Raw genomic sequence first — 107,658 nt, 5'->3', positions numbered from 1 at the left:
CATCAATCTTTGCCAGAGGTTGCTGAATAACCGTGCTTCAACGAAGTAATTAATAAGACCGGAATCCACTTGCTCACGCACCAATATTATTCATCAAATTCTTTAATTTATCCAAAAAATTTTACGTTCCGCGCGACTAGGTCCGAAATTCACACTGATTTTTCATCACTTAATGTCAGCGATTTGATATGATCGAGTGCCGAAAATCCATTTCCACAAAGATAGGTGGTGGTGGCGAATGTAACGCTTCCGACGACACCTTTGCGGCTATGATGGCAACATACATGGACCAATATAACCTCCAGCCTAGTCATTTCTATCTAACAGCTCATCGTGAAGTTATTCTGGAATCGCGGTCGTGTATATATCATAGGAGAAAATGGATCTCTGCAAACAATTTTTTCCAAAACCCCAACAAAACATCCCTGAACAGCAATATGTTAGTATGAGTAGGCTATTGGCAATTTGGCAATTAAAATGACTTGCACAGTGGAATATTTCATCTCAGACGACCATTATATGTTTATGTGAGTCCTGAAGTTTTAGCAGTTATGAAGCGAAAGTGCTTCGTGATTTCTCTAATTTAAAACAAACTAAAAATTAGGTTATGAACCATTTTGCAAATTTGAAGATTTCGCGGACCCCTTGAAAATGATTTGCGGACCACTGCTCTAAATAGTCTTGCCATATGGTATAAACATAGTTCAAGTGTGCCCACTGAATGTTAGATGACACCACTTCTATCAGCTCTACCGGTAAACGTAGGCCTATATGCAATATGCAAAGTTACAATATAATGATCCCATTTCATTCATTAACTATGAAAAATTTTCGCGCTTCGCTCGAAAGTGTTAACCCCCCAGTTTTCAACAATCATTATATTATCGCATCACTTTATGTATGAGTGGAATATTTTCCCTAGATGTTGTGTTAATCATCCAATAAGGGCCCAAGACCATCGTTTTTAACCTATTTCCCTTATCTTCAAGGGGGATTGGGCTCATTTACGTCATCGAATCCCCCCCCTCCCCAAATATTTTTTCTGGCTACGTCCTTGTGTCCATTAATCTGCCACGATTACGCTGCCAACGTAGGCCTACATCGCAAGCGTAATCCAGATTCAAAATAGAGGCAATGTGGCAAAGTATGAGTAGCAATTAAAGTTACAACAAATCACTTCTTTGTTGCCGTTGTCACATTACGCATTATACGGTCTGTGTTTAAAGTTGTTACGTGCTACGTTTCCAAATACCTAATTCGTAAAACAAGTCAATCAGTGCTCGCGATTACTATATGACTCACCATATCTATCACGGTCCATAAAGGATTAACGGGCATGCCAAAAAAGAAAGCCGAAAACTGAAATTCAAAGAAGGTTCAGACTTCTAGCACTAAATATTTGTATATTGGAGTCAGGGGTGAACCTGTCCTTTTAGTTTTTTCCGAGCATGTCGCCGAGATTATGTATTTTAATTAATATCGGTCGTATGACAAAAGTAAGAAACACTCGGTCAAGGTAGGGCGAAGTTCAGAAAAACGCAAGCTTCGCTCAACATCAAAGGGCGATTTAAGCTGCACATTGCTCGGAAGTCAGTGACCAAGAAAATAAGCTTTGTACCATTGCGCATACATTTCAGTGAAGTGGTTCTCGAAGTGGGGGGCGTGAAAGCATCAGAAGTGGGGCGCGAAGCCAAAGTTTAATGAAAAAATTTTCCGCGCTCTGCGCGATTTACCCCTATCCTAGATCACATAGTTGTTGCTCTGTTTATTGTCCGACTTTGATATTTCAGAATCTATTCATCAACAGCCATAAACTTCCACGCCATCAAACTATCCTTTGGGATTGCTAGCATTCTTGTATCACTTTTTAATATTTTCTGATATCATGATAAGGGGACGCGAAATTTTTCACTATCATAAAGGGAGACGTGCCTAAAAAAGTTTGAGAACCACTGTTCTAGAGTCTTAATATAGACACGTGGATAGCGGTTCAAAGAGAGTTAAAAATGTATCATGTTTAACATTGTTTCGAATCATGACAGCAAATAGATTTTTTTATTAAATGTCAATTTCTCATTACCTGACATGAATACATTCACTGCGCAGCATGTATTAACAATGTAATTTCGAAATAAAATTAAAATAAGCTCGAGAATATAACTAAAATGTTTCACTAGGCCCGCCAACGTATTTTCTACTTCTCATTTGGCCTGCGGAGGAAAATAATTGCCCACCCCTGCCCTAGGTAAAGAATTCATTGAAATATTCGTGGCAATGACCGCAGTGGAGCTGATACATAAAGTTACCTATTTCTAGTTTCCACATATCTTTTATCTTTAGGAAACCGAATCTCTTCGGCAGCGACTTGTTGGATGGACAACCAGGCCCCTTTGGGTCCCTAGCAGTGTTGGGATCAAGTCACTACCTTCGAGTCACGAGTCATTTCGAGTCATTGCACATTTTGACTCGAGTCAAGTCAAGTCAATCGGTTTTCGAAGGTGACTCGAGTCAAGTCAAGTCACTCGATTTCTGGAGGTGACTCGAGTCAAGTCGAGTCAAGTCAAGTCAAGTCACGAGTCAAGTCAAAATTCAAGTCAAGTTGCCTTTTCGTAGTGTGAGGCATGATTACGTCATTACATTTTACTATCTGCCTTAAATACAGATTGAGCGGTCATTGATTCAGAACCGATGAACGAATATAGAGTTGAATATACACCGAAGAAGGCGCTGTATCGATCACATATATGTAGCCTCAGTTTATAGATACCAGCCAAAATAGAGAATAGAGAAAAGAATTGATAAGATGCAATACATTATCCTTTACCCATTTACATATTGAAATGATACAATTCGAGCCTGCGCCAATGGTTGAGGAGTATACAAACTATATTGGAATTCAAAATCAATAAAACAAGTGGTTTGGTTAAGGTGAGAACAGAGAACAGAAATATATAATTTTCTATTATATTACTTCACTTCGTTTGTGGTCTATTTATTTGTGGGAGAACAATGGAGGCTCAGTAAAACGCACGATCATTGAATGATTGGTCGCTCTCACTGGCTACATCAGTGTTTCGCGAACAATCCGAACATATGCAAGATACAGTGATTTTTATCCACACCGACTAATTGATGACTTGAAATTGACTCGTGAATTTTGCTCCGAGTCACGAGTCAATCCACATTTTTGATAGACCGAGTCAAGTCAAGTCAAGTCATTTTAGCAAAGTGACTCGAGTCAAGTCAAGTCATACGAAAAAGGTGACTCGAGTCTGACTCGAGTCAAGTCATGACTCGAGTCATCCCAACACTGGTCCCTAGCTATGATATACGGAGTACGATATGTTGTAGTTTGTGCAGTGGCTCGAGCAGAGGTGGTCAGTGTTATGTTCTTGATCTTGTTTGAACAATAACTCAATACGACGAGGTTGCAATATGAAATCAGTATATTATACAGCAGAATAACTTCAAGACAGGCGACACGATCCAGAGTGCAGTTAAACGAAACACCACGAGACAACAGAACACAGGGTATAAATACAACGCAAGGCACTCGAGGAAATAATGATTGGCGCTAATTACTAGTCCTATAGAGCAGTGTTGGGATCAAGTCACTACTTTCGAGTCACGAGTCATTGCACATTTTGACTCGAGTCAAGTCAAGTCAATCGATTTTCAAAGGTGACTCGAGTCAAGTCAAGTCACTCAATTTTTAGAGGTGACTCGAGTCAAGTCGAGTCAAGTCAAGTCAAGTCAAGTCACGAGTCAAGTCACAATTCGAGTCAAGTTGCCTTTTCGAAGTATGAGGCATGAAAACGTCATTGCATTTTGCTAGCTTTCTGAAATACAGATTGAGTTGTCATTGATTTTGAACCGATGAACGAATATAGAGTTAAATATACACGCAAGAAGGTGCTGTATCGCTCACATATACGTAGAACTGCTAAACCACGTAAGTAATTGTATAGCCTCAGTTTATAGTAGCAAAAGTAGAGAATAGACACGAATTGATAGGATGCAATACATTACCCATTTACGAATTGATATGATACAATTCGAGCCTGCGCCAATGGTTGAGGACTATATAAACCATATTAGAATTCAATTTTAAAAAAACAAGAGGTTTGGTTAAGGTAAAAACAGAGAACAGAAATTTATTCAATATCTAGTTTACGACAAAGTAAGGAAGCTTCGATCACTTCGTTTGCGGTCAATTTATTGGTGAGAGAACAATAGAGGCTAAGTAAAACGTACGATCATTGAATGATTGGTAGCTCTCACGGGTTACACCAGCGTTTGCGAACAACACGAACATATGCAAGAGCAAGATACAGTGATTTTTATCGACACCGATTATTTGATGACATGAAATTGACTCGTGAATTTTGCTCCGAGTCACGAGTCAATCCACATTTCTCATACGCTGAGTCAAGTCAAGTCATTTTAGCAAAGTGACTCGAGTCAAGTCAAGTCATACGAAAAAAGTGACTCGAGTCTGACTCGAGTCAAGTCATGACTCGAGTCATCCCAACACTGCTATAGAGTGAAACGATACCAACGTAAATACACGAACATAACAGTCCTCCCCTGTAAGTTAAAGGGTACAAGGTGATTCATGTCGGCCGATAGAAATCTGTTTGTTTTCTATTTCTAACGGGGTGACGTCTACCCGACGTACGAGCAGGACTAGCTGCAGGACGTTGCGCCCTATTACTGACCAATGGTTGCTCAGCTTGGGACTGTTGAGGCTGAGCAACTTCCTGTGTGGCTGTATCATTGCCAGCTGAAATCAAGCGTGGTTGGAGTTGGTTCTTATGTATTCTCCAATACCCATGATCTGTTTTTACAATGTACACAACACGTCCCAGTATTTCCGTCACCACGCCAGCAACCCACTTTGGTCCGCTTCGGTAACTGCGAGCGTAAACCGAGGATCCAATCTCGAAATGAGTGACTGATTGTCCAGGCGTAACGGGTTTCGATTTATCGAAGGGCGAGCACAAACTTAACAAATTACGCAGCTGCCGACCATGTAAAATCTCGGCAGGCGTTTTCCAGTCTATGACCGGGTGCCGTGCACATCGGTACGCAGCGAGAAGTGTTTGGAGCGCGAAGTTGAGATCTTTTCCATCGTCGCAATTTTTTATCAGTCCAGCTTTCAAAGTCTGGACGAAACGCCCCGCTTACCCATTCGAGGCAGGGTGAAAAGACGGTGATACGATATGGCTGATTGCCAAATTAGAGCAAAACGTATCGAATTCATTCGATGTGAATTGCGGCCCGCCATCCGTGACAATTGTTACGGGCAATCCTTCAATAGAGAAGACTTCCCGCAAAGCGTTGACTACACACAAGGTTGTGGTAAATCCGACATTCATTACTGAACGAAAGGATATTTCGAATGCGCATCGACGATGACAAGAAACATTTTATTGTTTATTGGACCTGCGAAATCCAAGTGAATTCGTTCAAAGCTTTCAGACGTTTTTGGCCATTCGCGATACTGACGATCAGGCGCTTTCATAACCTTACGGCAAGCGTCGCAACTCTTAACGAGATTTTCAATGTCGCGATTAATGGAAGGCCATGCGATGTAACGTCGAGCCATCTGCTTCATTTTCGCGATACCCCAAAGTCCTTCGTGCAACAATGATAAGACTCGTGAGCGAAGTGGCTGCGGAATTACTACGCGCTGAAGACCATCAATATTGAGCATGACTATGTCTTCGTGCAGAGAGAGCGAATGTTTGCGAGTCGAAAACCAAGAAAAATCATCAATGTGCGTCTTTGGATTCCAATTACCATGAGTGACAGATAATTTCACTAGTACCATGGTTTTGTCGTTGAGCGTCGCGTCGCGAATTTCATTGCGAGTTAACGGTAAGCCATCGAATGCCATATTAATAGCGTGAACGATCTCCGCGTTTTCACGAATTTCCAGTTCGTCAAACTCAGGGTCTGGACCCTTTGGTAAGCGAGATAAACCGTCGGCGTTTCCGTGCTGATTAGTCGGTTTATAGCGAATATCGTATTGGTAAGCCATGAGCGTTAGTGCCCATCGCTGTAAGCGTTGCGCTGTAATCACGGGAATTTTCTTGTCCGGCGAGAAAATAGCTAAAAGCGGTTTGTGGTCCGTTACGAGCGTAAATTTTCTACCATACAAGAATTGACGAAATTTAGTGACTCCGTAAATGATTGACAGAGCTTCCTTCTCTATTTGAGAGTAGGATTTTTGCGAATCAGAAAGCGTTTTCGATGCGTGCGCGATCGGTCTCTCTTCGCCATTGTGCTCGATTGAGAGGACACCGCCGATTCCGAATTATGAAGCATCAGACATGGGGTGATTACTTCATGAATGTAATCGATTGCGATTACGATTACTTCTGAATCACGCGATTACGATTACGATTACGATTACAGCAAAATCGGGAAGTAGTCGATTACGATTACGATTACATTGGAAAAGTAATCACGATTACTCACGATTACATTTATTTTGCATCGTAGTAGTTATATTGGAAGACATTACATGGATTGCGCTGGAAAGGCCCAATGATATAACAACTGTCTTTAAAAAAGATGGGACGTTTCCTTGTTACGTCATAATGTACCCATTGCCCATTTTATAGAGGACGGTTTATCGCACCCAATGATTTGCATTCTTGCCAGGTCCATAACTGCCGCACCCCCAATTCCCCAATAGGGTGGGGAGCGTGGTTGTAGGGGACTCAATAGTATTTTGTAAACCAACATAAATTATAGAGCATTTTCGAAAGATTTCATTAACTTGGAATTTCTCTTTGAGCTTTGCGATTTAAATGTCTCTAGATAGCTTGATTTTGAAATGCATACGTCTCCCCCTCAAGAAATAAAGCGTGCATAATTCATAGTAATAGGCATTTAGGTGCCAGTCAATACCGCTTCTCGACACATCAAAAGATATGCAGTTTCGGCCAACATGAAACTCCACGAAGTGTGCTATTAAAGAAAGACACTGGCCAAAACTTAGGGTATGTGTCCATTGTTAATAGCCGCGCTGGGTGGGCGTGACTAATAGTCCATTCCTTCCAATCTGAGCCCACGATGCAAATGCCACCCGGGCACCCACATAGCATTAGACATGACAATTTGTGTGTGCGTCTCACGTAAGTTTTTCTTTTAGTCTGCTGTTTGGGCCACTACAATCAATATCTTTTGGCTATATAACAGACAGGAGGTCACGAATTAACAACATACAATAAAGTAATTATTGCAAGACACCATATGTTATATTTATGAATTACGCCCCCCCCCCTCCGCCCCCGCTCTTCAGGTAAATCTGACCATCGGGCGCTGAGATAGGATTGGAAATGCAATATAATGCAATTACCAATATTATTGACGAAATTAAATCTTCAACTTCAAAATTGACTACCCTATGGGGGCCCAAGACCAAAGTTTGGTTGGGGAATGGTTTTGTTGTTTTGATCCTGATTCTAGCTACAACCCACGCTAACATGGTATATAAGTCGATGGCTATGGCGGCAGGTCCAAATGTTCAGTAAAGAATTGTGATATAGCGACCCGTTTTGGGTAGAATATTATGAGAATAACAGAAAGTGAACATAAAATGCTGCCTTCAACTTAATGCAGATAACGTAATGCAAGCTGCCATTACGAGAAACGGCAAAACAACGGCCCCGTTAAGATGATATATATCAGCAGCTGTTGATTTTAATGCTTCGTTGTGGAAACCGTAATGTTTTATTTGACGAGTACAAAATTTTAAATCTTTGTCTGCTGCACGTTCGTACCATATAGGTCTACTGCTCGCCAAGCATAGCAACGGTGAAACTGCATTTAACTATAGAATTAGAACTATTACATCTATAGTTTAACTAAGCATAACCAAACATCAATACAAAAGTTGCTATTTTAACTTGAGCAGAGAGGTGATTATGATTAATTATCATGATGCGAGGTAGTGGCGTCTGAAATGTATTGATAAACCGATACACAGCACGGTGGCTTTTCTTACAATCACACAAATGTACATCGAATATCTATTTACTATGTGTGGATGCTTCCTACGCAAAGACGAGCAAAGCTAATATACTACCTCTGACGTAATAATGAGCAGTGGCATTTGAAAATCACACGTTTGTGCTCTCAATAACTGGTATAATATCTCTTCCTTGTTCACGAGTATTCAGTTGATGTCAAAGTCCTTGTACAAATAAAAAGTAATCGTTCCTTCACAAAGAAATCGATTAAATATGGGAAGTAGTCGATTACGATTACGATTACTTCGGGATTTTTTCGAATGTAATCGATTGCGATTACGATTACTTGAAAATGCTGTAATCGTCGTAATCGATTACGATTACTAATCGCGATTACCCCATGTCTGTGAAGCATCCGTTGACAAAATGAGCTGCTTGTTTACATCATAATGAGCTAACTGCGTAGCGTCGATTACGTCGTTTTCGAGAATGCGAAAAGCTGCGTCACAGTCCGCATTCCAAATGCATTCCGAGTCTTTTTGAAGAAGATGGTACAAGGCAGCGGCTTTATTCGTGAAATTAGAAATAAACGCGCGATAATAATTGACTTTGCCCAGGAATGCCTGTAGCTGGCGAACATCCTGAGGTTTAGGCAACTGTTTGATTGCTTTCAACGGATTTGTTAGACGGGCGTTTGCCATCTTTGTCAATTATGTGACCAAGATACTTGATACTACTTTTGAAAAATTCACATTTAGCGAAGTTGACGGTGAAACCGTATTCGGTGAGGCGCTCAAAGAGTAGCGATAAGTTGCGAAAATGATCGCGTTCATCAGTGCCAGTAACGATTATGTCATCGATAAAACTAGCAACACCGGGTAAGCCGGCGATCATGGCATCAATACAGCGTTGAAAATTTGCGGGACTAGATGCGACTCCGCGAAACACATGCGTCGATAACGGAATAGACCGAATTGCGTGTTGATGACACACAAATTCTTCGCATCATCATTTAATTCTAGCTGAAAATAAGCATCGGCAAGATCAATTTTCGTGAAGATACAACCACCCTGTAACTTGTGAAGGATTTCATCTAAGGAGGGCAGGGGATGTTGATCTATCTGAATTTGTTGATTCAATGCTTTGAAGTCACCACAAATGCGTACTGATCCATTACACTTGGTGACGGCAACAATTGGTGCTGCCCAATCACTGTAATTGATTGGTTCGAGAATACTTTGATTGACTAATCTATCCAATTCGGTTTGAACAGCGATTTGCCTTGCGAAAGGCAAAGGACGTGGCTTGTTGAATACGGGCTTGGCATTAGGTTTCAAGTGAATTGTCACCTTTGTCTTGGTGCATCTTCCTAATACATTGGAGAAAACGGAGGGAAATTTGGACTGAAAAGATACCAATTTGTCGTTCGAATCACAAATGTCAATAGTATTACATGATTGCGATTTGACCATCTGCGAGGAAATTGCATCCAAAGCAGACGTTCCCTTTAACGGTCATGGAGAAAGCATCGCTCCAATCGATACCAAAATTGTTTTGCCCACGGTGTTCGTCGAGAACTACCAATTTTAAACCAACTCGAACTTCGGAACCCACCTGCACGGTTACAGTGCAAATACCTTTCACTTTCAGTGGCTTGTCGCCATACGCTACGAAAGAGCAATGGCATGCTGAGAGTTTCGGAGAGCCCAAAGTTTTATACCCAGTCAATCCCACCATGGCGGAGGGTGCACCAGTGTCCCACCGTGTCGACAACGTAATGCCGTTGATGCTGGAGTTGATCCAGAGCTGGTTTCCTACGCGTCGATATAGTTGATCGATGTCGAAGGAGAGGAGTGGCACTGAGCAGAAATTGACGGATGTGACCTGTTGCGTTATACTAAGTTTGGTTGACATGCACACAGGTTTGATATGACCTTTGCGACCACATTTCTGACATACTGCATGTCGATATTGACAGTCTTTTCTCTGGTGATCGATGAAACAGCGGCTGCAGGATTTCAGTCTTTCCGGGAAGTTGCCTTGGATGGATTGGGAAGGTTTTTTCCCCTTCTGATAACTTCCCGTCATTTTGTTGACGATGGAAGTGTCTTTACCGCTACTCTCGCCCTGGATAACCCTATCAGCTTCCAGCGTTCTCACGTGTGTTGTGGCTACTTTGAGAACGTCGTCGATGGATGGATTGGTTTGTGTTAGACAATGCCGTCTCACATCCGCGTGCGGCGTTTCTTTAATGACGAGATCTCGCATTAGCTCATCAACGTAGCTCTAATCACAGCCTTCTCTTGAGCATGTGAAGTTGCAATCCTTGGAGATTCCGCGTAGAGTAGCGATCCAATCGGCGTACGACTGCCCTGGTTGCATTTTGCAATTGTAAAATTCGTACCTGGCGGCTTGCACATGAATTGAGTTCTTGAAGGGTGTAGACAACTTCTCAGTCAACGCGTCGAAGGATTGTGCACTGACATCAGCAGCACCAAACAAATTACGCAGGAGCGAGTACGTTTCAGGTCCAACCCATGAGAGTAGACATGCTCTTTTTTTCTCGATGTTGGAAATGCCGTAAATTGCTAGGTGATGGTTGAATCGTTGCAGATACTGGTCCCATTTCTCTTCTGATTTTACGAAAGAATCAAACTTGGGAGCGATAGCTTCAGATGTTGATGCACCGGGACTCAACCTCTGCGTTAGCTGTGCCATTTCTTCTTTGTGTTGTTTTTTTTGCTGTTCCAACCCAGCCATCACTTTCGCCATTGCTTCGTCATGCTGTGCGCGTTGTTGCTCCATCATTTCCTGCTGCTTCTCTAGAAGCTTTAAAATACCCGATTCCATGATATATGTTCGTCGCAGAAATAACTATGAATCCGACTTCTGACACCAATTGTTATGTTCTTGATCTTGTTTGAACAATAACTCAATACGACGAGATTGCAATATGATATCAGTATATTTAAACAGCAGAATAACGTTTAGACAGGCGACACGATCCAGAGTGCAGTTAAACGAAAGACCACGAGACAACTGAACACAGGGTATAAATACAACGCAAGGCACACGAGGAAATAATGATTGGCGCTAATTACTAGTCCTATACAAAATAGAGTGAAACGATACCAACGTTAATACACGAACATAACAGTCAGGTCAGTATCATCATCATCATTGGTTTATTAGCAATTTAATCAGTTCAATACACCACAAAAAATGCGATACAATGAAAAGACAGGAAGATGTCGAAGCGACTAGGAGTAATCTATGGAATCAGACACCCACCTTGGCCTAGGCGATGTAAAGAGGAGGCATGCACACTGAATGAAAGTAAAGAAGATAGTATAGAAAAAGAAAGCGACAAGAAATAGGGTGGCATGTAACGGGAAGCGAGATCGATAGGTCAATCGTGGTCCGGTACTCTTGAGGATGGACTGTATTTATTTAGTAGTAATTGCTTGTATTTCGACTTGAATGTGGACATGACATGCTCGTCGACTGTCGGATGGCCAGCGGGATACTGTTCCACACATCAGGTCCGGCATATTTGATAGAGCGATGATCTTTTCGGTCGATCATATGATATTTGAACGACGTGGACGCGCGTGTGCTGTACTTGTGCGCTTTTGATTCCGAGGTAAAGAAGTCATTGAAATATTTGGGGCAACGACCGCAGTGGAACTGATACATAATCTTGGCGATTTCTAGTTTCCGCATATCTTCTATGTTTATGACGCCGAATCTCTTCAGCAGCGACTTGTTGGATGGGCAGCCAAGCCCCTTTGCCCCCCCCCCCCCAGTAACGAAAGACTTCTACTTTTTCGAAGTACTCAAGTAGTTTTCCTCTACTTCTGGTACTTACTCAAGTGGATCTTTTTTTTTTGCTACTTCTACTTCGTAATATTTTGTGAGCTACTTACTTACTTTTCGCTATTTTAAGTTTGTCAAGTAAAAGTAGTTAAATCTCCCAATAATAAAGATGGCCGAACGAATTTATGGGCTGTTTTCACGTAGTAGCAACATTTAATTTTCTTAAAAGTCATGTATACCCAAAATTTTCGTTGCGCTTCGCGCACAGTAGATATGGTGTGGCAAATATGTTTTAACGAAATTATCGCTGAATATAATTTAGATACCGGGTTGCGTGGCTCTGTTCACACCGCATTGTCGCCTATACAAAATATTTCATCACAGTAACTATCGCCCCCATAACGTTTGAAACTACCGTTTTGCAATCTAGCAATTACCTATTATACCTAGCAGCCCATGACGTGTCCTATTCTGGAAAAGTGGACTCTGACTGTTTTTTTAACGTTAGACCTGTTTTAGCAGACCACCGTTGAAACTTTCTGGACAAAACACATGAAATATATTTTCCGATTTTTAGAAGTAGTATTTGTATTTTTCTTTCGATTACGAGTAATATACGCTGAGTTCTAATTATAGTTTCAGTTCTTTTGTCTGGAGAACATACATGTTGAAGTATAAAAGAAATAAGTGTCGTAATGCCCTATATTTTCCGAAAATAATGGTATACACTATATGGCGTTTTTACGGTCTGCCATGTTTTTTAATTACCTTATACTATTCGCGCAAAGTCTTAAAGCCGTATCCGACACAACTTCTCCGTATTGCTCTTCGACTGAACTAAAGGCCTTATAATATGGGGAAGGGTGCCATGCCATGATTTTCTCTAAATGGGGTGTACGAGTAAACAAAGGATTAGTATCGCATTTCCATATAAATACTATCATTTATATCCCATGATGTGGACGACTGCATATTCTGTCAAAAATTGACATCTCCTGGGATGCATCAATATGAATCAAGCTCTCTGCACCTTCCGCATAGCACCATTTGCAGCTTTTGACAGTCCATGCGAACGAATTACGATCGTAGTAGACTTAAAGTCAGGTAATTCTACTTCTACTTCAAGTAGTTTTAGGTTGCTTATGTAAGAAGTACTTCTACTCGTACTTCAGTAGATATTTTCGTCGCTACTTCTACTTCTACTTGAGTAGCTTTCTTGACTACTTTGACCACCTCTGGGCTCGAGTGTAGATTTACTGACAGCCCCCAACAGAGGATGCCATATTGTAACTTCGATTGGATTAGGGATTTAAAGAGTATCAGAAGAACCCAGGCTGGCATGCAACGACTAAGGTTGTAGAACAGGCCATACTTCGATGATAATTTAGTATCTATCAGGGACTGAATATGACTCTTCCATGACATGTCTGAGTTCAGGTTTTTTAAATTTACTGTCAGCAATTGGAATTTCGAGGCGTTCATGCAAAGGTTATTTCGGGTCGACCACTCGTGCACTTTGGGGATTAAGTCATTAGTCATGGCATCCAACTCCGTCGTCGAAGAGAGGAGGTGAGTATCATTAGGGAACAGTGTGGTACTCAGTGAGGAGGTTTCAAAAATGTTGTTGACATAAAAAGTGAAGAGGACCGGTTCAAGTACTAAGCCTTGGGGTAGGCCTGGGTGCCACAGGGCATGGGAGGTTTGATGTTTGTTTCGGAAGCCAGATTGTTGAAGGGAAATGACATTTTGGCGAGGAATGAGGATAGGTGGGAGAGAAGCAATTTTTCGAATGCAGTCTCGATTCATGGGAGAACGGATATCGGACGATAGTTGGTTACATTGGTCCTATCCACAGCTTGTGTACCGGGACTACTCCGGCTTTTTTAAATAGCTTGGGTAGACTAGACACCATTTTCTATCACGAAGTTGAAAAAATGGGCGATAAATTGTCCGATGTGCAAACTTATCATTTTTTTAGAACCGTGATGAGATTTAGCCGACGGTCTTGTGCGTTTTCAGTTTGTTGATAGTAGGGTTACCATATTGCGGAAATCTGAAAAGAGGACACTTTTCAAAATTTTCAGACTTGCAATACCGAAGGAAAATCCTGAAGAAATGCTAAATCTTTTGCACGTCGTGATCGGCTGACCAGAAAAAAAGGTCAACTTCCCGGTTCACCTCACAAAATACAGTTTTTCTTTAACATTATCAGTTGGTTGACTAAAAAAAGGTCAACTTTCCACCCCAGTTTATGAAATAGCCGCCGGAGCGTTACTTCACTGCTGATTTACTGTATCTCAGTCGAATTTTGCCCCTATATTTAACCAAAATTATCAAAAAAGGAGACATTTGGGCGTCCTCCAACGACGCTTTTAAAAAAGTCGAAAAAGAGGACAAGTCCTCTTAAAGAGGACGTATGGTAACCCTAGTTGATTGCTACTTCGACTTCGTATTTGGTCGTAGATTCGAGCACAATAGACCGAGATATCGATCTCGCATCTGACCTGACCGACACAGGTTTTGTAATAGAAGAAGCAATATTAAGGCATACACGTTACAAAAATATTCACTGAAGTGATTGGTGATGACCGCCGGGTCTGACAGTTTTTCCCCGGTATCCGAATTCACGATTTCCGAAACAGACTTATATGGCGCCTTTTGTCCGGTGTAAGATAAAGTTAAGTCCTGACTAAGTTTTACGAGTGTCCATTTTGTGTCTGTTGAAAAATCTTTCTTAGTATTTTGCTTTTGCCTTGGAAATGAGATGCGCGGTGCGATTCCTGGAACGTCGGAATCGTTCTCGTTCAAGTTCTGGGCATCACTGCCAACAGAAATTTTGTCAGCTGTCAATGATTATTGAATTGACTGGTAAAAGGATTCCACGCCATCTCCTAGCTGATTTTGCAAACCATATACGACGTGTGCAATATTGCCTCTCATATTTCACGGGTCTGCGCGCACTCATCAACTCACTGCGCGTTCCCTTGGTAATAGTGCGTAATGACAAAAAAGTCATCATTTCGGATTTTGTCAGCTTAGAGCAGTGGTTCCCAACGTGGGCGATATCGCCCCCCAGGGGGCGATTTGGCGGTCCAGGGGGGCGAAAATAACGAAGGGGGCGATAGGGGGCGAAAACGGACGATGGGGGCGATAGGGGGCGAAAACAACTAAGGGGCGATAGGGGTGCGATGGCTCGTTAAAACGGCTATATTGGAGTCGGGACCGTAACTACCGCCTCCTAAACCCCGCAATTGGGGGTGGGGGGCCCGAAATCGAAGGAAGCCCAAAATTATTTCGTGAATTAACATGGATGATAGAGTAATTTCTTAGAAATTCATGCGACTTTTTCAAAAAATTTTCGCTCTCGGCGCGATTTAATATTTTCATGTATCTTGATGTTGGGGTCCCCGCCACCCGACAAAAATACGCATGATTTATGGAAATGGGAAACTTCGGCATCGGCCATTACTGCGCCCCGACGCACCAAAACATATGAAGTAAGAGGCCATGTATCATGCGACTCCGAGAAGTGTGCCAGAACGATCAGCAGCGAGAAGACCTCGGCCGAAAAGGAATGCCCTTGTGTTGACCGAAAACTTCGATATATATACATATATTTTTAATTGTCGATAGGCGCCTCAATCGCTGGCATCTAATGTTCCTGTCCTGGCGACCTCAACCCTACAGGACAAATGCCATCCCGCAAGGAAAAAAATATTTGCCAGTAAAGAAATACCTATCTATGGAATCATGTGCGTCTTTTAGTCTGGTACGTTTTGACGATTTCCATATTTTCTGACATATCAGATATAGGAGCCAGGAGGTCACGAAATAGCATCATGTAAAGAAGTCAATATAACAACGATTCCGCCCGAAAATGTTTAAATATTATTTAGGGGTCCTACCTTTTCCAACATACCACATCGACCATATTGACCGATTCAAACATGAATTATATAAATTTGTCGCGCTTCGCGCGTTTAGACGAAATATTGTGTCTCACCAAACAGTACATGAAATAGGGTATAGCTGTTATGTAGCGACTAATAGCCCACTGGCTGAGGGGGGTCTTGGGTTTGGTTTATCACCCTATGGGACCAAAGACCAACGTTTTTTTCGGGGGGGGGCTGACGAAGTGCTGTTTTTCGGTTCTCAATATTTGGGGGGCGATGATCGGTGTGGAACTTCAAAAGGGGGCGATGAGTCGAAAAAGGTTGGGAACCACTGGCTTACATTACGTGTTTGGCATTACGTGTGAGTATATTTTCCACTTGAAGTGATGTTGCCATCACTATTTCTACATGTAACCAGAGGTGGTCGAAGGAGTCAAGGAAGCTACTCACGTAGAAGTAGAAGTAGCGACGCAAAAATCTACTCAAGTACAAGTAGAAGCAGTATTTTCAAAAGCGACCTATAACTTCGTTACTGACCACCTTCAAGTTCAAGTTTATTCATAAAATATTATCATTTTAAAATATCATAAGATTGCGATACAATGAAAGATAGGAAGACGCCGAAACGACTTTTGAGATCAGACACTCACCTGGGCCTAGGCGATGTAAAGAGGAGGCATGCTCACTGATTGAAAGTAAAAGAAGGTAATATAGAATGACAAGCGACAAAATCAGGTGGCAAGTGACGGATGGCGAGATCGGTGCGTCAGGTCGTGGTCCGGTGAATGGTGAGGGCTGACTAGTATTCATTCCGTAGAAATTGCTTGTCTTTCGACTTGAATGTGGACATGCTCGACGACTGTCGGATAGCCGGCGAGACACATCTCCACAAATCAGGTCCGGCTTATTTGATAGAGCGATGATATTTTTTGTCCAACATGTGATAGTTGGACGACTCTGCTGTTGGACAACTCTGCTGTTGGACCTCTGCTGCTACTTATTAAAAATGTTCGGCATTACGTTTACTCTTACCTGAGTATCATCACTCACTACTTTGACCACGTGTCTGCTCGAAGCTATCATCGGAATGACTCAATAACCCCGCGGTTCTTTCGCATCTCCAATATCCACTCCATCGATCGTCATATCACATCTCCATGAGCTTACCTACTATACTGAAGTCGCCGCCAGATGGTAATCATGCGCAATATTTCCAGCGTAAACTCTTCAGGTTTCTTGATAATACACTGTTTTATTGGCGAGTGGCGAGTTGACAGTTCCACTGATGCAAGACAAGACCAATGGGTCTCGGGTATGAGTCCGACTCCTAAATCCTGCCAGACTCCTCACCGCCATCCCATCCCCATTAGCAGCGTCTTACTAAGGCCTAGAACGAAAGTGGGCAGCAGCCACTTTTGGAAGTTGAACCGAATTGACGTCGAGGATACAGCAATGTGACGTGACTCCACAAAACGAAATGCTGAGTATAAGCCCCAATTCCCAAGTTTGAAGGGACCACATTTTTAATACTGGCATTGGAGTATAGTTGCAATTGCAGCTGCATCCACAAAAACGAACTATCCTGTAACGTCATCCAGTGTGTATGTGCTACTGCGCATGCCTCATTCCCTCATACTTACACATGCTCCATATCAGTGGTTCTCAACCGGGGGTCCGCGAAGCATTTTCAGGGGGTCCGCGAAGCCGCAAAATAGGTGATGAGCTAATTTATATTGTTTCTAAATTTGAACAATCACGGGTCAGTTACGATTCATTACTAAGAAGACTCCAGAGCTCACATCATCAGAATGGCAGTCTGAGATGAAACATCCTACCGTGCAGACTCATTTTAATTGCTAAATTGCCATCAGCCTACGGACACAACATTTTCCTGTTTAGAGATGTTTTGTTGGAGATCGTGGGGAAAAAGTTGGATGAGTATAAGGTGTTTAGAAAATGTTTACAAAAATCCATTTCCCCCTGCGATATATAAAACCATTTTTCAAAATAACTAAGCTGCTGGATCAATGGTTCTGAAACTGAAGGGCGCACCCCCCTTGGAGGGTGTGAAAGCATCTGAAGGGGGGTGCGAAGCTGCGGCCAACTGAAAGTTGTTTCTCGCTCCACGCGGTTTACCTTCAATTTAGGGTTGTTGCCCTGTGTATAGTCAGAATTTCGTATTTGAGAACTCTCTTATCAACAGTCATAACCTTCCAGGCCATTAAACTATCCTTTGCGAATGCTAGCACTTTGGTTTCATTTTGTGATATGACGATAAAGGGGCGCGAAATTTTTCACCATCATAAAGGGGGACGTGACTAAAAAAATTTTGAGAACCATTGTGCTAGATAGAAATGACTAGGCTTGACATTATATGTTCATTAAAAAAATTGTTGTCAATGTTGGTGCCGTATTTGTTGCGATTATGTGTCGTCGGAAGCGTAACGCGTTATTATAACATTCGCCACCACGTATATCGTGGAAATGGATTTTCGGCACTCGCTAATATCCTATCGAAGGCGCGGATTTCCACACGACCATGTATTTCAAGAAATGCAATTGCAGAATTCGCTTTGAAGTAATAAAAGTCAGTTGGCACAATCTCTACATGGATAGTATGATCTTATCTGCAAGAAAAGTCATTTTGTTGCTGTTTATCACTGAGCCTGAGTCATAAGGTCAGATGGCGATTGCACGATAATTGAGCTAAATCTGAACTAAAACTTTCTTGGGGTCCGCGGGGGTCGTCACGGTCCGAAAGGGGTCCGCGAAGACAAAAAGGTTGAGAGCCACTGCTCTACATGGGCGGACGTGGATGTCCGATTAAAAGACTACTCCAAGTCGTTCGGCACCCTCCTATCTTTTCATTACATCGTAACCTTGTGATGTTTTAATTTATTGAAAATTTTAATATGATGCTGATGAATTCTGATAAAATAAGGCAATAACTTCATTCAGAAGGCGAAGGTGAGACTTTTCAATTAGTTTCTATAAGGGCGAGTGTTGTCAAGTGTGATTTCGTCTGTTAATCGCACGCAACGCGAAAAGTAGGCTACTATTTCAAGGTATTGGATGAGTTCATGCGTTCCATCCTCATATTATATATTCCTGTATCAAATGCAATGTACACATATTTAATGTGATTTTGGGATCACCTAACTGAAGTAGATGTATAGAATGTATTCGAACACCCATTATCAAAAAGAATATCAGCCTGGTGTAAAATGATCATAAGATGTCGAAGCACCATCATGAATATCCAAACAACAACAACAACAACAACAACAACACTGAACGACCAACCGACACTGTGGATGTGGACCTCCACACTAAACTTGCGTTTCCATTTGATATTTTGCGCATTTAAAATTGATGAGATGATATGAAGTTAATATTGCAATCTCCATTTGTTTTTCCATTCCCCCGCGTGATGAGGAACGTTCAGCAGATTTTCCAGGATAGTAAAATCGTCCAACCAATGGTTGAGCCACACACTTCTGAAAGATAGAGAGATAGAGTCTTCAGTTTTTATCCAACCAAATACAAAGCTATCAGGCGGCAACAAGGATGACATGGAAAACAGCAGCACAGTATGTGGTATGGGGATCGATGCGACCCTGGAGGTCAGCTAGTCTGAACACACTAGCAGATAAAATCTGACAGTACCGAAGGGTAGTTAGAAAAAAATAAATTACAGAAAGTTAAAATATAGTAGCAAATCAATCAATAAAGTTGTTTCAACACCATCCTATATCTTTTCATTGTATCGCAGTATTATGGTGTTTCTAAATGATGATTCAATTCTTAATAAATGTGATACTGATACTGAATGCGCTTAGCGTTAGCATAAGCATTAGCTTATTCCACCAGCCAAAATTTCAAAGGTTTTCCTCTGCTAGCGCCATTTCGATTTACGTGCCAATGCGTGATGTAAACGACTGCTTGACTTGAATATAGAGGAACCAATATTCCAACGTCTGACAAGGAATGGATACGCAGGTCATACACGGCTACGATTTCTACATGAGATCTGACGTCATGATAGTGTATCATTGCATTCCCTTGGGTGCTTTCAAACATAGCTTCATGGTATCTCAGGAAACTATTTCAATGCGTTGAGCGACTTCATTGACGTCGCCGTGGCTAGTAATAGGAAGCATTCTACTACTATGCGTGGCCAAACATCGGCGTAGTCAACGTACCAGGTTGCAGAAAGTTTGAAACGCTGGTATTTTTAAATATTTCATCCGTATACCTAGATTTATGAACTGAACAAAAACTGGATATCTCATCTCGTTTCCTCCGCTTGAGGCGTAGTAAGGTAGAGGCCGAAACAAACCGTTTGTTAGAGCGTTTGAAAAAAGAGCCGGTTCCGGGGTGTATCGTAGGCGTTCCTGCAACGTCTGACAGATGTGAGAAGACTGTCGACTGAACGGTTGAATCTTTATTTGCTTTAGAGTGGAAAAGTAGGTCATTTTTGAGAGAGTCGTGTGTAATGTTACCACCAATGACTTACAAGTTAAGGTGATTAAGAAGGGCACTGGACTACGGCGATTTATCGACTTTACATCCTTGAAACTAGGAAAATGCGAAATAGCCTGGCGGCGGGTCAATTCAGTGCGAAGCAATTTTACTCGGTTCTCGCCATGAATATAGTCCTCGTCAATGAGTCTATTTCTGTTTCGCAACGGCTCTTCCGCATCGCGGTATGAGCATGACTTAACACATACATTATCCGTGTGCTGTGATTGATCCAGAATATACAAGTAATGACGTCTTCAACTACAGTTTAGATATTCATTACCGTTCATACAAGATAGTATGTTGGATTTAACTGCGTTCTTTTTCGGCTTATCTTTAGCGTGCGGGATCGATTACAAATTAGCAACCAGCAGGGAGCGCAAGATTCTTCGGCCCTCTCAAAGTGCAGTTCCCGAAAAGCGCGGTTTTTTCAATATACATTTTGGAATAGAGATCATTGAGAAAAAAAAATAGAGGGCGATCCCTCACCACGCCACTTCCTTTCGCATTCATTGATCTGTGAGTCACCAAACAGCGTGCTAGCTGACGCAACCTACGACCGATGGGAGTGTCTCCAGATCGCAGTTACTTTGAGGGACACACAGAGAGAGAGATAATAGGTTGAAGTGGGGTATGCGTACTCGTGAAGCCCACTTGAACACTCGCTTATAGCTGATGAAAGCAGGAATAGTTCTTGCAACGTTGATGAAGCGCACGTTAAATACGGCGCGCTACTGACGATCACTTACTGGTTATATGATTAGTTTTACGCGGGCACATTTGACGGTCTGTTCTACGTTACAGAACAGGAAAGATGCTTCAATGGAGTCATGAGTCGTGAGTACTTCAGTAGAGGTGTATACTTTACGGATATCTGCCTTTGCTAAAACCAGGCATACATACAGCGGGTTGGGACGAACTGTAGGATAACAATCGATCTTTTCTCCCCTTTGTCGGGCTATATTCATGGGATTGCTCTCCAGCACGCCAGTATTTCGATCAAGTAACGCACAGAGTGGTACATGCGCAACTACAGATTTTGCCTCCAGGAAATAGAACCACAGCGGTCGTAATCGATAGTGTCTTAATACTTCTGTAGCTTCAATTGGCGTTTTGATGTGTGTGAACCAGAGGGGTCGAGGAAAGCGGCGCAATCAATTCGTGCTATCTGAAAGCATGACATGTCAACAGACTGACTGACTAACTAACTTACTAAAAGACCAATACTTCAAATTGTACACGCGCAATATTTCAGAGCACACAATCAAGTATATCATGTTAGCTATGGTGGCATATAGGTTATGTAATATTCAACAATCGTGAGGAAATCACTGCATCCCTTGCCGGTACGCATGCGGGTAATGAATGACCGGATAATATAGTGGCGGTATGCGTAACTAGAACCACCATCAGCATTTGTAGCATGTAGCTCACAATTTTTAGCCATACGGCTATGCATAATATATTTCGGGAAATATCATCGGAAATGAAGCCGTTTTTGCTGAGCGGTATAAACGGCTGAGTGTCGTGAAGCATCATATCCGCTGGTGTAGTCAAGTTGTGACTCAATTATTGACCTATACAGCAATTTCTCTGGTTTCTTCGTGAAAGTTTTCATATACCTTCAATTTCTTGTGTTTAATATCCCAGAACGTGGTATATTTGTACCTGACAAAGGGGGCCTTTCATATCATGGCGTGCCTTGGATACCCCGAAGAATGTTTTACTTCAAATGATCGTAGTTACGCAGCGAGACATTCTTTCTTCGGTAGTGACGCGGCAATTTAATCACGTGATAACCACCCATGGAATACTGACATTTTTCTTCTGGAATAGTTGATCTGAACATTGAACTTTTCTCATAGCGATCCACTGAAGCGTACAGGTTGACATTCGTGTATGAAAGCGTTATGTGGCCGCCTTCGGGTGTGAATTATAGAGTTGTGAGACGGGGTTAGATATCAGGATAAAGGAATTTCCGCGTGTTGCTATTTTTTGTAACTAAACAATGTTTTCTGATATCCCCAGCTGTCAGTAAATATAAGAATGTACCAACAGCTACCTGAACTTCGGTGCCTCTGCATCGAAATTGTGAAATAGCAGAAAACTAAACCTACTCTTAGAATTAACAAGATGTCTTCATTTTAGTCTCTTTGATCATAACGCCGCTACTTTAGGTAAATGTATTGCAATACATACATACAAATGTCGCAGTCATGGTTCATCCATTCACGTGTACAATTTTCAATTTATCTCTCAATATAACCATAGGGCATAGGCTATGGCACGGCGGGAAGAAGTCGAAACGCTTGTCTTAGTTTCTCATCGTGGTTTTCGTCAGTTACAGTGAATCAATGAATGAATACATGAGCTTGCACATTTGTGAGCCCGGCGAAAGCGTAAAAGACACAGTAATCAAGTAAAGGCTATACCTTATACAGGAATGTCGGCTTCTTTGCTGCCAGCTTCAACAAGATTTGCCGATCACAATTGGGCGTCACTGAGAGATCTCACGAATTTCTTATCTGAGTACTAATTGACATGTTAACCTTGTGTTTGTACTTTGTAGCTTTGATTGGATGTCTGTTGAGTACATACTCTAATAAGGAAATGTTATGCCCTTTAACATAACATCATGTAAGCCAATAGCCGAGTTGATTTCAACTTCCAAGGTTTGTCCTCTTGATACACCAAAATACACTATCAATTCGTGGAATGAGCAAGGGAATCTCCTATGGGCAGTCTATAATTACAGAATGAACATCTGTTATGCAGATACGCATTGTGTGCGAAATCCCCACCTCTGAAAGGGATGGTTACAATTGGTTCGGAATAGGACTTGATCGCGTGTACACCAATCACGAAGTTGCCTCCTCCTCTGAAACGCCCTGATTTGATTGGATTCTGTAGACACAACAAATGAGGGCTTTGCTGGTAGTTATTTGGATACATTCCAATATACAAGTGTTGGGGTACTAGCGACGAATGTCAGAACGAGCATAGGATGCGATAAGTAGCTGAGCAGTAACAGATTATATGCGTTGTCAAAACATTTTTGTATTCACGAGGATGGATTGATAGATGTCGATGGTCATCATCTCAACCACTTATGGGGATATGTGTCTATATCCGTGTCCTGGAAACCCTTCAGGTCGCGGGGATGATCGATTTTATTGATCTACCCAGTAGTAACATGCCCGCAAAATGCGTGGAGGGATTTCCAATCACAGCCTCTGACGCCGAATCTAGTTGTCCAGAAGTCGTCCAGAATGCAGTCGTGTGGTGGATGCTCGCCTCCAGTGGTCGGATGTGACTATAGTATAGCATTGACAGGTATTGAGAATAAAATTTGCATGCAGTGGCCGGGTGGAATTTTCATACTGTGTACATAACCTGCGAACTGTATCGCCAGGTGAGTAATGAAGGGTGCTTACAAAATATTTCCACTCTCCCGGAGATCAGTCTAAGAAGACTCTGTAGCTGTTTTTCTGTTGAAGGATGCATGGTTGTCGATATCAATGGCCATTTTTGATCTGACTGATATTCTTGTTGTGTGTTCATGAGCTGCCGACTTCTAGCATGGCGCACTTTGGTTTTAAGCTTTTGTAAGACACTACGCATACGCATCTATAACGGGTGGTTATGTGGAATATAGATAAACCTACAACTCTTGGGTAGGAATTCTAGATCCGGCCTCGGCCAGAATCTAGCCAGCGACTCATTGGCCTGGTTTGGTGTACATGGGGCAAGGAAAAGTATCAACATGCCATCAGTATTGTTTAGTGGTGGTAGGCATAGGGTTGTGTTTAAAACAAAAGTCAATTTAAAACAAACATGTTTAAACGTGTCTTTTAATGTGTTTTTAAGCCATGACGTCATGTATATTCAATTGTGACGTCATTATGGATTGATATTCACCATTGAAAATGTAGGGTAAATATAGCTCCTTTGACGAAATAGGCTCCCAACCCCTGTCATATACGGAGGAAAAATATCTTTAACCAGGACTACATCGTCGACGGTCATCGTCATCATCATCATCAGAACATTCATTCCGTACCAATGATCTACATCTCAATCAATCAATCAATCATTTATTTGTCACACCAGTGAAAATCCGGTACGGACCAGGATGACGACGAGGGGCCGCAAGGCCTTAGTACACAGTCGCCACCTGAAGGAGTATACACATTTCAATCAATGGCACATAACAAATGACAATAAGTATACAAAACTACAAGAAAAGCAGAGAAAAAATTTCAACAAGGATACACGAGCTATAAATATTACAGTTTCGAGACTGCAGTGCAGAAATGAGTCAATACTACGTACTGTAGCTGTTAAACCGACTATTTCGAGGGTCCCAACCATCCCATATCGTATACGTCGGCTATATCGCGTGGCAATCGTCGTCCGTAGGATCATACAACATGTTTTTGGAAAGTATTTACACAATTATGGCATAATTATGCAACTTGAAAAAAAATTAAAAAGTCCTTTAAAATAACTAATACAACTGAGACAGAATAGTCAAAAAACATCTTCGCCATAACCCTTTCTCTATTCGATTACGTGTCCGTCTGTAAAGTGAAACAAATGTGCTGGTTTGGTAGTTTTTGTATGATCGGATTGCTTTGATTCGCGGTGGTTAGACGATTTTTCGTTTCGGTAAAAGCTATTTCGTACGTGACGAAATGCCGAAATAGTAGAGTCTCGTTCTTGTTCGTCGGTTAAGTGAAATGATCTGAAAATACGTTGGCATTCTTCGCGCAGACAAGAGAAGTTCTCGTCGAAGAAGTCTAGCGAAGCGTGGAGGGCGTAATGGGTTCAATCTCCGTACGCGTCTCCAACATCGGAAGCCATTTCCAACTTGGTGAAGTGAAGCTCGAGCGATATGCAATATCCTGTATGCGAGTGTTCGCGAAAGATGTCATAGCTGACAACTGTAATGAAGCTGGTAGGATATTCGCATACAGCCGACACTCGACAGTGATATTTAGGATCAGGCCGACGTCACTAAATACCTGAAACGTTAATCATCGTGGTATAGGGATTGGGAAGTGTCTTGATTGAGACGTTACTGTAGTGAGCATGAGGTTTTTATAATGCATACCAATTATTGAAATATACGAATTCAGCATCGATTTTTTACAACCAATACCAGTGTGGTAGGTATAACTGTCTACTTCTGCAACGTGACTGAATCTGTATTGTCACGGACAGTCTCGCAGAACTGTGAATTAAATAGTAGACCGAGACAGACGAAAGGGCGATTCGACCACGTGGCTTAGCGAGTCGCCATGCTTCGTGATGTGACTAGCTTCGGCGCGTTTTGTAAAATCCGGTAGTGAATTAAAATGACCGGAGCGGGACACTATAGATAAAAAAGAACAAGAATAATTACAGGATTTTATAAGCATATTTCTAAATACCATGTAATCGGTTTTTACAAACATCGCCATGTAGCGATCTAAACTGCAGATCGAGTTATATAACTAACTTACATGTATTCATCAAGCAGCCCATCAGCCCAGCTGTTATCAGCATTCATACCGGTTCAGTATATCCTCATGAAGCATCGCATGACTGCATACGGTGAATTGCTGTATGTAATGTTACAGTGCTACTTAGCACCGGATTTGAACTATGACAGGAATGTTGTCTGATTCCGGTCCGTCAAGGAATTTAAAATTGATACGTTTTCGCTAACAGAATATATAGCGTAGCGACAGCTCTCCGATAAGGTAACCAATACTATGGGTGATGCCACAGAGGAAACCTTTGAATTGGAAGACGGTCCGGTCGACTCTCAGGAGCCTTTGACAGCCGGATATACGAAGGAGAAGGATGGTGAAGTTTATGTTGTTGGTGAAAAAGACAGAAAGAAGGTATGTCTTAGACATAATGATTCCACCAGTCCGTTGGGAATCCATGCCATCCCGGTCAGAACACGCTAACTTTTACGGATTACGAATTACTAACCTTCGTTAGCCCTTGTGACGTTACTATGCTACGAGAGTATGAATTGCTGTTCTCAAGTTATGCCCTCAAGGGAATTTTTTACCCGGTTGGAGACACGAACACATTGAATCTGTATCAGTACCTCGACGCCGTTCACATATCAATAATAAACAAGAGATATAGATATGCCTGTGTCACACAAAACGTCAGTGTCAGGTTAGGGTAACGTCCTGGTTAACGCATCTTTTGTGATACGAAAACTGTGTTTTGTGATCCCTAAACCACATGCATCAAAGCAGTGTTGGGATGACTCGAGTCATGACTTGACTCGAGTCAGACTCGAGTCAACTTTTTCGTATGACTTGACTTGACTCGAGTCACTTTGCCAAAATGACTTGACTTGACTTGACTCGGCGCTTCAAAAATGTGGATTGACTCGTGACTCGGAGCAAAATTCACGAGTCAATTTCAAGTCATCAAGTTAACTGGCTCGATCAAGTATCTGTGTCTTGTATATGTTCGGATTGTTTGCGATACGCCGATGTCACTTGTTAGAATAACCACTCATTCACTGATTGTACGTTTCACTGATCCTCCATTGTTACATCACAAATAAATTGACCGCAATCGAAATTATCACAGGCTACGTTGTAGTAATAGTAGATTAATCTAATTCTATTAGCAACGCATCTCTAATTCTTAGACGGCTCACCTTTACCAACTTTATTGCGTGATTTAAATCGAACGAATATAGTTTATGCGTTTATAAGCTTACGGATGTGTAGATGGATGGGTAATAGTGTAATGTACGATATCCATTTGTTTCAACTTCCCGAGGCGTCGAATTCGATCGTCAATTTTGGATATTAATAACAGACTGAAGCATGGAGCTATACAGATACTCACGTATTTTATTACCAGTTCTACATATGCATGAGTGACACAACACCTTTTGACATGTATTCAGCTTCAAATTTGTTATTTCATTCCGGATAAATAGCCAATTAATATGTACTTCACGCAGCGAGCAAAATGTAATGACTTTGAATCATCACTCATGCGACGAAAATTCAAATTGACTTGAATTGTGACTTGACTCGTGACTTGACTTGACTTGACTCGAGTCACCTCCAAAAAACGAGTGACTTGACTTGACTACTTGACTCGAGTCACCTTCGAAAATCGATTGACTTGACTTGACTCGAGTCAAAATGTGCAATGACTTGAGATGACTCGTGACTCGAAGGTAGTGACTTGATCCCAACACTGCATCAAAGCCATTGTGTTACATCAGTTATTGAATTACAGTAGCTATTTATCTCGAAACTTAGTTGAATTTATCTGTGTTATTCAATTCTTTTCAGGACATAAGATCATTCTGCCTGTCTGTTTTCAATTTGATGAATGCTATTTTGGGGAGTGGCATCCTCGGTTTGGCCGACACCATGAACAACCTCGGCGTTATCTTGTTCTAGTGAGTATTATCTTATCGCGAACTCATTGAGGTCTTACCGGTGACGAGTGAGTCACTGTTTGAATTTATCTACATTCGGCCGTTCCTCTTTTATCTGAATTAATAAGGAGTTTGAATGATTTTCCGGAACTTATCTCTGTTGGTTTCAATAAAATGTTGGGTTGATTCAAGATAACATGTTGCACCAGTTCTGGAAGGGGAGGCTTTTTTGTGCGATCATGCGGCCTACTTTCACGAAGCGTGATAACCTGCCATTTATCTGATATGTTGCGGTGCTACTTTCGTTGTATTTCCACGATATCCTTGATTCTGAGAGGCTATTTCATCCAGTGTTATCTGAACTGGGACAGATATCAGTGTCAGCCATTTTATGTGGCTTACCCAAGATGAAATAGAACCATGTTTAGAAAAACATAAGGCGATGCTGAGTAACTCATACATCAGTCACCACCTCTGATATTCATGTTAGTATTCAATCCGACATCTTACCATGCTACATAAATGATTACAAGGGAGTTTACGGATCCCATTTGAATTTTCAGCGTGCTGCTGCTAATCACAGCTTTCCTTGCTGGTTACACCATTAACCTGTTGCTGATTACGAGCAAGCACTCGGGAGAGAAGTCCTACGAAGGGCTCGCCGTGAGATCATATGGTCGTCCTGGAAAGATTCTCACCAGTATAATGATAGTCTTCCATTGTCTAGGAGGTGGGTTACATCGTACCTTAATCTCTTGTTATCAGAAATCCAGTAATACAATACTAACGTAGTTCCGATTTGGTAGCGTCATTCACTTACAAGATTGAGAAGCGCTCGATTTTGCGAATATAACTGGATGCTCGGAAATACCTATTCTATACATAAGTAGCAAATGTCGTGATTATGTATGGCATGTACGATAAAATAGGCCCACAACGAGGACTCGGCTTCTTTATTGTCTTGACATGTGTCATCAAATGATCGACTTTGCAAGCACAGATTGTATTTTCGCTACAAATTCCCGATTGTGACCGAAAACGTTAGATCCACATTTCGAGTTGGGTAAATGACATCATCCAACCCGCCACTATTATTGAATCGAAACTGTACTAGTATTTTTGTGCAGGGCCCCCATGGAAACTACCATCATCGCAACGGGCGGCGTATATCTTTCCGCGTCAGAAATTCCCAATCAGTTTAATACAACAGATCATCGATTTCCATACCTAAAAATATCAATAACAGTCGGATTTCCATGACCCGATATTAATACGATGGATAAGCAATATTGTGATAGGATATTGATTAAATATCATGACTTTGACCATATTGTGTTAAGTTTAAATTACATGCCATATGTGACATACTGATCATCCAGCTCAATGGCCTATCCTCTGAGATGTCCCCGATCTTGGCGAGTGAATATGTGACGTGGGCTGCGTTGTAAACAAGCGTCGTTGACACGTTTACAACGCGACCGTGACCGTCACACTCCAACGAGGAGACACAGTAAATAAAATCGATAGCTTCCGAGAACAACTGTTGCCGTTTATTTTCCAGCGATGGTAAGCTATGTGTTCATTATCAAGAAAGAAATGCCCGAACTGGTGCGAGTATTGGCCAATTCAACGTCCGTCTTGTAAGTTTTTCAATGAGATCACGGGACTTGTTAGGCAATCATGTAGTGCATGACCACAGTCCCTGATCAATTAATCCTATTCAGATCGGGGGAACACGATGAAGCTATGGATCCTTGGTTTATGCAAGGCTGGTTCCTGATGTTAGTCGTGGTCCTGTTCGTGATTGTACCCCTCGCTTCGTTGAAAGACATCCGTATGTATCCCACTATAGTTTTTCTTCTTGTAGGTTGATGACGCAATATTAACTTTTGCTACACAGGGTTTCTTGGGTACTCCAGCGCGTTCGGCATGTTTTGTATGCTTCTGTTTACCTTCACTGTTGTCTACGAGAAATTCGTTATCCCCTGCCCGTTCAGTGCACTGCATAATAAGACGACAGAAATACTTAGCAATATCACGGAAGAGGAACCGCAAGTTTGCAAAGCCGAGTTAGCGCGGGTTACCAGCAAGGTACGTAAATAGTGATGGCACGCACGATTTATAATGGGCAATGGCGCGTGACGGTGCAGTTTAGCCAGTTTTTATATTTTACTGCAGCGCTCAGCGCAATAACATTTATGCTTGGAAGGTCTTTGATTGGCTCTCTCCAGAAAGTACACCTTCAACATAAACGTAGTATATAAAACAAATATACTAGAACTAGAATATTTCAAGGACAATTGTAGTATTACGACTATACGACACCATTAGAACATTTCAATTATCTGTAGCTGTTCGATTTATTGCATTTATATTGACGATACTTCCTGGCAATAGTGGACCGGAAAGCTTAGAAGAATAAATGTTATTGCTATATTGCGATGAATATTTTATTACGTGCCTTATTCAAGTCTTGCAGGACGATTCATTTCTTCGCTTACTACAGTGTAACTTTTTATTGACACGGTTCCAATTCAATAAACCTTACACATATATATGCTACAAGTCGCCAAATGGGGAATCATAATAAGAAAATGGGTGGTGTAAATGGGATGGTGTAAATGACCATTGCAATCGAAAATCGCCTGGATTAGAACCAGACCTTCACGAAGGAACGAAGGAACGCCTCTACACTCTTGGAATATTTCATTAATGTTATGTGTTGTGTTTTCGGTTATTTATAACCGAATATGTACTCGTTAACGTTTGTTTTGTACCGTTACTACCGTATCTTCCCGTCTACTAGTTGTTTGTTTTTGTTATTATTACGTCATACAGACAAAATAGTTCTTACATTTCGAATTTGATTCACCCTATCACTGACGTTTCGCTACTGATGAGGGTCAGTCGAAAAGCTTTTAGCGAATAAATTAACAATATGAAGTTATTGTTTCGCGTTATTCTGAAGTACAATTAGTACGTGAAGTCATCGACATTGTGACGTCATTATAGAGTTTCCCATCTATGTTACTAATGCTTCTGTGACACGGCGTGTACAGTTGTCCAATGCCCCCACCCCATTCTATTGATTAGCGGGTATCGCCCGATCGATTTATCAGTCATTACTGGAATGATGCATTCAACATGAGGACTTCTGCTCACGTAGAATGCTAGAGTAACTCGTAGTGAAATATTCATGCGCGGATCAATATCTACGCGGTGCCGCCGCTGGAGCCCGGAAAGGCAATTCACGTAGTGTGACACAAACCCGGCCCACATGTCCACGGTGATATCCGTTCTAAAACGATATCTTGTCTCACAGAGCGCCTACGCCGTTCCGACAATGATTTTCGCTTTCATGTGCCACGCGTCTATGCTTCCTATTTATCAAGAATTGAGAAGGTTAGTATATATACTCCAACTTACCATAAAACGCGGTTGCAGTAAATATTTTACCTGCTCTCAGGCCCTCCACGAAAAAAATGCAAAAGGTAGCCGGGGTGTCAATTTCGCTGGTCTTTTTTATTTACACGCTCAGCGCGAGCTTCGGATATTTCACGTTTTACAGTGAGTATCGCGGTAACGGCTGAAATTTATCGTTCTCGAAAAAAAAATCATGTTTCATTACAGACAAGGTCAAATCCGAACTGCTGTTGACGTACAGCGATGCTATACCCACTGACCCTCTGATTATATTATCAAGAATCATGGTGCTCATATGCGTAACACTGTCAACGCCTTTGCTTCACTACCCGGTAAGATCCTTGTATACACGGATTTCGCGATAGCGGTAACAGGAATGCACAAGATTAGGTTGAAACCGGTTTGACGGGTATCGCAGGTTGAACTTTGTAACTGTATTAAGCGGAATTCGGCGGTTCATTGAGCGTTGATATAATCTTTACATGTATATTTGGAAGTTATGATATCCACCTACTATAGTTGCTGACAAATCTGCCGTTAAAACTGTTATGTGTTACTATTATCAGGCTCTGGGGGAAGTTTATCTTCCGGCAACGCGAAGCGCGGCAGTTCGCGGGTCTGGTAGTAGGCCACATATCATGTTTTCATTTTGTGACAGTGTAGCTGTCGTTGTGCTGTATATACACTTTACACAGTGAAGCTGTACTGATACTGGGTGGGACAGGGGCGGGTAACCTATTTTCGTGGAAGCCGGATGCAGAGCAGCCTCTGACGTGTATTCATCTGTTAGTACTCAGATCTGTAGTCAGATGGCGGCCTGTTTGATTTTCATGTACGCACCGCACACTCTATCTTAGATTGTTCATTGAGGTCACGGCAAATACAAAATGATTTTATCTATGTTTGGGCTTTGGTTGATTGGAAAGTGCGCGTGCTAACGGTTCCCAGAGATGTAGCGCGGTCATGTTTTCGTGTACATCAGGGAATATTGATGAATAGTGTCAGTAAACGAAAATATACTCTCTACGATGTGATACACGTCTGATAATCGCCTTTGGTATTTACGAATCATGATGTACAATTGAATAATATATTGATATTGAAAGAAATCCTACTATTTGTCGCTGATCCTCGTCAGCAACTAGTAGTGTAGTGTCAGTCGAAAATCATCGGGCTTATTTTAATATGAATACCTTATTCAATTGAATATTTAAGTCCTGTACCTCCGAGAACCTCTTCCAATCATGGCGTATTTTTGTATTCGCCATGCCGCCAAGGAGTTTTTAGCTTTTGAGAGGCATCATCACGTTAATTGTTAGTCACGATCGCAATCCCATGATACACGACGGTTACTATTCTTAATGATCAAACCAATATTTATGCTTCCTCCTAAATATAGGATGATTTTTCGATAGAGATGGACAATGGTGGATATCTTTCTTCACATGACCGTGACCGATGATGGGGACGATCTACTAAGTAATGTAATTACTAATTAGTAATTAGTATTCTAAATCGGGTTTAAATTTAAGCACGGTGCGATGAATAATAAATCTGGATCTGAATTCCGTATCATTGCTCTCGACACTTGAAGCGATTTAACGCCATTTCATCAATGATGAAAATGTTACGCGGGACCAATCCAATATAATTTGGTCTCTGAACCTTCGACAGACCAGTTCACACATGCAGTTCACTAACGCTCAACTGAATTGATGATAGAATCTCCTTCGATAGGTCATCAAGATGTTGACATTAGTGTGTTGTATTTCGTGATTGTTTTGTGTTGGTAGACCTCCCAATAGAGCTGATGCTCATGACTGTGTTCCTATACATCGATATGTTATTCTAGGTTGGCGTTGTTGCTGGGATGGGAAGTGTGGTGTCATATCGATACTACCGTGGTGCATCTTTGTACATAGCGTCATCGTTATTAACACGGGAATTAGTGTGTTGTGTGTGTGTCGGGCGTATGGATGTATATACCGGATTTTGAAAAGCATTAACCAAAATTTTGACACAAAATGTTGAGTTACCGATGTTTCTCGGAACATGTCTCGTCTGCTGATCAGATATCGCATTGCTACAGTCGGAAAGTGGTGGATAATAATTGTTGGGTATTCCGTAGATATATGGTAGTGAGTTACTTGAGTTTCAAATTTCGTTCAATTTAGAAGAGCACTTGTTGTTTCGAGGTAGTTGTGCAAACTTACAGACAAGGCCCAAGCGTGAACATCATTGTCGCCGCGTTTGCTGCAACTCAATTTTTACTGATATGAACCCATATCCGGAAAATGATCCGTCTCTGGTTTGAATTGCTGCTGCTGGGGTGACAGTGGTTGCTTCGCGAAGCCCAAACATGCTATGAACCCGACATAGTTGAGACTTCGACCTGAAAAAACTTGCTAGGATGAAAGTTCTTACCGACACTATCAAACCCGATTTGTGATAATGCAATCAATGCCAAGGACATGAATGAAACCTTTTCCATTCACCCTATAAAATGAAGTGATGCGTTGTCCGCATTGTATCGACGAAACCCTTATTGTCAGTCATGCAGCAATTGGTTTCGCTTTCACTTCCCGTTTGGAGAATGACCAACTCCACTCTGTTACAGTGCCGCAAGACGATCATCACAACATTCTTCCCGGACCCACAAGTCTTCAAATGGTTCCGTCACCTCGCCGTGATGGCTGGCCTGCTCACGCTGACCGTCGTGCTGGTGGTGTGCATTCCGAACATCCGAGATATCTTCGGGCTGGCAGGTAACGGAACGGGATTCTTCCCAGTCTATTATAAGCAACCGAAAGCCGACAGCGATTAGCCGAGTTTCGTGGCTGTTACGGTCGCAGAGACTCTCATCGTAGTTCTCTGAAGTACACGTACTGTACGGTCTACACTACACGCCTTCGTCACGCCCGCCGCAGATTAAACCGGTTTCTTTGAACCTGATAGGAACCTTGTGGGATTAGTTTTGCCAATTGAGTTTCATTCGATGTGTTTATCGATGACACGCTCGCCTATCGACCGCCCTTAAGGTCGCGCGGTTGTTAAGTTGAATAAACCGCGGCACGGCGGAGAGCCGTCAGCTCTTTCAAAGGACGGCAAAGTAGTTGATTGCACTCTGTCGGTAGTAGCAACGCCCCTTTTTATGAACCGGTACGCCCGCGTTTTATGAGTTAATGTCAATATCGGGATGTTGACTGGCCGAATTTCGGCGCTAAATTGCTCTCCGTCGCTCCGACGTCTTGGATTCGTTGTAAGAGAAAGATAATCGAGTTAGAATGTTGTTGAGTCATCGTGCATTCGCCTAGCTCACAAAGGGCGTGTCTGGGGAGGTCTTAGACTGTTCTTGATTGTTACATATCGCTCCCCTGCTTGGTTGGATTCATTGTTTGTGCCTTATAAGTTATAACCAGGCGTAGACAGGGCCGTGACTGGCCCCTTATTGGCACATCTATACACGGGGCCTTTTCGCATAATTGACTGGTCAACACGTATGCCTAATTGCCTATATTGCTTTCAGTACTTCATTCTTAGCAGTATCATTCATTCATCAACATTACTGGCACTTCGCCCCAATTTGGCTAATTCGACTACAAGGTGTCCAAATCTGCGTCTGAATGTTGTCACTATAGAATGTTTACATTCTATATTGTCACAATGCTCGAAATCGCGCTTTTTGACATTGTGACGTCGCTTGTTGGCGACGTGCCAAGACACCCGTCGCTATCGACAAAATATTTGCCCCGCCCATATTTTCGGTCCGGATCCGCCCCCGTCTGCGGTTCCGTGATTATCGAATTCCTCGCCGCGCGGCCTGTAATCAAATATCGAATCCTTCACGATTACGGGCGAACCGCAATGCAATTGAGTCGGGCCAAATCGCTACGTGGGTTTCGTGTGCGTGAAATTACCTTGAAATTATCAGGTGCCACGTCATCCACCAGTCTGCTGATAATTCTACCTTGCGTGTTCTTCCTGAAGCTGGCGGACCGCGACAAAGTTAGCCGAATGTCGAGGATAAAAGTAAGTGCTTCCCGGACATATTTGTTAGTAATTGGCCGAGGCAATTGGTCAGTAATCAAGCATTTCTAGTTTTTTTCGAGTAGTCGAGTAAGTTTATCATGCTAATACATACTAAAGTATGTAGTTCATGCGCTGCTAGGCTGTATGAGCCGGTGTACACGTACAGTACACCTTCCTATCTTTTCATTGTATCGCATTTTTGTGGTGTATTGAACTGATAAAATTGCTGCTAATAAACCTGCTGCTATTCCATCCCTATTGTACTATACTACTCAAGTGGATTTTGGATTATGTAAAGTAGAAATTCGTAATTTTTGGATAAGTGTGCGTCACGTAGGGCTACCACATTTTGAGATCCGAAAAAATCGACACTTTTCAAAAATTCTAAAAGATCTAGTACCGGAAAAGAAAACTGGTGATTTTGAAAATTTCTCGATCAATGTGTTGACTAAAAAAAAGATCATCACTTTGACTCGACCCCGAATTACCCGCTCCTTTACGATACTGTGTGGTGTTGACTAAAAAAATAAATAAAAAAAGGTCATCTTTCCCGTCTGTACTCCTGAATTAACCGTCGCGCCGTATTTTTCGTTGATTGTCTTGCCAACTCTCACGTTCGCTGCGTCGAGTTGGAGCATTTTAATACTTTTCTGGAAATAGAGGACTTTTAGGCGTCCTCCGAGGACAAAAGACGAATCCTCTTAACAGGACGTATGGTAACCCTACATTATCGTGACAGGCGGGCCAAATAGCTTTTGTGTCACGAGAATTCCTCTTTTTGTAGGTTTTCCTCTTTTTGTAGGTTTATTATTCATTTTGCGCTAGTTGAGAAGATTCGTCTTGCAATTTCGAAATTTGCCACCTACGATCTACTGCTAAAAGTATTCTATCTCTCGACCAAATCTACCTTTTCGGACTGCTTACTTTAGTTAATTTTCCAGACATTTTCCATTATCTTAGTAGTTTTGACACATCTTTGGTAAGCTTTAATTCCAGAGTAGGAAAGCTGATTGATTTGACAACACCTGGTAATCGTGCGCTGATTTGTTTAGCGCCGATTGTGGCGGTCGGGTTTATTCGAAAGCTTTGCCAGCGTGACTGGCTCGCGAGGCCCGACCGAGAAGCTGATGTAAACTATAATTTTGTCGAGGAAATAGTATGCGTCATGTACGTTTATATACGATATAAGCTAAGTTCGCCTTCAGTGCATATTGTCGACTCCGTGTATACTGCTGACTTGTGAATGCAACTGGGCAGAGCATCGCGCGGTGACTGGTGCTATAATAGCTATTGTATTTCGCCGGGCCTGGAGCTTTGTATTGTTTTTGATGACATAATAAAAACAGTAGTGTGGTCGCTACTGTACACTACAATCGCAGCTCATTCAAAGAAGTTCCGTTACTATAAATAATACAATGCTGGGATTGGATGGAGTATAAAGTGCTTAACGCAGGCACGGCCGGGGCGTTGAATGGCGGTTTCCCTCCTCCCTGTGACGTCACACACACACACACACACATCGAATGTCAGATTGTGTGAAGTTGTACTTCCCAATGTACTTTCCGGACGAATTCGCCCGCTTCATCGCCCGATAAATTGCGTTTCTTCTTATTTATGCGGCGAGTGAGATGTAAGATGCATTATTGCATATGTATATTGCTCATTGATTAGTACTGTGATTCGAGCCGAAGCTCATACACCCATTTCGACAGAGATGGTAGTTTATCAGCGAGAATTAACGCTTCGACAGTACTTTCCGACCATTGAAACTATGAAACTTTGAATGTGTTTTTAATCATGGCAGACAAAACATATAGTATGTGCTCGGATACTTTTGTATAGAGATCAACCCAGAGAATTACCGCATATTTATCGGGAAAAGATATATATTTACTAAGTGTAACTGATGGTATCATTCTGCCCACCCCCATTAATTGATTTTAATTAATATTGCTTTCAATACTATATATTCATTGCAATATAATTTATTAACTCAAAGACTTTCGTGTCCCCCTTATCACGAGTTAACGGCACCATTGGAAGCCTATAAATGGAGATTAAAACAAAAGCAATATTCGAGTTTAGTATCACCATCACCAGTCATCTATTCAATTGATTAATAATTGATTATAATCAACACGGATGAGATTCGTGTATTTTCGTCTTGGGGCGTCGCGCTAATTGAATTCCTGTGTTGTTTCAGGCGTTCGTGCTGTTGGTTTTCGGCATCGCGTTCATGATCGCCAGCGTGATTCTTATCATTTACGACTGGGTGGCCCGAAAGGATTAATCCGCCCGCCGCAGCAGCGAAGCGGGTAGCGTATATCGGCCGTCACGGAGTGAAATATATAAGACAGGCTCGTTGGGGTCCTGCACCCCGAACGCCCTCGCGGGAGACTGCTTCGGACTGGATGTTTAAGTGGATCGTTACTTGTGAATAGCGAATTAGACTGCTTCGCGAGCCGGCGATGTTTTTAGCGTGCTGCGGGATGTATACTTGGCGTTTACTTTGAAACGAGTTGCTGTTTACGGTTTGAGAAGTTTTCGGATGTCATCTGCGCCGCGCGATGAAGTCAACATGAGTCTGTTTCTGCGTTGTCCGCGACGCTGGCGAAATTCAGGAGAGAGTCCTTTGGTCCTTAGGTCTAATCAACAATCTGGTGCTCGTATTTATAGCACAAGTGCTCTATACTGTAAAACATGAATGGGAAATATGTGTATTTACCAGATTTCAGCCACAAGGTGGATAGCAGGCAATTGGCTCTTTCAGGTTGCAACTTTTGCTTTCACACCTATTCTAAAGGGTGATAGAGTCGAGTAAACCAATCCTTATGGAGATTCATCCTATTTACAAGCTGTACCACCTTTATGTATCTACTTGGGGTGGTACACGAACAGAACCCCTGTGGTGAATATCCATAAGAATTGGTATATTTAACTCGTCTTCAAGTATTGGACGGGTGTAAAACCAAAATTATGTTACAGAAAGTGCTGTTTGCCTGATTTGCACCAATGCTATGACGGAAATCAGGCTAAATCAATTATTTTCGTCTACATTGTACCTTAGTGTAATTATCCATTTCTGTACTGTTAAATCGAGGTAGCTCTAGGTACGCGCCTACCCGAGAAGTTCATCATTTTCTGTTCCAAATCGCCATTCTTCCTACCTGAACAAAATTCAACGTGTCACTTTACCGAAACCCGAGTTCAAAATACACATCAATCGCCAACGCGCGCGTATATCATATCAACGACTCGCCGGCTACCACGTTTTGAACACGACTGTACATATTCTTATTCTCTTTTTATTATTATGATTCCTTATTTATTTCTTCGGTTAATTCCGGAGCTTTCTTCGTTTTCATCGTGTATCCCTGTATATAATTTCGTATGCGTGGTAGTAACGGGTTTATGAGAATACTTGATTGTGTACATACATGTGTTGGTGCATCCGTGAAAGTTTTTTGCCCTCCCCGTAAGTGTAATATAGATAAAGATGCCAAATTCCCTCACTATGGGCCGCGTGGTCACTCCTTAACACGTCTGACTTGGTGACGCGATGCTTATGCTTGATAGTTTTTTGTTCATCTCATTCGGCCAAATCTTGCAGCAGGGATTGGTAAATTGGGAGGCTTCGAAATTCGGATCGTATACGTTCAAGTTCGAATCGGATTTCTAGAATCGCGTCTCTCAAGTTGTTGTATTCGGGCCGGGCCGAATTTCTTTCGACACGAGCCGGGTACTCTGACCATCCCTCGCTGATCATGGCGCGTTTAAACCCATATGCTATTGATTCTTGAAAATACCATAAGTCTCATATTTAAGAGAGCAAATCCAGCCTTGCAATATACATACATGGTAAAATGCATGCGGTGCTCGCGTAGCATTGCTTCTCTTGTAACCATACTCACGGCCAATTATTCCTGCTGTTATGTATCAATCGTTTTGTGATTTACTGCTTTTTTCTGCAATCCTCGGTGTCACTTGGTGTGGCCCTGGCTATGGTCGTGTTTCTATTAGCAATTGTGTGTGGTCGATTTGTCACGCTGTCATGCCACGCTCTCATAAATCGTATCACTTTCGGATGAGCAAACAATTGTTTACGAAGACGGCGATTCACCCCGACACCCTTTCTATTACACCGTAGCAGCCGCGACGAATTCACACAATAGTCGCTTACCGTAATTCCTCTCAACCATTGGGCTATACCTTCTCATAATTTTATATATCTTTCCAAAATGGATAGTGATAGCACAAATACCTTTTATGGTATGTTTTTGTGGTTTGTAATTAAGACTACTAACCGAAATGTGCCAAATGAGTCGGTTTCAAAATTGAAGTTAATTTCGTCTCTATTGGTGAGCAGCTTCAATGTCTATCCAAACCCCTAATTAGCTTCCAATCTCATCAAACCTTGGGTCGTAGTTCGCATTTCTATTTTCGATGTCGCGTGATTCGTAGTTTGGTGTTAGTGTCGGGATCCGATCAATGATAAATTCGAATCGAAAGAATGTGTTGTGTATTTTGGGGTGTCCCTTGACGGTTTAGTCATTGATAGCAGCCAAAGCAGTTGAAGGTTACACGGAGCACGTACGAGCGGTAGTTCTACCGAAATGAAGCAAGCAATTTAGCCAGATATAACAACACAAGCGATGGCCGTTATATAGATTGAGCATGGCTGGGAACCATCCAAAATGCCATGACGGTTACCCACTTCAATGAGTTCGTTGAAAAAATCCTTGGTCATATTTGATAGGCCGCATCCTGCTGCAGCACTCCAGAAGCCAATGCAGTATACATAGCACACACACGCGTATCAAAATCAGTAAGGGAATGCAGCGGCCAAAAGTCCGCTACAAACAAAACACAAACACTCCAGCGTAACGTTGAGGTCCAATATATGTTCATCAATTATTCATTCAGTAAATTCTCATCATTTTGAATACTCGCGATAATGTGATGCATTAAAAATACGAGAGGGGTCGATCGACCTTTTTGGTGTCCGCAAACGAAAAACGAATGGTACAAAAGTCGTAGTTTGGTCCAAGACATGAGATGCAAACACACAGGTGGATAGAACACAGACCAACACAGCACATGGGATATTTCGCTTCCTGGTGACCCGTGTACCCGTTGACTCAATTATTCCGCCGCTTCGTTTTCTGGCCTTCACCTTCGGGGAGTTGGCGGGCCAGCGTCGCTAACTATCGAGAAACTCTTAGTGCCAAATCTTTGTCAAAATAGCACCAGATTGGCTGTAATAGGACCAAATTGCTGTTCTACATATCCCTAATATAATATAAGGTAGAAATAGTTCTATCGGTTCAATTACGACGAGAATTGGATCACTAAAAAGTTCGGGCATGGGTGCGGGGGAATACAATATTTTCTATGTATAGGATGGTTGAGTCAAGGCAGACAGACTCCACAATTCTCTAACGTGACCGGCCCACAGTTGCACTCGAGGGAACTACCTTAAGTTTTTAATACTATTTCCATAGGACTATAGGAGCACGCGGTATTACCCATCTACAATGTGCTGAAAACATGTTCTCATGGTGGTACACTGTAAACGAAAATGGTGTTTTTCACAATTCACACCCTAGTGTAGGGTGTGTTTTGAGTCTTCACACCTCTGGGGTACTAAATTCGTCCTTTATACCTAGGCTAGTGGGTGTGAATGAGCCAAATACACCCATACCATAAAAAACACACCCTAATCATTGGCATTTGGGGTGAATTGTTAGTGATTACAAATTTTGTCAGACAAATATGAATTTTGGGATTCAATCCACGCCAACTGCTTCCCCAAAATATATCTGGCTTATTCCGCACGGCATTAGTGTATGACCACAGTATTATGCAGGTTTAGGGTATTTAGAACCAGGGCTGTGGAGTCGGGGTCGGAGTTTGGCTAATTTTCGCTTGATGGAGTCGGAGTCGTGAAAACTGTAGTGGCTGGAGTCGGAGTTTGTGAAAATGACCCTGACTTCGACTCTAACTTCTTTACCATGAAAACAATTTCTTTCAAAGGCATCTTTAAATTACTAATAATGACTAGGGAAAGTTTTTGCAACTTTAGCAAATTTTTTTATAGCTTCCAACAGCTTCCTAGATACTCAGAATCTATGTAGAATTATGTTTTAAGCTGTTTGGAGAGATTTTATGGTGCAACTTTTTGCAACTTTTCTCTATTTTTCAAACCAACTTTTACTGCAACTTTTATCGAATATCGCGTCGAAATGTAAAGTAGTGATTTAAAAAAAGCTATAAACTATTTCTAGTATGGTTCTATTCTCTTTGATTTCCATAACAAAGAGGTATATGATGGATTAGCTGCATCTCGCTTTGTTATCTATGACACAATGGCTTGCAAGCAAGAAGCTCAACTACCTCTGCCAAAGCACGACCGCGTTCGATTAATATGTAAATAGATCGCTTTAGTAATTCTGTCGTTTAAATTTGAGTAGTTTCCCATTTCACGAACGCCCAGGCGAGACCGCGCAAAATTGCAATTTCCCTGGGTCACCTTATTCACGCTATTGATTTTGTTAAAGTCACCAAGAATGATTTTTCCGCAACACCTTGGGTCAGGTTTGCAGAGTTAGGGGGTTTGGGCTGAGTTACTTGACTTGTTTTAGGGGTAGGGGGTTATCGCCATGCTGTTTGGCTTTTTGGGGTGAAATTATTCCTGCATTGTGTAATTTTTTTGCTGCGTACCGGGAAATTGCAAAGAAACATATTTGACAGCTCTGCAGGAACTAGGTTATACAACAGAACATTTCGAGTATCTCACATCCTACTAATTCAACAAGAATTATGTATGCAACTTTTTACTGCAACTTTTGTCAAAATTAAGTGCAACTTTCTCTCGATTTTAGCGCAAAAAAAACTTGCCGTAGTTATTAGAGAGTTCATCTTATACAAACTGATAAAATATGAAAAAAGGAAGGATATTTAGGAAGGCAATCTTTCATGCATAGTGAATAATTCGAGCTGTGCCACAATGAAGCAATTTTGCATGCCATCGTTAATTATATGTTTAATGGTTATATGATAGTCATTTACCCGTCACCGTGCCATATAATTTTCGAAGTAAATTGGTAATACTGTTGGAGTCGGCGCCGCAGTTCCACAAACCTGAAAGGGCAAATATAATGCCAACATGTCAAACTTAAAATTGTGGTGCCAAACAACTCGGAAAAACGAAAATTAGGATATTTAGGGGCAACCAAATTTGTTAATTGGCAATAACGCGCTCTATATTATGGGACATGAGAAATTTACTGCTTTGCAATAGCAATTGTCGAATATATCGTGGTCACCGAGTGTTCGGTAGAAAATTCCTGCTGAAGTAAGTTACGAAACATATCTAATGTAGTTATGGGACGTTAATGATTGAAATTCGTTGCGAATATAATGCGGACATACTCTCCTATACAGTGATTATATAGAGTACTTTGGCTACGCGCGGCCAGCGATTCCAACGGTTGCTGCGAGACGGTTACGCTCGAGCAGTCTGGGAAAGAGTTGGAGCGATCGATGAGTAGTACTGTAAATTGACCACTACTCTTAAAACGCCAACAAAAGAGTCCTTTGATCCCGTTCCCATTCACATATAGGCATGTAGGTGTATACAATTTAATTACAAATATAAAGAACTGGCGTGTGGAAGGTGTCTCTTATTGATATTCCTTTTGTGAACAAATATAAGGAGCCGGCCGCCGCTCAGGAACGAAGTCTTTTACGCGCCATTGTGAAGTTGTACCTTGGGGCTGTTTGCGGTATACCACGCGTTCTCGTCATGATCGGTCATGAAACTTGTCATTATTGTGTATCACCGTAATGGCATCTGAGAGCAAAGATCTCTCGTTATAATTTCTCTTGTGATATAAGCCCCTTCATTGACCCACCATTTGTGTCGCATCCGCTTTCCTGCGCCGTATTTTATCATCGGTATTATGTTCTTTACACATCGGCCGCGTTGGAATGCTTAAATTTTATTTAGGAAGTGGGATGAACTATCATAATATCCGAATTCCCACAGGCGGAGAAAAGCACCTCAATACGCAAGCAGCCGTCTGCCGCCACGTTTAGCATGCTTAGTTAAGACACTTCTTCTATTTTTGTTACGTCGTACTTGCCGTCGTAGGTTTATAATCTATAATTTTATACATCGCCTGCGAAATGTACGTACAGTGGGTGGGTCAGAGGCGGGGTTATCTGACGAAATGTTGGAACAGAAAATGTATAATCCAAACGGATTACATTTCAACAAGACGGATGTAAAGCACAGAAGGACCATGAGTGTATAATGTGTGCTTGGCAACTATTTCCACGCACTCGAGTATTGATTACCGTTAATCGTACGTCATTTGAATGGCTGACCCCAACTGCGCGTTTTGTGAACTATAGTTTATTAATAGCAGTCAAGTACGACAATTCACCATCGATCGTCACTGCTCAATGCCGTAACAAAATTAGCAACGGACGTGACGGACTCGACTTAATAATAGTCTTTGAATTCGGAAGCAGTAAGCCAGCACCGACGGTCGCGAAATAGCGGATCATCTGAACTTCTTCGCTCGAGCTTTGGGTCCCCTTTACATCAGGAACTTGAATAACTGTTATTGCTATTGTAAGCCGAGATGTGTTTATAATGGACTTCGTCAACTCCAGGAGTCTTAAACTCAAATGTGCTCGCGGGCCGCAGGTCCCACCACCATATTTACAAGTAGGCCTATATTAGGGTTACCATACGTCCTCTTTTAAGAGGATTTGTCCTCTTTTTTGACTTTTTTGAAAGTGTCCTCGGAGTACGCCCTTTGTCTTCTTTTTTGAGATTTTGTCCTCTTTTTTGAGAATTTCGGTCAAATTCGACTGAGATCGCCGTAAAACAGCACCGAAGTAGTATTTTGGGCGCTGAGCGTGAAAGTTGACCTTTTTTTCTTTTGTAGTCAACCGACCACGAAGTGGGGAAAATTTTCCATTTTTCAGGATTTTCCACCGGTTTTGCAAGTTTGAAAATTTTGAAAAAGTGTCCTCTCTTCAGATTTCCAAAATATGGTAACCCTAGCTTATATGCCTCATTTGACGGGTCCTTGCATTCCATATACATCGCGGAAATGTGATTTACTATGGCGAATTCACGCCTGGCACGAAAACAATCACATTTTTAACTATTTGAATAAAATTGTTAGAGTACTTGGCATAGTTTATCAAAACAATTAGTCATAGGCACCATGCGACCATGCATCCTGACATCGTAAAAGCTGTCGCGTTATAATTTTGCAGCTACCGCGGTCATTTCATTTGACGTGCCACAATTATAGGTAGAATACTTCAGAATTTAACAAAGATTGACCTGATATCAGATCATAGAAGCGCACAGCGTAATCCGGGTTTCGGGCACCCGGCACACTTCCGATAACTAAGCCAGTGATCATGCCATTAGCCAAGTCAAATTAAATCAGCGTTAGATTTACCTTCGAATATTGGAACAGATCAATAATAACTTGAATATAATGATTAATGTGGCATAGTAATAGAAATGTCCATGTCCAATCACCGAAAAATCCATTGGTGTTAAAGCTGTGGAACGCACCACTACCTTACTCGCCACCTTGAATTGGCGATAATGACATGAGACCCAAGATGACGCAGAATGTAACTATAACTATGCATCAAGGATGCAATAGAATACCAATGTCTGGCATATCGACCTGTTTATAGCCTTGGTTTTACCAAGTCACGGCGTTCCGAGTCACAAGTCCTTCTCTGATTATAACATTTGACCTGACTCAACCCGAGACCTTTTTATTTCATCACCCATTCTGTCCAAGTTCTAATTCTACAAAAGGTCGCGCCCAAGTTCAAATAACAGTCTTGAGTTACGAATCATCAACGGGCCATATTCTGCCATCACGAACACTCGAACAGGTAATGTGACGTAATAGCTAATCTTCCACCGAAGAGTAACTTTTGAAAGTGATGTGATAGTGAAGTTTGATGAGTACATGTAGTTACAAGTTTTTGGAGTAGTTTTATGGCGAATTTTAAGTGTTTAAATCGAAAAAATATATATGGCGGTTAAATATTGTCGAATACTTCATAATCCAGAATGCCGACACGGGCCGCACAGTTATCTCGCGGGCCGCGTGTTTGAGACCCCTGGTCTAGAGCTATACGTTGATTTTTATGTTGTCGCAGCCCTGTGGTGTTTTAAAACATAAAAATAACAAACGACAAAGTACAGCAAGCACTTCTTTATTGCTTGTACACAAATGTCGGAGTTAGCGTTCACACAAAATGACCACGAAAAGCATTAGCAAAACACTCGCAATATAACGGCAACATGTTTACACATTACATCTTCGACATTCAATATGATGTCTAAGTGGACAGGACAGGGAAATCGAAAAGCGTTTATTGCACGAGCACGAGCATTTTTCTGGGCGCACACTGGCCAACTCCACTTGTCAGAACGACAGCTAGTGCTAGTTGAGACACTAGCGCCACCTCGCGTCAAATAACAGAACTGGCGCAAAGTCCCTCCGCCAACCGACAAGAATCTATCGATCAAAAAGCCGTGCTTTGTGGAGGGGCAGCGGAATTCTCGCCAACGGGGTGACCCCTTTTCGTTTCGTCTTCCGCCGGCTCGTTGCCCGGTGATTTCGTAACTTCAGTACCATCACTTTCCTTCTCGACATTTACAGAATTGTCTTCTTCGACTGCTTCGTCTCCACTGTCAAAACGCTGAACGAAAGGATTGATTTAGCTTAACGACAATAAGCCGGCTTGCGTCACCTCGACCAAAAGCCGAAGGCACCCTATCTCGTCACCAATTCTATTTCATACTATTGTGGAGGAATGATATTATCGTAAAAAGCAGATCTGGATGGGGAGGGCAGAAATGAGCACGGATTTTGACATCGGAAAACCATGGACTCCAGGATGCATTGGACATAGAATTCGGAAAAATTCAGAATTTCTATGCGGACACAATCGAATTACATGTGCGCGTAGATCGATAGAAAGCCTCACATTTCTGGGAAATAGGGTGTGGCAACACGGTAAGTAGTCCACATTACGGATCGCGAGTGAACCCGGCTCAAATTTTGTAATTAACAAACTTAGTACGCCGAGTTCAATGCAGCGAGTAGACACACCCGATGAGTGATTAGGTAAATTAATCTTTAGCAAGGCGCAACCAACTGATTGCACGGCTTAAATCAGGGTTGCTCGTTCGGTCGAACACGCTATTTTCTTACCAGCAGGTAGGTGATAATAAGTTAGGCGAGCTAACTACCTAGTAATCGACGTTAGGGTAAATCGCCAGAGCTTGGGCGTTTGAAAAGTCGATCGCACGCTCCAAAAAGCCTAGAGCCTCAGAAGATATCAATTGGGCATCGTTTCCAGCTGTTGCAAGGAACTAGGATGCAGTAGCTTTGGAAGTAATACTCATGATGTTCATTGCCCATTAGATGGGTCGAAACCGGCATTTCGTATCACCGCTCCAGCACAGAAGGGAACCACATTGCGCGGTTCGGAAAACAAGGTGTCATCGCTACGCAAGGCCCGTCGAGACAGCTCGTCTACGGTCGGCTAATGATCGACACGATTAGCACCCATGCTACGCATGCACAAGGACTGAATCACACCCAGTGATAAATTAATAACCAATCGACTTTTCGGCACACAAATTTATTCATTCTCTGTTAAGACAAGAACAGAAACCATGCGAAAAGTGCGACAACAGACGATAATGCGAAATGAATGAGATAGGTCGGTATAAGCCCGCACGGGCGTACACAGGGCTTTGTGACATCACACGACCACAAAGGCAATAATCGCGAAGGTCATCTTGTTTTTTTGCTGGTTACGCCCATGCGGCTATGCAGCAATATTCTTGCAACTATCTCCACCAGGTGGGCATATGCGGGTGATAAGTCAATACTACACTAATTCAGTCCAAGGTGGGCCTTTGTACGCAGGACAAAGGTGGAGTATGCTCTACTACCACGCCTTCTTATTTCTAAGGCTGCTTAGACTCGGACAGCATGCAATATTGTTATGTCCTTGGCGAAGCAAGTGTAATATTAACCAAAACAATAATGAAATTTACATTTTGAAGAGACTCATGGAGCTACAGAATGCCAGTACACAATTGAATAATATATCATATTGAAATAAACCCGAATATTTCAGACAGGCAGTCGTTAGGGGTAATCGCCAGCAACTAGTAGAGAATCGAAATCAACAACATTCGGGTATATGTCAATATGAATATATTATTCAATTCACTGTTCTTATGTATAGAAGTATTCTTTATAACGAGAAGTCATGTGTAGAAATGCGTCTTGAACGCGAATAATTACATCACGTCTTGGAGCTTTCGAGGCTTGTACAGAAACTAATGAAAAAGCGCGGCTGCTTATAAACTGTGATTGGGTTTGGTGACATAGATCGGCCAGGATGCAACTCGCGAATCAGTCAATTCGGTCGGAAATATCAAAGTAGAATAAGATGTCACAATCGAGTCAATATAACTGAGTGATCATGTCGGAACAGAGCAAATCATTGAGAATGTCGTAAGCATAATTTGGAAATGGAAGAGCAATCGACAATCGCGTATGGAGTGAAATTATCTGTCACATCATCTCGGGCCGCGACGTTTGTACTATCCCAGCATTACAAGGATGTATATTGTATCGGCGATAGACTGCAGCTAATGACACACGAGCATCGCACTACAACAAACGACAAATTATCGTGACATTACGAGTAACACTCAACATCCAGGCAGCCTTCGCGGGCAGGATAAAATAAAAGACACAGAGAAAACATTGCCTCAGATACGTCCCGATACGTTTGAATGGTTGGCCTACATTTGGGCATGCGACACAATGAAAAACGACGGTTGGGCATGTGATAAATAAACAGAGTTGCTGTCGGCATGGATCAAAACTAAGGGCACCATAAAACCGTGAAATTTATAAACTGATGACCGGACAGCGGACACCTTCGTACAGTATTAATATCATCTGTTCACCGGCATCTCCCTAATCTGATGACGAAAAAGGGCAATCTTAAAAACAAGGGCGAGGTAAAGACGAATCTTCAACAAAAAGATGCACGGCAACCCACATTATTGGTATTTCGTCTATCAGTCCTGACACTAGGAAAATTGGGCCAGAAACTGTTAAAACTGAGGAAAATCACTATCATGAATGCGAGCCATTCTATATCACTCGAGCAGAGTTGAAAAAATGTGATGAACCGGATTGAGCCGAAAACTGAACAGTGAACAGAATGACTTGGACTCCGACTCAAGTCAAAACACTACGACTCGGACTCGACCCTATACTAGATGACTTGGACTCGGACTACACTCGGTGGTTAATTAAAAATGACTTGACCAGACTAGAGTCAAAACTATACAAGTGAGATTGACTTGCGACTCGGAACCTTGTGGCTTGGTTACAACCCTGTTACACAAACACTGACCACAACCCAAATCTAATTGTATTCGAACCCTAACTTTAACCCACATGCTCAATGTGTCGTACGCTCATATGTTAACGGAACAATTTGAATCAGTGTTAGAAAAAAATGATCAATAAAATTTTGTGTAGCTCGAAACTGAAACCCAATACCGACGTATCGCATCCGACTATCACGATATCTCGTTTCGAAAACAAACGAAATGAAAAGTACACACCCATGCACGCGTCGATAATATTACGTCTCAAATCACTGTTACGGCACTCAGCCGGCGTGAAGACACCCGTCATGATTAGATATCTCGGCGTTAAGTGTAGAGCGAAATCATTGCAACAGATCCGATGAGAGATACAGTTAAAGAACACAAAAAGCGCTACGAGCAGCTACACGTTCACAGAACACGCGCGAGCACTGTCACTGCCGACCACGGATCACACGCTGGTCTCGTACAGGGTGCGTTGCAAAGTATGTGATTTCGACCATACCAGATGCACTTCCTCGGGCGACGTCACAAAGTCGGCGTCGCTGCTGGACTTAACGACGGGAGTGTCCGCGGGTAAGGACGCCGGGATGTCCGTTTCTTTGGCACGAACTGAAAATCTGAAAAGAGACAGTCCGCTCACAGTTGACAACTAAAAAGTTTCAACTTTTCCAAATTCGATTACAATTAGAATTATAAAGAGCTTCTTAAAGGTACAAAACTTCAATTTACAATCGAGTAGCGTATTCATACTGAAATGAACCCGAATATTTTCGGCTGACACTCGTAACAAGGGTAAATATAATTGTCAGCACCTAGTAGAGAATTGGAAACAAACTTGTTTATCAACAATCGTAACACAGAATATGCATGAAATTTCGAATAATCGGCCTTGCTTAAGCGCTCTCTCCGCCCTAATATTCGAAATTTCACGCCTACTGGGGAACGATACTTTGGGAACCACGGATACACAACATCACCACACAGAATGTCACGAATCATGATAACTTTTAGAGATTTATGAGCGAGGCACAGACAGTTTCCAAGGTGACGAAGGTAGAAATCTATGAAAGGCCAGTGCGACTTGTTAATGAGCAAAATCTCATCGTATCGCAAGATTCCAATTTCAATCGGAGCCCGACAGATAATTCTGAAGTCTGGCTTTCTTTTCCAAATCAATAGAAAACAGCACACTCACCTGGTCACTTCTCTAGCAAGAGCATCGGTTTCCGTCGGCGTTTCGTCTGCAACAAACCAGCGTTAAACCATCGCACGACCTCCAGCGTTTTCGCACAACACAACTCACCTTGACCAGGCGGGACTCCGGTTCTGTAACTCGTGGAATTTTCGTTCATCTTGATCTGAACTCGCGGTGTGGAATCGACATATTCGTGTTGTGAGCCATCCTAAACGATTCAAAGTGAGATTTTATGCTCGCAAACACGAGCTACACGATACTCGCAAAGTTGCTTGCATCCACGAAGCGTTCAAGTTATGTTTGGTCGTTATAGACAGGACAAAATCGTGTACCAGAGACATCAGAAGACAATGGATGACGTGGAAATATGTACCTTTTATGCGACCACAAAGAAATTATCGCCTGGGATACATCACAATAAAGATAATTCGGTGTTTTTCCGACCCCCATTTCACTTCGTGACGATACGGAGGCTTGATCACGACTTTGCAGCAATGTCATCTCCGCTAACGTGTGTAGCTTTTCATCACATGCTTTGGATGCTGGGGTACGACCAATCAAGGTTTCAAGGCTTCCACATTGGGAAGAAAGTATCGAATACGAAACCATAATTCTTGATAAATTCCAGTACACCCAAAATTATCGTTTCGATACTTCATCCCTCCATGGGAGACTTGCCCATTCCTAATTGCAACCCCAGACTCAGGCGCAGGAAGAAAATATCTCACATTGCTCGCTTTGTCGTCGTTGTAAGTGGGACGCGGTGACTCGCTCGGCAACAAGTCCGGCCTGTCGCTAAGCTTTGCGCCGTTGGAGTGGGCCGGAGAGGACTTACTCCTAGCCGCAGGAGACTGGTTGGAGTTGGCCGGCGCCTCCAGCAGGCGCCTGGAGGTCTGTGCGCGCTTTTTAAAGGGCTGCGCCCGCGACGAACCTGGGAAGGAATGCGCATTTTAAAAATATGTCTATGGCAAATAACACATATTTCGAAAACACGCAAATTATTATAAACCACACATTTTTACACCTCACAATTAACAAAGGGACGCATTTTCAAAATCAGGGTTGTAATGACTCAAGACATGACTTGACTCGTCTCACAAGTTTCCGTCCACTCGACTCGAGTCATTTTCTCAAACATGGGATATGACTCAATTCGAGTCAATCTGCGCACTGACTTGACTTGCACTCGAGTCGCTGCGTGTGATTCGAAACATTCTATTGATTAAAGTCTCGTCTATCAGTACAGATATGTGAAATACATGTGAAGAGTGGGAAAAATAAGTATATCATGAACGCGAGCCGTTCGACATCGACCAAGAGTTTCAAAAAAGTCAAGACTATGACTCGTGATGACTCAGAATCACCGCTTTGGCTACACTTTCGTAACGCACATTTTGAAAACATGCAATTGCCGAAAAACATACATTTTATAACATGCAATTAAATACGCCGTTGTAAAATCAGGATTACGCAACAACCGGCTTGCGCACCATCGATTGATTTTTTTTCATTTTGCCCGTCATCCAATAACTCACACCGACTATAATCTCACGGGCATTTCACCGACGAGGTGATATACTTTCAATACATTTGTGCCGGTGCGTTATGTACCAACAAACAATACTCTACATTGGACCCAATTTTGCCACATACCATATCTAGATTTTTATACCCCCAAGAGATACAGTGAAATTGCAACGACAAGGCAAATTATATGAATATCATTTTACATGTACTTATAAGCCAGACAACTATTCTAATGGTTGTGATTATAGCTGGGCACAATGATTAGAATTCAGAGTGCTCGAGTATTAATTTTTATGATTCCAGATGAGTAGTGAAAGACGATATATTCGGGGTACTGAAATCATACGCTCCATGTCACTGAGTTAATTTGTCGACGAGAATTATAGCTTCAATAGTATTTACTATGTGGAATTGAGCCAAATTTGGCGTGCTGCGTTGTTTTAGCCAACCTAACAATTTTATCATGCAGCCAGTGAAATTTCAATTTTTCTTTCAAACAAGCCCCCCTACTGTAAAACTTGGTGGTATCGCTGCATATGAAACATGTAACACGACGCCGTGATCAGCCCACAGTAATGACAGCATTGTCACAAAGCGTAATGAAATAGGTATGGTCGAAAAAATACAAAATAATATTAAATTCTTCGCGGTCACATAAAAGGTACACGTTTCAATTTTCCGCATCATTCATACTCTTACGATATCATGGGAGGTACTGAAATACTTGACTCGAAGCCTAATGCTCAGATTGAGATTCAGAGACGCTTATTGCTCGGCAAAATCACAAGGTTGCCCCGTAGATATCATGTCTTACCTGGGCCCTTCCTAAAAACATGATCGGACATGAACTTTTGAAAACGCTCGCAGTAGAACCCAGGCCGGTGTACAGAGACGCTATCCTGTAAAAATATACGGCGTTAGGCACACAGAAAATCCAGCAATCTCCCCGAACACCAGTAAAACGAAAATGCGCAATCACAATCGGCAGAAGACCAAGCCACCAAGCTTACCGCGTCGTGAACCATGGCCTTCCACGTGTGCTCTAATTTCTTTTTCAATCTGCAACAGAGAGACAGAAGAGATGCTATCAAGCCCGTGTAGAAAACGGCGTTCGTCACTCACTTATAACACTGTAGTATATCGATGATGCCGCAAAATAGCAATAATTTCTCGCCTTTCGCAGAGGTAGCGGGAATACCGCCAGACCTAAGTAAACGCAATCTGATATTAACAAGTTGTGTAGCTACAGCTTAAACTTGTAAAAGTAGCCCAGTGCAATTTTCAAGTCGAAACGACTTTTCAGTTAAAAATCTGGCCTTGGACGTACAATTTCATTCGAGTCAATCATTTGACATGAACTTCAAGCCGGGGGTGGATTAGAATTTGTAGATATCCCTTTGGATTTAGGGTTACTTACACATATACACAAGAGCAATACAATCTCTTTCATTAAAAAAAATGGAGAAAAGTTGCAATATAAGAATCCTCCAAACAGCTTAAAACACCATACTACATAACTTTTGAGTATTTAGGAAGCTGCCGGAAGCTGTAAAAAAAAGTTGCAGAAACTTGCCCTAATAATTGTGCAAGCACTACTAGGTAGGTATCTTGCCAAAGCGGTTATTACCATTCCAAGTCTGTCGAATATTTCTCCCTTAATAAAGTCGCGGACATTATCGAGTCCGTGTTGGCGCCCTTTTTCGCCGGGTCCTTTCTCCTTCTCGACGGGGCGCCGTTCGAGTCGTTTTCTAACGTCATATCGGACGCTTCCGAAATTTGAGATTTTCTGTATTCCGACAGGTCCTCGCGGCTGGACAGCATTGCTTTTTCATCCTTTGGCTGTAAGCGAAGAAAAAAGATTCGTGCAAAGCTACTTCTAGTATTAACAATACAGTAAAAACGGAAAACATTTTGATTCGGAAACAAGACAGGAAGATCATCCACGTGTCCGCAATGATCATGAAAACATTTTTTTCGTTTGAAGAGCTTCTTGGAGGCACGGAACTTCAAGATTATAATTGCCTAGTATATTCAGTATATCATATTGAAATGAACCCGAATATTTTCAGCTGACACTCGTCAGGGGTAATCGTCAGCAACCAGTCGAGTACTGCAAAGAACATTGTATATCAACAATAGTATCATCAAATATGACGTCACCATCACGAAATTTCAAATAATCAGGACGAAGAGGTTGCGCAACCCCAATGTAGTATTTTTAGGTGGTACACAAACTTCTGTTGGCGTATTTTGATAAAAAATTGCCAGGCAAAAATATTCGAGTTCGATTCAATATGAATATACTATTTTCTTCGCTGCCATTCAAAATCAGCGTACGGTATTTTGGTGCTGCAATATGTGCTCTACGGACATAAACCATAAACCCTTATTCAGCCCCTCTCCAGTTACAAGGTTATCCTGATATCTGCTTATCTGCTGATATCTGCTTACAACAAGACTATATCAATTACAGCAAGGATCATAACAGGAAAGCCCTGTTCTTCACAAATGGGAATCTTAGGCTACAGCAAGCAACAGGAATTAGCCAGTTCAAAATCATTCAAGCGACGGGAGTAAATAAAGCGCACAGAGAATTGTTCATCCGTCATTTACCGCTTTAGACGCGATCTATTCTGAACTCAATTCACAACCGGCATCAAAATACCATCGACCGCCGAATTGGTGAATTATATTTCGGTTAATCATCACCAACTTAGCAGGAGTCGTTTACTCGTTACTGTTCTAGGGAATGTTGCAAACTAGCAGTCCCCGAGGGACGAATGTCCATCGCCACATCATCAAGGAGCTGAGCGAAACTGGATTATAGCAGCGAAAACGAGAATATCCTCTTTCTAACGTATGGCTTAACACCACAGACCCTGCATGATAGACTGAAGGTAGGTTTTTGAACCTTGAATTCGACTACATAAGGACTCCAGCACCAGACTTGTTATAATTCTGGTTGCCGATCTCTGGCGGAGGCAGGGGGTTCTAGATTTCGTGCATCTAGATCGGCTAGGAAGAAGTCTAGTGATGTATATTAACAACTAACAAGACATATCTGTCACATAAATTTCCGATGTCGTCAATGTGCCAACAGAGATGTTATCAAATAAAATTTTGATTTCACTGGTAAAAACCTGCCTACTTTGTTCAAACACAGAAACCGAGCCAACAGTATCTCACTTTGTCTCGATCCTGATAATGAATACCAAGAAGAAGACTGTAGTCCATGATCTTGAATGAACGCAACACCTGAAAAGGACGACGCACATGAACGCAACACAAAAATGTCTAACAATATTAATTTCAATAACACAAAATAGACGCAAGGGCGGGCGATAAACCATCAGTTACATGCGTGGAACTGGGAATTCAAAATGTCATTGCGAGTTATGCACTAGGTAGGGCACTTGGCAGGTTTTTGATGCATGAAACACAATGCAACTCGAGCCATCATCAATTAGCTAGTCATCTCACTCATATTGCCGGAAATTAAATACGAAAAAGCTTAGGCGGTAAAGTTGATGCTATTGGACACATTACGCAAAGCGTATCTGGAGGTGGTGGGGTAACACAGGTTCAAGTGCGATATCAATACAGCGGTGATGCAATGGTGCTAAATATGAACAGAAAACAAAAGTGAAACCGATGAAAAAATTTGGTTTTCTTTCAGCAAACGAATCTTCATCCACATTTCCTACATATGCAACCATAATGCCGCAAAAATTGAGATGTCAGATTGGTATTACACTAAAATGAAGTGATAGTTCCACAAACAATCTAGTCACCATGCCCCTAGTGATACCGATAGAGTATTATGAAATGGTTCTTTGCACACAGACGAATACCGGCATTGTTTAAATATTAGGCTATCCTTGGTCACGCCGCCGCATATGCACACTGATTCAATTTGCTTATCACATACCACCATATCACCACAATGACCCATTGATTGAGTGTCGCAGCATTTCATAACGCAGAGGATTAAACAGTCATATCTCGTCAGCAACCACAAAATAAACCATCAATGACACTCAGGAGATTGAGAACTAACGAAAAAAGACTTCTCAACCAGCATCAGACGGTATATAAACCTCATGATACTTAAATTGGCCGTGTCTTTACGAGACAGACACTCAGGTGATGGTGAATCAGCAACGCTTGCTCACACTGAATTATCCAGACAGACCACCAGGGAAAATCACAAAACAAAGTCTTGAACGAATCAAACAACCATTGGACCTGGAGCTGTGCAAGCAATCACAAGATCACCGCCAAGTGCATGACAATCTGTAATCGAATAAGAATGTAATCATACGCAAGACAGCAACACACTTGATCGATTCGAGACAAGCCGTAATCACGGCATCAGTCTTACTAGCAAAGCGTTCACATATTCATGAGATCATTTGTACCAAGATTACTGTGAAACAAAATTATGACATCGGTCATGCGTTCAGTCATACCCAAGGCGGTAAACAACTCGGGAATTTACTGCATGCAATTCTCCCGAGTTATTGACGGCAGGAATGAAGTTCGAATTATATATTGGTCGGTCGTAAGTGGTTAGCGTGCCACAACAACCTCCATTAATATGGAAATCGATCAGAGTCTGCGTTGCTACTCAACTAAAAGTTGGAAGCGGCCTACGTAATGTGTATTTCCACTCAGTTATATAAGCGACAGCACAAAATGAAAGGGCAGAAAAATACTCGGTAGATTAACGAAAGCGGAAACTTTGGAAATTGCAAGATTTATCTTTGCAACTGATAAAAAATTACTGGTCCGAAAATATATTCAGTTACCGTGATGTAGGGGCTATTCCTCACAGTAGTTATGAATATTTTACTCGTAAAGTGATCCAAACTAATCACAAAACTACCGTCTTCCCATTTTTAATATCGAAAGTGTAAAAAGTAATGGAAGTTTCACTAAAATGATGTTGAAGTGATCTAAAAACTTCACTAAGTTGTGCAAATAGTGCAAAGCATACTTCAGCACGCCGAAAAAATATAACTGTACCTCTCTGGAATCGGTGCAGTAGGAATAATGAATAATGGTGGATCGTGAATGACCAACATGCATTAATACATACATTTCTAATCCCATAATCTCACCAAGCAATCACGAGACATCGTCTTCATTAAGAGATTGTGGATATCCGACTCTAGCACCAGACCGTCTGGAATGTCGCTTAAAATATCCAAGTCTTTGAACGTCGGGCTTGTCTTGGCTCTCTCCGCCTTGGACGCTTTCCGTTTGAACGTAGAGCCTTTCAGATCAAACTTCAAATGCATCTACACAGTAGAGTGCGGGGAATCCAGTAAATTGACACGTAACAATCTTGGTTTACCATACAGAAATCCATGACACGAGTTATTTTAGTGGAATTTCAGTGCAAGATGACAAGTATGACATTCAAAAGCATCATTGCGAACTTCAAATTGAGGAAATTTTATATTTTCTTGCGGCTATTTCAGATTGGCATTCGATGGAATGAGAAAATAGATGACAAAAAATTTTCTCAAAAGATCATCGGCAATGTAAGATGAAAGATTGCCATACAAGAACATCATTGCGAACTTCAAATTGAGGAAATTTTATATTTTCTTGCGGCCATTTCAGATTGGCATTCGATGGAATGAGAAAATAGATGACCAAAAATTTTCTCAAAAGATCATCGGCAGTGTAAGATGAAAGATTGCCATACAAGAACACCATTGCGAATTTGAAATTGAGGTCATATTTTTTTTGCAGCCCTTTCAGATTAACAGTCCAGTCCATGGATAGAGGCCAATAAACCGAATCACGCCCCTTTTTACAGGTGACAACATTTTTACTTGAAAAAAAGATCGTCAATAGGTGGATGGGGACTGCACAATTCAGGAAGAAACCGATCTCAGCGATAAAAATGACAAATTTTTACAATCTTTGGTTATCAAGTCGACTGCGCATCAAACCATGATAAGTATAACTATACAGTGTAGCCTACGCAGTATGAATTATTTTTACGATCAAGTATCAGGAAACTGGAATTTCCCATATGAGACATACATTGTTACTACATAATAGCACCGCATACATGAAATAACAATCCTGACCGACCTACCTTTATATGCCTTGGCAGCAAATTATTCATCACAACCATTCTGATATTTTTGCCGCCCGCTTGTATACAGTAGAGGCCGTAAAACTTTGGTAAAAGCGTACGAGGATTTTGGACGAGATTCTGAAAAATAGAAGGTTCAAATTAGGCGTCGGTATAAATCACGGGCAATGCCTACACAATATAATCGGTATCATCATTCATTGCCCAATCCATTATAAATACAGAATGACAGCCTGGGTTCACACGTCAGTCACGAAATGACCACGAAATTGGCGTTAATGTAACCAGAGTGGTGTTTGTGAATAGACCTGAGGTATCTACAGTCGCAAAAGTATTCTTGCGTTCATGTGCGCTCAGCATTACCGGTATAGCATGCAGGGGTGGCGCAAGACTTAGAAAGCTTCACAAGGCTATATCTGATACTTCCTTGCTCGGCGGCATATGCAAATCATGCACTTATGGTATGCATATATGCACATATCGTGTCAGTGTGTATGTAGTGAGTCGGTGTCACATAGCCAATGACTGGCATTTACAGCTTAAAAATTGCTGATGGAATGGGAAGTCTGTTAGAGCCCACTTGAAAGTCTAGTGGATAATGTTCTTTGGATTGGTTTTCCACACTGTGCAACACCAGTTTTGCAGTGCTTTATGCTATTGTTCATGAACAGAAAAAATTACTGCAGAGCTAACAAGACTTAGTTCACCAAAATATATATAAAACATCAACTCCATGAGTGTGTTACATTACTCAGAACAGTATAACGGTTCCTGGGGTATCTTAGTTGAATAAAAGTGAATGATCATCAGGCATGCAGAGCTATTCTTTGTGGAACAAATAGATCGCAAGACAAAGATTTTCATATCGGATGACAAACAAACTGTGGCAATTGCTATCATGGAGTAGTTGGCATGTGGGAACTCTAAATTTGTTGATAGGCAAATTAGCTGACTTGCACTCAATGAAAAAACACCCAATATACGTAACAAAATAAAAACATGATAACAAGTGCCCCTTTGAAGCCATGTTTGGTTTGAGATTCATAATAGAATAATGGTTTTAAGCTTTGAGTAGTAGAGATAAGCAATAAAGTGATTTAGATCGCAATTACAAGTCAAGCAGAATTGGCTTGAGATTTGGACGTTGAATTTTAAATCATTTGTAATTTTCATGTGACTTTTGACGTAATTTGAATCAGTTATATGCAGATTTGAACTTCCCAATTCCACAGTAAGTCTTGGATTTAAATATATTAGACACTCAACACTTTCATCTCTTGTTGTAAACTAACACCCTGGGACTTTCTTACAGGCAATCGAGATCAATAGGCATTAAATATCATTCTATGTACAACAATCACTAGTAGCCCACACGAAAAACAACCCCATCTTCGCAGAATTGAAAACACAAAGCTTCCGCTTGGAGATATCAACTGGAAGGAAACACTTGGGAAAAACCAGCACCTTTACATACTACTCAGCGGTATACTCTTGAGCTGGTTGCACTATTGACAACAACGCAATGCACCACAGCAGTCATTTCACGCACATCTATGACAGTTTGAAAGCAAAATTTGAAGCTCGCGAGCTTTGCAACTGTAATGAATCATAATGCCAATTAGCCCGACTGCAGAGGATAGCACGCCCTAACGAAGACTGCAACCCAAAAGCCCCGACAATAATCAAGGCTTCAATTTTTTTATAGGTGCCAACTGTACATAGTATGCATCATCCTGGAAAGAGTTGGAGGAATTACAAAATCAAAACTTCATTATTCATTGACATACGATAATACAATCGAAGCAACATGTTACCAACTGTGATGAAATATAAAATTCGAGACGAACATTGTGTTGACATAATATCAAATGAACTTGCGAATACAGCATGGCAAAATCTAATACCGGTATCTGGGTGCTTTGATTCGAGTCAAACATTCGAGCACCACCAATTACGACACCATAACAATATTAACTAATAACAATACTATGATAAACATACACAAGGACAAAATAGTCGTAACAATCCAACGATCGAAATATCCCGGGGGCGGCGACGTACCATGTAATATCCCGGCAAGAGCTCCTGTAGAAACTGAGCTTCCTTGTGTTGCACGGTCTTGATGATGAACTCGTCGTCGTGAGTAACGAAAAACAACGACCCGCTAGCGCCGGGGTTGGACAGTTCGACGAGAGGTTCTCGAATGATAGACAACTGCAACGGAACACCGCCAGTTAAACGTGCCCCGTCGCATTATACAGGTAAGCCCCGTCAACAAAATACTTGAAAACGTTCAAATTGCCGACAATCGGGCAATCAAATCGATGGCCCGGCTTTCGAGAAGCGTGTAATTAAGTGCTGGAGAATTATCAACTTCAACGTCTCTCATTCCAAGCATTTGAAGCAGCGTTTAGCGAGTAATGATCGTCAGAAAATTAGTGAAGCAGATATTTGGGCGTAGACAATAACAGTGGTCGTAATAACGATGAATTTATTGGCAAAATATGAACCTATATCAAGATTAAATTCGGGTAGATCCGACTATGTGAACATTTGTCGCTTTGGAATCAAAGTAGCTTGTGTTTATTTTACATATTTTGAGAAAATTCACTTTATGTAAAGTATTTCTTCTCTTTCGACGATAATCTTGGCCGTGGTTAACTTTGAAACAATGTGACAAACATAAAATTTTACAAAATCTTGGTTTTCTATCAATTTGAAAAATGAGAAATGTGATAAAGTGGACATAGGCTACTATAATTCCACCGAGACAATTTGCTCAGCTGAAGTCAAAGTCCATCATAAAATCGATAGCCAAATATTCATCTCATGCGGCTACGACTCGCGTATAGATTTTTATTCACTATTTCCACATCCCATTAGATCTCTAATTAAAAATATTACATACTCCTTCAAATGCACGCACCACATTGAAGTGTTTCCCATGACCGTCACTTGCACTGTTTCACTGTGCTTCCCATGATACTTGGTCGATGCGCATTACTGGGGTTAGGAGTTGTCTGCGGACGTGGGCTATTGGTCGGGGGGCCCCTGTTTCACCCAACTGACACACCGGGGGAACACGTCTCAATGTCGTGTACATATCGTAGAAGCGCAGAAGTCAGACATCCAGCATGACTCAACATTGCTTCACAGGGCCAACCATTATTATCAAAATGAAAGTCACAGACTATAGCATTTTCTCAACAACTTCACAAATTTCAAATATGCTAGACAACAACACAACCGCACTTCAGTTTACATATTTCACACCTAGTATACAGCATAGCCTATTGCACCAAATTGCCACAGTATTTGAGTCAGCACAAATTCCAACTTATATCGACGAGATTCATAAAACAAATCTCACCATATAATCTTCTGGTAATATTCCAAAAAGTTCTCTAAAGTAACGGAAAGCGACAGGTGCATAGGTTTTGAAGCGGAAATCGTCGTAGTGGTGAGCTGGTGTTGTACTCGAGCCCGCGCTGTACATATGAAATATTGATAAAATTGATTTGTATAATATAGAATAGAATGATGCACAAAATTGAATTGTAAGTCCCGTACGCATAATTTCGAACGACAAATCCGTCATCAAATTTGTGCAGGGTCAATTCAAACAGTTCAAAATCATGGTTTCTAAGCAGGGGTCCGTGGCAGGGTAGCAGTGGGACAATGAGCGACGTAGGAAATCGACAAAATCATACCGTTACTTCTTTCTCATGAATTACACCTCAAATTGTTCGGAGTTGTGTGTGACGGTTCTCCAATGTAACAAATTACCTTTCAACAATGTTACATTAGAATTCAAACGCAATGTCGCTTTAAAAATGTTTATTAATACAAGTAAAGTTTTGGAATATTTGGTTGGGAACAGTCTGAAACTTTGATCTTTTTCCAGAAGGGGCCGATGGCTGAAAACTAACTAACGAATGAACCACGGACCAGTACAAAAACACGCGGTTCACGAATACAACGATTTAAGGGCTTGTGACTTAAGGCGTCCATTTTTGTGAAAAACATCGCCAAGTAGATTGATCACTTCAAGATTAATAAGTATTCAGATCAAACCTTTACAGAGAAGTCAACTTGATACAAGATGGTCATGCAACCACCAAACGAACGACGGTAATTGTACCAAGTTTCCTGGTTCGCTGACTTAAAAGAGACTGTGGTTTCCAAGCCCAGAGATAATTTTGTAGAACCCACGCAGCAGGCAATTCAACTGACCATCAAAGGCAGTCAAAAATATAAAAAAGTCATATGCCAATTACTCACGAAGGAAACATGGTCGTCTCCACAACTTGAAAATCTTGCAGTAAAACATCCCGCTCGGGCTTTGAAGTAATTCCGCCGACAGTGTGACTGATCCCCAGTTGAATGGCACGGCTCAAAGCAGACGATGGGGTCTAGATATTACCAAACTATTCTGCTTCGGGCTTTAAATTGATATCAATCGAGAAAGGTTCAGGTTCACATTATGGAAATCGCTACTTGTAGGCTATTTAGATGATAAAATAGTTGAATCAGTGGCTCAAATCCCAGGTTTGAATTTATTTTCAACTAGGTAAGGTCCACGCCATGCTTCCATTTGCACTTGAGTAAGTAAGATAAAGCATTTATAAATATCCGTATATATAAGTAGTGTCACACGGATTTAACATGACAATGTTTAAAACAATATAATCCTAGTGAAGCAAATCGACGATTGGTGTGTTGATAGGAGTTGTCATCGTTAATTGCAATGTCAAAGCAGGTCTGAATCCATTCAAAGCTTCAAAGTACCCATGAGATGAAATGACCAAGACCATAGCATAACCGCTTCAAACCTTGAAACTGTTTCACCCAAATATATACACTTCCGGGAATATTGCTTTAAATCAATGATGAACGTCATAATCAGGAAGACATATACTTCTGTTGCAGCCAAACGTCTCTGCAAGCGATCTATTTTTGTAGCGTCCAGTTAGGAGCAGTACAACGCTAATGGGTCTTGACTGCATTCTGAACTCTCTGGACAGGGCCGCAGGAAGACAAATATACAACAACAATAGCGGCAGAAGTGAAAATTTGTGAAATTTGTCGCAGTTTGCAATTAAAGTAGTCTCAATAAAAGCGAAGTGACAGCAGAACGTGCCAAACTCGATACCAATCACTATATACAGTGATATTAAAATATTGCAATTGATGCATCTCCTCATCTATTCATAAAACGTGTCAAGATTAACTTTTGTGGGGTATGAGAAACGTAACAACATTCTAATCAGATTTAACAACATCAACACCCATAGTTCACATACCTTTTTGTACGTAGTCTGCCCAGTAGTGGCGTCCACACGCCTGTGGCCTATCTTTTTCTCTTTTTGGGGCTTTGAGACCGCTACCCCATCGATCTGAAATAGCAAGAATTTTTAGAAAAATAGCATTCGAACCATTTCAGCGACTTCAATGGTGATTATTTAAGTCTACAAACAAAGTCCTGGGTCTACAAATAGTAAATAGTTTGCTTTGTACTGGCAGTCATGGATCACCCTGCAAACAGCAGCATAATAATCATAACTATATGCATTAAAACTTGGCTCAAGTGGAGAGCATTAAAACAGAAAAAGCAACATATTACTAGTTGAGTAAGATCCCCTCAATGCAAAACCTACAATTCCACATGACTGGCACAGTGAATGATAGTGAATGCATAATATTGACAAGTGCCACAGCTGACACACAGCAGGACACTAAAATTTTGTGAGAGTAGTATTCAGCTGACAATGCATAGGTCAACATTATTCACTGGTATGTGCATTGTGCAGTCTTGCAAAGCATGATTTACAGGAAGGTTTCTGATATCCATATTGGCAGAGGATGAATCAACTTCATATAAAGTCTGCTTTGGAATGGCATTCCAATATGGAAGAAGTTGAATAAGTCACATCACAACCTTGGCATATTATTAGCGTAATGCACAAATACAATGATAAATTTGGTGTTGTGATATTATTAGGCACACAAACTATAAATCTTGAATATTGTACATAAGGTGCAATATTGCGTGAAACTTCAAAGCGCGTGGGGCGAGGGAGCAATCAGTTGGCGACACATTACCAGTTTTTAAAAGCATCCCCATATCCAAGTTGAGGCTGGTGAGCATTGAACTGGGTTGTCATTTCACTAAAACTGCACAAGTGCCCATATTGGAATTTGAATAATATGGGAGTGATGACAAACATGACTGAATATGGTTTGAAAATGAGTACGGTAACACAGCTGGTAACACAAGTCAATGACATCAGCCAAGATTGATTAAGAGGCTCAGGCGAATGGTTGGTTCTCAATTCAATTACCCATAACCAATTTCATACTTGAGCTTTGCACAAAACCATTATGGATTAAGGCATTTTCATCTTTACAAGAAATAAATGTACTGCCATATCAGAGGACACAAGACGGTGTTGAAAGACTGTAGGGACCATTTGGACCGGCTTGCAGGATTGCAATAAGTCAGAAGTTCAACCTAACCTCCTGTATCCATCATATATTTCTGTCGGTAGACTGCCATGCGTCAGTGTGATGAAGTCATTCACACAATTCGATACTTCCTTCTTACAACCATACATAGATCAACAAAGCATCACATTTTCTTCATTATCCACAGAAGGCATTGACTGCCGCGTAATCAAAATATTACTGATGGTTACTCTTACTATTAGTACCAAATATGTGTTTGATGTGACCACTGACTAGTTCAACATTAAAAGCTTGAGCCAAGGATAATAAGCAGACAATAACTCGATGATATTGAATATTGATAACTGTCCTCTTTTTTGTTACATGCTAAAAGCACATTCGCAATATTAGCTAGGCGCACCACATGCATGTTCTGGCTAACAATTAATTACAGCAAATAGACTACTGGGTATGCGACAAAATATGGTTCATATCAATTTAAATCTTCTGCAGGCCACAAAATGCAGGTGAATATGATGTTGTTCAATTCAAAGCTGCTTTGCACTTAACAAAACTTTGCTACATACAAGTGTTGCACGGAACTTTTAAAAGTAGCCTAAAACTCGTTTAGGGGCAGTTATGTGAACGCTACAAAGTTTGCTAAATTTCCACGGTACAATTTAGCAGCATTTAGCATAGAGGCTAGCAAACGGCAAACTTGCATTCCTTTCAGAAGAAACCAAACAATCAAACTCAAGTTGGTGGTTTTTAACAGCCCTTCACCATGTAGAAACATCAATTGGATCACATATAGCATGTCTAATATCAAAATGCAGCAATATTTACATTTTAGTTGCAAACGTGTAGTAATTGCAATTTGGGTTCATTTTGATTTTCAAAGTTTGCCAGTCCGCAACAATTACATTCGTGTTTTGCTGGCCCACAAGGTCAAAAGTTGAGAACCACTGTTCTGGATCACATGTTTTTCCTAAAATTGTACTGCATCTGAAACATGGGTTTGGGAGTGTATCATGCTACCACACTTAGTGGTATATTGGAACATACAGAGTATGACCCTGACAAAAATGACCAAGTTACACAGCCACAATTAATTGCCAATTGAATACCGCCTAACTGGAATCTCGGTACGTTTTGCCTAATATAATATGCGAGCAGCTATGATTCTCCAAGCTCGACTAATCTGATAATAAATAATAAAAAAATGAAACAAGATACAATTCCAATTCCATACAGGAATACATGTAATGAGGCTATTACAATCAACAACAAGAACAGTGGTGATAGCTGAGAGTGATCAAAAGATTTGCATAATCATTGCAAAGAAAGCTTCGACATAAATAGACAAAAAATTCTAATATTCTAATGGAGACGATGAAGGTTCAGCACAACGATTCACGTATCATTATTATTTTATCAACATGAAATAGTTTTGATAGTTTTTGCCCAGCATGAGACCCTATATAGAATATCATCTGTAGCTATGTAGCGTACAAACACATGTTGCACAAGGCTACGACTCTCCATATAAAGAAAAGGTCTTTCAATTAGTGATCCAATCATACCAATGTCACAAAGCGAAATGAAACAGTTGTCATGGTCAAGAAAGTCGAAAATATTTCTGATACGTATTAAGCTTTTCCAGTCAGTATTACTATTGTGATGAAAAAAATAGGCGACAGTCAAATAGTCGACTCTACGCTCGATACTGATCACTCAAGCACTAGATTTTGCCCAGGCTTACATATGATACGACAGCCATTGAAGATTAGAAGACCAAGGTGGAATAGCAGTTGTGCAAATTCGGAATTTGAAATTCCCAACACTATCCTTTCAGTAAATGTCTAATTTTCCAATTCACTTTGATGATAGATGATGATAGCAGCCAACTGAACTAAAGCTGAAACGAAATTTAAGTATCGCTCCTGCAGTTCTGTGGACAATGAATTATCATCATGATTCTACATTCAGGCCAGGGTTAAGTAAGATGAATTGTAGCATACATCGATATACAGTTTATTTCATCATCATATTTTCGTTCCGTGGCTGCGACTGTGTATTAAATAGTCTGCATGTTATATTAATCGAATAGGCCTAACACTAACAATAGAGAGAGGATAATGGACACCAACCTCTGCCTTTACGTTCTTCTCATTGTCTATAAATATAGAATATTTCAAGTTGGTTAGTCAGTCACGGTGCGGTAAAAATTAAACAACTTACTTTCGCCCGCAGACAGTGGGTCCGCTGCAGTTGCCATCAATCGCTCACACCAAAGTATTCCAGTTCTCTATATAAAGTTCCACTTCCACAGGGGTATTATTGGAGAGTACAACAGGCAGAACCCCTATGTATCGATTACTCTGATATGCAGTCACAGAATCAACAAGAGACCTGTAATTTGAAAGTAGTATTGCGTATTCTGCACCTAAAACGCTTATAAGAGATCGGCTAAGGGGAAAAAGGTCTCGACTAACTGGGAAAATTCTGGTTCTTCGTACGAATCACGCGAGTAACGCCTCCGCCTCCGTAGAAAAATAAACTTGCTGCCGCTAGCGGTAAAGGGTATTGTATCCAATGTTTGATACGCTCCGGTGAAGGTAGAGAGAAATGAATTGACTGACTCGACCTATCAACAAATTTTAGATTTTAGACACTGAAATATCAGTTTCATCCATATCAAAACTGTGCATCTACGTCGCCAGGTCATTGCTTAAATTCTGCCATCCTGCCTATGTCCGTCGTACATGTTCGATTGTTCGTGTTTATTCATTGTTTGATCTACACAGAGGTGGTCAAAGTAGTCAAGAGAGCTACTCAAGTAGAAGTAGAAGTAGCGACGAAAAAAAATCTACTCAAGTACGAGTAGAAGTACTTTTTCCATAAGCAACATAAACTACTTGAAGTAAAAGTGGAATTGCCTGACTTTAAATCTACTCAAGTAAGTTAGTAGTTTTGAAAACAGTCTCAATTCGTTGGCATGGACTGCCAAAAGCTGCAAATTGAGCTATGCGTAAGGTATAGAGAGCTTGGTTCATATTGATGCAATCCAGGAGGTATTAATTTTCGACAGAATATGCATTCTTTCGCATCATGGGATGCAAATAATTGTATTGATATGAAAATGCGATACTAACCCTCGGTTTACTTGAAGACCCCGTTTTAGAGAACTTCATAGCATGGCGCCCTACCCCGTAATATAAGGCCACAAGGCCAAGTTTAGGCGAAGAGCAATACAGAGAAGTTGTATCGGATACGGTTTAAATACTTTGCGCAATTAGTATAGGCCTACTTTGATAACAAATATTGTGGATCGTTAAATTTATATTTAGTGTTGCTTTATTTTCGGAAAATAGAGGCAAAACTACACTTTCTTTTTCGCTGCAACATGAATGTTCTGCAGACAAAAGAACTGAATGTACTTAGAACTCAATGTATAATACTCGGAATTGAAAGTGAAATGCAAATACCACTTCTAAAAAGCGGAAAATATATTTTATGTCTTTTGTCCATAAAGCTTCAAAGGTGATCTGCTAAAACAGGTGTAACGTTCCGAAAAAGCCGGATTTTCCAGATTAGCAGGACACGTCATGGGCTGCTAGTTTACGATATACCTATGATAGGCAAATGCTAGATTGCGAAACGGTAGTTTCAAGCGTTATGGTTGGCCATATTTACTGTGATGAAATATTTGATATGGACGACAATGCGGTCCTAAGCAATCCGGTACCTAAATCATATTCGCTGATACTTTCGTATACAATTGAATAGTATATCTTCATATTGAAATGAACCCGAATATTTTCGGCTGACACTCGTCAAGGGTAGGCTATAGCCTAATCGTCAGCAACTATAGTAGAGAATTGGAAAGAACACCTTACATCAACAATTTTGACAAACACATGTGACTCCATAACTACTGTGCGCGAAGTGCACCAAAATTTCTGGGCATTACTTGACTTTTTAGAATATTAAATGTTGTTACTCCGTGAAAACAGCGCCGAAATTCCTCAGGCTATCTTACGTATTGGGGATTAAACTACTTCTACTTGACAAACTGAAAATAGCGAGAAGCAATTAAGTCGATCACAAAATATTACGAAGTAGAAGCAGAGAAAATCAGATCTACTTAAGTAAGTACCCAAAGTAGAGGAAAACTACTTGAGTACTTCCAAAAAGTAGAAGTACTTCGTTACTGACCACCTCTTATCTGAGTAATCAAGTAGATGGTTGATTGAAGGACATGCGAATCTACGCGTCAAACGAGTTCAAGTGCGAGTGTTTGATAAATGTATTTATGCAGTAGCGTAATTATATCATGGCCTTGATAAAGACTAAGGTAACATAGCGTTTGAAAATGACGGAATTCGCAAACTAATGAATGAAGAACATTGTAGAACACTATCAGCTAATCATGACCAATAACATTTAAATAATTACAGTGACTATGTTGAAGTAGGGTAAATTAATGTGAAAGCACACGAGATATAAGCGTCTTCCACTAAGGCCACGATAGCAGCATCAGACTGGGAGGTGTCGAAATATTGTTCATAAACCCCATGTGGTTGTTGTTATTGTACTTTTCGGGCTTTGACTACGGTGCTCGTTAGGATGTAATATGTAACAGATAAAAACCACGTTTTTGGCATGCGGCCGTTTTTACATATTATTGCAGACATTCAACCCGACAGGCCACCGTTTGCGCATGAATAGCTATGTACAGGCTATGGTTTGTGTTCGGCCATCCATCCTTCTTTACTAAAGTGTTTGGGCGAGACTTGTCGCAACAAATAGAAAAGTTGTAACAATTCAGACCGGCCACTTTCACACTATAATCGACGCGTAATTCCCTTTTTGTCAACCGCAATACCGTATTTTGTAGGCTACGTGCGGAATAACGAAATATGAAGTGTAACTGTAGAGAGAGAGAGTCTTTATTTTCATCCAATCAAAATACATAACACACGGTAGTGGTGGTGGTACAGAAAATATGCATGCAAAGTATTCGGTATTAGATAGGAATGATCGATAAGACCGTGAAGGTCATCTAGTCTGATCACACCAGCATCAAACAGGTACACTTGACTCTAACAGCCTGGCTGTAAAAAATGTTACGGTAGTTAAAAAAATATAACAGAAAAAAATTAAACGATGCTAGCAAATGATCTATGAAGCAATGTCTGGGCGAGGTAGGGCAACAGTGTTAGTGTAACAAGAGGTGATCAAGTAGGGCTTTTTTGAATCTATTATAAGGCAATTCACGGATATGTGGTGGTAATGCATTCCAGATGATAGGTCTCGAGTAGTCGATAGATCGCCAGCATCCGGAGACTTCGTGGGAATCGGTAACCAAACTTCATATCCATCGATTCTGAAAGCATTCACTTCCCAGCAATTTACATACGATTGGATGGATATCATTCAAGGATAGCTAAATATCCCTGATTTCATCTGAGAATTCAGCATCAGCGAAATGTACATTGGACACTGAAGTTTATTTCACCTCATACGTAGGCTGCTGCAATTAGATGATTTGGGATAAAGACAAGGACCTCTGTGGTTTTCACTCAAATCTAACGTCCCAGTCTGGTAACTGCCAAAATAATAACCCACTCACTCAAAGGTGACCTTGATACACTCACAGTTGCCTCGTTTGTAAGGTCAATTGCAATTGCTGGGAACTTTTGTATTAAATAAAAGCAACATCAACACAAACGACAGACATCTGTATAAACTAGGCCTATACGAGAATGGCACGATGAAATCAAGTATATATCAAAGTATATTCGTCATAATTCAGTAAGGATCTTCCCGTCAGATTTTTGAGTTTGCACAGGAATTTTGGAGAACACCTCGCGGCCATCGTAATGCGACGGAACAGCTACGTCCGAGACCGAGCTGTAAGTTCCATTAGCTAATCCATTCTTATGACCGCCGCTTAGGTATTCTTCGATGTTCTTGTATTGCTTCTTGTGAATTTTGTTCCCACGCGAGCAAGCCGCCTTGATTCTTTGCCACATGCCCGGGTTTTCGATGAAGATCCTCTCGATAAGAAGAGACAGTAAAAAGTGCACTACCACGATAGCGCATAAGACGAAAAGAAAATCGATATCCGGTATCCTCCACAGCTCCATGAATTCGTTGAATTCTAGCGGAGCTCCGAACATCATAAAAAGCGTGAAAGCGATCAGCACCACGAGACTGCCCAAGAACCATCGGTTTTTATAGATGGCGGTACGGAAAGGCTTTCCATGAGAGAACGCGACAGACACCGACATGTACATGAACGTCGAAACGTACAACAGCGTCGTGGTTTCGTAAGTCTTCGGCGTGTCCTCCTCGTACGACTGTATCACAAAAAAGAGACTTGCTGACGCTAAGCGATTCAACGGATTGTCCGAATCTACTTACAGTTACGTTGTCAGCCTTGGACAATGACGGACAGGAAACGGAATTCGAAGTCGTAGCGATGGGACCGCCAGTCGAATTGATTTCAAACGCTGTACCGTGATCTTCATTTATGATTTCTCCTGTATGAAAAGAGGTGGTTAAAGTTGTCATCGTAGATACACGAGCACAAGTGACACTGCATATTTCTACTCAATAACAAGTAGAAGTAGTAAATGAAGATTTGAAGATTGCTAAAGTAGTTACAAAATGTAGATTTGAACGAGAGGTCGCGTATTTTTAGCAGCCGATCGAAGGTGCCATCTTCACGGCTAACGCAAATCCCACGTTAAATCGGCGCAATTTCCAAAAATATAATCAGTAATCACTTACCACGATACAGAGGCTATTTTACCAATTATGAGAATTTCAAAGGTGAGGGAAGCATGTCCTAGCCTACTTTCTACCAGGGTTGTAACGACTCGAGTCGGGATTTTCTGATGACACGATCTGACTCGAGTCATTCTCTCAAAATACGCAAATAACTCGACTCGAGTCTCAGACTGCCAAGACCGACATTACATTGTTATTTCGAAGAATAGTAAAGTATTTTGGTACTGGTGCTTGAAACTGCGACCAGAAACTGTTAAAAGTGAAGAAAATTATTATATTTTAAATGCGAACCATTTGATATCACCAAACAGAGTTATAAAAACTGGTTTTAACAAGACTTCAACTCAAATTGAGCAGTCAACGCAATGACCTGGACTCAAACTCGAGTGATAATACCACGACTCGGACTCGACCCTACGCTCACTGACTTGGACTCGACTTGGTGGTGAATTAAAAATGACTTGACTTGACTCGAGTCAAAACTATAAAAGTGAAATTGACTTCTGGCTCGGAGCCTTGTGACTTGGTTATAACCCTGCATTCTACTTTATAAAATCCAAAGTCCTAACATGTTGAATCATTTCATGCAACGTTGGCAGTAACCCACCACTGCTTCTTCTACTTGTAGTCGAATATCTCTAACTATTAATAACAAATAAAATGGCCGATACATATATTCCGCATCACAGAATCGTTGATATTAATAATCCTCACCAACCTGTCGTTGTGTTGACGAGAATCGGGTCTCTGTACCAGCACTGCCGCTGTACTATGATGTAAGCGTACACCTGCAGCCCCATTTGAAGGAATATTTGAAGCAGCAGACTGACGAGCATCTCCAAACTGACGAGACTTGAAGAAGGCTTTTTACGATGAAGAGTTCTGAAGAAGCGTAATTATTAATAATTAGGGCTGGGCGAAATGATTCGTTTACTGGAATTGGAATCGAGTATGGAAATGATTCGCAATCGAGTAGTGACACTACATCTAAACATATAGCACAAAGCTACACATAAAACTGGAATCGATATTTCTAAGAAGTCATGATTAACCTGCAGCATTGTCACAAAGTGCAATGAAATGGGTAGACATTGGGATGACAATATCAAATTATCATCGTTAGTGTGATTTTAAACTGGCAATATTCTCTTGGTGAATGCAAGGACTGTTGCTCGAATACTCAACGCCTTATACCACAGCCGGAAACGAGTCATGCATGTATATAATTTTGCCCATCCCTTATAATAATGTCAGTGTCAAAGGGAATAAGCACATACTTGTAAGAGTGATTTCTTGACATAGTAATGGCGATGAAATCGATAACGATCAGGTCGATATAGAGGAACTGGTAGTCCGACAAGATGGTGTTGTTGCGGTAGAGCAGCAGAATAGTGGTGAACTGGATCATGGAGTAGAGCGCCATGAATTTGAACATTCCGAAAGACGTGACCAACGCGGCGCGGCCCTCGCGCATCAGAGTGACGACGGAACCGATGCCGTTTTCGATGTTTGCGGTGAACGGCGCTGCGACAGATGCCTGGGAAGAAGATTGTAATCTGAATAACTTCAATGCCTGCGTAAGGGTAGCAAAAAATTGGAGAAGATACAATAATGTGATGAAAATATATTAGAAAATCACTATTCTTGCTTAAAAGCATCTACTCCGAAGAAGTAGAAACAAGTCAGTGGAGTATTAACGCAGTGCGTTAAAATAAAAACATTGCCAATTATTACGAATAAAACCTAAAAAGCGGGCATTTGACTACACAAACACAACACAACATCCATTAATTGTTGGGTTATCATGTTCAAGCGTAAATTGAACAGAGCAAACGACATTTGTTTAGAATAATGAACGAGAGTCCTACCAACATCTGTCTCTGTAGAAATATTGGTTGGCCTATTCAATTATAATATGACTCCTTCAATTGCCATAAGTACTTCAGTCCCGTTGGGATTGATTTATGTGGAGCATAGGAGTGGTAAGTGATAAGCACTTAGGTAACAGCTTCTCATCACTGTCACGACTGAAATTTCCAGGCTACCACTGGGCCATGCGGACCTTATTTACAATACAATTTCTGTGAATTTCCTTTTACGGCAACGCAACGACAATAAAATTCACTGAATTCGTCCTACTAAGGAAAATCACAAAAAAGGCAGCCGCTCTCTCTCACATTCCAAACAGCTCAGCCCACACAACCAACCTCCAGTTCCGATAGAGAAAGTCCAACGTGGGCGCGTTTAAGCGCACCGCAGTCGTTGGCGCCGTCACCGCACATCAGCGTATGATAGCCGACCCCTTCCAACTCTTCCATCAGCTGCGTCTTCTGACCGGGAGACATGCGCGCGAAAATAGCACCTGCGAAAGCAACCGGGGCGGTCGAGTTAGTCAGCATTGGCACTCTAATAGAAGTATAGCCTTAAATTTGTACTAATTCTGAGTAGAAGCAGCGGGCAAGTAGAAGTAGAAGGCGAGAAGACTCAATATAGATGTGACTATTTCCAAGATGTGTTAAAAACTACTTCAACTGGAACAGGGGCGGCCAAACCGTGGCCCGCAAGAAGGATTTGAGTGGCCCGCGCGGTAATATTGCAATTAGTTATATTATCAAAATAAAAATCACCAAAACAAAATAACCAAAATTTTATTAGCTTGATCGCGAAACTTGGGATTTTTCTGACCAAGATATCAGTTCCCACGCATTGGCATGCACACTGGACAGGGGCCAGACACATTTTTCGTAGGTCGTCATATATGACCAAAAAGAACAATATTTCGCATATTAGCCGAAATCTAAGATTTTACAAGTCAAAGCGCCGAATAATCCTGTCCTTGCCAAATGAGTCCAGCGGTATGCCGACACGACCCGAAATATATGCAAGTAACATTATTATTGACCATGCGGCTAGTTACTGGATACACACTGGGTCTTCATGTCATATTTGTTATTGATTTTGATTCATACTATTATCATGTCATAATTGTTATTGATTTTGATCTGTATAATCATAAGTAGGGCTGGGCAAAATCGAGTAACTGAGAGATTCGATTTGTCATCGTTTTTGTAGACCTCAGTTTCATAGGTTTGACAGTGGAGTTTGAAAAAAATAATTTTGGCAGTGAATCCCCAAACTCCACTGTCAAACCTATGGAACTGTTGAGGTCTACAAAAACGATGCAAAACGAATTTGACAAATTCCAACCTGTAGAAGCGAAGTTATTTGAGATTTTCATTAAAAATTCTGGGATTACCCAGTACTGTCAATGCTATTTTTGCAAATTCAAAACTTGGAACTGCAACAACTTAATTTAATTGGCTATGTTGAGGCTTCTACTGCTTCGAATTCAGCCAAATTCGGTGTGCAGCGTTTTTTTTTTTCAGGCATCCTAACAATTTAATCAGTGAATCCCCAGAATATGGAAGAAAAAAGTTATTTTTGAACAATGCTACAGAGCACCTCTGAAAATCAACTCCTAAAAAGTGACATACATCCACTCACCCTGCACCGCCATGGCTTTGACGAATTGCGGAAAATACTCTCTGACAACCGCGAACTCGGTGCCGCTAACCGCAATTTGGCAATCGCCGGGCGCCAGCGCGTCACCCATGGCGATGACCGTTTCAGATAGTTCGTCAGAGGACGACAGCGACTTTCTGCAAACACAAAATAGGATTCGCGATCCGGGGGAAATTGAGCCGGGTGAGCGGATTTACTATCTGTAATCCAAATCCAGAATCCGAACAACCACAATAAAGTTAGTTGTTTTAACGGGACTATGCCTTGCAGAATCCACGTATAACGCAATATCAAAAATCCAACGCAAACTTTCTCATTATATTTAGTTTCCAATTTTTGCTTTCATAAATTGGGGTTATTTTTGATATTTGGAGGCTCGCCGGTCCACTAAAAAAGGTTCAGAATCACTAGAATACAACATCTTGACTTTAAGATCTTCTTGGCGGTACAGAAATTTAATATACAATCGAATAATATATACATATTGAAATAAATCTGAACGTTTTCGGCTGACACTCGTCAGGAGTGACGGTCAGCAACTAGTAGAGAAATAGGAAGGAACATTGTATATCAACAACCGTATCAGCAAATATATGACGTCACCGACACTAAATTTCGAATAATCGGGGCAAATAGATCGCTTACGCTCAATGTATTAGTTTTAGATGCTACACAAAACTCCTGTTGGCACAGACTTGACTTTTTTGCATCAAGTACAAAAATTCTTCATCTCCAACACGACATAGTGAGCTACCTAATTTACAGCACCATACCGCCAGCTCTTGTTAATGCTTGGAAGGCTATTAGCACGGCGGAAAATCTCACTTTTTCGGGCTCCTCTCCTCCTCGACCCGGCGCCAGCGCAACACCGGGTACGTCCCCGAAAGGTCAGAGGTCACGCCTAGCAGCACTTTCCCGGGCTTCAAGATTCTGCATTCGCGACCCACGCATATCGCGGTCTCCAGATTGTCGCCGGTGACCATCACTGTGCGTATCGTCGCGTTGTCCAGTTCTCGGATGACCCCTGAATATATAATTCGACCTCAGTGCTACGATCTGGCGCAATCAATTATAGTATCGCCCCTAAACGAGTGCGCATAAAAATGACCCAATCACTTTCACTTTCCGATCTTTGCGATAAAAATCATGCAAAGCGATCTCAGCCTTTAACATTGACAAGCCAGATGAGTGAGAAATGTGTCCGTGCCTCAGAGGTGGTCAAGGTGTTGCTACTCCAGTAGAATTACACTCAATAACAAGTAGAAGTAAAAAATGAAGAACTGTAAGTATTCGAGTAAGAAGCTTCATGCAGTAGATTTGGTCGACATTACATGTTTTTGTGGCATATACACCGACTCAAAGATATAGATATACATACACACTATGGGTGTTCAAAAATGACTTTTTCTCTCAAATTATACTGGCTACTTGATAAAATAGTGCGGTAACCTAACATTAGCCTACACACCAAGTTTGGTTCAATTCCAGCCAGTGGAAGCGGACTTATTGCCGTCAAAAAATTTGGATTTGAATAAAATAGTATTTACGGTGGGCACACTTATAATAAATAATAATTAAAGAGTTGGTCACCGTAAATACTATTTTATTGATAATCCAAATTTTTCGACGGCAATAACTCCGCTTCCACTGGTTGGAATTGAACCAAATTTGGTGAGCACCGTTTCTGTAGACAACCCAACACTTTCATGGGATGAACAAAAAATTTTCAAATTTTTTTTGATTTATTTTTAGATAATAAATAGAAACTTTCTTCTCCTTAGCAATGCGGCTACTGGCTGGAATTGAACCGAATTTGCTCTGTAGGCCTAAATTAGGTAATTTAACAATTTTATCAAGTAGCCATTACAATTTGAGAAAAAAAGTCATTTTTGAACACCCCCAATACACACGACCTGTACGTACGTGCACGATGAGTGTATGGCGTGCAATTGGCAGGTGCAGATATATATGCAAAACTAGCTATTTTATCATTTTTGTTACTGACCACTTTTATAATTTATTGCTGACGGCCTCTGCCTTGCCTACATCCAAATCGTTAAGATATCAATAGATCATTAACGAAATGCATAGCTACGAAAACGGTTCGGACTCCAATCCGGCCAGTAAGAAAGACACGGTTCCCCGCATTACGGGGTTTGGACAGAATCCGACTGTTGACCCGTCGAAATTGACATCGCACCGGCACCCACCCGCAGATGTCGGCTTCAATTTGTTTTGGAGTATCAGAAATCCGAGAAAGGCGAGGTCTTTCTCGACTAGGTCGCGTTCGATCTTCTGCGCTTTCAACCATTTCAGTTCGACGTTCTTGAACGACAGGGCGATCACCCTGTAGCCTTCTTTCGTGTGAGCCTGGAAGAGGCGGGAACATGCCATGTTTAGAATTCGACTTTTTTGGATTATATGTAGTACTACTTGCGCTACTTACTCAGGTGGCTACGTTTTCTGACAACTTCCACTTTTACTTTACAAAAAACTACACTTTGCATTACTTTTATGAATGCGATTACAATACAGACAGGTCGAAATAGCCTACGGATCAGGTTAACTGAATAGGAATAGGACGCTGTTTATTTTTGTCCTTGATATATTTTGCGGCATATACACTGACTCGCGATATACATACCAGTGTTGGGATGACTCGAGTCACCTTTTTCGTATTACTTGACTTGACTCGGCGTGTCAGAAATGTGGATTGACTCGTGACTCGGAGCAAAATCTACGAGTTAATTTCAAGTCAAGAATCAATGACCACTCAATCTGTATTCAGACAGCTAGCAAATGCAATGATGTAATCATGCCTCATACTTTGAAAAGGCAACTTGACTTGAATTGTGACTTGACTTGACTCGAGTCACCTCCAAATTTCGAGTGACTTGACTTGACTCGAGTCACCTTCGAAAATCGATTGACTTGACTTGACTCGAGTCAAAATGTGCAATGACTCGAAATGACTCGTGACTCGAAGGTAGTGACTTGATCCCAACATACATACACACGATCGGTGCATATGCATACCATGAGAGCATGATTTGCATATGCCGCTGGACAAGGAAGGTGCAGACATAGCCTTGCAAGGCTTTCTGAGTGTTGCACCACCTCTCCATGTTATCCCGGTAATGCTGAGCGCCAAGCGGGGAAGTCATTGATACCAGCGTTACTAATCAGGTCTTTGGTCCGACCCGGCCGGGGATCGAACCCACGACCCACCGATCAAGAAGACGGGCGCTCCACCATTACTTCTACTTGAACAGTTTTCAGTTTTGGGCAAAAACTGTATCTAGGACTCTTTCTTTTTAACTTACTGTGAAATAAGCTTCTTTGAATGCCACTGGCATTATACCAGGCACCGCAATCGCCATAACAAAAATTTCTGCCTGAATTTTCACAATTAAAGGCTACCCATTACCCGCGGCCGCCCTCTCACCTTCAAAACATCCTTAAAATCGCACGGGACGGTATCCGGCAGACAAAGCCTGGCGATGGTTTCCGGCGCCCCTTTCACGTAAACGCTCATATCGCTGTGACCGGACTGGAGCGGTTTCGCGATAACGCTCGCGCGTTGCAATGACGACAGAAAAGGAAATTGTCGGATTATACCGACTTCGTAATCGGTCCCGGAATTCGCGGCGTCCTGAAGTAAGAGTTGGTCAATAACAAAGAATATATCAGGCAAAACCAGTTATTTTATTTTCAATTTGAACTTTTAAAGGTAGTAAGTCGTTTTGAGATAAGTTATCATCACTTCTACGAATGAAATCGTCATAAGAACCCCGCGAAATAGCTCTGGTGTCACAGTAACTGAATATATTTTCGAAGATTCCACCTCTTGGAAGCACCATCAGTCATGTCGCGCTAGCAGCAAACATGCATCTTGCAATCTCGAAAGTACCAAACTACGACGGACTGCTAAAAGTATGCGACCAAATCTACTTTGTGACACTGCTTTCTTGCATAATTTTCAGACACTTCAACTTTTACTTCAGCTTGATGCAGTTTTCACATATCTTGGAAATTTGAAGAGCTTCTTGGAGGCACAGAACCTCAATATACAATTGAATAGTATATTCATATTGAAATGAACCCGAATATTTTGGGCTGACACTCGTCAGGCTGACGATGACCCCTGACGAGTGCCAGCCGAAAATATTGGGGTTTATTTCGATATGAATATACTATTCAATAGTCTTGGAAATTGTGAATTCTATATGTATTTGAGTACAAATTTACGGACATTATTTCTACATCCTCTTGACAACTTCAGCCTGGTGACATGATTTGGCACGTTGCCATGTTCCAGATACAAATTGCACTTTATGCATTACAGGGCATTATGCCCCGTTTGAGTACAAATGTCATAAAGATAGGCCAACACTACAAGTGTTACAATAAAATTGTACATTAATAAAGGTGCAAGAAAAGATAATAGGCTCACCTCCAAACCGGGATTTGTCTCGTCATAGGAAGCAGCAGGTCGTACGTAAGTCGTTTGCAGTTGATCGTAATTGGTGGTTTCATCCACCTACGAAAACCGGAAAGCATGAATGCAAAATCTTTGTCTTCTTATCATGGGTTAGTCGTCGAGGTCTGCATGGAGGTGTGTGCCGAAAGAAAAAATTCAAATTCTATACTGAAATTTAAAAAAATGCTCCTGTCCAATGTGGCTTAATGGCCTAGTATTGAGCAGCTTATGTGACAGAATGCACAGTTGCACCGGCATGTTACCGAGGCTTTACTGTAAGCAATGTTTGGTGATGCGAACCTTATAACGATGCCTTCGGAACTATATTCATTGCATGATACTTGTTGAACTAGCAACAATTCCCACGAGTCTCCTATCACAAGGCACCAGCGTAGTGACAAGAATACTAATATCAAGTACACCCATGGCAGCACTCTGGTACAACCTGAATTGCTACCAGGGATTGCCTTGGCCTGGCAGTATGTATTTCTACATTCATACTAGCCAAATTGGCTTTATCTTGAACCTCAGCTTATCTCCAATAAATTGTACTACAACGGATGCAGTTTTCGAAAGCATTACACCCATATTTCATTAGATTCAAGGTTTGGGGCGGAGAGATTAAAATGTTTGATCAATTGTTATGCCGGAATCCCCAGCCTCGATGTAAGAGAGTCTGGAAATGATACCGTTAGGTTATTATTTTCGATCACAGAAAAGTACAGGGGTACTTCGCGATTTACACACAGAAGTCGTAATGTTTTCTATGTGGGAAGCCTGTGGACATAACGCACAAAATAAGCGTCCAAACCTTTGGCTCAACGAGTTCGAATCCAGTAGCCTCGAACATTTTCAGGTCCAAAGGATCCCCGGACGTTTCCCCGTCGATCACCGTCAACGAGTGGCAGGTCGCCATGCATCGAAGGAGGTCTGATTTTTTATCCTGCATTTTCAGCCGGTCCGGTTTCAAGGGCGAGTCGAATTTGGCCGAAGACACTGGGAGGACGTGGGACAGGTCCAGACCTTCTTCCGTAAGGGTGCCGGTCTTGTCGAAGGCGACAACGTCGACCTGAATTCGAGAAGGATAACAGTGACTATCAAATAACACGAATGATAACAGTATGCTGTGAGCTGTCAATCTACGTCAGTGGTTATCAACCTTTAACGACTTGGGAAACCCTTACGTTCATCTGCAAGCATTCGAAGGAATCCCAAATTTTTGCTTAGCCATGAAACAAAAATCCCCACGATGCACACTTCCACTCGAGCAGTTTCAAGAAAAGTAGCGTTTGGACAGAGTAACATCATTTTTGTGAATGAAATTAGCGGATGTAATCAGAAATTCGTTCATACGCCAACACAATTGGTTAATTGATTATAATAGCGTTTTAAAGGATGCGTTGTTGCATTTCCTGATTAATGTTCGCAAAGCATTATTGGAGTAACGATTATGCTCAGGAAGGCATACTCAATTAAAGACCGTCCAATTTCTCGCTACAACAAAAATGCCATCACGAAAATCACTCGAGAAGTATTGTGAACAAGAGAAGACAGCTTGAAGCCCTTACCTACAACTTAAATACAATCTTTGAGAAGCTTTGCCTAATTAAGTGATTGCTGATTTACAACTGTACATCTAATGGGTCATCAATTTGCTCAATTGGTGTCTTATGCGACATACAGAGCAATCATGTAAATTTCAAGGTGGACAATTGTCTAGCAAGCTTGCGCTAATACAATTGGCTGTGTTGATACACGTACAAAGAAACTGTAGATATGCCACACACCCAGAATCAGAGGCGGTCAGTAATGGAGTATTTATACTTTGTCAGAGTACTCGAGTATGTTTTGCCTGCTTGCAGTACTTATTTCAGTGGTTGCGTTTTTACACCAATTCCACTTCTACTTGAACAGCCCCTCAAGGCAAAATTACTTACTAGTGAGTAGTTCAGATAACTTTGCATCATTTTACGAGTGAATTTGTCATAAGAGAGAGAGAGAGAGAGAGAGAGAGAGAGATCAGATTTATTTTGGCCTGCACCATTGAGATGCTTTGACGATGGAGATGCGATACGACCTTTAAGTAAGGTCATCTAGTCTGCACCACCGTATTTTTCTCCTCCATGCTATCCGTAGATGCCGAGCGCCAAACGAGATAGCCGCTGATACCAGTTTTTTGTGTCTACGGTCTGACCCGGCCGGGGATTGAGCCCCTGTATCGTGTTAACTGACTATATCTTCAAATATTGCACTCATTTGCATCATTTTACGAGTGAAATTGTCATAAGAACCGCATAAAGACTATATCTTCAAATATCGTACCTGTTTGCATAATTTAACGAGTGGAATTGTCATAGGAACCGCATGAAATAGCCCTGTATCATGGTGACTGGTATAACCGAATAGATTGTTAGCGCCATTTTAATATTTGATCAATGGGGAGTCCCGTAAAACATTACTTAATTCCTTGAAGTGAAAACACGATAAGATATTTGTGATACCTAGTCATCGTGTGAAATAGAGATAAGAAATAAATGGTATGATGTCTCGTGCATAATCTCTCGTGGCTATAATATATATATGTATGCAATACAAAGTATACATTATTCATTTCGATTTCATGATTGAAAAGCTATTACGTCGGCGTACATTGATTCAATAAATTTACAAGTCGTGGAGACAGAAACCAAAGAGTTGCCCATGTGATCTTCGAATACGTGTACTAGACAGGCTTCGTGGTACGTCAGCCAACGAGCTAATCCACTGGCGTGGACGCAACAAATGCTACAAGTAACCTTCTGGAGTCAGATTGCACAACTATACCAACAACAAACAGTCGCTCTGCGTTAAAACTGGCTATATCTTCAAATATTGTACCTATTTGTAGCAACGCGTCATTAGTCATTTGTATTTTTGTATTGGTCGCGAAAGAAGATACTTCTTGCAATTTCAGAAGTTGCCAACGCAGATCACCTGAGAATCATTGGCCAAATGTACTTCTAAAATTACTTTTACTTTACGGAATAACTTCTACTTTAGTAGCAATGCTGACTACCTCTGACCATAATTATCACGGGTTACGCAAGGTAGGCTATTCCTGGCGCACCCAGGTTCGGCGCCTACACTCGTAACGGAGTAGATGTTTACAGTATTAGTTCTCTATCATCAACAACCACGTTGATTATCTCCGCTTTGAAACTCACTTGACCGCATATGTTTATTCTTTGCGGGCTGATGGTGCGGATGAACGCTTTCTTGAGACGATCTTGTGCATAGATAATTCCGATGGTCATCGCTAGAGGCAGCGCTGGCGGGACTGTGATGGTAATCACGTCGATCGATTTAAAAGCGATGTCCCGGGCTGTTTCACCATGCTGAACCTGGAAATAAAGGGTATGTCTAATAACAATTGATGATACGCTAATTATGTGCCATACCGAGTAAGGAGGTTAATACTGGAAAACATTGTGAACAAACGGTCTCGCTGTATCTCCCTCCATAGACTAATTCAAGCGAAATGCTGGTAATATAATTCTAATCTGATTTGGAGAGGGTGATAATTTTTTCCGACTGTGCACTGCGCTTTATGGATGGCGGATATCCTGAAATAGTTCCAGCGGACAGATGCTACAAATGCTAACTCCAGGTAGAAGGAAGTGAGAAAGGCCGGAATAGCAATTAATCAGAAGGCCTGCGGTACGACATTGTAGTAACTTGCTACGCCACTGAAGGTATAACAGTGAATGATGGCACACCTATTGAGAACAATCGGTGTTTCAAAACATCAAAATCAAGCCACATTGGCTGTATTGGACAGGAGAGACCAGATAAGTTCTGGACGCATAATAGGCTCCAATGAGTTATTTATTATTCAATGGCATGTAAAAGTGGGCGCAGTTGCCAATTTGTAAACTGGCTGATGAGCGTAGACGCACAATCAAGGATGGTCACGATTTCATCAATACATATTTCAATCTCAGCATTTAAAATAGGCCCGACACCAGCAGATATTGCCTACGCAGACACAAAATGAAATACTGCCAACTCACCAAAGTATAGGCGGAATAAGCGAACCCGACCAGCGAAATAAGACACATCACACCGACGAATCTGTACGCGTCGCGTAACAGCTCCAGGTTCACAGGCTTGGGAAATAAAATACTGTGAACGAGCTGACCTTTAGCGGTGCCATACCCCGTCCGGACGACCACCGCCCTGACAACTTCATCTTGATAAAATCTGCGTTCAAAGTAAAGATACATAAGAGATATCAAATCCGACGATGACTGTACGCTATCTATAAACAGTAAACACACACACTGTCAGCCTAATAAATGTAAGGTAACTTTCCAGAATAGACATCAGTCGTCGTTTATCTATAGGCCTATATCTTATAGCTGATAGACTGAGGTCGCAAAAGTAATCATCGTTAATACTCTAGTAGAAATAGAATTAACCTGGTAAATTCCTACACAAGTACAACAGGATGTACGGATTTTCAAGTAAACAAAAAAGCAGGCCTTAATATTCGAGACCTTGTTTGCCTACAAAACTCAAAACCACTTAAGAAATCAGTGCAAGTACTTGAGTACTCTGAAAGAGTAGATATACTTCTTCACTGACCACCTCTGCTTACAGGAGTCCTGACGCAGTCTTGCTAGTCCATTTCAAGTCCAGGCCTAGAAATTGCTGTAAAGCAGTCCAAATAAATGCTGTAAAGTTTTGGAAATGCGATTTATGCTACGTAGTATGTTTTCTGAATGTCTGTTGAATATATCAGAATTGTTGGTGGAGGTTCTATTTATGGATTTTATTGGTGTTGGCTCAAAAACCTTATATCAGTCGCCAGTCTGGTTCTACTTACAATAGCCTTACAACAGTAAACTACACGAAATGCCTAAAAGATTTTTCGTCAACGCACCACAAACTAATCAATGACTGTGAGATCATATTTCGCAATTAAACGGGCCACGAAATCTTAATACAGGAAGCATTACATATTTCCACGGTCCACGGTAATTGGGTTCAATAAACAGGCCGGCTCCACGATTTCAGGTCACATAAATAATTCTAATTACCTTGTTTGAACGACTTCGGTACCGCAGAATAACATATGGGCTTTTTGCTCGTCAACTTTAAAATTCTGTGCCAACTCGGATTCGCCGCTAGGCAGAGGAGTTTTTGTTACCGGGACGCTTTCTCCTGTTAGCATACTCTCATTCACAATACAGGACCCTGCAAGAGCGAAGGCATCAAAGTCACCCCGCTGTCTCATAGGTTATTTTCCATTCAAACAGAAGTATTGCCTCAAACGTAATGCCGTGCTGAACTAACGATCGAACAAATGGTTTATCAAATAATTAATTCCACCCGGGACAGTATAGGAAAGGACGTAGTTAATTTTTGTCCTTGATGTTTTTGCGGCATATACACCGACTCACGATATACATACACACGATCTGTGCATATGCATACCATGAGTGCATATGTCGCCGGACAAGGAAGGTACAGATACGGCTTTGCATCGCTTTCTAAGTCTTGCACCACCCCTCCATTCTATCCCAGTAATGCATGAGCGCCAAGCGGGATGGATACCAGTGTTACTAACCAGGTCTTTGGTCTGACCCAGCCGGGGATCGAACCCACGACTTACCGATCAAGAAGCCGGACGCTTCACCATTACGCTATCTTTGTCGGTATACTTCACGAAACAAATGGGCAATCGAATGCAATTTATTGCAACTCTAACAAAGCGAGTCATATACGACGACATGGCGTGGAGTCCGACTCGTCAGCAAAAACAAGTAGTCTTCTATGTTCCACGGTTCTTAACGATCGTTCGCTGAGCCAGTCTCAGGGGTTTGCTGGCGGTCAAGACACACAGCCGACTCGGACATTAGAAGCCACAATGTTTTCCAGTAATATTCATAAAAATCTTTTTGCGTGGTGTGAAAATAATGTTATAATGGTTTTGTTCTTTTAACGCTGTTGTTGAGGCACAGTTCATTTTGTGAACCAGCATTCTATAGTACTTCATAACACATTTGAATAAAATATTCATATTTATTCCCGATTCTTGTTTTTGTGACTAGGCCATAATGTAGGGTTCGGCGATGGCTTGAAGATTAGCTTAACGGTTCACCAGGTTAAAAACTACATTTCCAACACCCTAACCGGCTGCTACAGGGATCAGTGTTACAGTTTTTTCCAGGCTTTGGAATGGAACTGAAATGGCATTTAGGGTGACAGCAGGCGGTGCGATTTGAACCAAGGCCTACAGATGCGAAAGCAGTGTTCTAAACGTTGAGCTACGACATCTAAAGAGCAGTGTTATAACAGTTACACTGCTCCAGTAACATATCCTTAAATGAATAAATGTTGTAATGTCTGTATTGTTGGCGAAAAGGTAACCACAATAGTTTACCCGAAATCAAAGCCGCATCGAAAGACAGCTGCACGCCGGACGAAGGAATGACGACGACATCGCCGGGCACCAGATCTTTGATCCAAATATCCTCCATCACATAATCTTTGGCTGTCGGAACTAGATGGACAATGGCGGGTGTAAAATTGGACGACGCCATTTGAAATATTCCCAGATAGATATAAATCATCGACAAGACAAAAGTTTGGACTGAAACCTTAGTTCAGCTTTTCTGGGAATTGCTTTAACAATGCATTTGACCTACTCTCTCATTCATCAAATTGTTTGAATTGAATGGACAGATTGCTTGAGATTAACGAAATAAAATACCGGTCTCTTGAAATCCATAAATGTTGAATCAGGATTTGTAAATATTCAATTATCTTAATCAGCTACCGCACCTCAAATAATAAAACATCAACTTTTTACTGTTTTGAAATTGGGCAAATAATTCAACGCAAATTGGGCCAAAAGCAGTACAGTCGAGTTTATCAAGTTTCTATAACCATTCCAAAGTCAATCCCCATCAATAATTCCTTCTCACCTCCATTGCTGCTAGAGGGTGCATTGAAATCTTGTCGGGCTTTTATATCTCTTACAACAGAGATGCGGGCGGTGTTGTGTCTTTCCACCATGTCATGGAGAGCTACTCTTTCCTTGCGAATCTGCAAATAATTTGAGATGATTGTACCATGTACATTACACCTCACCAAGTCGCAATGCCAAGCATAATTGCTACACTATTGCCACATAAATCATCGCAATTTCGTGTAACAAGAAAAACGAAAATCAACACATCTACCGCAACTAAACTGCAATCAATATGCCGGAACGTAGATTAACAACTTACGGTTATGAGCGAGACAACAGCAGATATGAACGATATGACAAGAATCGCAGTGGCATAGGCATAATATTCATCAGCCATCCAAAACAAGCAGGCGGCCAATTGAAAAACGTAAAAAGGATTCAGCACTTCGGCGACCAGCAAGCTGAAGTAGGACGGAATCTGTAAATCAGGGAACAACCATAAAGGACAAATTCGACATGACAGCAAGCGAAAGTGACATAGCTCTGAATGCATCTCGATAGAAACAATGAATATTGTTTCATAACAGCAGATCGCGTGACTTATCTATCCTGATTCACGGGCCGTAATATTGCATCATCCTAACAGATAGTCACGAGGTTTGACATTTTTGTGCAGACGATTTCTTGCAGAGGTAATCAGTGTCGAATAACATACAATCAATACAATCAACAACAGAGTTTACTAAACAATCTACCTCGTTTGAATTCAGAATGAGTTCACGACAAGCACAAACATATCGAGGCTGCTTTCCCTGTCTATTTCTTTAATCAAATTGGGTACTAAAGCAAGTGTGGCCTACTTCGACTTGATAAAACTTTAGCATTCTGCAAGCATCATTTTCGTGAAGTAATATTATCGCCAATAAATCATACCCAGTAAATAAGGACGCAAATTGTATTGTCATCAATCATACCTTGACATGAATAACGTTCTCACCAAACAGATCGCACATCGCTTCCGCGTCAGCCTTCGAAATCGGACTGTCCGCCGACTTATGGACGTCGTCAAGAGTCATGTTACCGTCGTAACCTTCCACTTTGACAAAGTTCTGGAAATAATGCGGCATCAAAATTAGGGCTGATCGAAATTGAGTACAGGTATCAGTGATATTGACATCATAGGAGTATGGATAATATGGAAATATGTACCTTTAACGCGACCACACAGAAAATGACACGGTTTCTAACATCACCGTAAGACAGGGACGGGCGACATACGGCCCGCGACGTGATTTTGAGCGACCCGCAGAGAGTTTACGGTCGTACATGATAATGTGGCCCGCGGCTACAGTCTGCCGCAATTCTCCACCCTAATGAATTGATATCTTGGTGAATTTGGAAAAAAAATCAACCCCTCGTTCGTATATACTACATAAAATACATTATACCAGGGGCGCGCAACAAACGACGCGCGGCCACAGTCTGCTGCAATTCTCCACTACTTGCTCACCACGTCAAATTATCAGATAACTTCAGCAATCCATCGCTGTTATCCAGCGGTGGAAAACTTTGTATATTTTCTGTGTGACGTCATAATTAGCGATATATATTGTTGCTGAACATAGTTATTCGAATTCTCGCATTATTGCTGACGATATTCCCCTGACGAGTGTCAGCCGAAAAGCTTCGGGAATAAATATGAATATTTTATGCAAATTATCATAGTGATTGTAGTTTATTCATTCTTTTTTTACAGACACAAATAATAGTAATTTTTACTTATTTTATAGTTCCTTGTTTTCTTTGCGCGCGACATGCAGCCAGAGTTAAAAGAACCTGTTCACAACTTTGAAAGAACACAGATGTCTCATTGACATCAACAGCTCTTGAAATACATCACATCAGTAAATTCATTGAACACTGTTTTGGTCTCTATGCTTCAAACTTGAAATTTCCATTAACTACGATTAATCCTTGTATAGGTGGATAAATACGCGTTTAATGTATCGATTCAGGAATCCCGCCCGTCAGGTACTTCATTTCCCAATATCCAGCCCGCCGACATTAGATTTGAGTAATTCAATCGATGTTCCCATCCCTAATCAGAGTACGGTTAAACACAAAATCCAGTTTACGTACCTGCAACGCCTCGTCCCAAATGTACTTCGACAAATGGTGAACAAAGTACTTGACCAGTTCCCCATTATCAAACTCCGTGCTGCCACTCTCTTCATCAACAAACTTATCATTGCGAAAGGTTATATCTTGCCTGGCAACAACAACGAACACCAGTAGGTAGATTTAAAACAATGCGAGCAGAGTCACACACTCACTGTTCATTATACATTCCCCACATAGTCGGCGACTTCGAGAATAGGTATGGCGCCCATTTTTTCACAGATGCCTCCGTTACTTTGATTTCAGAAACATAGACCTGTCAAAGAGTAGAACAAACCGTAATCTTTTATCACAGGAACACTATGAGGGACACCAGGGATAGAGAGACGAACACAATTTTCAATGACAACACATCGCACCATACTACTTACTACTATTTGGATGTTCTGTGTTATTAAAGAAAGCTCCTTGGATCTGCGTTTGTGCCCAGGATTTCAAGAAAACTCAGGGTGGTCATTAGTCAATCGGCTAGTGCGTACAACAGGAAGCATATGTTGGATAATTCCGCTTGTGCGGAAAAATTATCGAGACGACAGATTTCGTGTCGTCGGAAGGGGCCGTTCACGCTTTTATTTGTGTGCCTTGTAGTCGAATTGTAACAAAATACACCAGCCAAGGTTGTGTCAACAAAAGGAGTTCGTGTACCATCTAAGAATAGTACCTTGAACGCTCTCTTATTCCGAATTTCATGCTGGTGACGTCATATTTTGTGATACGATAGTTGATATACAATGTTCCCTCCAATTCTCTACTAGTTGCTGACGATTACCCCTGGCGAGTGTCAGCCGAAAATATTCGGGTTTATTTCAATATGAATATACTATTCAAAATTGATTTTATGACCACGGGTCTCACTTTTTTCTGAAATGAAATTACGACTCTGACTCCCTGTAAGTAAATATTTACTTCGAGTGATGGTCATGAAATTTTACTACAACCCCAAATCCCTGCAGTTGAGAAATTTGGACTGCGAAGCCAGCCCTCCCAAATCCTAATTAGGAAGTTTGACTCTGAATCTGGGCTGAATTAAACTGAAAACTGAGCGGTACAAAAATATATATATAAAGTCACAACTCCCCAAACTTATGGAAAACACTTTGGAGTACTTTCAAAACATCCCCCGATTTAGCATCCGAACCTGAATGGTAGAAAACATACCGTGAAGTGCACCATGCAATGTGCTTGATCGCGGCCATGTCAGAAAAGATCACAAAAACCAGTACCGTACAGACGTTTCTGACTGATAACAATCGCTGTGATGAGCAATTGCATTAATTTGTGACTGAGCTAGGTACACTGTTCAGCAGCTGAGAATCTATAATTACCGAGAGCTAACACCTGCCGTAGTGTATATTACCCGAGTATTACCTGCAGTAATACAGTACTATACTCGCTAAATCACAGAGAAATTGATACTAGTTTTTTGAAGAAATATAAAGTTCGAACACTTACACGGCGGGTTCCGTCTAAATTTTCCAGGAATACACTGGTGCAGTTACTGAACGATGCTAAATAATGGGTGAATTTAAGTTTCCAGTCCGGACGCCAGTAGAACATCAGCCACATGAATCCGGCAGAAAAGATCTAAAAAAAGTCCATAGCCTATGATATCTCAAGGGGCGTATAAGTAGAGCTCGAATGACTCACATAAACAAGTATCATCAAAAAGTGTCGAAATGGACTTTTCTTGTACGGATAGCAGCGGTATTCGGGCTTTTCTGGATCTTTTCCGATTGTGCAAAACATTTTTTCAATTGCTGTGATGTAAGAAGCGAAAAACTTTAAAAGTTCAATTTTCCTTGTTACACATACACTATGACTATTTCATTTCATTCATTACCTGTGACCTCAGTGCTGACACTGACAGGCCTAGTGTACTGGTACTGAATGTTTAATTCTTTGTCATGATGTAAAGTCCTATTTGATCTCATTATTCTACAAATATAGTGTTTCGTCTTATCACAATTATTCACATCAAGCATGGTTAATTCCGAACCAGAGATATGATTGTCCGTAAAGTGTCGATATTCAATTGACCAATCTAGTGTTTTGATATTTTCCTAATTCTACTTTACAGTTTCACCTGACATGCTGTTTGCCAGTTGGAATAAATATATGGTTGCATAATGCATATGGATTATAACATATGGTAGGCTCCCTATGACCGTAGTTCAACTAATTATTTGGATTGCGGGCTCGACCAGACAAGACCTCTCAACGCAATACTACTGATAATCATACTTTCATATCAAATAATGCCTTTCTACTGATTAAAAGCTATGAAAAGCATCCAATTTGCCACACCATATACAATACACGAGGCTGTCACTTGCAAACGATATTCAATATTGGAGTCTATCCTTTAGTGCTGACATTTAACAAAGAAGAACTGCAAATGCTGTTAGCCCGAGTAGGGTGAAGATGCCACTTAGCCTATAGCAGCTTGATTACTTTTATACATACAAAAAAAATCAAACATTTATCGAACAAATATGACAGTGCGCACAAGCACTATCGCAAAGATTTAACAATTTGAAGTATTAATTCTACGAAGTAGGCGGCATTGTTGCGTCAGTAAACATTCCAATAAACAAACCAAGATATCTTAGTTAAATGACAGCAGCATATCGATAATTGTTTAGCTCTTATTAGACTGTTGCAGACTATGGAAAGAATCAGTGGTTTCATACCTGTAGTCTTGCAAGAAGTATGTGAATAATTATCGAACACATAGTTGCAAAGAGAGTTCGTAATAAATTCCTAAAGTCAGCATATGCTGCTCAATACAATAAATAGGTACGCAGCACAGAGTAGGCCTATTGAGGCTCCAACTTTTTATGTTCAATATAACCATGTGAACTATGTGCTGAGTCAGTGAGATTGCATGTATATCAGGAAAAGGCATAAATTAGCTACATTGCATAGTATTATTCAATACATATGATGAACAAAATGACATATCTACGTATAGATTAAAGGCAACGTCTGAATCTGAGATATCAGTGTTGATTCACACTATGGCACAATTAGAATAAAGGGCTGGAAGATAAAAATGGTTCGTTACGATAAGTTGTTGGTGGTACCATGATGTTAGGCTAGGGAATAATAGGATCCAGATACATTTGATTAACATCGCATGTGAAAATTCAATATCTGGTGGCCGGTGGGGATTAGTGATCAAAGAGCAGGAGTACATTTGAAGAGAATGAGCTCAATTTAATCATATTAGTCTTATCCTTACATATACTGATCTAATCTTACCTTCAAGTTGTAACACAACTGTGCAACTTTACACCGAGAATTGCTACAGAAAGATATTTGAATATACTGTTTACCTATAACATTTCGTAACATTTTTTACTGATTTGGATCCATAGACTATATTCGTGTCCTCGAAGCAGCAACAAAAATGGCAGTTCTTTGATGGCTAGACCTATATTCCACAGCATTGGTGTCGAATGGATGCACACAGAATACGTCGATACACGCAACACTTCGAGAATTGTTCCAATAGATCACCCTACTGAACAGTGCTTCTCACTCAGTCAATACGCATCACTAACTCAGCTTAATATTGGGGGTCATATGTATGCTATGCGTCACTGACACGCCTCAACACACCGCCTTCAACCTCACCTGAGAAATCAGCCAGCTAAAAACGAAGTTCAATGGGCTGAACAACACATTACCCTTACCCTTACGTAATATTTGTAAACTAGATATGTAGTTGTCTCATTAGGTTATTATGAGCAGAATATCACTAATCTAATTTTGGATTTTCTTGAAAATGCTACAGAAGAACTAAATAAGCACAAAATCGAACAAAGTGAAATGCAACAGGTATTGTCGAAAAATACCGAATAAAGTTGAGTGTGACATAGAACTGGTATTAGCCTACCGGTATATTTTTGCGAAATCGGTAATATTAATATAATTACGAAAAATAACTGTATAGCTACAACAGTGAACTCGGCTCATTGAACTCGTTCCTCTGTGAACTCAACCTTCGGTGAATTTGTTAATAAAAATTATTATAAACGTCATGAATTGTATCAGTTAATGGAGACAATGGTGAAATGGTGGTGGTGGACGTGTCGTATGAATGTTATTTTCAAGTTCTCGGAAACGAAAGTTTTGTTTTGCGCGCGCCGTGGTATATCACGTCGTGACATCGCACTAATAAGGAGATGTGTCATGCTGATGAAGAGTGCCGAATATTAAGGACTAGACCAGGGTACTCATGACTTTTATTTTGACTAAATCTACGGAATTTTATGTACTGTAACTTGAGACTGGATGCGAATCGAATAATATCTTGAAGTAGATTACAGCAGTTTGTTTGCAGTTTTATTGGAGGGAGAATGTGGTAGTTGTCTCCCGCCAGAGTGGAATTGGTGGCAAACGTCACGCGCAACTTTCCATTTAATTCCTTAATTATTCTATGAAAGAAACCCTTCTGTCACGTGCAACTTATTGCTGAAAACAACCACTAATTCCAGTCTGGGTCTCCCGCGTGTAAGAGGTCTTTCTGTCTAGTCCAGGGGTTCTCAACCTGGGGGGCGCGCCACCCTTGGGGGGGGCGTGAAACATCTGAAGGGGGGCACGAAGAAGCGGTCACCTGAAAAGATTTTTCGCGCTCCGCACTATTTACTTCCAATGCACGCGTGTTTCTCTCTATATAGACCCAATTTCATATATTTTTATTCTCTCATCAACATCCATAACCGTCCATACCATCAAACAATCTGTTGGGTTGCGCCTACAATGCACGCGTGTTTCTCTCTATATACACCCAATTTCATATTTTTTATTCTGTCATAAACATTTCTAACCGACCATACCACCAAACAATCTGTTGGGGTTGCTAGCATCCCAGTTTGATTTTGTGATATGACGATAAGGGGGGCGCGAAATTTTTCACTATAAAAAAGGGGGGCGTGTCTAAAAAAAGGTTGAGAACCACTGGTCTAGTCGGACTGCATGTGTTAGAGGTTTTTCTGTCTAGTCCTCGACGTTCTGCACTCTTCATCAACATTACACATTTCAAGTAACTTATAACAATCATACATGTCCACCGCCACCAATTCAACATTGTCTCCACATGATCTGCCCACTGAACTACCATGGCGGCGATTGACATGAGAAGAGAAAATATTATCAATACAATTCACGACATTAATAATTATTTTTATTAACAAATTCACAGAGGGTCGAATTCACCATGGGCCGAGTTCACCGGTTATCGCTATAATACCAATTTCAATCAAATTTGGAAGAGTTGAAAATTTCCTAGTTGTTTATCGCTGCCTTATATACATGATAGGTAACAGATTGAACAGATTGAAATGGAAACACCCAGACTGGAAACAGTGCTTGTTTTTGGCAATATATTGCAGGTTGCATAGAATAACTGAGTAGTTGAACAGAGAGCATGACATTGTCACCAATACTACTCTGGGGCCAGAGTGGAATCGGTGGCAACGGCACGCACAACGTCACGCGAGCATTTATATCTGATCACGCTGATTAATGAATTATGCTGACGTCACAAAGCGATACTAGAGTCCAAATCCATAATAAGGCGCTTGCGCTTTACAATGAACGCAAGTATTAGCGTGGCATTTGCGCAACAGCGAATATACGGCGTAACCCTAATCCGGCATATACCAGGTTTATTTTAGCACATTGTGTCGTTTAATAAGTAATTCAGTATTGAACCGGAGTGAAAAATATTTCCGTCACGCGGATGAAATTCTCCAATCACGCGAGAAATTCGTTTGTCACGCACAACATGTTGTCGAAAACAACCACCGATTCCAGTCTGGCTCTGGGGAAACACTGTTTTAAATGATCATTGAGAACACTTCTCATTGTGATGCGTGTATAGGACAAGCACCCAGAATGCAGTGTCATAACTCATCTTGCTCACAATTTCCAATAACAATGTTATAACAATCTGTGATTGCAACCCTTTAGCTTTCCTTTATTCATGTTGAAAGCGCGACGCCTATGCTTCTAAGTGCCTCTTGAGTATACTCACCATAGGAATTTTCTGGACTTGCAGAACGTGGAAAGATCGCAGTAGTTTCCATTGGAGATTCACCTCTTTCAAAAACGTCCCCTTGCAGATATCCATCGCGTTTTACACGCTCTTTTTTTGAATCCATGCCGTTATTTCAATCAAAAGTTTTCAATGCTACCGATAAGCCCAGCCGCGTTCAATTTTGTGGACCAGTTTCGTGGAGACGATTGGCATTATACAACTATCTTGGGTAAAGTCCGTGCTTCAAGCCGTTCAGACTAACATTCGGTAGGCCTATCAAAAGCACGCACTGCCGTAAAACGAAAACACCGGTTGAAAAAACGAAAGGCGGGAGCTTCCATAACATGATAAATCATATTCTATCTGCTATAAAGCTCCTAGACAACTACAGTACAGGTGAATTAAGTACGCGGAGGCTGATCGGCTGCGGGCCACGCCACCATGCAAACAATATATATTGATTGTGAAGTTCACCGGCATCCATATCAGTTCAACGGCGGCGGCAGGCAAAACTACATCACAACACACGATTGCGCAACAAATGGACAAAGGTTGACCAGTTGCGTTATGCGTGAGCGATTGCGAGTTGATCTGAGGAGTTGTGGAGTTTAGTCTCAGCATAGCAATTTACAACGTTGTAAATTGCTATGGTCTCAGTACCGATAACTATCCTCCGTAGGTTAGTTATCTATAGTCTCAGGCCACTGATATCTGAGTTCACTATGATCATTGAAAACGTTCTTGCCGAAGAGAAAAAGGCAGAAGGCTGTTGCTTCGAGCTACTGCAGGAATTAAAGCTTATTGTCTCTGGCGATCTGTATAACACTATAAAAGTATAGCTAACCAATCGTCTTGGTGCTCGGCTATACAATACTTATCTCGAGAAGCTGTTGCCTTGGGTGAAGTTCTTCGTAACAGATATATGCTCAATACAATCGGTTTATTCAGACGTTTGCAGTAGTTGCGTATTAGGCTGCGTTCGTCGTTTGGTTTCGCCACGAGTGATTGTGAAAACCCGTTACCAAAACCAGCAATGTGAACACAAGCGAACTTCGCAACGTGACGGTGAACGCATTGGTTTCGACATCGACGTCACAATTGACGGCTAAATGAACGCACTGGTTTTGAGGAGAAAATTTTGACGCCGTTTGGTGTGACGCTTCCCCGTTCATATCAAAGTATTGGAAGGATGAACTCTATGAATGCAGGAAAGTGCCAATATGGTATAGCGCAGTTGTGCGAACCTGATGACTGCTCTGCTCACGTCTGTTTGTTGATCAACAGGCCTGTATGGATGTTATCGTAAGGAACCTCTTCTTGATTGCTTCGAAGCAATGAATCATAACGTAATGTACTTGCAGTATTTATGATTGATCAAAGCTTACAGCAACCCCAGTAGACGCTCTGAGGAATATTTCAACAAGGTAGATACAAGCCTGATATGTTGTTGTTTCATTAGGCTATAAGCTAAAGACTATTTTTAGAAGTTATGTTCTGCAAGACGAGTAGTGGAGCAGACATTTGGTCGGCTGCAGCACCGTTGGCGATGTTTGTTGAAGAGGTGTGGTGCTTTGCCCGAGAATGCGCTGTTGCAGATAGCATCATGCATCAGATTGCACAACTTTTGTGAAGAGAACATGGACTAAGCAGAGTTGCCACCTACAGAAGTACAGATGTAGTGGATGACGAAATCGAAGCCACCAGCACTGAATGTGATCTGGAGTCTGGTATTTGAGTACGCGACATGTTTAAATATGCTTTGCGTTGATTTGACACGACAGTCATTCAGCTTTCTGCTAAGAGCAGTTTATCCTAATAAATAAACGATGAAACGTTTTTTTTGTCACTGGCTAAATAGGACTCTACCATATCAGACATAAACAGGAGCGGAGAATGCAATAGGGCTAGTCAAGTAGCTTTAATTATAAGCAGATGACACTGGTTCTGGTAGTCAACTAACCCGAGGTCTTCAGTCGGCTACACTTATTAGCATTAGCTCATTGACTTGGAGAAACTGACTCACTATACAGTGAATGTAGGTGAGGCCACTAACGTTACATGCCAATTTAAGCCTAAATGAATGCTGCATTTGGCATGTTCGATTTTCTGTTGCTTGTCACATAAACTCCAAGGACGCTGTTGATGAAATTTGTCCGTGCCAGAAAAGCAGAGCTGCTAGCGTACCCATTAAAACTCAGACGCAACCCGATTTGAGAGCCCATGCAATATAGACTTCGGAGATGAAATATTTATTCACTTTCGACCAGTACATGTACGGCTGGAACTGGAGCCTCTTCTTCATTTTCTTGTACGCTGCTGCAACAAATAATTACAGATTTATTAGTTCCACAGCAAACAATATATTCATCTTTTCTGGGACCTGGCATTGCAATTACGGGAAATATTCGCAACACTTTGTGACTGCTAGCATCGAGGTGAAACTTTCTAAGACTTTGATTGCTTGTCACTATCTTATACATACAAATAGTTCAACAGCTGCATAGGGTACCGGAGTAAGTTAGTGTTTACAGTCACTAACAACTTACATTGAATAGCCTTCATATCGAGTTCCAATGCCAAGTAAGCTTCGTAACATCTCAACATCGTGTTTCCTCTCTTTCTCATTTTCTTCCCCCTAAAAATCTTCAAAGTTTGTTACATACTCATCATGGGAATAGGAAGTATCATGAGTGACAACTCATGACAAGCCTTTTGATGAATGACTCACCTGAAACAGCATCCACTGTTTAAACCGCTTGTCTTGTCTGTCTTCAGCTTTCTCGATTACAGACTGTATTGATTCACCTGCACAAAAAGACACTGTTCACAAGACTGATGGCAAGATAGTTAGCGGATTACATAATTAAAACACAAGCTTCATATACATCCATGACTGCATATAAGTATGCCGCTGCCTATAGATAAGCGTGACACTATGTATTAAGCTTTACTTGAAGCATCAATATTTCTCTTCCATTTTATCTTCACTTCACTGCTGCCCGAACTAGTACACGCATAAGAATCTGAAACAACATATTAAGTTTGAAATGAAATTAATATAAAATAATTTGACTGGTTGCTGGTTTGTCTCTATCTCAACCTCAAGCCTTCTACAAGGAAAATAACATATACTGTATGTGTTATATACACTTTACCACATCTTTGTCACACTTGTAAAAATGAGAGCGGTGTTGTATTTAGAGCAAACTCATTGCACTTCTGCCACCCCAACAATATATCTGATCCATCTATATTAAAATGCATCACTCGAAAAAAACCTTACCATCGAGATTATTCGAGTCAGTGGGTCTTTCCCAATGGTTTCATCTAAATCTTCATACATATCAGTAATACTGGAAGGAGAATAAAGGTCCCCTGATTCACCGCTGCTGGTAACTTTGTCTTTATGCTTTCTGAATTCCCGCTTAAGGGCCTGTAACTTTTTTAAGCAGCAATCTGGAAATCTCTCCATTCTCATTTTGTTTAAACTATTCGAAATTATGGTGAATATTTCTTTATTCGGTTTTCCGACGAGGGTCATGGCCTGAATTCTCTCCGTCTTCCACTCATGCACCAGTTTAACAACTTCCTGCAGTATCCACAATATACCACGGCTACGCATTACATTACCCTCCATCTACTCTGTAAAGATACTGGATAGTCAACGCACGCTCAAACCAGGTTGGAGAGCAGGTTTGACGAATTTCGCGCCAACACCGTCCACCGCAGATGTAACGTCGCGTTAATTAGCACGATAACGAGCCCGCAATACGGAAAGTCTTCGTAACCACGCTCAAGTATGAACGCTCATGTTTTGAGTCCAAGATATCAAAATCACTCGAGTGTGAACGCCAAAATTTGGTACTGGTTCGAGAACTTCATGCTATGTGAACGGGTTGGTTTTGACGACTGGTTTCACTATAGGTATCAAAACAAACGATGAACGCAGCCTAAGTCTCACTCAATAATCGTTCTAAAACACTTGTTACAGACACTTATATACTAGGGTTACCATACGTCCTCTTTTAAGAGGATTTGTCCTCTTTTTTGACTTTTTTGAAAGTGTCCTCGGAGGACGGCCTTTTGTCCTCTTTTTTGAGATTTTGTCCTCTTTTTTGAAAATTGAGGTCACATTTAGAGCAAAATGCGAGTGATATGCCGTAAATTAGCACAGAAGTGACGCTCCGGCGGGTATTTCGGAGTGAAAAACGGTGATTTGAGCCCTGAGCGAAAAGTTGACCTTTATTTTTTATTTTTTTATTTTTTAGTCGTCCACCTAGCAATGTGGCGAAGAAAACGGTATTTTGAGATCTGAGCGGAAAGTTGCCCTTTTTTTTTAGTCAACCGATCACGAAGTGGGAAAAATTTACCAATCTTTGAGAATTCTCCTCCGGTTTTGCGTCCTCTTTTTAGATTTCCAAAATATGGTAAGCCTATTATATACGAGTCTCGACTCTCGAGTAATCACAACAAGAAGTAGTTACTTATTCAAGACATAGCGAAAATATCATGGGCGAGTGATCACAGCGAGATAGCTGCACTACCATGCTGTCAATAGGCAAGAGCTGGTCAAAGTGGACTGTAAAGTACCGTCAGTCAAGATGTAATCCGGAATTCTACCCAACAGCTGGTAAAAGTTTTCTTGTAACAGATCAAAACTACTTCAAGCATAATTAGAATTTGCTGACTTTGAATATTACTCAAGTAAGTAAATATTTGTCGGAAATGGTCCTAAATACAATCTCATCGACCGTCAAAACCAGGAAACCAATGATGATGATGATGCTGACGGTGCTGGCTTCGTGCAGCTCACAGGAGATGTAAATTTTCAGCAACTTAAGACCGCATCATGTGATGCAAATGATAGTTGCTGTTGTAGGACAGTAATTCTTAACCGTTCTCCCCCAGCGCCCATGTCAGAAAATGTGATTGTAGGACAATGAGTATGGTGACCTGCCACAAAAATTATACTTACAGATACTTCATGTTGGTTTATTAGCAATTTTTATCAGTTCAATACACCACGAAAAATGCGATGCGATACAATGAAAGGATATGAAGGTTTCCAAACGACTTCGAGTAGTCTTTGGAATTAGACACCCATCTCGGCCTAGGCGATGTAAAGAGGAGGCATGCACAGTAGCACACTGAATGAAAAGTAAAAGACGATAGCATAGAAAAAAGCTTTCGTGAAGAGATTGGAAATCTACACGTCACCAAACCACCTCTGGGGGCAAGCCGATAAGATGCATTTAGGACATTTAGGTAGCCTACTCCAAATAACTAGGCTGCCTATAATATGCTGTCGGGAGTAACCCTACCGGCACCTAACAGCCAGCTGTCGACTTGTCGGTGTCACGCAGAATGTTAATCGCACTGACCACGAGCTTTGGCCAATAACGCATGTAAGTGTATTTATTGACTGCGCTCTCAGGACTGGTCCTTTTCATGTGATCACACCATATAGTCATTATACTCAGGGTTGTAAACAAGTCACATGGTTCCGAGTCACGAGTCAATCTTGCTTTTGTGGTTTTGACTCGAGTCAAGTCGAGTCATTTTAATTCATCACCGAGTCGAGTCCGAGTCCAAGTCATCGTTTGAAGGGTCAAGTCCGAGTCATAGTGTTATGACTCGAGTCCGAGTCCAAGTCACAGTATTGAAGACATGTTCAACTTATGCTTTCAATCCTGCTTGGGTGATATCGAATTCCTTGCTTGCCAAACATGCTTATTTTGTCCGTATCCGAGTCTTGGCGCATGTTTCGTTAGGCATATAACGGACAGTTCCTGGCCTCATTTACCGATGCTAGAGATAGACAAACCAGGTCGCCAATATGATAACTTTACTAATCTCAGAAATTTAAATCAATTATCTGTCTTGTCAGTCTGATGCAGCACAAATACAAGCATTCAGTTTTTATTACGAGCGCATCGACGACAGCTCACAAATAGCTTATAGAGAACCAACGAATTCACGTCTATATACTGTCTGATAGAGAACCAACGAATTCACGTCTAGATACCAGTTGATAGAGAATTAACAGATGCATGTTTTTGAAGAGGTACAGTTTTTCTTTCACATTATCAGGTGGTTGACTAAAAAAAGGTCAACTTTCCTGCTCAGCTCCCGAAATAGCCGCCGGAGCGTTACTTCAGTGTTGATTTACTGTATTTTAGTCGAATTTACCCTACATTTACCAATAGTTCTCAAAAAAAGGAAACAATCTCAAAAGGAGGCTACTTCTTATAATTGTTAGATTGCATAAAAGAGCTTAAATTTGACTCAATTCCAACCAGTAGAAAGCAATGCTATGAGAGTAATTTTGGATTAATTACAAATAGAGACTTTCGAATTTTACTGGCTACCTCATGACATTATTAGATTGTGTAAAAATATGATTCATAGCAAATTTGGCGCAATTCCAACTAGAAGAAGCGAAGTTAGTAGAGTGGAATATTTTGGATATTTAAAAAAAATCGGCTTACTACTGGTGTGTAATTATATTACATGAAACAATTTCTAACTAAAATACTCCATTTATTTTCAAATCCAAAATTTTCTCCTCTCAAATCATTGATTCTACTTTTTAAAATTAAGCCAGATTCAGTGTTTTTTATATGCAACATAACAATTTTATCAAGCAGCCAACCAGTAGAATAAAAAAGAAGTTATTTTTGAACAGCCCTATTGTACAAACATCACACAACATTAGGCATTTATTATTACTCAATTGCACAATGCATATACCTAACAAAACGTCAAATGGACGGCGGGTATTGTGTGTTTTCATAGACAGCAGATCAAATCAATGAGTTACACTTCAAAAATAGTAATGTGGAAAGGAGATCCTCAGATATGTTAAAGCGGCATGGCCTTAGAATAAATCCAAATCTACTGAATACACGCTCCACTGGTGCACTAGATGCAGTAATGGACAAGCATTTTTGAACCACACTGAAGAGCATTGGATACTCATTCTTTCAAGTCGCCCAAAAATGCAAAGAATCATAGCCTTCAAATCTACACATGAACTTATCAGTCTCATCTAAGTATACTTGACCATCCGATTCATTTCATTGGCTCTAATTGAACTTTGCTTCGATTGTTTGCTTGTTTATTTGAAAAGTCTGGAGTAGGCTACTTTGATTGCGGAGGATCCATTACCTCTTCATTACTGGATGATTTTGTACAATGCATTGCTGCTATCTAACATTGTCTGTTGCTTTTACGGTGGCATATCTGATATCAGACAAGTGCAACGAAAGCAGTGGTGACAAATAGCGATGTCGGCAGAATTCGTCAGATGCGTTGATCCAACCATTACGATTCGCGAATTTCTTCATCTTCAAGTCATATCAAATCAGCCGAGTCAATGACTTGGGTCGAGTCATGCGTAATGACTCGAGTACAAGTCGAGTCAATCCAAATATTGACTCGAGTCGAGTCATTTTCCCATTTCAAGAAAATGACTCGAGTCAAGTCGAGTCACAAAAAAATCGTGACTCGAGTCGAGTCATGACTCGAGTCATTACTGCCCTGATTATACTATCCGTCGCGTTGATGAATCTAAATGGCAAAATTTTCCGTGAAAATCATCAATTTTAGCTGTTGCAGCAAGCCTGTCATCACGTCACTCCGAAACGCCCGCAGCTTGGATACGATTGCATCATGGACGCCTATCTTTATGAAATTAATGTTTTGGCGACAAATGTTTGCTTCAACGCCCAAAATAAGGTCAACATCTCAAGAAATCAGACAACGGTTATCGATTACAAAAATATTGGGAACATTACCGGTAAGCTTATATACAAACGCGACTAAAGAAATAACAATAAGCAACATGAAATGAGTATGGAGATCCATTGAAATCAACTTGTGACTGAGTCAAGGAATGACAGCAGTGTGTTAGGAGGAACCATCATCTATTTCCTCAATCCCTGCATTCTTCAACAATGAAATCCTTATTTTCGCCCAGTATGCACATGTAATGAATGGTGTCGTCTTTGCATATCTCTAGATATGGATTCGCATTGATTTTCTTTTCCTAAAGAAAAAAAAAATACACAGTGGATAGACTCCGCACCAAGTTCTACAAAGCAATTCATGAATTTGACTGACTAGCCAATGCGAAAGACGTGTTAAGCTACAGGCAAGCGATGCTCGTCTATCAGTTCGTACGTGGGTAATATTCACTTTCATTTTCGACTTTCATGTCTTGTAAATTTCTGCTTCTATACTTGTAATTGATAAGCAATTTTCGTCGTTACTCCTACTTCTACTTGAGTAGCAACGCTGACTACTCTGCCCGCCTCTGCACTAAAGCAAAACGTTAAGTTAATACGACGCCTTCCCATCTTTCATTGTATCGCAATCTTGTGGTGCATTGCTCTGATGAAAAATATAAATAAACTGATACTGATACTGAGTTACCTTTGAGTACTTGGCGAGTTTTGGGTACACTTTCATGGCGCCAATTGTTGGAGAGATAGAGGTCGTAAACGGAAAGCAAGTCTTCATCACTCGTTCAGCGCGGGGAAAGTCATGAATCCTGCAACGGGAATATAAGATACATAAGTGTACAAGATTGAGGCCCGAACGCGTTTTGGATCGAAAAGACGGAGACCTTCTACATATCACCACCCAATCGAGCTGTTTGGGAGAACGAGAAGGCATTGTCGGGTTGGGATATACAATGAATAACAGCCGCTATTTCTAATAAACTTTGCAGACCTACGGTATATAAATTTTTAATGATTCAGTAAGAAGTCCGTCTCACCTGAAGCCGTAATCACGAGCGCGATGTATGGTGTCCAGTTCGGAAAAGTCTTCAAGGCCCTCGGAAAGGACGACGCCACAAATATACCGACAGTCTTCCGCCGGGACCTGTGGAGGGTTCGATATGAACATTGAACAATGCAATGCCTACTGGAGAGAATACATGATACTCATGTTTTAGAAAAAAAAATTGAATAACAGCAATCGCATCAGTGGTAACTGGTATCACAAAATAGCCACAGGAATTCGTACAATCCAGGCGAACAGGAGACTCTCAATGTACGATTGTTGATATACAATGTTATTTTCAATCCTTTAATAGTTGCGAACGATTAACACTGACGAGTGTCAGCCGGACCGGAAATATTCGGGTATATTTCAATATGAGTATGCTATTGAATTGTATACTTATAATGAAGTCCAATTGACCCAGAGCACATACGTTCATCCCCGGAAACAGCGATAGAACCTTACATTATTCGTACCACTATCAGAATTACTAACATAGTTTATTTGTAATTTATAGTTTTAACAAATATCGGATGCTTCGGTTATGACCGTCCGCCTACGCCGTGTCTTCATACAAGGTAATTCCGCCGGCTATCGTGGAAATGTGGTTCCTCACCGTTTCGGGATCATCGTAGTAAGCGCTGATGCAAGGAAGATTTGGCAAAAGTTTAGTGATGTGAGTAAATGGTTTGCCACTCTTCATGTAGTCGCCTTTGTACACTTTGTAAGCGATTTGAAGTTCGTAGAAATCCGGTCGCCCGATCCATGTTCACGATATGAAAGCAGCCAGATTTTCTAAACATGGACAATATGGACATACAAATAATAAAGATTCACCAAGACCAAGTCAGCCAGCTCTCCCTATTTTTACATCATATGCAATTTATTCAAGCCCGCAAGACATTCGATAAGTGAGGGTCGTAGCCCTGTTAAGTCGCGTAATTGCTAGCATTGCTGAATGTAAACAACAGTCAACGTCATAATTGTTAAAATACAATGTGATCCACTACGTAGCGAATGCATCACAATAACATGTGAGTATCGAATGTCGTTCGTTAGGCTATATTCGATAATGTAAGGAAAGAATTCATACAGCAAAATAACAGAGCAATCCAGTATTGATAAAGTATCTACAGTTTGTACGTACAGGAACAACACAAACATAACCGAGTGCGTTCAATAATCGCATTTTTCCAATGATCAAGCAGGAAATCGCTTGAATAGGCAACGCTACAGATAAAACAGGAGTAAACTTACATCAAATAGTAGCTTCCCCAGAGTAAAGCTGCGGCTGCAGGAAGGCCGATGCATGATGTAACAGTAAAATCCATCAAGTCGCGAGAGTTGAGGCCGATAATATCGCTGACGTTCTCAAAATCCAGAGGAGCCTAACAAACCACGGTTCGCTGCGATTAGCTACAGAAACAACTCCTAGCACGTGTTACCTGTAGGAAGGGAAATCACCGACAACATGTTTAAACGTGTCTTGTCTAGCGTATACGAATGTAGGAATGGAAGAAATGCGCATTGCCCAAGTCGATTAAGTCAGCCATTCTGCAGTTGGCATTCATTCTTCTTGACTTGCCACTCTCGGACAGTAAAGTCGTCTGGTAGCGCCAGCCATACAATAGTGGTAGAGTTTCGCGTGATATCATATAAGCAATAATCTATTTCGATATTTGCCGAAGGCTAAATAATATAGATGCAACTTCTTTATTCAGATTAATCAAGGCAACAGCTGGTCTTGCTCATTGCGAGGCCCTCGGTGGCCTGCTCGGCTGCGGTTTGCCGTATATCTGCAGTGAATAGAGATCTACCTACAGCCGCACCTGCATTCTCGGTATGTAGACAATCTGTTTGCATTACACGGAAGCAACATTGTCCATATAAGCCTGTCTTCCAAAATATAGCGGTACACTTGAATGTATCAAATGAATTGGTCTCGGTTTTGTTATATGCGCGCGTTTAAATGAGGTGGCCCCTGCTAGGATCTGCTTGTCATTATACGCCAATTACGGAATGCTGGATTAATTGACAGGCCGTGTTATTTTGGCATTTCGGGAGCCAAATGCCAAAACAGTCAAAAATATATACTTTGAATTGCAAAAAATAAGGCTTTTTGAAAATATAGATTTTTATGAAAGTTTTAGATAGAAATGTCAACAAGGATTGAAATGAGTCTGTATGAAGCAACAAAACAAGTGTGTAACACTAAATTCCTAAATTGAGGTGCGTGAACCGGTCTACCGTCCTAGGGATCCATGTAGTGCGAATGAAAATCTTAGGGTCGAGGCCAAAAGGTTGACTATACTGAAATCTGAATTTACGATCTACTGCGGATTGATCAACCCGGGTAGTAAATGATATCCAGCAATCGAGCGAGATAGTGTAATGGTTATGCGTCCGGCTTCTCGAGCGGTAGGTCGAGGGTTCGATTCCCGGCCGGGTCATACCAAAGACTCGAAAAATGGTATCCGCAGCTATCCTGCTAGGCGCTCAGCAATCACGGATAGCATGGAGGAGAAAAAAAACGGGGGCGCAGACTAGATGACCTCATGGGGCCGTGTCGCAACTCCGTCGTCAAAGCATCTCGATGGTGCAGGCGAAAAAGAATATCATATCTCTCTCTCTCTCTCTTGGGAGGGATGTAGCTCAATGACTATAGGCATTTTCCTGTTGTCACCGCTCGTGCATTTTGTTACCTCATATAGCCGACCCGACACGCGCGACCCATGCTGCATTTACGCCAATGCGTAGGTGGAGTGAAAATGACTTTTTTTTCAAATCGAAAAAAGGGCTTCCTCAATCCTGACAAATGATCTAAAACTTCAATAAAAAGTGACTTCTGGGTATTTCCCCCATTTTCCAGCCGGCAACCCCCCAATTTCTGCGCGTGGGGGGGGGGGGGGGTAAAATGGCCCATCTCGGCAGCCGCTGGTCGTAGAGTCATGATATATAGCTTAAAATCTGCGGAAGCATCATGTTTCTATCTGTCTTAAGAAGAAAGTTTTCTCTATTGTGAACACAAAAGGAGTTATAGATAAAAAAAAAAAACAATATATACTCACATTTTTGTTGAAATTCAGCATTTATTCTGACGAATTGTGATCCGTCATCAGTTTTTTTCAGAAGCAAAGTAACACACTGACAATACCGAATATTGGGCCCATAATACAAATATATTCACAACACAGTCCTTTTAAAATCGGTTCAAAACATCATAATGAAACACTCACATTTAACTACTTATTGAAAATGCATTCTTGTGTCAAGTTTTTTCATCAGTTTACGAGACTTGTGCTGATGCTTCTGTTACGAGCTTTACATGTCGTTCCACTGTTTGATTGTGGCATGGATGAAACAAAATCAGAGGCTTCTTGCGGCATTCTTCCAACTCTGCATCAGTTAAGTGCTCAATCGCTGGAGGAAGTTGTTGATAAGGTTCAATATCAACCAACTCGTGCTATGCCTTTGCTTCCAAGCTCAACTTTGGGACACAGAATGAACGAATAGGACCGCAGTTCAATTGGTTTGCTATGACTATCAATGTCCATAGGTGAATATTGTTCAGCGGCATGTTTTCGAATCGCCAGCACCTTGGTCACACCCAATTGAAAAAAACTACGTGGAAGTGTATCTTGTTGGCCAGTTACTCAATTCAAAAAGCTCTCGCCACCACTTATGGCCTTTCCAAAGCTCCCATCGGAAATTGTGAATGACTTGAGTAAGGACCAGTTATATGCTTATAAATGTGCTGGGCAATTATTCAGGGAAATGCTGATGATGATGTGGCTTATTTGGAGGTTGGACCAGTTGTGCAATGTGCATTCAAGATGGCTAACTTTAGGATGCAGTGCAGAGTTTTACGGTATTATGTGACAGTTGATCAACCGCCTTTGAACCTGGAGATTCTGGTTCGTTTTTGCCTTGAAGTATATTTTCCGACTTGGTTTGAGATCAAGCGAAACAGACATATAACACATCGATCTAAAAACTTCTTCAACTTGATTCAACGGGTTTTGAATTTTTCCGACCGAAACGTTCGGAAAATTGCTTTGAATGTGGTGATAAGAAACGGTTATTTCGCACACCCCGAAAATATTATGATTGCAATGCTGGTAAATGATAATGAAGACATACGAAATAAGGGTGTGACCAAGGTGCTTGCGTTTCGAAAACTTGCCGCTGAATAAATTCACTCGTGGACATTGAAAGTCATAGCAGTTCCAACAAATTGAACTGGGGTCCTATTCGTTTATTCTGTGTCACAAAGTTGAGCTTGGAAGCAAAGGCATACCACGAGTTGGTTGATATTGAACCTTATCGACAACTTCCTCCAGCGATTGAGCACTTAACTGATGCAGAGTAGGAAGAATGCCGCGAGAAGCCTCTGATTTTGTTTCATTCATGCCACAATCAAACAGTGGGACGACATGTAAAGCTCGTAACAGAAGCATCAGCACAAGTTTCTGGATTTGAAAGACGAGATGGCCTCTCAATTGCCAAAAAATTAAGTCTCGTAAACTGATTAAAAAAAAAAAGTCGTTAAATGTGAGTGTTTCATTATGATGTTTTGAACCGATTTTAAAAGGACTGTGTTGTGAATATATTTGTATTATGGGCCCAATATTCGGTATTGTCAGTGTGTTACTTTTAGATACAAAAAAAAAACTGATGACAGATCACAATTCGTCAGAATAAATGCTGAATTTCAACAAAAATGAGCGTATATATTGTTTTTTGGCTATAACTCATTTTGTGTTCACAATAGGGAAAACTTTCTTCTTAAGACAGATAGAAACATGATGCTTCCGCAGATTTTGAGCTATATATCATGACTCTACGACCAGCGGTTGCCGAGATGGGCCATTTTACGCCCCACGCGCAGAAATTGGGGGGGTTGCCGGCTGGAAAATGGGGGTAATACCCTGAAGTCACTTTTTATTGAAGTTTTAGGTCATTTGTCAGGATTGAGGAAGCCCTTTTTTGGATTTGAAAAAAAAAGTCATTTTCACTCCACCCTAGTAGGTATTCCATTTACTTTCAACTTGTT

General features: G+C 41.1%; 4 protein-coding genes and 3 long non-coding RNA genes across 10 annotated transcripts; 3 read left to right on the top strand and 4 right to left on the bottom strand.

Moving 5' to 3' along the window:
* The first annotated feature begins 22,509 nt into the window (after positions 1 to 22,509).
* Positions 22,510 to 39,589, top strand: LOC145443340 (putative sodium-coupled neutral amino acid transporter 6). Its single transcript, XM_080321323.1, has 12 exons — positions 22,510 to 26,100; positions 27,538 to 27,647; positions 28,190 to 28,356; positions 29,188 to 29,266; positions 29,351 to 29,460; positions 29,527 to 29,717; positions 30,949 to 31,028; positions 31,093 to 31,193; positions 31,257 to 31,381; positions 33,667 to 33,814; positions 34,981 to 35,078; positions 37,282 to 39,589. The coding sequence occupies exons 1-12, from the start codon at positions 25,969 to 25,971 to the stop codon at positions 37,366 to 37,368; spliced, it is 1,428 nt and encodes a 475-aa protein (XP_080177449.1). The 5' UTR covers positions 22,510 to 25,968; the 3' UTR covers positions 37,369 to 39,589.
* A 5,739-nt stretch (positions 39,590 to 45,328) lies between these two features.
* LOC145443339 (phosphatidylinositol 4-phosphate 5-kinase type-1 alpha-like) lies at positions 45,329 to 66,324 on the bottom strand. Of its 2 annotated transcripts, XM_080321321.1 has the most exons (18): positions 66,084 to 66,323; positions 65,993 to 66,018; positions 62,702 to 62,794; positions 61,680 to 61,810; positions 60,769 to 60,886; positions 59,460 to 59,612; positions 57,399 to 57,518; positions 56,407 to 56,586; positions 54,473 to 54,541; positions 52,914 to 53,125; positions 52,409 to 52,492; positions 52,297 to 52,345; positions 52,101 to 52,185; positions 50,488 to 50,690; positions 49,868 to 49,967; positions 49,760 to 49,805; positions 49,067 to 49,181; positions 45,329 to 45,833 (listed from the first exon to the last, which is right to left on the bottom strand). In XM_080321321.1, exons 1-18 carry the CDS (start codon positions 66,118 to 66,120, stop codon positions 45,657 to 45,659), a joined length of 1,998 nt encoding a protein of 665 aa, XP_080177447.1. In that variant the 5' UTR covers positions 66,121 to 66,323; the 3' UTR covers positions 45,329 to 45,656. The 2 variants fall into 2 exon arrangements, with proteins under 2 accessions (XP_080177447.1, XP_080177448.1); XM_080321322.1 differs by lacking the exon at positions 65,993 to 66,018 and having other exon boundaries at positions 66,058 to 66,324.
* Positions 66,325 to 69,531: 3,207 nt separating this feature from the next.
* Positions 69,532 to 94,113, bottom strand: LOC145442375 (polyamine-transporting ATPase 13A3-like). The gene is made up of 23 exons (XM_080320271.1): positions 93,816 to 94,113; positions 89,423 to 89,532; positions 89,228 to 89,359; positions 87,931 to 88,031; positions 87,737 to 87,866; positions 86,572 to 86,706; positions 85,917 to 86,075; positions 85,611 to 85,731; positions 85,067 to 85,186; positions 83,721 to 83,877; positions 82,692 to 82,881; positions 81,846 to 82,022; positions 79,454 to 79,711; positions 78,616 to 78,702; positions 77,608 to 77,814; positions 76,373 to 76,532; positions 74,988 to 75,186; positions 74,145 to 74,299; positions 72,848 to 73,002; positions 71,918 to 72,177; positions 71,359 to 71,522; positions 70,272 to 70,390; positions 69,532 to 70,207 (listed from the first exon to the last, which is right to left on the bottom strand). The coding sequence occupies exons 1-23, from the start codon at positions 93,940 to 93,942 to the stop codon at positions 69,650 to 69,652; spliced, it is 3,981 nt and encodes a 1,326-aa protein (XP_080176397.1). The 5' UTR covers positions 93,943 to 94,113; the 3' UTR covers positions 69,532 to 69,649.
* A 223-nt stretch (positions 94,114 to 94,336) lies between these two features.
* On the top strand, positions 94,337 to 95,654 carry LOC145442377 (uncharacterized). Its single transcript, XR_013916048.1, has 2 exons — positions 94,337 to 95,242; positions 95,303 to 95,654. It is a non-coding gene; the product is annotated as an uncharacterized LOC145442377 (long non-coding RNA).
* Positions 95,655 to 95,751: 97 nt separating this feature from the next.
* On the bottom strand, positions 95,752 to 97,616 carry LOC145442376 (uncharacterized). 3 transcript variants are annotated; one of them, XR_013916046.1, is made up of 4 exons: positions 96,770 to 97,616; positions 96,547 to 96,623; positions 96,365 to 96,461; positions 95,752 to 96,134 (listed from the first exon to the last, which is right to left on the bottom strand). It is a non-coding gene; the product is annotated as an uncharacterized LOC145442376 (long non-coding RNA). The 3 variants fall into 3 exon arrangements; XR_013916047.1 differs by having other exon boundaries at positions 96,028 to 96,134; positions 96,365 to 96,453; XR_013916045.1 differs by having other exon boundaries at positions 96,547 to 97,616.
* A 204-nt stretch (positions 97,617 to 97,820) lies between these two features.
* On the top strand, positions 97,821 to 104,541 carry LOC145442428 (uncharacterized). The gene is made up of 2 exons (XR_013916068.1): positions 97,821 to 99,223; positions 101,427 to 104,541. It is a non-coding gene; the product is annotated as an uncharacterized LOC145442428 (long non-coding RNA).
* Positions 101,584 to 104,082, bottom strand: LOC145442427 (testis-expressed protein 264 homolog). The gene is made up of 5 exons (XM_080320334.1): positions 103,863 to 104,082; positions 103,222 to 103,400; positions 102,598 to 102,704; positions 102,252 to 102,369; positions 101,584 to 101,865 (listed from the first exon to the last, which is right to left on the bottom strand). The coding sequence occupies exons 2-5, from the start codon at positions 103,306 to 103,308 to the stop codon at positions 101,752 to 101,754; spliced, it is 426 nt and encodes a 141-aa protein (XP_080176460.1). The 5' UTR covers positions 103,309 to 103,400; positions 103,863 to 104,082; the 3' UTR covers positions 101,584 to 101,751.
* Positions 104,542 to 107,658: the final 3,117 nt, after the last annotated feature.

The sequence above is a fragment of the Botryllus schlosseri genome, chromosome 7, assembly GCF_051294905.1.
Source record: "Botryllus schlosseri isolate E-star chromosome 7, Bs_hap1, whole genome shotgun sequence".
Classification (NCBI taxonomy): Eukaryota; Metazoa; Chordata; class Ascidiacea; order Stolidobranchia; family Styelidae; genus Botryllus; species Botryllus schlosseri.
Note: the sequence above shows the minus strand (reverse complement) of the source record. Positions and strands in the feature narration are given on the sequence as shown.

What these genes read in the sequence shown, in the direction of transcription:
- LOC145443340 (XM_080321323.1), top strand. Translation starts at nt 25,969, where the DNA reads ATGGGTGATGCCACAGAGGAAACCTTTGAATTGGAAGACGGTCCGGTC. An exon ending in GCCAATTCAACGTCCGTCTT is followed by an intron (nt 29,267 to 29,350) that starts GTAAGTTTTTCA and finishes AATCCTATTCAG; the next exon opens with ATCGGGGGAACACGATGAAG. An exon ending in AGATATCTTCGGGCTGGCAG is followed by an intron (nt 33,815 to 34,980) that starts GTAACGGAACGG and finishes TGAAATTATCAG; the next exon opens with GTGCCACGTCATCCACCAGT.
- LOC145443339 (XM_080321322.1), bottom strand. Translation starts at nt 66,120, where the DNA reads ATGGCAACTGCAGCGGACCCACTGTCTGCGGGCGAAAGTAAGTTGTTT. An exon ending in ATTATCAGGATCGAGACAAA is followed by an intron (nt 53,126 to 54,472) that starts GTGAGATACTGT and finishes CTTCGCTTACAG; the next exon opens with CCAAAGGATGAAAAAGCAAT. An exon ending in AGGCCATGGTTCACGACGCG is followed by an intron (nt 52,186 to 52,296) that starts GTAAGCTTGGTG and finishes ATATTTTTACAG; the next exon opens with GATAGCGTCTCTGTACACCG.
- LOC145442375 (XM_080320271.1), bottom strand. Translation starts at nt 93,942, where the DNA reads ATGGATTCAAAAAAAGAGCGTGTAAAACGCGATGGATATCTGCAAGGG. An exon ending in TGGGGAATGTATAATGAACA is followed by an intron (nt 87,867 to 87,930) that starts GTGAGTGTGTGA and finishes TGTTGTTGCCAG; the next exon opens with GCAAGATATAACCTTTCGCA. An exon ending in GAATAAACATATGCGGTCAA is followed by an intron (nt 79,712 to 81,845) that starts GTGAGTTTCAAA and finishes TCTCGAATTCAG; the next exon opens with GTCGACGTTGTCGCCTTCGA.
- LOC145442427 (XM_080320334.1), bottom strand. Translation starts at nt 103,308, where the DNA reads ATGAAGAGTGGCAAACCATTTACTCACATCACTAAACTTTTGCCAAAT. An exon ending in GCTCGTGATTACGGCTTCAG is followed by an intron (nt 102,370 to 102,597) that starts GTGAGACGGACT and finishes TTCCCGTTGCAG; the next exon opens with GATTCATGACTTTCCCCGCG. An exon ending in AACTCGCCAAGTACTCAAAG is followed by an intron (nt 101,866 to 102,251) that starts GTAACTCAGTAT and finishes TTTTTTCTTTAG; the next exon opens with GAAAAGAAAATCAATGCGAA.